Source organism: Cyprinus carpio, chromosome B3, assembly GCF_018340385.1.
Source record: "Cyprinus carpio isolate SPL01 chromosome B3, ASM1834038v1, whole genome shotgun sequence".
NCBI classification, from domain to species: Eukaryota; Metazoa; Chordata; class Actinopteri; order Cypriniformes; family Cyprinidae; genus Cyprinus; species Cyprinus carpio.
Window position 1 is genome coordinate 34,851,415 of NC_056599.1, and position 108,215 is coordinate 34,959,629.

General features: G+C 36.5%; 9 protein-coding genes across 13 annotated transcripts; 4 read left to right on the forward strand and 5 right to left on the reverse strand.

Annotated features, from left to right (window-relative positions):
- Positions 1 to 6: 6 nt before the first annotated feature.
- Positions 7 to 2,080, reverse strand: LOC109078762 (methyltransferase-like 26). Its single transcript, XM_042721342.1, has 4 exons — positions 1,948 to 2,080; positions 1,657 to 1,858; positions 205 to 367; positions 7 to 119 (listed from the first exon to the last, which is right to left on the reverse strand). Exons 1-4 carry the CDS (start codon positions 2,015 to 2,017, stop codon positions 42 to 44), a joined length of 513 nt encoding a protein of 170 aa, XP_042577276.1. The 5' UTR covers positions 2,018 to 2,080; the 3' UTR covers positions 7 to 41.
- Positions 2,081 to 2,292: 212 nt separating this feature from the next.
- rsad1 (radical S-adenosyl methionine domain containing 1) lies at positions 2,293 to 6,147 on the forward strand. The gene is made up of 9 exons (XM_042721312.1): positions 2,293 to 2,448; positions 2,547 to 2,680; positions 2,885 to 3,089; positions 3,550 to 3,915; positions 4,109 to 4,172; positions 4,746 to 4,893; positions 4,992 to 5,046; positions 5,345 to 5,448; positions 5,561 to 6,147. Exons 1-9 carry the CDS (start codon positions 2,311 to 2,313, stop codon positions 5,676 to 5,678), a joined length of 1,332 nt encoding a protein of 443 aa, XP_042577246.1. The 5' UTR covers positions 2,293 to 2,310; the 3' UTR covers positions 5,679 to 6,147.
- Positions 6,148 to 8,952: 2,805 nt separating this feature from the next.
- rasd2 (RASD family member 2) lies at positions 8,953 to 10,573 on the reverse strand. Its single transcript, XM_019093965.2, has 2 exons — positions 9,986 to 10,573; positions 8,953 to 9,869 (listed from the first exon to the last, which is right to left on the reverse strand). The coding sequence occupies exons 1-2, from the start codon at positions 10,527 to 10,529 to the stop codon at positions 9,361 to 9,363; spliced, it is 1,053 nt and encodes a 350-aa protein (XP_018949510.2). The 5' UTR covers positions 10,530 to 10,573; the 3' UTR covers positions 8,953 to 9,360.
- A 7,620-nt stretch (positions 10,574 to 18,193) lies between these two features.
- epn3a (epsin 3a) lies at positions 18,194 to 38,550 on the forward strand. The gene is given in 12 exon segments (XM_042721348.1): positions 18,194 to 18,365; positions 23,483 to 24,197; positions 28,443 to 28,561; positions 31,777 to 31,854; positions 31,963 to 32,052; positions 33,853 to 33,939; positions 34,346 to 34,463; positions 34,466 to 34,483; positions 36,025 to 36,195; positions 36,335 to 36,430; positions 37,038 to 37,268; positions 37,357 to 38,550. Coding segments are annotated over 11 exon segments (1,893 nt in total). The 5' UTR covers positions 18,194 to 18,365; positions 23,483 to 23,599; the 3' UTR covers positions 37,644 to 38,550.
- A 2,602-nt stretch (positions 38,551 to 41,152) lies between these two features.
- On the reverse strand, positions 41,153 to 43,950 carry LOC109078766 (ADP-ribosylation factor-like protein 16). Of its 3 annotated transcripts, none has more exons than XM_042721324.1 (5): positions 43,759 to 43,950; positions 43,418 to 43,599; positions 42,657 to 42,773; positions 42,312 to 42,427; positions 41,153 to 42,231 (listed from the first exon to the last, which is right to left on the reverse strand). In XM_042721324.1, the coding sequence occupies exons 1-5, from the start codon at positions 43,817 to 43,819 to the stop codon at positions 42,057 to 42,059; spliced, it is 651 nt and encodes a 216-aa protein (XP_042577258.1). In that variant the 5' UTR covers positions 43,820 to 43,950; the 3' UTR covers positions 41,153 to 42,056. The 3 variants fall into 3 exon arrangements, with proteins under 3 accessions (XP_042577258.1, XP_042577259.1, XP_042577260.1); XM_042721325.1 differs by having other exon boundaries at positions 43,541 to 43,599; positions 43,759 to 43,948; XM_042721326.1 differs by lacking the exon at positions 43,759 to 43,950 and having other exon boundaries at positions 43,316 to 43,560.
- Positions 43,951 to 45,071: 1,121 nt separating this feature from the next.
- On the forward strand, positions 45,072 to 47,346 carry LOC109058304 (immunoglobulin lambda-1 light chain-like). Its single transcript, XM_042721351.1, has 4 exons — positions 45,072 to 45,168; positions 45,250 to 45,575; positions 46,241 to 46,277; positions 46,839 to 47,346. Exons 1-4 carry the CDS (start codon positions 45,126 to 45,128, stop codon positions 47,159 to 47,161), a joined length of 729 nt encoding a protein of 242 aa, XP_042577285.1. The 5' UTR covers positions 45,072 to 45,125; the 3' UTR covers positions 47,162 to 47,346.
- A 5,320-nt stretch (positions 47,347 to 52,666) lies between these two features.
- LOC109049528 (germ cell-specific gene 1-like protein) lies at positions 52,667 to 59,943 on the reverse strand. The gene is made up of 5 exons (XM_019067208.2): positions 59,383 to 59,943; positions 56,580 to 56,627; positions 55,579 to 55,731; positions 53,551 to 53,662; positions 52,667 to 53,289 (listed from the first exon to the last, which is right to left on the reverse strand). The coding sequence occupies exons 1-5, from the start codon at positions 59,681 to 59,683 to the stop codon at positions 53,076 to 53,078; spliced, it is 828 nt and encodes a 275-aa protein (XP_018922753.2). The 5' UTR covers positions 59,684 to 59,943; the 3' UTR covers positions 52,667 to 53,075.
- Positions 59,944 to 66,501: 6,558 nt separating this feature from the next.
- LOC109092468 (recoverin-like) lies at positions 66,502 to 68,344 on the forward strand. 2 transcript variants are annotated; one of them, XM_042721341.1, is made up of 3 exons: positions 66,502 to 67,191; positions 67,515 to 67,598; positions 67,685 to 68,344. In XM_042721341.1, the coding sequence occupies exons 1-3, from the start codon at positions 66,811 to 66,813 to the stop codon at positions 67,739 to 67,741; spliced, it is 522 nt and encodes a 173-aa protein (XP_042577275.1). In that variant the 5' UTR covers positions 66,502 to 66,810; the 3' UTR covers positions 67,742 to 68,344. The 2 variants fall into 2 exon arrangements, with proteins under 2 accessions (XP_042577275.1, XP_018961811.1); XM_019106266.2 differs by having other exon boundaries at positions 66,526 to 67,191; positions 67,487 to 67,598.
- Positions 68,345 to 70,358: 2,014 nt separating this feature from the next.
- On the reverse strand, positions 70,359 to 100,889 carry gas7a (growth arrest-specific 7a). 2 transcript variants are annotated; one of them, XM_042721318.1, is made up of 11 exons: positions 100,633 to 100,889; positions 97,710 to 97,778; positions 89,688 to 89,777; positions 81,875 to 81,987; positions 80,267 to 80,341; positions 79,740 to 79,818; positions 79,075 to 79,206; positions 78,229 to 78,352; positions 74,530 to 74,609; positions 73,558 to 73,656; positions 70,359 to 72,725 (listed from the first exon to the last, which is right to left on the reverse strand). In XM_042721318.1, exons 1-11 carry the CDS (start codon positions 100,645 to 100,647, stop codon positions 72,612 to 72,614), a joined length of 990 nt encoding a protein of 329 aa, XP_042577252.1. In that variant the 5' UTR covers positions 100,648 to 100,889; the 3' UTR covers positions 70,359 to 72,611. The 2 variants fall into 2 exon arrangements, with proteins under 2 accessions (XP_042577252.1, XP_042577251.1); XM_042721317.1 differs by lacking the exon at positions 100,633 to 100,889 and having other exon boundaries at positions 97,710 to 97,978.
- Between the last annotated feature and the right edge of the window lie 7,326 nt (positions 100,890 to 108,215).

Sequence of the window (108,215 nt, forward strand, 5' to 3'; positions counted from 1 at the left end):
GAAGCCAATAAATGTAACCGAATGCATTAAAGAATATCGGCTTAACATGCTTCACGTACCCCGTAAGTCAGAAGCAATCCTTGTGGCTTTAGTATTTTTCCAACACTATTAAACAAACCCTGAAACCAGCGAAAAATTATTATTATTAATGCAGACATTCAACAAACAGAGAGAAAGAGAAATGAAAGTAAGTAAGCTTAATACGGTTGTGCAGGCCAGAGGTGAGATGTGCATCATGTTGATGTTCACGATGAGGTCAGATGACTCGGGTTGAATTCCAGTCCAGTTCTCCCAGCTCTGAGACACATCCAGATAGATGGGTGGCTTTACATTCTGCAGCTTGTGATACTCTCTGTATGCCTCAATACTGCAATACAAAGATCTTATCACAAATTGGTTCTTAAAAAAATCCATAAACATTTAGCATTCAATAGCAGGAATTAATTTATGGTATGTAGCCTAAACTAAAGAACAGTCGGGACTTTGAACTTCCCTTTAAAGGGTAGTTCACCCAAAAGTTAAAATTGTGTTGTCATTTACTCAGTTGTTCCAAACATGTGAGTTTCTCTCTTGTTAAACACAAAAGAAGATATTTTGAAGGATGTTAGTAAGCAGACAGTTGGCGGTAGCCATTGACTTCCATAGTATTTTTTTCCATCCTATGAAAGTCAATGGGTGCCGCCAACTGTTTAGTAGTTATTTTTCAAAATATCACCTTTTGTGTTCAACAGCTGGCTTAGAACACCTTCCAGAATTTTCATTTTTGGAACTATACTATAGCTCTGTCACAATAAGTGTTTATAGTTGGACTATACTTAACTATTTCTCTGTTATTTTTAATTAATTAGTTAATTTGCGTGAATTAGCTTGGAACAAAACCCCAAACTTTAATGTAGCTCTTTTTATAAATGGTGAGAGAATTGCCTCTATTTTCTTTTTCTTCTATTGACAGCAATGAAATTCTATTTCTGACTAACACAAGAAATAAAGTAGGGCAACTTGATTTATCGATCGGGAATTGATTGGATTGCTTCATTTCTGTCGTCATTTGCTATTATTCTGTTCAGGTTTATTATATGAACTGGTATCATTTCAGTACCTAAATGATAATGTGGATATGATTTAACATTAAACCCGCGGGACGTCCGCTCTAAATGAAATCGTTTCGGAAGGGGAGCAATTATCTGAATTTTGTGAAAGATTAGATTACATAGTTTTTTTTTACTTTGGGATTTTATGAATCATGCTAAGATCAAAAGCATGTACTCTGAAAGACCTCTATATTAAAAAATATCTATATTTTTAGTGACTAGAGCACAGCTACAAAAGGTTTCTAAAAGTGACTGAGCAGCGCCTTCTAGTGACAGATGTCTGAGCAAACTTTGGTAAGTGCACTGTCATAATCACAAGATTGCATGGGAAAATATCAATTAAAGGGTAGATTAAAAGATTATTTCAGGAAGTATTTCAACTACGAACAATTTCAACGACCAGCCTATTCAGTAAACGAGATTTGTTTTCATAACTTTAATAGTTTCAACCAATGCATTTCAGCAGCAGCGTGAATTTAACTCTGGTGCATAAGAGATTGAGAGATTTCATGTCTGCATTTAAAGTCAAGAACTGAAGATGAATCGAGGTGTTGCGCATATTTACCTCGACAGCGACTGCGCTTCAATTTCAGACGGTTGCCATGTAATGTTGGGAAATGCTTTGGCAAAGTGAACGACATGCTGTCCCGTGCCAGAAGATATTTCCAGAGCGACCAGAGGCCTGTCTGATGCCACCCTGCTTCTTAAAACAGCGAGGATCGGGTCTTTATTTCTGTCGGCTGCTGCAGCATTCAGCATCTTAGATCCTGGAACCAAGAGCAAAGCGTGAACAGATAACAGCAACTGAAAGAAGCGACGCTAACCAACCAACCAACCAACCAGAATTCAACAAGACCTTTAAAACAGGCAAAGCACGGCGATCCGAAACACTTCCGAAATTGTGCAAATGCCCAAAACAAATTCATGCATTTCGATGATGGCAGCTCACACCAGGTCACATGAGATGCATATAAAAGTAAAATATAAAAGCTTGGATATGACAAAAAAATAAAAAATAAAAAATCCAAAAAGTTATTAAAAATATCACTTCAGAAACATGTACAGTAGATAACAATTCATTATAATTATTGTTGTTGTTATTCGTATTGTTTATTTTATTCAGAACATCAGCGTTTCACTTCAGTGTGTTGCAGTAAAATAGCACCGTGCAGGAAATACGGCAGAAGCGTAACTTCACTGCCGACTCTTCAAGTACAATATGTCGAGACAAACATTACTAACACAACAGCACGCTTTACAGTGTTTGGGAGCGGCGCTCGGTTCTGTGCTGTCGAGATCTATCGCTAGTAATCACAGATTGCCTCCTCAAGCAGATGAAGCGTCGCTTTATGTCCACGTGAGTCAGTGTCTGAACACGTCTGTCAGTCAAAGCCAGTCACTGGTGGAATGTTAAACGTGTTGTGTTTTACCTGTCCGTGTCTCTTCTTTTTACAGTGGCCCTACTGCCTAAAAAGATGCTCCTACTGCAACTTCAACAAGTATATTCCTCGGAATGACAACCACGCGGTCATGACAGCATGTCTGCAGAAAGAGACACAAACCTTACTGCAGCTCAGTCAGGTCTCCAGGTGGGTGCGCAGAGATACTGTCAAATAATAGGCTTTGAACAATACACTTGAGACCACAATGAAAATTTTCAAAAAATAAAAAAATTCTCCTTTTTGTAAGAAATGACTAAATACAGGTTTGGGACAACGTGTGGGTAAATAATGACAAAATGTTTGTTTTTGGGTGGACTAAATACCTTGAATTAATTCTGTGCTGTCCTGTAGGATCAGCTCAGTGTTTTTTGGAGGAGGGACACCCAGCTTGGCTCAGCCCTCTACAATCGCTGCTGTCTTGGAGACCGTCTCTGAACACGCCCGTCTCTCAGACGAAGCAGAGGTCACTCTGGAGGTGAACCCTACACCTGCTGGAAAAGCTAGTTTGAAAGACTTCACGTTAGCAGGAGTTAACCGGTTTTCTGTCGGAATTCAGGTACAGTTAGGTCCATTTTATAATATATATATATATATATATATATATATATATATGGACACTGACACAGTTTTCATAATTTTGGCTCTGTATGCCACCAGAATAGAATTAAAATGAAACGTTTAAGATGAAATTGAAGTGCAGACTTTAAGCTTTAATTCAAGGGGTTAAAAAAATATAAAATAAAATGCTTAGGAATTACAACTATTTTTATATGCAGATGTTTGCTGTAAATAATGCTGGGGAGTGTGTAGCTGGAGTGTGCACTGAGCTTTATTTTGAGCTCATACATTTATCATATAACTGTAACATGAATATGCTTTGGTCAACAGTTAAAATAATAAAAATCGTGCCTGTGTCGAAATATATATATTATATAGATCCAACTGTATGTTGCATGCACATGATGTTACATAGTTTTGACCAAGTCTCCATATAGATCTAATGCTATTCTCCACAGTCGCTGAATGATGATCACCTGAGGACACTAGGAAGGGATCACGATTCCCAGCATGCTCTCTGGACAGTGTCAGAGGCCAGGACGCTCTGCCCGGGACGCGTGTCAGTGGATGTCATGTTTGCGCTTCCAGGACAAAGTGTAAAGTCATGGGAGAGTGAGCTGGAGAAATTGATGCCAGTTTGCGATGATCACGTTTCACTGTATCAGCTGACTTTGGAAAGGGGTACGCAGCTTTTTAAACCGGTTGACAGCGGTGAACTAAGCGTGCCTGGTGACGATGTCACAGCTGTCATGTACAATACAGCACGGCGAGTCCTGGAGAAAGCTGGGTTTCGTCAATACGAAGTGTCCAACTTTGCCAAAAATGTAAGTTATAATAATTGCTTTAATTCTTATAAGGTGAAAAAAATAAGTTCCTGTGTTGGACATGTGTTGGAATCCTAGGTGTACAAATAGAATGTAATATGCTGCAAGTCGCTCTGCATAAAAGTTTCTGGCAAATGAATAAATGCTGTGTTATAGTAGTAGTAGTAGTTTATGGATTATGTGTTTATTGTAGAACGCTGTCAGTGAACACAATATCGGGTACTGGAAGGGACGTCAGTACATCGGTGTAGGACCAGGTACATCTGTGCACATACACTACTGTTCAAAATATATTTTAATGCTTTTATTAAGGGGAAGATTGCATGCAATTTGTCATTAGTGAAAGTAAAGAGATTGTTAATGTTTGTGTTGTGATATTGATCTTTTATATAAATTGTTCTTTTGGTCTTTTTATTCATCAGAGAATCCTTAAATGTATCATAGTTTCCACAAAAATATTGAGCAGCACAACTGTTTTAACACTGATAATAAAGACTGTTTCTTGAGTAGCAAATTAGAATGTTAGAATGATTTCTGAAGATCATGTGACACTGAGGACTGGAGTAATGATGCTGAAAATTCAGCTGCGTATCACAGATATACATATAATTTTAACATATTTTCAAATAGAAAACAGTTATTTGAAATTGTCATTTCATAATATTAGTATTAATGTTAAATGAATCAAGTGTGATATGTGCATTGCATTTTCAGTTATACATCAATACCCCTTTGTTGCTTACTGTTTTTACTGTATTATTGATCAAATAAATGCACTTCTTTAAGTCTTACTGACCGCAAACTTTTTTGTATTCAATATCATCTGTTAGGGGCACATGGACGGTTTGTGGCGCGTGCAGTGGGAGGAGTTCAGAGGGAAGCACGAACCCAGACTTTAGAACCAGATGTTTGGATACGAGAGGTTCAGCGTCACGGTCACGGGACACGCCGCCGAATACAGCTCGACCACCGTGGCCTGTAAGACTGTCTCATCTGTAGTCCACACACAACTCGCTGTGGACTGATTACACAGACTGTTACTGAGTTACTGATTCGGATGGAAATTGTCTCTGCAGGCTGGAGGAGGTTTTGGTCATGGGTCTGCGTATGAATGAAGGAATCACACAGCAGGTACAGTGGACCGCTGGATAACATAACATTGGTTTTACAACTGTAAAACATTTCAACCAGTTATGTTTTGCATTAAAAAAAGAAACTTTTAGGCTATTACTGTTATCATTAGTATTAGTAATATATTTTGCATTGACATTTTCATTACAATTAAGCACATTTTAAAAAAAAAAAAATGTATTAGTTATTGACTATTTAAAATGTACAGTATGTTTATTTATTTATTTGGGTGCCCTTTTAGATAAAGCTGATGAAGTGACTGGTGCCTTTGTTTTCTGCTTTATTTTTTATATTGTAGCACTGGGAGTTATTCAGCCCAGAAGATGACCTCCAACAAATTTTTGGGATGTCAGAAAAAGTTCAAGAATTTCAAGCAGGGGGACTTTTAATACTTAATGAGAGGTATTGTTTACTGCTTAAATATGATCTGTGCGTTTCTACTTGTTAAATAAACCAAGTGTGATGTGTTCATTGCATTTTCAGTTATACACCAATGCCCTTATCTTTGTTTTAGGGGTTTGCGGTGTTCCTGGGAAGGGTTAGCATTACTGGACAGCATCTTGCCCACAATGCTGCTGGAATTAGAGATGTTTTTCAAAAAGCTGTACACCAGCAGAAAGACAGAGAGATGACAGTTTGCATCAGAGAAATATGAGAAAGAGATTGCCCACAAGGTAATGCATAATAGGGTAAAAATGAAACAACTTCTCCCATGTGGAGAAACGTTTAGTCTTGAAGAATGAACATTGGTCAGTTATGTGACACTTTTTTGTTATTTATTAATTTATTCACAAATGCAGTATGCTTTTTTTTTTTTACAATTAGCATGATTTTATGTCTGAATATAATTTTTTTGTTTTGTTTGTTTGTTAGGGGATGCATAACGTAAATATGTGAGAATATGATCTTGATATAATATTGAAGAAAAAAATATTTCTTGAATGGAAAACAATGTTCATTATCAGCATGAAATAGAAAAAACCCTGTTATGAATGCATGTGAACACCCATGCATATGCTTCATTTTTTTCTAAAAGCCTTTTGATTTTGTTTAACCAATTACATAACTTCCATTAAAAAATGACAAATTTCTCTCTGGTGACATATGAAGGACATCTCCAATCATTTAGTCCCTTAAACAACACCCACAATTCAAAATCCATTCAACAGCTATACATGTTTTACTTTGGTGTTAATTTTTTACACTCTGATGTACATTTCAATATGGAAGACAAGATCTGCCGCTACTTCAATTTAATTGTTACTTTAAGTTTATTACTTTTTATATTGAAAAAATCTATGAAAAACTAAACAAGGATTGTATTCACATTTTTATTTTATTTATTTTTATTTTATTAGTTTATTTGACAGGGACCGTGCACAGTTCAGGCCCTGTACCAGAGTTAACTGTACAGCTAATTTACATCTGTGGTCCCTGGGCAAGGAAGAGAGAGAAAAAAAAAGAAAAATATAGACCATGTAGACAATACTATCAAAACAGATAAAAACAAACAACATGTGACAGACATTACTCGCATATAAACCAAAACACAAATATAGATACACATTCCATAGATTAATGATCACATAATTGATTCGCCTTCAGCCAAGTTTTTAAGGATATTTTAAAACTGTGAAAGCTTTCACAATCTCTAATATAAGGTGGAATTAAGTTCCACCTTTCTACTACAGAAAAAGAAAAAGCTGATTGTCCAAATTTAGTCTTTCTAAACTGGGTGTAACAGTCACCTCTTACAGAAGCCCTGGTGACCCTTACATTTTTCTGCAAAATGACACACATTGCTTGAGTGCCTGGTGACCCTTACATTTTCTCTGCAAAATGAATATCATTGACATGTCTGCAAAACAGAGAAAACTATCAAAGGTTAATAAGTTGTATTTTTTTTATGATGGTGCAATGGTGATAGTTTCTTGGTTTTTTGTCAAGAACTTACCGCTCGTTTACTTTGATGCGTTTTCTATTATGAATAACTTGAAAATGTTGCCTGAACTACATTACCAACTTTTAAAATGATAACTAAAATAACTAAATATGTTTTAATTGTGTTTAAACAAGAAACAATACTGTGAATAAGGAGCAAAATGAATAATTCATGATACGAAATGACCTTCTGTGTAACTGAGAACGTGGGTGGTGTGGAAAAGAAAGCATATGCTATGAGAAATCACTTCTGTGCCAAATAACTCAAGATATTAAAGCCCTCAGGGCATATAATCACATCAAATGTCATAGATCAGAGAAGGCATGGTGTTCATCTTTTTACAGATTCTTTTTACATGTATTCAAAGTGTATGGAAAATATAGTAGTTTTACATTATGGTTGCACCACATGATCATTTTAGAGTCATCACACTGAAAGCATTCTGAAAATGATATGAAAGTTTTTATGAAACGAATACAGAGTATTTCTAAGAACTTGAGTGTGCCTTTTAAACTGGATTTGTAAAATATTGGCAATTTTTACAGTAAATTTTTTTTTAGTAATATTTTAATACATTCAGGAATCTGTAAAAAGATGAACACCATGCCTTCTCTGATCTATGACATTTGATGTGATTATATGCCCTGAGGGCTTTAATATCTTGAGTTATTTGGCACAGAAGTGATTTCTCATAGCATATGCTTTCTTTTCCAAACCACCCACATTCTCAGTTACACAGAAGGTCATTTCGTATCATGAATTATTCAATTTGCTCCTTATTCACAGTATTTTTTCTGGTTTAAGCACAGTTTAAATATATTTAGTTATTTTAGTTATCATTTTGAAAGTTGGTAATGTAGTTCAGACAACATTTTCAAGCTATTCATAATAGAAAACGCATCAAAGTAAACGAGCGGTACGCTGTCCATGGTACTGAGCGCGTTGAGTCATGCACACATCCGTGTACGCATTGAAACTTCTGTGCGATGCTTATTGTCTTACCGTTAATGTGAGTTATCATTTATTGTTCTCAATATTCATCACCGGATTCATGATTATTCAAAGTCTAAAGGGAATTCATCTCTCGGCTGTGTCGTGTTGTATAATGTCTATTATGCAAAGCGTGATTGTACTGTATTGCCCGGGACTCACACATATACGAGTGCGTGGGCGCGTTTTCTTACTAATATGAGAGAATTTTACGCCAGCATAGCGATGATGACTCAAGACACTGCAGATGATGAGAACCATGGCTTCACCACCCACGCCTTTCTTCCCGTTGTTCACCCATAAATGGTCATACTGTGATTAAACTGGTTTCTCCTTAAAGCAGAGGCGTATGTCTGTCGGCAAAACTGAGGCAGGGGGACACGGTATAAATATAGCTCAGCTCATGTATATTAAATACATGACGTTACATTCTCTCATTCGTCCTGTCGGTGATGTATCATGATCCTTCAGGAATCATTCGAATATGTTGATTTGGTTGCATCAAGAATCATTTCTCATTATGAATGTTCGACATTTCTACAACTTCAGGGAAAATATTGTTTGCAATGACCCTGACTTCTTGAAAAAGCTCCTGTATTTTTAGAGAAAAAAAAAAAACGATGCAATATTTTTTATTAACTTTTTATTGTTGTCTGTGATACAAGACAAGGTGGAAACAAATCTGAGGTAACAGGTCTTTTATCAAGAATCGATGCGTTTTTTTAATAGTTAGTAGGCTATAAGAAATGTTAAAAACAAATTTGAGGTAATACATTCAATATAAAGAAAACATGCATACTTTCTTTACATTTCCCTGTTGGAAAAAACAAGTCGGTAGCTGTTTTGGAATCAGTTTTACTTCAGCTAATGACCAGCTTAGACCAGCTACACTGAAAAAAAGGTAACCTTAAAACGGTAAAATAGGTATTATTTGGTTTTTGAGTCATATATATTAACTGGTTTTGGAGAACCAATCTAAATACATTAATTTATACCAACAAAACTCATGTTTATGCGTTAAATCAGGTAGAAAAAGCTCTTTAGGATAACAATGTCAGGTTACCTCTTTCTACAGTATGGTTGACCAGCCTCAGTGTAACCAAAAAACAACTAATTTGACCAATATTCAGAGTTGCTGGTTTGTTGCTGATCCACCAGTTTGTCAACCAGTTTACACCTGATAATAACTAGTTTTGACTAGCTATACCATCTGAAGCCCGACTTTCCAACAGGGTTATAATAAAAACATTTCACAAATACTTTGTCAGTGTGTAGAATCTGTCCCGTGGTCCAGCCAGGGACTTACAGAATATAATAATTCTTACATCGTTGAATAATTATTATTCATAGGTTTGAAACAGAGTCCCTATAGCGTTACTCTTTTACTGTATTTGACACCTCTCAATAGGTGTGATTCGTTTAGGGGTGCTCGGGCCCATTACGCGCCGCAGATCGCTATTGAAACTCGGTCTGCGGGCGAGCGGGTGCACCGCGCCACACGGCTCTTTCATGGCTCTTTTGTTTCTCTTTCTGCTGCTCAGCGCTTGATACGTGTGGATGGAGATGTCTCGATGGAGAGAGGGTCTGGTTTCTGCGGGGAGCCCTCCCAGCACCGCCAGGCCCTCGAACATCTCCTCCAGGTTGGTGCAGTCTTTGGCGGACACCTCAAAGAGGACACTTTCCTCCCCGAGAGACTGGCGGATATCGGAGTGCTGGACAGCTCTCGAGGAGTTTAAGTCAGTTTTATTGCCACAGATTATTATCGGAAGCTGTCTGTTTTCTTTGGACTTGGTCAGCTTGGATTTGGCAGTGAAAATCTCCTCGCGTAACGAGCAGATCTCCGTGAAAGACTCTCGGTCAGTTACGCTGAACACCAGCAGGAATATGTCACCTGTTGAGGTCATAAAGCACGTGAAATTAGATCTTTGTACACCACGGGCTATAATTAAACTATTTAAGTAATTGAATTGAACACTAATTGAGTTAAAACTCGGTGCACATACTGACCTGTCAGAATAGACAGTCTTCGCTTGGCCGGAAAGTCTCTCTCTTTGGACGCGTCCAGGATGTCTAACTGGTATCTCTCTCCTCGGATGTGGTAGAGTTTGCTGTGAAAGTCTTCGGTTGTTGGCTCGTACTGTTCCTCGAATCGATCATCACCCAAAAAACGGCTTATAATCGCCGTTTTACCCACTCGGGGCGCGCCGAGCACAACTATGCGCCGGTAGTGACTGGGTTTTACGCTGACCAGCTCGTCGTTTTTACTCTCATATCTCATATGCTTTGTTTTATAGAGGAGCGATGCGGAAAAGGGATCCAGAGATCTCCTGGGTTTGCGTTCAGACGACGAGGGTCGCTTTCCAGTGCTGGAGGAGCGCACCACTCGCGCCTTTGGCTCTGGATGTTTCCAGTGCGACTCGCACTGCAAATGCATGTCAGCTGTTGCGGTGCCTCCGGAATGATAGGTGGAACTGGGGGTGGTAGCGGTGCCATCAACTGAAAGAAGAGCTTTATCAGTTGTGTTCACCTCCATGCTCCTGGCTGGTATCATCCAGAACGGCTGGTGCTGAGGTCGGCAGGATGGTGCAGTGAGTAGTGCTCGGTTCCCGCAGTGCTTTTTATATGCTGATGATGGATGGGTGGTCTCGTGTGGTGCGTCATTCAATGCTTAGGGCTCCTCTGGTGAATCTGAACAATTCTGTTTAAGGTATTGTTACTTGGATATGGGCCATTATTATGTAGAGCTGCAGAGTATTGTCAGTTAAATGCAGCTTTAATGCAGACTTAAGTCCTGTTTATATCATTACTGACGAAGTCAAAAGTTTGTATTTTCCAGCTTAATTTGGAGTGAAAGATGCTTGAAAAGCTACATTAAGTTATCCATTTCTCCCATTAAATGAGTTTTGTTGATATAAATTTATGTATTTAGGTTGATTGAGAGGTGTTAAATATTATGTTTGACTTGAAAGACCATTCTATTTTTCAGTGTATTGTCATAAATAATTTTACATTTATATGAAATGCATGGAAGAACAAGTTAATAGCACAATTTTGAGTGCGATATTTTCTTTATAGTTCAATCAAATTAATAAAGAGTAACTTACGAAGAAGTTTAGGGTCAGAAAGCTTCTGAGATTGCATTTATTACATAAAATTTTGTAAAGTAACTAATATTGCGAAATATTATTACAATTTAAAATATCAGTGTTCTGTTTGAATATATTTTAAGATGTAGTTTATTCCTGTGACGCAAAGCTGAATTTTCAGCATCATTACTCTCTTCAGTCTTCAGTGTCAGGGAGTAATAGTTGCATGTAACAGAATTACTTAATTACAAAATAAGGTTACACTTTATTTTAAGGTGTCCTTGTTACAGTGTAATTACATTAAGTAGTGAGAAATATTAATTAACTACATGTACTTACTATATGGTTAGGGTTAGGATTAGAGTCTGGCTTGTGTTACTTGCGTGTTATTACGCATAATTAATTGTTAATACAATAGTAAGTACATGTAACGTAACAAGGACATCTTAAAATAGTGTTACCCAAAATAAATGTTAATGTAATCAGTTACTGAGACAAAATGTGTTATTAAATTACAGTTACTTATGAAAATGTGAAAGATTACAAAGGGGGTTACATCTGAATTTATTTCACACACATACAGATTGAATCGATTTCTCTCATAAATTGCATTGACTGCTCTAAAATATGAGACACCAGTGTTTCAGGAGTTTAGGACACATGCTTATTCAATAACTGTTTTATTTGGGTGTATGCTTTATTTTTTTTAAGATGAATTGTTCTTCCAAGGCATTGTTAGATGCCAGTGTTTCCTGCTATGCAAAGGTTTGATTTAAAAAATCAGTATCATAGCTATTAAACTATATCTTATGCTTTTAAATCTGTATTTAACCTCAGAACTATCTCAAAGTAAGAAGAGGTGATAAATTCTGATTTTGTGGTGGCTGTGCTTTAAAATTCAATTATTTTAATCTTAATAATTCAAGGGATTTGGAAAGTCTTACAATAATCAGTGCTGAGCACTACTGTAAGGTTAACCCTGCCTGCTTTAAATGTTTCAAAAGTAGTAATAGTTGGAAACATTAGAAATTTAGAAAAGTAATCAAATGTAATCAGTTAAATTACTTTAATAAAGCAATGGAAGTAGTTACCCTATTTAAAATGTAATATGTAGTGTAACTTGTAATCTGTAACCTATTACATTTCCAAAGTAACCTTCCCAACATTGGTCACATGATCCTTCAGAAATCACTCTAAAATTCTGATTTGCTGCTCAAGAAACATTTCTTATTCTTATCAATGGTTTTCCAACTAAGCTTTGCATGTCACAAAGAAACCTAACCAAAGCCGGTCTGGAACGGTCCACACTGCTCAGGTCTGAAATGCTATAATAAGATAAGCAAAGTGATACAGACAATGAAAAGTCCCAGTGATTTTGTGCTAAATATAAGCACTCTTGTAACACTGCTCAAATAATCAAACACATGAACCAGAACCAACTGTTGGATAATATTGTTTTTGAAATAGGTGCGTCAACGTGCAGCTTTCAGTATAGCGGCATGAGTGGCATGTGGGTGGCAATGTTTCAGCTTACTTCCCTTAGTTGTCAGGATAATTGTGGGGTTGCTAATGACTGACTTTGCAAAATATTTATTAAACACAGCTTAATTTTCATTTACTGAATGATTTCCTGATGGATAGCCCATATTATTTGTGTGGGCACACAGGAACATTTGGTCAAAGAGGTAAAGGTTTATGCCCTTCTGTTTTTGTTTGTGTGTGTGTGTCTAGATGAGACTGGTACCTCGGGAATTGCATATATATTAATGAGTCTGTTTCACATCCCATTAATCCCTTTTTTTGTGTTATAATGCTGATGGCTCTCTCTTAATAGAAATAGAAAAACAGCTGACATTAAACTAATCCAAGCATCACGACAATATTTTATATAGGTATGATCACGACCATCATTCTCTCTCGCAGCTGACAACTGATTTGAACAGAGCTCTAAGCTTGTGTAAAAGCAGCAAACTTTCACATACTTTGGAAGATTTTAAAAGAATATACTTAAGTGTGAACTGACTGTAATGTTTTCAGACCCTTAAGTGCATGTTATTTACAATTAAATTAAAATATATTGTTTTAATTTATATTAAATGCAGTCATCTGAACTTCAGAGTGTTTTTTTATCTACTTAAGTAGGACTTAAGAACATTTTATATGTAATTTCATAATTACTTTATTGTCTTTTGAAATATGGTTAAAGTGAACTGCTAAATCAATCATGTATGGTCAACTAAAATATACTTTAATGTCATTTCTACTGTATGTTATGTAATCATATATATTTGTAAGGATGAGGTTGCAATTTAGTGCACTTATATTAACTCCAAATGTAATATTATTTAAAATGTTAATCAATTATTTTACATGTGCTTTAGTATGTTAGTCAACACATTAAAATAAGTGTACTTTAAAACATGCTAAGATTACTAAAATGTAATGATTTAAAATGTATTTTAAAGTAAAACTTTTAATTTGACATTGTAGTTTGTGTTTGTAATGAAAATTAAAATGTGCTTAATTGGCATGAAAATAATGTAATTATTCGAAACATTTAAATGTTCCAAAAAAGGGCCAAATATTTGGGTGAAATATCACCATATTCAAGAATCCTCACCTTCTGTGTAAACAACACCTACATCTCTGAGAGTCTCAGCTCGACTCCGTTCACTCAAGGCTACTCTGAATGGACTGCATTGGTGCTCGGTGTGCTTTTGCTTTTCTTCTCCAATGCTTACCTTGGAGTGCCTGATACGAAATGTTCTCTACAGAGAATGGAATATGCATCACCATGGCAACTCTGCACTTTCTAACACTGCTTTCCAGAATATATTCCATAACTCTTAAAAGCAGAGGACATGTCTTTTGTGAGCCATCACAATATCACTCACTCCTCTGTAAGGCCTTGTGTTCAGTTTTATGGCCTTGCTTTCTATTGTGCTGAGATGTTCAGAGAACTTGGAGGCACGTATGGTTTCTCAGCAGTAGAATTCACTAAGTAAGTAAATGTATTCACTGAAGATAAAATGTGAAGTTGCAATGGCCTCAAATGATCTATCATTGCAACAATTACTCATTTAGATTAAATATGTCAAAATATGTTAAATTCAGTCAGCTTGAAAGAGTTCTATGCACATTGTTCACTTTCTTTACATGGTTGAAACTTCATCTTGTTTCTTCAAATCAAAATGCATGTTCTCTTAAATTAGTGACAAAATTACATGAGACACTCATGTGACACAATTGCACAAAACACATTAAAATGCCACTTGCAGACCTGGAAAATAAATGTGACGTGTAACAATGAACTAACATTTATTTCACATTTGTTTAACAATCAACATCATTTTAATTAAAAATAAATAAAACTTTTAAATTAACCCTCTAGTGCTGCTTTATTATTATTTTAATTTATTTTTAAAATAATTTTTACTTCAACGGAATGCTGTGAAAATTTGTTTAAGGTTTTGGCATTTGCTATGTGAACCCCAAAAAAGTAATTTTGAATGATTTTGAAAAAGTTAAATGGTCCTGAAAACCAGTTGCTAATTTTTTTTTTTTTTTTTAAATATCAATCTCAAATTTGAAATACAACTTGTTTGTGTTTTGATTTTCACAGTTTTTGAGTGAAAATAGTATATTTGTGCATTTTAATTTCAATAAACTTAAACTTTTGTAACTTGTTTTATTTTTTGAACTCGTCTCACTTCAGTAATTATCTCTGTCTTCTGAATGAAGTTCAGTCTGTGCTCCAAGATTTATCTTCATGATTAGAACCATAAAATACAAAAATACTATACACATTAATTTTAATTTTCATAAATTTTAATTAATTATATTTATTCATCTGTAGGCCTATGAGAACTAAAAATGCATTAATCAGTCTTGCCTGCATGCTCTTCTTGTTGTTTCAATTAAAAACGATATATTGAGAAAGAAAACCTTCCTTTAGATGTTTTACTTTTGTTCCTAAAAAAAAGAAAACCCTTGCTTGGTCATTTTAACACAGATTAATATTCACACTAAGATTTATTTGTATTCTTAGTCTATTATGTCTGCTACTAATGCACAAATACTGAACTAATACAGCATCATATTGGTTAATATAGTAATAAACAGAAAAATTCTTTGTTGTTATACAAAAGTGCTACCATGTGAGGGCAGCAAAGGCATGATGGGTGTTTCTGCATTTCCTCTCATGCTTGTCAGACAACAATGTATGTTTATTTCTAAATATTTCAATCAGTGCATCATGACCGTCTGAGCCGGAGATATGTCTGGATCTGTATGGAGTAGCAGGAGCGAGTGTGGTGGGTTTGTGAGTCTGCGAGTCTTTAACTTCCTCCTCTGCTCTGTCTGCATGTGCACTCTGATGACATCACCGCCGGGCCTTTGTTACGAAACAAAGAATTTGGCCCAGAGTTTGTTTTCAGGGAAAAAGAAGACATAGTGTGGATAGACAGGAGGAGAGCTTCTGTTAAATGCAAAAACAGGTCCATCAAGCGACAATGTGAAAATGAAAATATAAAATAAGTTTACAACATTGGATGTGTATTCTACTATAGAGACAATATAATCTGTAGGAACTAGTGACACCTAGATTTGCACTAATAACTTTCCTGGACTCATAGCTTGTATAAGATAATAAAAAAAAAAAAAAAAAAATCAGTCAGTGATACAATGTTGTCAACCACATAATGCCAAACGACTGTATCTGATGTTTTATTTGACATTTACACTACCATTCAGACAGGCTGGTAAGAATTTTTTATATTTTTGAAAGAAGATTCTTATGCCCACCAAGGCTGAATTTATATGTCCAAAAATACAGTAAAATATTAAAATATTCTGAAATGTTATTACAATTGAAAAAAACTTATTTCAGTCTTAATATATTTTAAAATGTAATTTATTCTTGTGAAACAAAGCTGAATTTTCAGCATCATTACTCCAGTCTTCAGTCTCATGTTCAGAGATCATTCTAATATGCTGATTTGCTGCAAACTTTATTATTATTATTATTATTATTAGCAATACTGAAATCAGTTGTGCTGCATAATATTTTTGTGGAAATCATGATGCTTTAACAGGACAGCATTAATTTGAAATATAAATCTTTTGTAATGTTATAAATGTCTTTACTGTCATTTTTGATGAATTTAATGTATCCTTGCTGAATAAAAGTATCAATTTATTTAAAAAATAAAAAATAAAACCACCCCTTAACGTTTGAAAGGTGAGGTTTGCAGCTTTCACAGCCTTATAAAATGTCTGAATACAACAGATTGCGTGATTTTATTTCTTGCAATCAATGTAAAATCCCAATTTTAAGCATTAACATATATAACATATCAGATACTCCTTACTTTAAGAATGAAGTATAATGAAATCAGTAAGAATTTGTGCCTCTAATTATTCCAAAACCGTTATGTGACACAAGAATGTACCCTTTTATGGGAAGTGTCAAAACGTCACTTTCTTAGGATTAAACACTGTTTGTCTTCTCACTACAGAGTTGAGAAGCAGAATTGACACTCTTTTTTGGTGGCTGTTCAGAATGTCTTTGCTTATTCAGCAGAAACGAGGGAGAGTATCAGTTTTTCAAGAGCAGAGCTGGTATTTCCAGAAACACTTGCTTGGCCAAAACACAAGGAAACTTTGAATAGAAATTCTCTTCAATAGTCTTGCATTCCTCCTCACTATTTATGCATTTGTGATAAAGAGTCTGACTGTTCTAGTGATTCCTGACCAAAGTGTACTTGGAAAGATTTTGCTTTTGCTCCGTTAAATCCATTAAACACACACACACAGACTTCTATTGCTTATTTATTTACTTACTCTACTTATACGTATGTACTTAATAAATTGAGGATATCTCCATAAGGTGGTTTCATCAGATTCAGCTCAGTTTTGTTTGCACATTTATCTCCAAAATATGGTTAATGTGGATCAAATGTAGCTGTATGTCAAAATCTAATTTTTAATGACATTTATAATATTTATGATAATGCCGAATTAGATCATCATGTGGCTGCAAGGCTTGCATAAGACAGAAGAGGTTGGGAAACAATTTATAGCCATTTTATGGCATAATAATGAATAAATCATGAGAATAAGCGGTAGGTAGGTCTGTGGGAAGAGTCATAAGTAATTTAACACCCCTCCACTCCCTTTAATCTGGCTCTAGAGCTGCCCTGCCATTTCCAAAGAACACATTAGACAATTTCACCATCCTCAGATATGGTAAACAATCTGGTGTCTTTTTTTTATTTTTTCCAAATTCCCATTATTTTGTTTTATGAGCTATTGGATATATTAAATAAACTATTATCCAATATAAAATGAATGAGAGTGAAAAGTAGCTATTTAAAAAAAAAATCTATCTATCTATCTATCTATCTATCTATCTATCTATCTATCTATCTATCTATCTATCCATTTATCCATCTATCTATCTATCTATCTTTAATATATTTTCATTAAATTGTGATGTTTATTTAAATTATTTATAGACAACTGCAAAACCACTCAAATGAGGGATTTAAACTGTTTAGACATGTTACAAACAAGGTTGTAAGAATTGCAAATACCGTAGAAAATGAACAGAAAATGTCCTATAAAAAATGACCATTAATGATGTCTATTTTCTTCAGTCTAAGCACCTTCTTTTACCATTTGTTCAAAAAGAAAAATGTGGACAGGCTATATAATTTTAGAGATGCATATTTTGTATATACTGCATATATACATAGCCTACCTATATAGTGTAGAAAGCTATACGTGCTACTTTGAATTTTTAATAGTGTAATCTGTTGGTAGAAAGTGTCATCTGAGAGCAGATTTCCAGGCAGAGCTGATTGATAAATCGAGACATTCAGGGTTGTTGAGGTTATTTGCTTTGTTTTGATTTCTGGCTATTGCAGGCTCGTGTGTCTCGTTTCGGAGCACAAAGGGTTAAAGTAGACTGACTGACTCTGCAGGCTGGAGCAGCCCTCCCTCCCCTCGGTTCACTTTACTGGGCTTTAACAGGGGCTCTGTATCAGCGAGGTTGGCGCCTGGCACTTTTTTTTTTTTGGTGTTTTGTAATAATTACTCCTAGGATGGTAGTCCTCAAAGAGGAGAAACAAAAAAAACGCGGGGGAGAATTTTAGGTGCTTAACTGTGCTGAACGTCTGCTGCATTTGAATCAAGATTTCCAAAACTATCCACAATGAAAACAAACATGCGGAGATCTCGAGAGGAGCACAACTACCGATAGGATCCCGAAGTTGGGACCTTTTTATGTCAAGCAATGAGAGGTAAGGACACGAAGGACGCTCAGATGGCTACGATTTTCGGGTCAATGTAAGATTCCCAAATCTGACTCTATTATTCGAGCTGAGTCACGCAAGCAGACGTCGCCCTCTCTACATTCACCTCTCCTGCCGCAATACTGCATTATGAGGATGCGATCGCTGCTAAAGGGGCTCTTTATTCCTGTCCCGAAGCATCTGAATGATTTTAAGGGTGTGCTTTACCTTCCAGATCAAAATCCTCACTCAAAACCGCGAGAGGCAGGTCTGTGGGAGCGCTGGTTCTCCACCCGGATTCAAAGTTGTTTTCTTCTGGAGCGGTCTGCTTAGTAAGCTATTTACTAGAGAACAGAGAGATCTGATTACATATTATTTATCTGAAATATAACGCGATATAGGCTACGTGACGTTACATTTAGACAAAAGTAGAAACAAATCCATAGTACATCTTTTGGGATATTCTGTAGGTAGCATAATTCAATGAAGTACGGTAGGCATATTTTCATTTTTTAAAAGATTATTTCCTTGCATTGTGCCAGTTGTATTTTAAAATAATAAACAATGCCGAAATTTCTACTATAGAATCACTTTTTAATAACTGTAGCCTACTATACAAAAATAAATAAATAAAAACGGTGTAAAAATGATATATTTGCTTGTCATTACAAAATGTACTTCCTGATGATGTCATTATGGTGTAATTATGACGAAGCTTTTTGGTAACACTTTAGTGTAGGGACAAATTCTCATTATTAACTAGCTGCATATTAGCATGCTTCTTATTAACACACTGGCTGTTTATTAGTGCTTATAAAGCACATATTCTGCAGGACCATATTCTACATCCCCGACCCAATACCAAAACTTAACAGCTACCTTACTAACTATTAATAGACAGCGATTTAGAAGTATGTTGAGGCAAAAGTTGTAGTTAATGGTTTGTTAATGGCAATAATTTGACCTTACTATAAAGTGTGACCACTTTTTCTAAAATATGTACTTCATAGTTCATTGTAGTTACATAATTCATTCCTAGTATTTTTTTAAATACTTGGTTATAAGCCAAATGTAAAGCTGACTATATACTGTATACCTAAAGATCTTGCTTACACACACACACACACACACACACACACACACACACACACACACACACACACACTTACAGCTTTTAACCAGGTATTAGTAAAAAAAAAAAAAAAAAAAAAAAAATATATATATATATATATATACACATACATATATACACATAGCTACATACATATACATACGTACATACAAATATAATGAGACAGTAAAAGAATCTGAGAGGTGAAACTGACAGTATGTAAATGACCCCACTCTTTAGGGTTGGGAACCGAGAACCGGTTTATATAATTATAAATTTAATGATTCTGTGAGGTGATATTGGAGGTGTGTAAATTACCCAACGGATCTTGTGCGACACGTGACCAAGCGCAGTCTTCCGCCGGTGTTCTGAAGAATTCGGCGTTTCCCGTTAAGGATGTCACAAACCGAATAACAGAAACGCCGCCCTGCCTCTTTAATTACTGAGAACACTGATTCCAATGACGCGCATTCCACAGACGCGCCGCGTCGCGTCTTTAACCACCGAACACATCGTTTCCCTCGACTGTACGCGCACAGGACATGTACATGTCAGACTGTACATGTACGCCACCAAATTACATTATATTTGTCCCATATTGTCATTAATATACATACTGACTTCAACTTGGACCACTAAATAAATAGACTGCTATTGTTATGTAAGTATGAGGGTTAGATTATTTAGTGTACAGGTCATTTTTTTTTTAAATGGAAATGGATTTTCATGGAGATCCGTATACTGTAATATATGTTGAATTTTGATATTGCCCACCTTTAAATTAAGTTGACAGTAAGTAATAAACAGTACCGAGTAGTTGAGTAGGCTATTGTGCATTTTTCCTTACCACTATTTTTTAATAGTTGTTTAATGATTTTAATGGAACCGGAATCAGAACCGGAACCATTAGGCGGAACCGGAACCCGAAAATTTCTAACAATTCCCAACCCTACCACTCTTTCTCATACTGATGTGTTTGGATATGTAGACTGAATTTTTGTGCCTTGCATTAAGATTGATGTGGGAACTCATTGTGTATTGGGCCTAGGTGCCAGCAGCTTGTTTTTGATATTCCACACTCTTTGCGCAGCACAGACTCTCAGCAGAAATGTGATGTTGATCAAACTGCTGTTATTGATTGTCGTCGAAACCCAGAGAGCAGAACGTGTCACCACATCAAGGTCATGGCCTGTGCACTATCAGAGCAGTTTCTCACTGGTGTGTGAAGCATATGGCTTTGATGTCTGCCTGTCTTTTTTATTCAGGGTGTGGGCTTGTTTATATAAAGTTATTAATAATTTTTCAGAGGAAGCCAACAGTGCCACTATGGCTTTGCCATTCAAAATACAATGCACAGACTTATGCAATGACGTGTGTAATCAACAACATAAATAAACAGTAATATTTCCAGTAAAGTCTAGTAAAAATGAATACATTTCATTGGTTTGACTGATCAAACCCACAGTCTTTCTAACAGAACACTGTTAAAAGGATTTTTCAGTTTACAAATGTGATACACTTCCCTTTACACCTGATCTGTTGTATAAAAAAGTAATACAAATAAATAAATGTTTTTTTTTTTGTTGTTGTTGTTTAATGGACCTCATTCATGAAACACCAGTTGAATGTTCGTACATTTTTTCAATCATTGTCCATCCAAATCTCTTCTTACATATTTATTGATTGATTGCTAATGTTTTTATGAATGCTTTACACACAAATTCATTCTGCCCCCTTTTTAATTATTCAGGCTCATTGATCCTTGTCGAATTTGAGTGATTTTATTAGACTTTTTTTTAAATGAAAGTAGCCTATGTCCTTTTCTTACTTGGGTATTTTGCTAGTAGTAACTCCTGCAGCACATTCTTGTTGATCAGGAATGTGTTGTTTGTACAGTTTATGTTGTCAGTCATGGAGTAAGTGTAAACTGTGCATTTTCATGTCTTTAAAAGTGGTGTGCGCTCTTTCGTATGGCATGCATTCGTCCAATCAATGTACATTTACACCTCTGGTAGTTCCTACAGTGCTGGGTTAAACCCTAAAGTAGGAGTTAATTTAGTCCCCCAAAAGGTTTTCCTAGAACTACCATCGTTCCCAGTTTCTGTGGTGTGAACACGCCAAAAAGTGGCTACTTCCGGCAATGGTTACAGGATTTCTGAAAGCGTTCCTCATGGTGTGAAAGCCCCTTTTGTAGCAGTTGATGAAACTGTAGCTGTGTTTGATTAGTTGTGTCAGTGACCAGGAGGATGTTTCAGTAGCACTTGGTTAACTCAGTAGTTTGTTCATGGTTACAGGTATGTGCGCATTTTCCTCTTTCTGTATTTGAGTTTAGACTGAAAACCTACATTATCCTGGATAATATATTGCAGTGTCCAAGTAGCCATAACACTCGTGCCTAATGTGAATTTTTAAGGTTTGCTAGTTCTAAACTATTTGTATGAGGGAAGTTAAGTGTCAAAGTTTTCCTGGTCTCTTCTTTAGATATGTGCCATTCAGGCAAAATTGATAAAGTGTGTAATTTCTGCACCACTAGTGTCATCACCTTTGACATCCAAGATTATTGCTACAAATAGCTTAACTGTTAAAGACCAAAAGAGCAGAAGTTTCTTTCGGGATGTTTCTTTCAAGTCTGCGTTCCTCCTCAGCTGGTGCTCATTTCTTTGAAGACATGTTGAATGCAGGTGGTTTTTGTCAGAGGAGCTGAGTTATGTGTTTTGATATCATATCAAAAGAACTTGTCAGCTGTCAGACAGTACCCATGTGAAAAATAAGTGCAATCAAATGTATTGGGTGCACTTGTAGTGTACTTCAGTTCTTAAAAGTATATTTTTAAGAAGCTGGAATTTCATTTAATAGAATTAAAAAAAAAAAAGATACTTTAATGACTTCGTTTCTTAAGACAGTTAAGTACACTTTTAATAAGTACACTATAATAATGTCAAATTAAATTTTACTTTAAATTAATTGATCTTTTGTCTTGCTTTGAAGTACACTTAATGTGTTGAGTAACACATGTAAAGCACATGTAAAATACTTAGAATTTAACTTTAATGTGTTATTTGATATTACTTTTTAATTTAATATATTTTAAGTGTACTTAATTGCAACTTCATTGCAAATGTGTAATTCTAAATATATTTAAATCGATGACACAGAAGTTTTAATTTAATATTAAAATGATATTAAAGTATATTTAGTTTACCATAAATGCTTGGTAGTACATGACTCGGCAATACACTTTAAGCGATTACAACAGTTACAAAATATTTACAACAGAAGTGATTATGAAATTACTTATAAAGATGTACTAAAGCCATACGTATGTGGGTCAAAAAAGCAGTTTCAGGTACTTCTAATTGCATTTAATGTAAGTTTACACTATAACGCATTTTCATTTAATTGTAAAAACATCCAGTTAAGTGTCCAAAAACATTACATTTCATTTTTTATTAAGTGTTTATTTTGATTGACGTTATTTTAAAATAATAAATTTTAATTTTATATTTGTATGATTTATTTCATTATTAGCTTTTCATTAAACTCACAACCCCCCTAACGAACCCAAGATTGGGAAACCTTGTGTGAACCTTGTGTGTGTACAAATAAATGTAATATAATGTTTAATGCACTTCATGTTGTTAATTACAACGGATGGAATATATTTTCTAATCTCTTTGTATTTTTATATCAGTATGGTACAAGATTATCCTTTTTAAATCAACGTGATAAACAAGTTAGGTCAAAAGTAATCTAAAAGTAATCAAAAAGTAGTCTGATTACTTTGAAATTTGATGGAAAAAATAAAATTTGTGTATGTAATTTGGAATCAGTGCTAGACTACAATTTTTTAAGTAATCTAAACAGCACTGATATTAAGTGTGCATAAGTGCAGTTCTTTTTAGAAGGAAAGGTTTGCCGAAAATCTGACGAATCCATTAAAAAATCAGGTGCATGTTATCCAAAGATGTCCAGGGAACCAATTAATTGAAATGAGGCATGTGTCTCTCTTTTTTAGGCTAACAAAGCTGTAGATTTTGCTGGAGATTCCTGACCATTGCTTCTTGGTGGCACACATTGCATCCCATTTCTTCTCACCACAAACCATCTTCATCATCCCACACCCGTAGTCATCATGACGACCTCTTCTTTACGGCGGCAGATGAAGAACATTGTGAACAACTACACAGATGCAGAGATCAAGGTCAGGGAGGCGACCTCCAATGACCCGTGGGGTCCTCCGACCTCTCTCTTGATGGAAATCGCAGACCTGACCTTCAACGTGGTGGCCTTCACCGAGGTCATGGGCATCATCTGGAAGAGGCTCAATGACCACGGCAAGAACTGGCGGCACGTGTACAAGGCCCTCACTCTGCTGGACTATCTGATCAAGTCAGGATCAGAGCGAGTGGCCCAGCAGTGCAAGGAGAACATCTACGCCATCCAGACTCTGCGCGATTTCCAGTACATCGACCGGGAAGGGCAGGACCAGGGCATGGGCGTGCGGGAGAAGTCCAAGCAGATGGTGGCTCTGCTCAGGGATGACGAGCGGCTCAAGCAGGAGAGATCGCAGGCGCACAAGACCCGTGAGCGCGTGACGGGAACCAGCAGTGCCATGGCTTATGGATCTTTACCACCTCCCTATCCGGGACGTCACACCCCTCAGCCCAGCATGGAAGCAGTGTATGGGGAAGAGCATAGCAGGGTGAGGCACTCACCTTCCTCCTTCAACTGTGAGTATGACTGTTCATACTGTTTATGAATGACCGAGATAAATCACACACTCATGGGAAAGTTGAATATTAAGTCATGCACAAGAATTTATAGAGATTGTTTACCCAAAAATGAAAATTCTGTCATTAATTACTCACCCTCATGTTGTTCCAAAGCCGTAAGACCTTTGTTCATCTTCAGAAAACAAATGAAGATATTTTTGATGAAATCCGAGAGCTTTCTGACCCTGCATAGACAGCAAAGGACATGTTCAAGGCACAGAAAGGTAGTAAGGACTTCGGTAAAATAGTCCATGTGACATCAGTGGCTCAACCGCAATTTTATGAAGGTACTAGAATAGTTTTTGTGTGCAAAGAAAACAAAAATAACAATTTGCGGCACTCTTGTGAATGGGCACATGGACTATTTCACCGATGTCCTTACTACGTTTCTGGACCTGGGAACATTGCAGTTGCGTTGTTGTCTATGCAGGGTCAGAAAGCTCTCGGATTTCATCAAAAATATCTTAATTTATTCTCCAAAGATGAACGAAGGTCGTACGGGTTTGAAATGACATGAGGCTGATTAATGACAGAATTTTCATTTTTGGGTGAACTGTCCCTTAAACATTGTCTTTAACTGTTTTGTTAAAAATATCTTGATGGTGTTTGTATTGATCCAGAGATCAAGCTTGTATTACAGCATTTGCATATCCAAGTCAATACTGAAATGTAGTAAGTAGTAATGTAGTGAATGTAAATGTAAATGTAGTAATGTAGTAAGTAACATAATAATTAGATATGGCCGAAAATTATATTATATTTTTAATGAAATCCAAGAGCTTTCTTTCTGACCTTCAACAGACAGCAAGGGTCTTACCACATTCATTTTTGGGTGAATTAACACTTTAAATATGGCAACTGGAAGTTTAAATTTGCTAGCTTGACGTAGGAACAAATCTCTTTGGAGTTCCTTTGAAGTTTTGGGCAAATGGACTTTGATTGAAGGGACAGAAATCCCTCAGGTTTCATTAAGAAATCTGTTCTGAAGGGGAATGAATGTTGTGCAGTTTTGGAAGGACAAGAATGTGAGTAAACGATGACAGAATTTTCATTTTTGGATGAGCTATGGAGTGAGCACACATTTGTTTCACTTTGATTTCTCTGAAATGAATAGTACTTCATTCTTTCATTGACTGGAGATTTGAAAATGGTTTTTTTAATCAATCAGCTGCTGAAGTGAACCAAGCCAATGAGTAATCTATGTCAATGTGTACACACACTGTTTACATAGAGAGTTGAGTATCACACACAGCCTTGTGCTTTTAACCCACATGCTTCATTCATTTGGAAGTTCTGCTTTCTCTTTTTGTGAGAATGTGATACAGTTTTAATGTCAAGTGCCTCATGAGGGTGTGGATGACTCCATATAGATATGATCACTTGATGCATGTGTAGCTGTGGACCGGATATACATCTACATTCTTCCCATGTTCAATCATTTACTCACTCTATGAGGCTCTTTGCTTAACTTAATTTTTGAAGGCTTCAAGGTTGATTTTTGTCTGTGAACAATGCGGTTTTAAAGGGATAGTTCACTCTGAAACGACAGTTCTGTCATGAACTCACTCTCATGTCTTTCCAAACGGCATCTTTCACTTCTTGGACTTAAAAATAAAAGTATTTGAAGAACTTTGACACTCGCAGCTCGTTTATCAGTAGTTGCTTGCCCTGCTGCCTGGCTTCTTCAGTTTGCCCCACAGTTTAGAACCGATGGCATATCAAAACAGTGAAACACAACACATTTTTGGACTCATTGCATTCTTCACATATTTATAGAGCAGAACTCCAGTATATGCATGTGGGGAATGTGCCTCTACAGCATTTATCATTGCATTTACAGTGAATCTGCGGTGCATTTATAGTGAAAACTCTAGATTAACTCACACTGTGAAATGCAGTGGAGTCTTCCTTAAGGCCACTGGTTAATGTATAAGCATGAAAATTTAGAAAAAGAAATCTGTTTAAAAATGAAGATTAAAAATGTGTATTACAATGCTTTTGGCTGTTCATAAATGTGTAAGATTGCTAAATTTGTTTTTGGATTCTATCTAGGACTATCCATTTAAAAGGCATCAGTCTGAATGTGTACAGAAACCAAAAGTGAAAATATTTCTCATGGCCCGTTCAATCAAACACATTTTTGTTTAACTTGTTTACAAAATTAATTTCTATGGACTGAACTTTAGTGATAGACTTGAGCTCAGTTTATTAAAACAAACAATATATATTGCAATATATTGGATATGTTGGGATTAGTCATTTTTTAAAGATATTATTACTTTAAGCAAAGATGCATTTTTTTAAGAAGTGAAAGTAAGTACATTTATAATGTTGCAAAAGATTTCTATTTCAAATAAATGATTTTCATTTAAACACCAACTTTCTATTCATCAAACAATCCTGAAAAAAAGCGTTACATCTTCCACAAAAATATGGAGCAGTACATGTTAATCCAATATATGCAGACTGGTAGCACATAAGAGATTTCTATCAAAAACATAAAAAAACGTACTAACCTCAAACTGGTAGTGTATGTATATGCTATTACTTTCTGATGATCAGCTTATCATTTAAAATTTGTAAAATGTTTATCTATTTTTTAGGCCCTCTCTCATACAGTACGACAGACCACATATTTAGTTTCTACAAGGGAAGGGACTATTTGACATTTGTTGATCTACTGAAATCAAACCTTTGATGACATAAGGAGCAATGTGGTTTCACTTTTACTTGCAATAAACCAACATATTTGTCATGATGCCAGATATTTTGGGAAAGTACAAAAATTTCCCATTCCGTGATTCCATGGGTGCTTAAAAAAAAGTGTGAAAAGTGTGTTAATGGTCAACGTTTTCAGGGTCAGATAGTCATGAGCCAGAGTAGATGATGGTAAAAGTTGACCTTTTCTGTACACCAGTGCATTCCAGGCCAGACGCGCCATTCAGAGCCACTGTAGTGGAAATGATCGCAACTGGAAAACGCCACTGCCAGTTTCTGGTTCTTTCCTCTTTTCTGGTCCAGGGCTGATTTCACCGAGGAAGCAGTTCTATCTCCTTCTGAAATAAATTCAATCAAGCATGTAATTCACAGTAAATAAATAAATAAATAAATAAAACAACAGATTTATATTAAGATTAATGTAGAGACAAGACAATAGCATGCATAATTGCATACAGTATGTATAATTTATTACAGTTTTATTTTTGGTTACAGTATGTAACACTTATTACACTTAAATATTATGTTAAACTGAAACACTGATTGAGTGATTAACATGAGACATACATTTTAGTAAGTTGTTCTGTGTCCTTCTAATGTTCATTCATGTTTATTTCATGCTGTAACTAGTAGTAAAGAGGAACTAAATGCCACACTAAAGAGCATCAAAACCACCATTTATGGTTTGAATTTTGTAATAAAATTGACATTACATGAAAGCTCAGACTTGGTTTCCTATCAAAAATAACAAAGCACAAAGCTTATTGCAATTATTGGATGAGAAGCGCTCTGCAAATAATGTTTAGTCAAGTTTTATTCACGTATGAACTGAAATCAGCATAGAAAAAAAGTTAAATTAAATTCAATTAAAAATGAGAAATCAACATTGTCACCCCAGCACTAAGGCTTACTTTAACATGTTTACCTGTTGTAGTTTACCTGTGCACAAAATAGACACCGACACAGTCAAAACACCATCAGAGAAACACTAATTAAACATCACTGTTACATTTTAACACATTTACTGAAATTTCAGAGCATCACGAGATTACGAAATGTATGTCCTTAATTAGCACCATCCAGACAGCAAGACTAATTGATAACAGGTGCTTACCGTTAGTAGTATCAAATAAAAGCTAATATAAACACCCAACATGGAAAAACAACCCTGAAATACTGAGATGAGACTTTGTCTTCTCATTTGAGAAGTCCAGCACATGCCACAGATGGATGAACTGCCAGATAAAACCTGTTGAGGGAGGGGTAATTATAATGTAAGCCCCATCGCCCCTTCTCTCCTCTCCTGCCCCACACAGACACCCCATTGTTTCAGCAGCAGAGTCAGACAGGCACAGGAAAGCAATTCCCGCCCGGGCATGGAACAACAGTGATTTGGGTGCTTGATTAACATTCAGTGGTGGTGCCAGTCTTTTCTCATCCAAAGCAAGAGGTTGAATCAAGCATTTTCTCTTTTCTTCCTCCCAGCCTCCTCTTCCTCTCCTCATCTGGCCCCAGATCTGGAGCGCGCCCGGCCGCAGACGAGCGGAGAGGAGGAACTCCAGTTGCAGCTGGCCTTGGCCATGAGCCGAGAGGAGAGCGAGAAGGTGAGGCTCACACTCACTGTTACACACACACACACACACACACACACCTATTACTAACTGCATCAGGATCACTGGCTCTCCACTGGTTTTGCTTCAGGTTGCACATTTGACATTGGATATCACATGGTACTAAAAATATTTGATAACAGTTTCATTTTAAGGATTTGTTCTCATTGCTTATTAGCATATATATTACTAGTACTGTATATTGGCTGTTTAGTAGTAACAAAGACTATAGAATACCCAAGACATGTCACTCGTATAGTTTTGAATGGGAAAAAAATGCAACACTCAATATGGCCGCTCAATCACAGGAAGCCCCGCCTTCTGAATGAAAGGGCCAATAGCTAAATGGTAAAGTCAGCGCGTCACTGCAGCAGCCGTTAGAAGTCTTGGTTGCTATATAAACAGTCAGCATTCTGAGACGTGCTCTTAAGACGGCACATGTGCACTGGCTGATGTAGCCTGAATAATAAGCTTTTTAGAACGCTATTTGAGCAAAAGTAACAACATTTATGACATAGTTGTTGTCAGATTTCTTTGGTCATTTCAAATATGAAATTTAATTGTAAGCTTAGTGAACAGTTTTGAAGAATTTTATGCTTCCCTATTTAAAGAGACAGGAGTTCCACTTGCATGCCCGAGAGGTGTTTCAAAGATGGATGCCGAGTGACATGACTTGTCTTAAAAGGACTTTGGTAGTAATTATAAAGCACATATTAAGTTGACATGAACCATATTTAGATCCTTAAAGGGTGTTTCAAAAAGATGGTCGTTCCAAACCGTGAGCCTCCGTGACATGAGCTTTTGTCTTAAAACGGACTTTGGTAGGTAAAAATCTTCAAAAGCACAGATAGAATTTTTTAATGTCATTTTGGTCCAAAAATATATATTCTGCATGACCATATTTAGATCCCTTAATCCATCCCACACCTAAACTTAACAACTGCCTTACTAAAAATGAATAAGTTTCCTTAATACATCTAAAATTTAAAATTGACTTATTAATTATTAATAAGTGGCAAATAAGAATAGTTCAGTTCAGACCCATCAAGTGAAACTAGGTCCAAAATATATTATTGTAAAAAAGTAACTGACCCTCAGAAGACTACTTTGAAGATGTTTTTATTACCTTTCTTACTAAAGTCCAACTCCAAAGAAAATACTTATATTGTGTTATGCACGGGTTTGTGACTGAAGGGAGACTAAAGTTTTTAGTGAACATATAAAATCCCACACATAAATGTCTAAAAATGAATAAGTGGCAAATAAGGAGTTCACTGAGGCATAAGTCATAGCTAATAGTCAGTTCATAGTGAGAATTGGTCTAAAATATTTATTGTACGTAAGTAACAGAAGTTATTCATCTTACTAAAGTCCAAATAATGAATAAGAGTTTATGCTTTGTGAATGTGGGTAGAGTGAAGTTATTAGTAACATATAAAAGCCACACATAAATGTTTAAATGAAGTTTTTTGTATGTTATTAAAGCTAGACTAAAGTTTTTAGTAAAATTTGGTTTGCTCAGTAAATGGTCTGAACATCAAAAAGAAAAGCAGAAATGCAAATATTACTAAAACATTAATCATTCAAGAATAACAAAAGTAAATAATCTTTTTTAAGTAACACTGAATCCAACTGAAAAAGTTAGTCACTAGTAAGAAGTTACTGACAAATAAAAGCCACAGGTTATGCTGAATGATAAAAATGTTTAAATAAACTTGAACTAACTGGGTTATCAGATCATGTTTAATCAGAAAACGTAGTCAGTCGTTTTGGTGGAATGGACTTTCAATGGAGGGACAGAAATCTCTCAGGTCTTCATTTGTGTTTCAACTGTACATGAAAATGTTATAGTTTTGGAATGACATGAGGCTGAGTAAATAATTACACTTTTGGGTTAACTATCCTTATAATAAAGATAAACCACTAAATCAAGATTGTACTTTTGTGGATTTTACACAAAAAGTACATTAGGTCCATTGTAACAAATCAAATATCTTTATGATTTTTCTCACAGGCAAATTTAAAGGTGCTGTATGTAGGATTGACACCGAGTGGTTGAACTAGGTATTGCAGTCCAAATTCAAAATATTGGAGAGGGTTTTTTCACCCGGTTCCTTCTCCTCAGACTTGAGGTTGCCAGATTGACGACACAAACAGTAATGAGAGCGCTTGATGATGAATGAAATGAAATACGCTGTGTTTTCCGCTAACTGGCAACCCAGGGTGCTGAAATACAATTGGGTAAACTGGCAGTGGGCGAGTTTCACAAACAAAAACAGAGACCGACATTCCGGCCCGGAACGCACATTTTCAAAGAAGAATAACTGACTGCAGCATTGTTTTTCAGATAAACAAATATGTTAACTTAGCATGTTTCTTAAATATCTGCAAACATATTATGGTATTTTATGCATTAGTAGAGTCAAAAACCTACATACAGCACCTATAAATGATCTATTATTAATATTTCACCAGGTTAGTCCCTTTTTTTTGTCCTCTTCCCATTATATCTCTTGCTTCCAAATAGAAAATCTAAAGTCAATTGACTATTAGTTATGTAATACGCAAGGCTGAACACTAGCAGTAATAAGAAGCAGCAATTTCATGGGGCTTTAACACTTGAGAGGCTGTATGAAACTTTTCCTGTAGTCTGAGACCTTTGATTTAGTGAATTAAAATGGCCTTTTGTATTGTGCTTCAATGGAGATCACATGTCTTCAATTAAAAGTTTGTAACAACTCATTACTTGGCTGGAGGGTTTAGTATAGCACCACATTTCCAATTAGCATGTGGGCTAATGATTTGTTTTTGTAGTGCACTTGAGGTGAGACCGACATGCTGCTGTCTCCATTCAGCATTGTCCAGAAAGATCTCAGTCATCATCTGACAGTGTAGCCAGTGTGTGAAGAGAGCGCATTAGCATCCTGTCTCACTGATAATGCATTTCTAAGTGAAGCCACAATGACTCCGAGTGTGTTACATTGATCCAGCGCTCATAAATCAGACAGAGTGGAGCTGCTCTCTTGTTGATGTTTAGGAAACATGTGCTATACTTTAGTCTGAGACCAATCAGCCTGGTTTTGGCTTTAGCTGCACTTTATTTTAATGTGTCCTTGTTACAGTGTAATAATACATGAGCAATATTAATTCTCTTAATTCACTCTTTGGTTCATTTGCTTTACACTAACCTCATTCCTCTTCTCCTCCAGCCGGTTCCTGCTGTGGATATTGATGAACAGACGCAGCTTCAGATCGCTATGAGCCTCAGTAAGGAGGAGGCGCACAAGGTACTGCAATCCCAGGAGTCACTGCTACAGCTCCCCTTCTCTCATTAATTGCCTGCCTGTGTGTTGTGAGTGACACTATCTGTATGTTGTGTGATTGTATCTCTCTAGCCAGCTCCTCCTCCTGCTGCTGTTCTGGACATGGATGAAGAGGCACAGCTTCAGCTGGCTCTCACTCTCAGTAAAGAGGAACATCAGCAGGTACGAAGCTAGATCATGAGCTGCACAGATTATTAGATATTGTTAGATGTTTACCATAGAAGTACCATATTCATTTGAAGACTACCATGGGAGTGATGATATTCACAAACATGAGATCTTCAGTGGCACATTTTTAAAGTTCTACCTTCAATTGTGGAGTTATTTATTGTGTGTTGTTATTTACAAAGCATTTTTAATAGTATGTATGTGTCTTGGCACCCCTTGTGATAAAGAAGTGCACTTTAGCATACACTTCAGCAAAAAATACTGAAATATACTTATATAGAATATACTGTTTTCATATTCATATATGCTGTTATCTGAATTTATAGTGCTTTTTTGACCCACTTTAATTATTTAATACTTTAATGTAATTTCTATTAGATATATACAAAGTGCACTTTAAGTGTGTTATTACATGGTTAGTACATAATAAAAGTGTGCTTTCTTTAAGTACAAGTAAAAGAAAACCTATTTCTGTTTAAACCATGTTGTGATAAAGACTTTTGGGATTTTAGAAATAATAAACCATTTTTAAGAAGGCAAATGTTACAGCATAACAGGGTTGAACAGAAAGTAAGGAATAAACTCTACATTTACAAAATGCATAGTGCTTTTTCCTCTGTTTTGTAATATGGTGCATTATGTATTTGAAATTCTGATGAAAAAAAAAAAGGTTTACAATTATGTACCTGTATCAGGTTTATTCTATTGATAATTGCAACAGTATTAATTCAAGGAGACAAAATTGGCCATACTTCAGTGTTTTAACCTTTCAGTTGCACACAGTTGCATAGGTATTTGTACTAAAATTGTATTTTTTTATGAATTTCACAAGTAGCCTAGAGCAGTTTTTTTATAAAGGAATCAGATTTTCCTTTCCTTTGAGTTCAATGTACTTTGAAACCATGCTGTAATTTTTTGAACTCACAACATTCTTCCCAAACCAAAAGAACCATTTATTGAAACTAAACTGCCAAAATTACTTGTTCTGAAATCCTTGAGCTGGCCATTTATTTATAGTGTCCAAAAGAGGACAAGTGGCTTGTTTTTCAGGCAGTATATCCAGAGGAAGGAAGGCATCAAAGTACTTTCAGATACAGCCTCACATTTTTCTATCATGCTGTCTACTCCGATATCTTCATCTGTTCGTTTTTTTTTAAAGGCAGCAGTACATTAAATTAGTTTATAAATAATAAATAGTTTTCAATTCATGATTCAGTTTCTATTGAGAAAAAAGCACTGTAGTCATTAAATATTAATTTGGTTAATCATGGTGTGTCGGAAGTGAATTGACTCCAGTCCAGACCAGTTTCCTCGGGAGGTGATTTCATACTAAAACACTAGCTGTTTAGTCACTGACTGGCTGGGCAGCAAAACAGCTTTCAGACACGACCAAAGTGAGCAAATATGAAATAAGTAGGATACATAGTATTATTTCTGATACAAGAAGAGCTGTTGAAAATAAAAACTGCAGTTAGTTCGTCAAACCCTGTGCTGTTCCTAGTTGTATGTAGCACCTACAGCTCTGCATATCCCAACATTAGGATAGCAACCTTCATGGTCATTTTATTCTGATTCTATCAGTTTTAATGGTGTATTTCAGTGCAGATTGTTTTGTGAAGGATGAGGGAATTAAAAACTATCTTGAACTTGACAAGAAACATGCATTTTGATTTTGGGAGTGGGGGTGAAGAAGATACGTATGTTTATTTATAACTGTATGTATATATAAATTAATTAATTAATGAGTATAATAGGATGAAGTCTGAGACGTCTCCTATGTCTGTTGGTTTCTAGGAGGAGCGAAGCCGGCAGGGAGATGAGTCGTTGCTCCAGAAAGCACTTGAGGAGAGCAAACGAGAAATGGAGGCCAAAGGAGGAAGAGTATGAGACTCTTTTAACCTGTTATAAGCATTTATAAATGAATGCTTTTACTAGAAAAGGATTTACAAATCAAGTGTAGCCTTTCCTATTGTAAATAAGAGGAAAAAGATAAAAACAGACATTGACACAGATAGGTACAGTGAGGTGTGGACCACTATTCTGCTTCCCTTAGAAGCATATGGGGAAAAAAGTTTTGTCAAAAATTTTTATCACTACTTGTGTGGACCACTATTCTGCTTCCCTTAGAATCATATGTTTTGATAAGTTTTTTAGAAGATTTTGTTCACTAGTTAAATGTCCCCATTGCAAGGTTTTTGTTAATGCTTGTGTATAGATGCATGCCGTATTGACCTAAAAAATCCTTTTGAATGTGCTGAAAGTGCTTTTCTGTCCTTTCCTTTGGCAGTCTGCCATGCTGGATCTTGCAGATATTTTTGCTCCAGCTCCTGATGTGCCTTCTTCTGCTGATTATTGTTGTTATTCGTGAGGAGGTAGTGGTTTATTAGAAGATGGTGGTCTTATGTCTGTCTGTGGGATAGTCTGGGTAAGATAATATTACTGTATATCAGCAATTTACACTCTTAAACATTAAAGATCCACCAAGTATTTATTTTTGACAGATATGTTTAAAATAATGAGGTGCTTTTATTCTATATTCTACATAAGATGTCGCTTTTTATGGTGGCTGCCTTGTGATCACAATACCAAAATTACTTTTTTAACCACACCAGCCAATGGGGTTTGAACTCTGGTTGCCCTCACATAAGCAAAATAATGCAATATGATCATTATTTTGATCTAAAATAACATTTTTGCCCAAAATATTTTAGGACAGGGCTTTGTGTCAATTGTCCCATCATATGAATAATTTTGTTTCTCATATCCTTAAAAGCCGCTGGCAAACTGGAGAAAGAATTAATTTACTTGTCAAAGCCAGTTTTTACTTGCATTTGGACTCTTTCAGTTTTCAGAAGAGATGACTCATGGATGACGAATATGCCTGTGAATAGAGATTAGTATAGGCGTTCCTCAGTGACACTGGTAACCAAAAATGTTTGCTGCAACTATGCCAGTGGCTCTAAACCTATTTTACTCCAAGGCACCCCAAAATATTATGGATACTTCTGCTATAATGAGCTTGGCTGCTCATTTTTAAACTTTTTATGTAAAGAAACTAAAATAATGAAAAATCATAAATGAATGAATGTCCCTCATATTTTACACTTTTTATTACCAAATAATTTTAATAATTTAGTTTCCTAGTTTGGCTTGATTTATTTATTTATTGTTAAATTATTATTTTTTTATGCTCAAATAGCAATTTCTACCGAATAAAAGATTTTATAATTGACAAATGTATATAAATTTGTGTACAAGTATACAAATGTAAGTCACTTTAGATAAAAGCGTCTGCTAAATGCATAAATGTAAATTTGTATATCCAGGTTGTCCAAGATCAAGCTGAAATGGCAGTTATTAAGGGAACAAATCAAAATCAGAAACATGGTTACATCTTGTTTTTAGGTTATTTTAAAATAAGAATGTGTAAAATTACAGCAATGTTAATGTTAAAAAATCATTTAATTTTACTTCAGCTTACATGCATTCGTTTTACACATCAAGTTTTTCATACTATTTTGCTGTCTGCCATGCATCATGTGCACAGGTACTTTTTAAACACTCTTCAAACCTGGACTCTGACTGGAGATTAATGTGGTTCAGCATGATATTTCACGAATTTCATTCATACTTTAAGTAAGCTACTTCAAAAGGATTGCATATACAAGACTGCCTTCTAGGGGTTTGTTCTTTCACATCCCTATTTTAAACCTTGTTTTGTCTCATAAATATGAATCCATTATCCGGCCCTTTAGTAGTGTGCTGAGGCCCTCTAGTGGATGTCAGACACCAGGTTGAGAACCACTGATCTACACTGATATATGTCAGTATGAAGACCACTGTTGTTTTGGCCAATGAAACATAAACTTGAATTGGTGCACCTTTGTAAATTTCCAGCAATATTGCCCTAATAATATAGCCTTACTGATCTGAACTGCACACACATGCTGGATTGTGTTGAAGGAGAACCCAGCTCTTTAAGCCGTCAGCATGGAAGTTCATGGATGGCACCACCGGCATCCAGTGTTCGTTCCCAGCCTTGGCATCAGCGAACGCCAAATCCTGACCCATGGGACGCCCCTCAGAATGCCCCAAGCCCTGTGTCCATGAATCAGACCTGGATCTCCCCTGCACGTGGTACAAACTTCACCTTCTAGTTACCAAAGTCGATTACTGGTCATAACTAAAGATGCTAAATATACTAAATACACTAACTGAAGATGCTGTTGATGCTATGTAAGTCCAACCATTTTTAGATTTGTTGTAAATTTTGTAGGAACTGGAGTGGACCCCTTTTCTCCCCTTGTAGGAGACAAACAAGGATCTATTGGCCCTCTCAAAACCCCATCCCCTCGGGCAGGAAGTCCCTCAGGCAATCACAATGACTCTGTTCTTCTTAAATTATTTTTTTCTATTTATTTTAATATATTAATATTAATAATCACTTATTGCTATTGTAATTTCTTTTATTGCCTTTTATATTTTTTTTGTTAGTATTTTGTTTTTTTGAAATGGAAATTGAAATTGGTAATGTTTATATTTATATTAGTATAATGATAATGGAATAAGTGTCCGTGTCCACAAAAATATGAAACAGCTCAACTGTTTTTTATAATTGATAATAAGAAATGTTTCTTGAGCAGCAAATCAGAATATATGAATGATTTGTGAAGGATCATGTGACACTGAAGACTGAAGTAATGATGCTGAATATTTAGCTTTGCATCACAGGAATAAATTACCTTTTAATATATATTCAAATTAAAAAAAACGTATAAATTGTAATATTATGTCCACAATATTACAGTTTTATTGTATTTTTGACTGAATAAATGTAGCCTTGATTAGCATAAGAAACTTATTTCAAAAACATAAAAAATAAACGTTCCCCAAACTTTTAAATGGTAATGTGCATTTTGTATTATATAATTCATTTTTTTTTTTAGCTCATTACTTTTATGTTTTATTCATATTTTTAGATGACGATCTTTTTGATAAGGCTATGGATGGAGGTCAGGCAAATATAAATGGTCACAGTAGTCCTGAGCCTTTTGATATGTCTTCCCTTGGCGGCGGTCTACCAAAAACAGCTCCTCGAACCTGCAGTACTCCAGAGGCATTTCTGGGTCCCACCGGAGCTTCACTCGTCAACCTGGATTCTTTGATTCCCTCCAACCCTCCTTCCAAGAACTTCAACCCATTTTTATCAGGTCAGAATGCATCATTATCAAACTTCTTGTTGTCATGTGTATCTAAATCCATAACCTTTTAACTGATTGCGGACTCTTTCCCATTTAGGAATAACTGTTCCATCGGCCTCTAATCCATTCCAACAGGAACCGGCCCGTCTCACACTAAATCAGATGCGCCCCAGTTCCACATCTCCTGTACCCACATCCCTCCCATTTAATGCCTCTCTGCCCATGGCTTCCAGCAACCAGCCCAGCTCCCTGCCTACTACCTTCACACAGTCTGCGCAGGTCCCGCTGCTGGTCCCCGGACACCTGCCGCAGCCGCTGCTACCCCTGTCTATGACATCCACGCTTGGAAATCCAGACCAACACAATCAGAACCCATTCCTATGAGCAGATCCAAACAAGCTTCTGAAATGACAATTTAACCACCGACTTGACTTAAAACTGGAACACATTTTTTAATATCTTTGCTTATTTCACAGCTTCCTGGTTTTGCTCTATGCAGTCACTCGTAAGAGGCGTTCACACAAATAGTGGTTTCCAGTGACAAAAATCTGTCATTTTTAACAATGGTGAAGCTATGTGGCCATATACAGTGATGTGACAAAGTTGAGAAAAGTTCAGTATTATGCAAATAAGCAGTCATGTAATGTGGAGACCAGTAGACACTGGTGCACATGTCCTGTGAGATACTGTAGTGAGTTTCAATGAGATGTAGAAGTTTGTTAAAGTCCAGACCCACCAAACTGACATTGAAGAACTAGTGGCAAAAAAACCCCACAATAACTTTTGTTAAGTCCCAGACACACCAAGCCAATGTCAAAGAACTAGCAGTGGTGAAAACCAACTGTGTTGTCTGCGTCTGGACCAAAAATTTGCGCTTGAACTCATTACGAAGTGTCTCCACACCAGCAGGTGGCAGTAGTCTGTATTTATCGTTCAAAGAAAAAAAAAACTGGAAGAGTTACTACTGTTAATATACAAACCTCGAACAAAGGCTTCTGTATGTGCCCTCCTGACTTTGTCGTTTGCTTGCCTTCATCACTTTATTTTTTATCTCATGCATTTCATAACACGCAAATAGCCAAAATCCTCAACGCCAGAAATTCTGATGACTAGTCAAGTTAAATGTATTTATATAGTGCTATACTGCTTCAAAGCAGCTTCATGGTTATAAACAATAATATAACAGTCGTACGTTGTCAAATTTGTTAATTCAAAAATTAAAGGGATAGTTCACCCAAAAAAAAAAAATTCTGTCATTAATTACTCACCCTCAAGTCGTTCCAAACCCGTTAAGACCTTCATTCGTCTTCAGAACACAAATTAAGATATTTTTAATGAAATCCGAGAGCTTTCTGACTCTCCATAGACAGCAACACAACTGACACGTTCAAGACCCAGAAAGGTAGTAAGGACATTGTTAAAATAATAACTCTTGTATGAAGCTACGAGAATACTTTTTGTGCACGAAGAAAACAAAGATAATGACTTTCTTCATCAAAAATATCTTAATTTGTGTTCTGAAGATGAACGAAGGTCTTACAGGTTTGGAACGACATGAGGGTGAGAAATTAATGACAGAATTTTCATTTTTGGGTGAACTATTCAGTTAATTTCAGCTGTATAGTAGCTTTACAACAGTGCCTCCTTTGTTCAGCTCCATTTAGTCAAATGTTGAGAACACATCGCAAAAACTAAGCCAACAGACATTCAATGACGACCTGACGTTGGGCATTGGCTTGGCGTGTCACGGATATACTTCAAATTGGAATCAAAAGACAAACTGGATTTCGGTTTGTTTACAGTTTGTTTTGGGAGATTGAAATAGCTTGCCAAAGCAGACTTTCTGGACAATTCAGTCCAGCTAGTAAACACATAACTACCATTAGTCCATGGCGATTACGTAATAAGTGGGTGTGGCTCTGTGGCTCAGCCTTCTTTGACATGGATATCTTTTCTGGTCAGATGTCCATTACTAAAAAAAACATGAACACACTGGAGATCTGCGTTTTAGTAGAAATTGAGTTGAAAGCGTGCAACAAATATTTACATATTCATCTAAACGCACTCACAGCAGGGTTGGCGGCATTAAGCATGTTCCCTAACTCAGGTATTTCAAACGGCTTTTTAAGTGAAGAATGAAAAATACCTTCAATGTGAGTGTATCTTTTAACGTTAGCAAATTAACAGCTCTTTATAATGTCTATGCACATATAGAGGGTGGGTTAAAACATTTAACTGACCCTACATCCCATTTGTATTTAGATTTTCAAAAGATTTGGCCAGTTGTGCAGTCCATCAATAACCTCCAGCAATAAGAACATCCACAGTGACCGCCAATACAGCCACTCGATGACCTCTGGTCATAAAATCACTGTATGTGTGAACGCCCTTTAACTATAATCATGTGTGAATGTCAACTATGCATTACATGGCGATACAGATTGATGTCGGCTATATAAGAAATGACAAATAAATTGCACAATTTAAAGGTTAAGAATATTTAATCCAACTCCCACAGCATCAGTGTCACCTTTAAGTATTATAATAGTTTTTGGAAAGGATAACACACTTGTTACTCGTACCATAAAACCCAGTACATAACCAAGCACAAGTCCAAAGCCTCTCATACATTTTTATTATATTCTCTGATTTCCTGCACCAATTTCTAGCCTTGCTTTAGTGTATGATGACTTTCAATGCTGTCCTTTTATTTTCTTGACTGGTATCTGTGAACAGCCGATCAAATCCTGATGGGTCACTGACACCAGAATGACAGATAAAAGCGACTAAGATTTTGTGGCCAATAATTTAAGCAGCAAAATGTAAAGTATAAATAATGATTTTGTAATATTGGGCACTGACTGTTGAATGAATAGACCTTCCAGCAAGAGAATGTACTTACCGTGGTGTTTAGATTGAATTGATGCCACATACTAACAGACTGTAAGAATGTGAGACTGTTGCACATGTTGCTCATCAAATACAAGGATGAAGATAAAAATGAATGACATGTCTGGTTTGTGTTTGTTTATGGTTCATGCTCTCTACCTCTGGATTGCTTTTTCTTAAATATATGAAAACAATGCTAGTCAAATGTTTGGACGCACATACTCATAATTTATGAAATAATACAAATTGAAGAATGGAAATTGTGTGACCAAAATGTCTCATATTTCCTTTACTACATCATAATCACATTGGGCTATTCACACAGGTTTGCATTGTGTAGTAAGCATGCAGTAGACAGACTTGTTTGACCATTGCGCTCACCCTTTTGCTTCGTCTTGCACTGTTCTAATAACATGGCACTCGAATTAAAATCTGTTGAACGTTTAGAAAACACATCTCTAGATATCTCCCACCCCCCAACCACCACCAATTTGAGTGCCCTGCATGACATTTTTTCTGTTGTTTCTCTGTGTAAACATGCTCTAGAGACTGAAGGTTCCCAGATTAGCATCTGCAGGCCAATGTTAGCCCCTGACGCCCTTTGATTTGACCCATCGTGTCATTTCAAAAGAGTCTTTTTGCATTGAGATGTGGACACTATAACTGAATCTGATTTAAAAAAAAAAAAAAAAAAAAAAAACTAAACATTACTTTGAGCTCTCAATAAAAATAAAATTTTTGGCTATTCTTAGTAAACTATTTGAGCTCCTGTGCTCGAGACAGACATCTTTGACCTTTGCGCTCATGCCTGGCTTCTTATGCAACTTGTACAAGGCACAGTTCTAAAAAGCAGCGTTCATAAGTTAAATAACTTTAACTTGTTAAAAAAATTGTCTGTAGACAGCATTTTTTCATTCCACTTGTTTGTAGAATTTTTTTTTTATTTTTAATTGTTTTTTCTGTGTTTTTGTGTTATAGTTGGTTGTTTTTTCTATGCAAAGATGAGCATCTCGCACATGACACAAAATTCTAAAATTGCTGCATTCAATTAAAAAAAAAAGAGTTTATAAAACAGATAATCCCGGTCCTTAATTCTGATTGGTTGAGCCACGTTCGAAGCTGTTGTAAAATACTCTACAAACATACACCTCTTTGTTTACGTCTGTGTGTTGCTCAGCAACCACTTTGTTGCAACCACAACCATTTCTGAGGAACTACATTGTTTGGTGGAAGAATGTTTTTTATTAATATCATTACATTTTATTTGCTTTATTTTATTTTATGAAACCTTGCTAGGTATATGGAATAACCATTTTATAAAAACAATAAGACCCGTGAAGCTGTGGTTTACAGTGAATTTATAACAGCTAAGGGAATGCTCCGAGTTGTGCCTAACAATGCCCTTAGCTGTTATAAATTCACTGTAAAACACAGCTTCTTGGGGATTATTACTTTATTATAGATCTTGCTTTTTCTTTCCCCATTCCACTGCCTCCATCTCACGTTTTTCAATGCAAAATCATGTTCTGTGTGAACGTCTGCTTATAGTTTAGATTCTTTAACTTGAAAAAAAAAAGCAATATTCCTACACTCCAAACAATACTTTCTTCAGTGGAACACATGAGATTTGAGAGCTTTTGGAACAATTCTTCCAAATAAACTGTTACACAGAGCACAGGAAGTCATACAGGTTTGGAACGACATGACGGTCATCAAAAGTCCACCAGGTCTACATTTTTCCACTGTTTCTCAGATGAGTGTGTTTGCACAAACATGTGGCGTGGGACCGAGCTGAGCTCCAGCATTGAGAGGACTGAAAATCACAAGTGTATCTTCACATCACATTTGTCTGATGTTTGTTTACTGTGACCTGTGATTTAATATTAGTCTGCAGTTCTCTGCACCCATCTATCCTGTATCATGAGAGCGGTTTGAAAACAGCCAGCTGAGCGCCTCCTGCAGGCCCTGTCCGGAGCGAGCGCTGATCTCTAGTGTTGAGATCGACTGAGGCGCACTTCTAATGACGTCATCCATCCTGAACAACGCCTTCAGCTCCACAAGAGACATGGTGCAAGGAAGATCCCTGAGGAAAGAAGCGGAGTGAGGAGTGCTGGATTTATTCTGTTAAATCAACAAGCGCGAGCGAGAGTGAACTCAGCTGACCTCTTGTTGAAGAGTATGAGTACAGCAGCAGACTGCAGCGGCTCCGCAGAGAGAACAGACAGCAGCTGGACACAAGACGACGAGATCTGGACAATGTTGGCACAGTCCACCACAAACTGAAATGAGTTAAGAACATGAAGAGAAACACGATCGCATTGTAAATGTACCTCCAGTCTCTCTCAAGGACTCTTTAAAGAAATGAAGAGAAATCCAGACAAAACTTAAGCAATCTTCACATCCAGTGTACAACAAACAAAGCTATTATCTATTTTGATTTCTGTACTATTTTTAAAGCAACCACACAATGGACTGCTAGCTGATGGAGAGTGTGTTTCTGACACTCACTATAACAGATCTGCAATCTGAGTAGTATTTTGGCCAAATGGGCCCCATACAGCCCCCCAGCTCTCGAACTGTTATCTTCCTCTTCCGGAGTATGAGGTCTGTGAGGTTGGTGCCGACCTAAACAAAAAAAAAAAAAAAAAACACACAGGTTTGTTTAGTTATATATATAGGGTAGATTGAATTTACTTATACTTGTTTTGTTTTATGTTAGTTTTGTTTTTTATTTTATTAATTAAAACCCACACCCTAACAATCACAGAAGATGCATTTTTAAAAACCTCGTTCTTGTTTACTTTTTTTTTTGTGTTTTTTTTATGAGTGTGTATGTAAATGGAGGTTTTTTTTTGTTTTTTTTGGTTTAGCTCACTTTTGGGTACAAATTTGTCCCCAAAATATGGTTAAGTAGGCACACACACACACACACACACACACACACACACACACACACACACAATATTAATCTTTATGACATCTTTAAGTCAACTTTGATCTTTATTTTTTACAAATAAATAAATAAATAATAATAATTTTGAATTAACTGTGTATTTTTTACCTCTCAAAATTGTATTAGTAAACATGCACATTAATAAAATACTGTAATAAATATTTATTCTTTTTGTGTACAATTTTATTTTTAAGATGACATACTAAAAACTTACATGCATTAACCCTGGTACCATGTTTACCGACTATTAAACTAAACTAATCCTCAGTTCCAGTAATTTCCCCACATATGTGTAACTGCAGATGGCACAATCTACTTTATCTGAGCACTCAGACACGCTGTCTGTCTTATACAGCGGCTGTGATCTTAGAAGAGCTGTGTTCTGCTGACAGTAACAGGGCAGCACTCTTGAGCGGGACCCGCGGCAGAAGCAGCTCACCGTGGACAGCGTGACGGGCGCTTCACCCAAATCCGCCTGTGCGCCCATCTGACACAACTGTTAGTCCAGATAAAGAAGACACACTCATGACAGCAGATCAACAGTTTAATAACACATGCAGCACAAACTGTACCGAACTGCAGATATGAACTAGCGTTACATTAAGAGAAGCACAACATGCACAAGTTAGTGTAACTTAATCAGCTGCTGAAGGATATTCTGTAGTCGCTTCAGTAAAAGCGTTTTTCCTACTCCAGATGCACCGAGCAATAAACACATCGCAGCGACCTCTTCACCTGAAGGTACTTGATCAAAACGAGAGCGCAGGTTTCTGTTTTAAACACGACTGACTCCTCAGCGTTATTAAATGAATAGAGTTCCTGTGTCGCCACGGCAACGACGCTGTTTACACAATAAAAGTCTTCCCGCGTCACGAAGGATTCTTTTTTAGTGATTGGCGCCCTCCAGTGATCTGTAGAAGATCGACTCCGTTCCAAAAGTAATTAGTTTGCGGAAACTACGCAGTAAATTCTGTATTATGTCTATTTTTGTTATAACATTATGTAACCAGTAGCAATATACAGTTGATACGCACTGAGCCTTGCACTATTTTAAATAGTGTATGAAAAAAGTAAACATTTTTACAGGATAAGCGTTTTAAACTCTAGTAGACTGTGAGTCATGACACACTGTTTTCATCTAAACCATCTAAATCATATCGCATGTGTAATTCAGTTAGTGTTGTTATCATCTTGGAAATAAAAATATCGCTTGGGTTATAGGCTACTGATGTTTTTTGACAAATGTAGCAGGTTAAGTACTGTACATGTGCACATTATACTTTATACTGTATGATAGTAAATGTGAACCTGAGCGTCCCTTACATGTGCAGATACATCCTGCCCTTCAGAATCAGATCAGAGATCTTTCTCCATAATGACATTTATAGCTGTATGCAAACTGTGAGGTTTCTCTGTTCTCATTATTTATGGTCTTATGGCCTGCAGGTGCTCTTGAGTTTAACGGTGTTCAAAAAAAGGGGGGCATAGAAGAACCATTCTGACATAAATAAATAAATAAATAAATGAATGAATGAATGAAAATAACCTTTTTCCACTATAACTTTTTGTCTAAATATTTCATTAATGTTAAAGGTTCTTCATAGAAACACAGATGCCAATATCTTCTAAATAATTTTTATTTTTAAGAGTGTAAGTTTGAATAATTCAATGAACAATATTTATTTGAATATTTTAGCTGCATCAATTGAAACTGTTTTAATATTTGTTTTAGCATTTTAGTGCAAATTTAAAAGTAGTATTAGCCTATAAATGTGTGTTTTTTTTTCTGTCACTTAGAGAATTTGTCATTAAACTAACATTCATTTTGTAGGAATGATGAAAACATGATTTTTCCTCATAAGTGAAATAACTCGGAATATTAAACCAGTGTTCATTTGACCGTTAGGAAGAAGTGATTGGCTGAACTCTGATCCTCCCTCTTTCAGAGCTCCTCTTATGAGTATCTCACTCTCTCTCATTCTCTTCATCTCTCCTCTAAACTCAATCTGCTCATCACAGTCGAGATGCTGATCATATTCTACTGTGTTATTCTCTCTCTTCTGTCATGTAAGTTACACGTTTCACTTTAAACATGTTCTTCTCTCTGGGATGTCAAGGTTGATGAAATTATTTTTATTAATTTTACAGCCGTCAGATGTGTGAAGGTGTTCACACAGAAACCTGCAATACTGACAGAACAAAAAGGCAGATCTGTGACTATGGACTGTAACATTGAAAAGGACGAGAGAAATTCTGTCAGCTGGTATAAACAGATTCCAAACGCAGCTCCTCAGTATGTGTTGAGATACTATCACTCTAACAGCGACCCTAATCAATATGGAGATGGTTTTTCCTCCAGCCGCTTCACATCTAAAGCTCCGTCCAATATTGACTATCAGCTGATCATCAGTAATGTGGATGTGACTGATTCTGCAGTGTATTACTGTAAGACATGGGATAACACTGCTGAAGAGTACGTATCACAGTGATTCACAGCATGACAAAAACCTCCTCACCGCTCACATTCACTTCTGCTTCTAGACAACAGATGACAAGAGCACTACTTCACATCTCAGATTCATGATGAATTAAAAACTAGTCACAGATACTAATCTGTCCTGTTATTTAACTAATCTCTTATGGGGTTTTTTTTGTCCTGTTTGTAGCTGGACAGTCACTGATCACTTTTTGTTTTAATTAAATGTAAACGAGCAGCTTGGACATTCTGCTAAATTTCTCCTTTTGTGCTCCTCAGAAGACAGAAAGTCCTGTGGGTCTGTAAGGAGCATTTCCTTTAGTGTCCGTCATCAGTAGATCCATGTGTTCATGTTCAGAGAGACTTTATGTGCTTCATTCACTGTGATTGACTACAGCAGGATTCTCCACAGTCACTGACACCTGCAGATAACAACAGCCACACATGAGACTGTGTTTCAAAGCACTTTAATACACAGCAGTCAAACACAACTAACATGAAGACTAAAACAGAGTGATTGTGTTTGAATCTGAATCATTTCAGCATGAATTAAACGTGTAAAGCACACAGTCAGCTGAGCTCGAGCGAGTGTTTCACTTCTGTTTGTGTCTCTTCACAGACTGAGGAGGTTTTTGTACGGCTGAACATATGAAATGTATCACTGTGGTATTCGGACAAGGAACAAAACTCATTGTGAATGGTATGTCATCTTTTCATTGTTATTACATTTATTTCTTACTGTATTACATATAGTCTACTCAGTGTAGATATATAAACACATTATTTTTTAGTTAACCTTTTTATTTATTTACAGTTAAATGTGTGAATTCAGTCTCAGACAGTTTTATACAGAGCCTCCAGCAGTCTTTCACTTCAACTTTAACTTTTATCTGTTTTATATATTAGTTGTATGTTATATTCAGCTATTAGGAGTAGTATATAGTATTGAACAGACTGTTCTCCTGAATTAGGGAGCATCAGCTTTGTGTTTAATTTAAGAGTTTTAAATTATTTATGTACATTATTTGTGAAACAGCACATGAGAAATTGACCTGCAGTATGAAATGCTGTAATACACCTAAAACTCTACTTTGTTAGTTCTGTCATAATTATTAAGCATGCAGCTTTTATGATTTAATTGATAAAAGGAGAAATTGTTTATTTGTTGATCTGTGAAATATTAGAGATGTAGAAAGTTTGAAATGCAGTCAGACTGTAATATTTGAGTTGTCTGCAGATGTTGATGGTGATTTGTGTTTAGATGCTGCTGCCGCTGATCCTGTGCTGAACATCCTCCGTCCGTCCAGAGAAGAGCTGAGCTCCAGTAAACTCACTCTGGTGTGTCTGATCGATCACATGTCTGGGGCTTTTGCTGATGTGCGCTGGCTTGTGAACGGGAACTCAGTTACTGAAGGCGTCTTCACTGGATTTGCTGAACAGCAGCCTGATAAGAAGTTCAAGATGAGCAGTTATTTAAGCATCGAGAGCTCAGAGTGGGACAAAGACACACAGCTGACATGTGAAGTGACTGCTGCCTCAAAAACCACCAGCAAAAGCATCAAGAAGTCTGACTGCAGCGACTGAACTCTGCGATCTCCTCTTGATTTATGTCAGAGTATTCAGTTTGCTTGAATAGAGTAGAAGAAAATATGGATAGAAACTATTGAAAATAAAGAAAGTATCAGTTGCTTCATTTTCTGAATGTCATTTTATGTTTGAATGTGCATTATTGTGCTTTATAAACTCAAATAAACCGCATGTTAATCAAACTTTTCCAATTACTTTGTCCTCATGTATGAACAAAAGTATTATTTTAGTTTATTATTTTAGCATCAGTTTATTACATCTATTTTGAAGTACTATTAAAAACAAACCATGTTTGCAATTAGAATACCGAACAATTTTAATGATATGATTTAATTTATTAACAAATAGAAATCAATGAAATATTAATATAATAATAATCAATAAAACATTCTTTTGAACACTAGAAACATGAAAGTCAAAGTCATTTGCTTATTCCACGGGACAAATGTTATTTTGAAATTATCATATATTAATGTTATTAATTTTAATGTTTTTTAAATGTGTCCTTTGATTAGATCTAAAAACCAAAGTATTGAAGTTTATCTTCTGTCAGAGGCAGTGATCTGTGGAGATTTTCTTCAGTCCTGACACACAGGAAACATCTGCTGTTCGAATCAGCTTTCTGTCAGTGTTTGATTATATTCATATAACATACAGTATCTAATGTGACAGAGTCTGCAGGGAGAAAGCAGAAGTGAATGTGAGCGGTGAGGAGGTTTTTGTCATGCTGTGAATCACTGTGATACCCACTCTTTAGCAGAGCTGTCGAATGTCTTACAGTAATACACTGCAGAATCATCCACATCCACATTACTGATGATCAGACTATAATCTGATTTAGTTTTGTGATTTGAGTTGAATTTAGGAGAGGAGTAGCCGGATCCATACGTAGGAGAACTGTTTGGATGGTAGAAATATAAGACAAACTGTGGAACTCCTCCATGAATCTGTTTATACCATCGAGCACCACTATCAGTGACGGTGTCCAGATTACAGTCCAGTGTGGCCGTCTGTCCCGTACTCAGCGTGAGGACTGGAGGATTCTGGGTCACCACAATTACACCACTGACACCTGAAAAAGACAGAAACTATGAAAATGAACTGAAACACAAGCATGCTTTAGAAGAATCTCTTAAAGATCTGAGGTTCACACATGTGCAAGCAGTGATGAGAAGGCAGAGTTTCATCAGCATGTTTCTCTGTGTGAGTAGATCTGCTCTCAGTGTTTTATGAAGTACTGTACAGAGAGGAGAGACAGAGATTATTTAAGAGAGGTTTGTGGGAGGAGCCTCTGACAGCCAATCACTGCCAGTCTCACATTCTGGAAAAATCCTAATTAGCCTCTTACAGGGCTGACAAAACCAAAGAGCAATAGAGGGTAAAATTTATATTACTACGCCCATTAATTCCACATTTTATCTTTTTGATTTGTTGTATATTAAAGGGCTGACAAATTGTTATTGTTTTTTTTTTTGTATAAAATAAAATCAAGTAAAGCAAACTTCACCATCGGTTAACTCAATATTTAAGCGCCTTATTATTTTTGATGAAAACAAACTTAGCCTTTTCTGTCAGTTCTATCATCATTAAAGCCTGACCATCATATAAAAGACTGAATTGCATATTTTATGTACATTTTGTGTTTTATTGGTGATTTTTTTTTCACCCAAAAATGAAAACTTACTGAATATATACTATATATATAATATATGACTATTATTGACCCTCAGGCCATCCAAGATGTAGATAAGTTTGTTTCTTCATCAAAACGGATTTGGAAAAATTTTTTTTTTGATTAATTTGTTATTATGTGTGCTCTGCAGTGAATGGGTGCCGTCAGAATGAGAGTCCAAACAGCTGATAAACACATTACAATAATCTACATACCTCCAGTCCATTAATTCATGTTTTGTGAAGCAAAAATCTGCATGTTTGTAAGAAATAAATCTATTATTAAGACATTTTTAACTTCAAACCTTTGGCTAAAATACGAGTCCTCTTTTCATAATATTGCTTTCTCCGTGAAACAGTCATCTTGTCTGAATCAGGTGACAAATATGCCGTTTACAAGCAAAAACAGTCCAAAACAGTTCTAAACATTCAACCCAAATTCCAGAAATGTTGGGACGTTTTTTAAATTTGAATAAAATTAAAACTAAAAGCATTTCAAATCACATGAGCCAACATTTTATTCACAATAGAACATAGATAACAAAACAAATGTTTAAACTGAGAAATTTTACAATTTTATGCACAAAATGATCTCATTTCAAATTTGATGCCTGCTGCAGGTCTCAAAATAGTTGGGACGGGGGCTTGTTTATCATTGTGTAGCATCTCCTCTTCTTTTCAAAACAGTTTGAAGACATCTGAGCACCAAGGTTATGAGTTTCTGGAGTTTTGGTTGGAATTAAGTCCCATTCTTGCCTGATATAGGTTTCCAGCTGCTGAAGAGTTTGTGGTCGTCTTTGACGTATTTTTGGTTTAATGATGTGCCAAATGTTCTCTACAGATGAAAGATCTGACTGCTTGATTCTGATGTTATTTCTTAACATCCTGACACTTAATCACTGTAAGAGCAGTAATGAAGAGACTTTGGGGTTAAAACCACTGATCTATAATAGAGAACATATCATTATATATAGATCAGTGGTTAAAACTGGTGTTTGAGTTCACGTTCTGGTTCAGTGTCTCTCGACTCTGAAACTGCGGGAGGTTTTTGTACAAGTGAAGATGTGAAATGTATCACTGTGGTGTTCGGCCAAGGAACAAAACTCAATGTGATCGGGAAGTTTTACTCTTGATTATTGTTCAGACACATGATTTATTTTTATTTGTTTTAATGTATTATTATTGGACAATTAAAACACAAATTACAATATCTTTGCTGAACTTTTGAGATTTTTTTTTAAATTAATACTTATATACTGTATATATTTAAAATTAATCTTCAAAATAAAATTCCAAAATTGTACTTGATGGGAATCATTCTGAAGTTTGTGTAGATGTTTTTAAATGCTTATTATTTATTCACCCTCATATGTAGGTATAATGTTCCTTTATTTGTTAATATAGACCTACTTGTCATTTTCTGGTTAGTGTCAAAATATGTTCAGTATCAAAGTCTATATAATTTAGTATTCAATTTCCATTTATCATTTAAATGATCATTTTACATACCAAGTGATACATATATTATGTTATGTTATGTTATGTTATATTATATTATTTATATTATATTATATTATTTAATATTGTATTATATTATATTATATTATTTATATTATATTATATTATATGATACATATTATATTATATTATATTATATTATATTATATTATATTATATTATATTATATTATATTATATTATATTGCATGTAGGGAAATACATGTTGGGTCAATTCTGATATTATGTTGACTTTGTATTTTGGACCAATAATCATTACACTCGTGTGTCTGGCTGAGGATATTTCAGTAGCTCTGGTGCACGTCTCCTGGTCAGTCAGCGGTCGCTCCGTTACAGATGGAGTTTGGAGCAGTCCTACTGAGGAACAGCAAGACACAACCTTCAAAATGAGCAGCTATCTAACCATTGAGTCGTCTGACTGGATGAATAATGCAGATTTCTCATGTGAAGTGGCAGTGGGATCAAAGTTCACTAAGAAAAGTATCTCAGTTTCACAGTGTTGAAAACTTGTCTGATGAAAATGTCAGATGTTTTGTCTTTATTTCTGTTCATGTTATCTGAACTGTGTGACTTCAGTACTTCATATCTGACAATGATTATATGCTTAAATGTTTGGTTTTGGTTCTGCAATTAAAAATCTTTGGCATGACATTGGTTTGCATTTTCTTTCCTGCAGCAGGTTCATGACTCTCGCTCAGGATACACCTGCACCATGTGCCTCATATTTTTAGCTTTATGTAAATCAGTTCCCCTGAGCTCAGATCATAATTGAAACACACAAACTTAAAAATCACCAGCTGCACATGACAGAGAAATAGGTAATATTAATACACTCACAAAACCCCAAGTTTCATATTATTAGGCTAATATGAAAATGTGATGTTCAATCAATGCTGCTGTTTTAATCACATTTCCCTTTGCACTATTGCCTAATATCTTTCTTTATTTTACAGTTCAGTCCATCTGTTAACACAGTAAACTACATATAGATAAATTTTGGGAATAGTGAGATTTAGGCTGATTTTTCAGATTTTTGACAGTAGCATTTAAGTTATGGTGCACTCAATGTAGGCCTACTTTGTTTTAAACTTTCTTCTGGTAGACACTGACGCTCAATGAGAACACTGCTAAATCTATGCGTGTACGCTATTATGAGGGTTAGTTAATTATTATGAGAGAGTAGGTAAGTCAGGTTAATTATTCTTTTAATAAGAAGCGCTATATGCTTGAATCACACATATAAAGTAAAATGTAACAAATTTCCTTCCACCAAAGGCAGAACTAATCCAGGAACCCACGCTTTCACCCGTAAGAGATTGAGGGATTTCACTCATCCTACAACAAGTGCATCAACAAGACGGCTGGCGTTGACATAAATCTGCAATAAATGTGGCACTGGAGCTTGTTTTACAGGAGTCTTTTTCTCCTGAAATGTTAGTCCAGAAGATGGCGTCCATACCTCACAGTGGTACCCCTTGAAACATTCACTGAGAGGAAAAGTTAATTTTCGAATTGATACATATGCAGTAATCAATTTTAAAATAAATAAATGTAAAAAATGTGTGGTAGGCCTAATGCTCTGGGCTCAAGAACAAGTATATGTGACATGCCGTCGATCACCACAGAAAATGATTCGCCTCGTTCCTCAGTAGTGTTATTTACATGGATTTACTACATTTTAAACAACCTTGTCTTTTCATGAAAACTTATTGCACTGTATTTTTGATCAAATAACTGCAGCATTGGTAAATCATTTTCAAAACAAACCAACTTTTGAACAATAATGTGTCTTTTGTCTGTGACAATTTTCTGTTTCATGGTTTTGTCATATGAGAAAGTGTCTGTTTAATACTGATTCACTGCATTTTTTTTTAAAGAAGTAGCCTACTAATTAAAGATTTTGCCATTATTATTATTTTAAATTTCAGACTTTTTTTTTTTTACTCAGAACTTCCCTGTTGAAACAAACAATCAAAAAACAAAAACAAAAAAAAACAAACAAACAAAAAACTGCATATGCTGGTTAGGTATGTTTTGAAGCATGGCTGCTGGTTTGAGCTGGTTTAAGCTGGTCCGCAGCACTTCGACCTCAGCGAAGTAATATCATCACTCCTGAAAACTCCCCCCATTAGGAGTGATGATAGTACTGCGCCGAGGTCGAAGTGCTGCAAAGTGCTCTTCCGCCATACATTATAGTTATCATTTTTTATCCTCTAGCATAGTGGCACCATAAATAGGGAAAACATGGAAGTGTTTGGTGGCGCTACAGCTAACGCTATCAGGCACCATGTGCTACAGAGATCGGGTACATATCAGCTCGTCTAAGTTGAGGGAAGAACAAAGTGGAAGATGGAAAAACGGTGGCGTTTTCCTTTAAACCAGCTCACGACCAGCTAAGGACCAGCTTAAACCAGCTCAAACCAGCGGACATGCTTCAAAACACACCTAACCAGCATATGCTGGATTTTTCAACAGGGTTTCCTTTAGAAATCAGTTATCAGCATATGAATAAGGTTCACAAGAACACAGTGAGTCTTGTCAGAACAGAAGCAGCACTGCTAGTTCAGTCCATACTCTGCTGACATAAGCCCTATGATATACGATATAAATGCACAAAAAATGTCCATGTTCAAGAGAAGCAGCGTCCTTCATGAATTTTCAGCAGTATTCTCTGTCCCAGTTGTCCAGTATTGTGGGGTTGAACAAGGATGGTTCACTGCCGTTCACATACAGCGCATCGTGTTGGTCTGCTTGCTCTTGCAATGAAGTGATGTCCATAAGTCTTCTGGCACGTCCAGCTCCAGGATCTTCTGCTTGATGCGCTGATTCTTCTCAATAGTCCTCCGCTTGAACTTAAACTCAATGATGGTTTTGGTGTAATGGTTTAGAGCCGTGACTGCTGAGCCCATGCAGGTGCCAAACGAGCCCCACGCCAGACTGACAGAAAGAGTCGAAGAGCATGATTAATTATCATGTCTACCATTATTACCATGCATTAAAATAAATAAAATAATATTTAATTTAAACTTCTTCATTTTAAACATTTTAAACATTACTGAGATATGTACAACATTTATAAAGGAAAACGCATATTTTTGTTGCTTTCACAGTTTCTTAAAGTTTTTCATCATTTTAATCATTTATTTAACCAATCATTTATTTATTTATTTGTGCAGTGTTTACTATTTTAAAACTCACAGATATGACCAGCTGTAGTCCCATGTCTTAGGTCTCCAGTCTTCTGGACCCATCTGGACAGCCAGCTGGAAAGCTGTGGTGAACATCATATGTGCAACCATCCCGAAAAGGCCTGGGGCGCAGAAAAATTACAGAGCGTGAGTTGTCATTTTTGCCTTGATTCTCAAGATGTGGTTATACGTAAGTATCAGAATAATGACTATATAAAGAACAAACTCTGAACAGTTGCAAAACCAACTGAAAAGTGGCGGGCAGTAACACTTAGTGCCTTTTTAATGGACAGATTTGTTATGTTGATTATAGGTTGAAACCCATTAAACATTAAACAAAACATCAAAAGTGAATATTTCAGAAGTCTCCCAACACTGCTGCCATGCACACATGCATCATATGGCAGGTGCTGCTGTGCATCGGGTGTGTTGGTGAGCATTCCTACAATCATCAGGATTAGTGCAAATATAGGGGGAGGGAGGATGGTCTCCGCTGGCCATGTCACGTACCAAAACCACTAACCCCCACACCAATCCGATTACAGCACAAACCACCAAATCCCCACGCTGTTGGGACAGATCACTCATTCAGACCAGAGCAGACAGGCAGCTTCCTGTCCAGAACAACCTCTCACCCACCCCTGCATACATTCACTGCAAAACATCTTCCTCTTAATCATGTTTCCTTTTTTCTCTTGTTTTTCCAGTAAAAATATTGAAATATTTGCTTTACACAAAAAAATTGTAATATTGTAATAAGGTTTAGCATGCAGCGTCAATGTTGGCCATTAGTGGGGGCAACAATTTTTTAATGCATTAAAGGGATACTCCACCCCAAAATGAAATAAAGACTTTATTCAACACGTCGTCGTCTCTGTCTCTCCCTACATCACCGTAGCGCCATTTTGGAAAACACCTGCTGAACGCAAACTGTGTACACTTTTCTGTGTCAGTTAGGTTTCCTTTGTTTTTATTGAATTGGCCATCACAATACCCATAAAACTAATCTGCTGAAATATTGATTTGATTAAATGTTGCCGGAACTACCTGCGACAGAAGGAATCTACTGGAACATTGAAAATGATGGACTGGCCCCTTCAAAGCTCAGACCTCAACCCCATCAAACAAATTTGGGGCGAGTTTGGAAAATAAACTGGACAGATCTATTGTGCATTCAAAGGAAAGCCTTTGGCTTGAGTAAACTTTTGAGAATTATTTTGAATCAGTGTTGAAGTTCTCAGGAAATATACTGACACTATGCCAGAGAACTGTGCTGCTGTAATTGCTTTCAAAGGAAAGCCTTTGGCTTGAGGCAAATATTACAGTTAAAAGTGGAAAAAAAAAAACAGTACGACTCACTTCATCTGATATTTGTTGTGCTCAGAGCAACCATCTGCATGTTTCATGAACATTATGATATGAAATCATGCTTTGGAGGCAACAAAAAGGTCAATATTTTCAGACCTGTCAGGTGTTGTAACAATTTTGGCCACCACTGTACAATTATGAAATGAAATCATGCATTGGAGGCAAAAAAAGGTCAATATTTTCACACATATGTATATATATATTTAAATATATATCACCACACACACACACACGTCTTCGAACGCATGCCTTGTGCATTCCTCACACCGAAGAGAAAAAAATGTTGTTAATTTTGATTTCTTTGCACACAAAATGCATTCTCGTTGAAGCTTCATAATGTTTTGGTTAATGATGTGATGTGGAATGTTTTATTTTTTTTTTGTTATTACTTTTCTGGACCTTGAACGTGATAGTAGCATTGCTGTCTATGGAGGATCAAAAAAAAAAAAATTGTGGACCTTGAACGTGATAGTTTTATTGTTGTCTGTGGGGTGAACGATGGTCTTAACGGTTTGGAACGTCACGAGGGCGAGTAATCAATGACAATTTTCATTTCTGGGTCAACTATCTCTTTAAACTAAAGGCAAAACTGTTTATTTAAAACTAAGCCCTTCAATATGTCCCGTCCCAAAATAGCTCATCAGTATTTTAATTTATAGAAATGAGTTACCTGAGAGAGCGGTGCACAGTGCTGCAAAGGCATTGAGCTTGAGTCTGTTTATCAAGTTAAAGCATGGACACATCTCTATCACCATCAGAGCTCCACCGGTGAACAGCAGAGCAATGTACAGACACTCAGCCACAATACACAGCCAGAGCACTCCTGAGAAAGAGACAGAGAGAGAGCTGATACAGTATATCTTGATTTATCATCAGAGACACTGATGTCCTGTTGATTTTACACACCATTTATACTTTATTTACATTCCATCTGTATATATTAACATAAACATAAGCTTTCAATACAAGGTGACTACTACAAAGCATAAAATACCAGCAGGAATACAGAACAGAGCTAAAACAATATCTGTTATTAATATTTTAAGTAAGTTTATCAGATGTAAATATTGAACAAGCTACCATAGTAATAGTTTCTTCAATACATGATTAGCATACATTCATGTTTAGCTCCTCTATTATTGTCATTTTAGACGATATATATTTATAATAGCAATAAAATGATGTGCTTTTTTCTTGCTTAACTTATTTTCTAGGGCACTTTCATACAAAGATAATGTTACAAAGATAATTTTATGCACCAAGGCTTAACGGCCGCACAATTATACATTTTCACAGCACTTTTGAAAAATGACCTTGTGTACAGTGGCGTGTTTATAGAGAATTTGAGGGCCTTACAAAAGTGGACGATTGGGGCCCTCACCTCAGTTAAAATAGCTTTCTTTTTGGGGGCCTCTTGGCACATGGGGCCCCATGCAATTCAATTGCGTGGTGCCTGAACACACTACTGCTTGTGGAAGAAGTGTCTGGGTGGTTTTATTGTGTGACTTTAATAAAGCCAGTAGCTGTAATGGAACTATGTAAATTCATTTTAGGGTGACAATAAAGAGAATTTAAGATTTGATCAGCAATCAGTAATAGAAGCTCATTTGTGAAGGATAATGTATGTTTGTTGTTTATATGAATAACATGTAACACTTGTTACTTACCCACCTCTTTCATGATCTGGTGCGATCTCTAAAAAGCTCTTACAGTTAAACCCTATAAAGAGAAAAAGTTTTTGTAAACATGCTATACTGGCTCAAAATGAGCATAAACAAAGGGATTCACATTCAATAACAATGAACAACATTTACATTATCTAATAAACGTTAATGTTAATTTATAAATAATAAACGCTAATGCTGAATGTAAATTGCTTGTTCATTATATGTAAACTAATGCTCCCTTTCATAGGTTCATAGGTTCATAGGTTCACTCAATGCTACATTAGTAGCCGATGCTATGGGAACACCCTCAAGTCTGACGGTTGTCTGAACCCCATATAGAGAGAGAATTGCAGTTTGAGAAAGCTGATGGAGGAGCATATCATAATGCAAATCTGGCCGTGAAATTGGTTTGTCACTATAGATCTCAAGGGTGTTTACTTTCATATTCAGGTCAATCAGAGAAGTTTCTCAGGTTTGCTTTAAAGTTTACCAATTCTTCCTGCTTCCTTTCAGCCTAGCCTCAGCATCTTACCCAATTACAATGGTCCACTGGCTCCAGTTATGGCATTTGTGTGCAGACCTTCCTTTTCCATTGGCTAACTATAGCACATTCTGGGGACTTGGTGTCAAGACTCTGTTTTTGATCATAATTTTGAAGTCTGGGGTTGAGAATGGATCCCTGGAGGAGTGTCCTACTGCAGAGCCAGCAGACCATGTTTTTAGGGACAGTGTTAGCCTTAAACACAGCGCAGACATGGCTGATTCCTGCCTGTTCAGTCGTTTCGTACCTATCCCTCTGAAAATTTTCAGAACAGGACAGGATGTCAATGTGAGTCTGATTTGCAGATTTTTGAGTCAGCTCCCTCACCAGTGATTCTTCTGGGCCTGTTTTTGGAGAAGAAACTCAGGGAGTTCATCCCTATTGGTTTTCTCAGTGCATGAGGGACAAATGTAGATGCTATCAGAGCCTCATCATATGGACACAATGCCAGCTTGAGATTTGAGGTGTTTCTCTAGGCAGAGTCTGTCACCGCGAGTCAAATCCCTCACTAGTAGGCAGGAATGCGGTCTACTTATGCTTCCAAACCATCAAAGTTTGGATCGGTGGGCATGTCTCATTGCACATAAAGATGGAGTTGCTGGCATTGGTCTTTCACCTGGGCTGACGGTGACCATGTTTGATACAAGGGCTCTCAAATGCTCTCAAATGGAAGCTACTTGACTCTTGGTGTGGGAATGGCAACTTGGACCCAGTTTCCAGTGCTTGAGTTCTTTTAAGGAGTATTTTGTCTCCCAGTTTATGACAAGATGGTTGATACTCTTCTGGCATGTTTGTGTTCTGTCCTGGGAACTATCTGTGGTTTAAGAACGGCTCACTGGGTCTCGGTTGGAACTGCTGGAGTCAGCCCTGAGAGGTTTCTGGTTTCTCTCAAGTTGGTTCTGTTTATGGTTTTAACGTTGCAAAAGTGTATCAGAAATGTGATTTCTCTCGTCTGTGAGCCTCATAGTTTAACTTCATAGTTAATAAACTGAAAAATGATAGTTAAACGTGATAGTTCATGTTAACTAATGCTTCAACACAAGACATGTGATTTGACCCTTTACTGGGAGCTTGATTGACAGAAGATCTGACCAATCATAATGTCTAATCTGCCATTTTATACGACAAACAAACCAGTCAGAAGAGCAGATCAATATCGGTGGACTTAAACTTGAAAAATGGTGTGTACTGACATCTTTCCGCAGTTGAAACAAGTTACCTTCTGATTTTCATTCATGTTTATTTCGTGCTATAGTAAAAATGAAGAGATGATCGGTTCATGTGCTGTTTAAACTGAGGCGCTACAGCGATCTGTCACGACTCATTAAAGAGCCACAAAACGTTATTTAAATGTCATGGCTTGTTGGACATAGTCTTTGCAAAGGGTCAGTTGCTGCCTAGGACTCCGTATATGTCTGAGAGGTGGTCTTATTCAAATTGCTAGCTATCAACATAGAAACCAGCTGCATATTGAAACAGCTCACTGCATGACACAGTTTCAGACTCAGACAGCCCATGACAAACTGGCTGTGTGTTTTCTTTTCAGCTGGCATTCACACCAGAAACCTAACTAAAAAGCTAAAAAAGTGAAACTTTCATTAGATGTCCCCTTTAAGAAATACATTAGTATATGTACTGTACAAGTTAACATCAACAAAGATTAACTAATGCTGCATATACACATCTTGTTCATTGTTAGTTAAAAGAATTGTTCACCCCAAAAAAAAAAAAAAAAAAAAAAAAAAAGAATGAATGAATTTCTTACTTCTCTTGAACAGAAAATACGATATTCTGAAAAATTCAGTTTCTGCTCCCCTTTGACTTCCACAGCATTTTTTCTTACTACGGAAGGGAATAGTGACCAACAACCCACACTCTTCCAAATATCTTATTTTGTGTTCAACAGAAGAAAGAATCTAACCCAGGTTTAGAACAACTTGAGGGTGAGTAAATGATGACAAAATCTTAATTTTAGGTTAACTATATCTCTTTTTAACAATTTCATTAACTGATTTTAACAAACACACATTCATTTCTCCTGAGTCCAGTCGCAGAGCTGGAAAATGTTCTAGTACTGACTGAGTATTTGGCATTCGGAAGTCAAGTCTTTGATGGGATACTGTCTGCTACATTTTGACAAAAGAAACACTGTTCAAACACACTTTCACTTTTATCAAGCACTACTGAAACCTACTATATTTTCCTAAATTACAACACCTTGTGCAGGCAGTCCAGCCATGAGAAAGAGCCAGTGGTGCTGTCTTACCTATTAAGTCCACGGTTTGTTCGCAGGAGAACCAGATTCCTGTGTGAAACTTTCTCATCAGGAACTTCTCCTCTCCGGTCTCGTAGATGTACTGCACCAGTCGTGTGTCGTTGATGTTGGAGCTGTTAAAGTGGATGCAGTACGTCTGCTTGACTTTGACCGGCCCCATGCAGAAAGGCTTCACTACCTTCCTGGTCCCCTCACACCAGTAGCTAGTGGTGACAGCCGAAACGGCCAAAGCGAAAGCCACGTAGTTGAGCGTGAGAGCCAGGGATGCTCTCTGAGCACGCTGTATACCCATAGTGCTCCAGGAGGCACGAGGAGACAAGCAATCCAGGCTTCGAAGTCCTTGCTTCAGACATTCAAACTTTTTAAAATTGGTATTTTCAGGATTATTGGGTTTTGCTGATCTGTACTTTCTTCTCCTTGATAGACCAACTGGACGAGCGCAGAGCTTTCACAAATGACAGCTGCTCTACTACTTGATGTCTAGCTCTAATGCTATCAGGCTGTTATGTTTCGCTCTAACTAACCCTACGGTCCCCCTCCCAACCCATGATTCCCCTCCCCCGTCCCTTTCACCGTTATCATTTCAAAGGGCAAATTACATGTGAGACCTTGGTTTTGTTCGTCCATCTAAACCCGTAGCTTATTTTTGTGAGCATAGCAATAAAACAGATTATCAATCAGATTATTCTTCAATCTGATGCGGGGCTGTTTGCCAGCGTCTCAGTGGAAACTTTCCCCATTTTTCAAGACTGCCATTCAATGAACGGCAACAGATTTTTTAACAATGATTTACAGTTAAAAAGATAAAGATAAATCTGTAACACCTTTGATGCTGTGAAGAAGCTCTTACATCTGTTTGTGCATGCAAGAACTGTTGCATTGCACGCACACACACACATCTTATACTGTATATACATGTGTGTGTGTGTGTGTTTGCACACAAAGCAAATCCTGTCCTATTTGACAGATGGATGATTGCTGCAGGATATTTCATACATATATAGGGAAACAGCTGTGGGAAATAAGTTTAGGGGCTGACAGATGTGACCCTAGACCATGCCCTCAAGGGCTTGAATTTAACATTTATTATTCAAGAATTTACAAACAATCCAAAGGAGAATAAAGAGATTAGCATTGCATTTTTATTAAATGCTTAGATGTTTGTTGTTATTTGCTCACCTTCATGTGGAACACAAAATTAGATATTTAGCAAAATGTCCATGCAAAATATCATACAACGAAATTCCAATAAGTCTTTAGATTAGGAAACACATATTTACTATTAACTAAGAGTCAATAATCTCCCAATGTGCTAATAGTTAGTAAGGTAGTTATTAGTTTAGGTATTGGGAATTAATATTGGGATTAAGATACATGTATCTAAAATATGGTCATACAGAATAAGGCATTAATATATACTTTATACGTATTAATAAACAGCCAATATGGTAGTAAAATGCATGCTAACAAGTAACTATATTTAATAGTGAGAACTGATCCTTTAAAAAAAAGTGTTACTGAAATTCCTTTTATATAAAGTCTTTGTTTTATTCTTCTCCCAGAGCCAGACTTTTCATCCTAAACTAAACAAGCTGTGAAAATCCATCAGAAAAATGTGAATTATAACATAGTATGATAATAGGAAATAAACCAATTCGATGTTAAGATTCAAGAGTCAAGATTTTTATTCGTCACATACACGATTATATAGAGAATATACAACCAGCAGTGAAATGTGAGTCAGGTCCGCTCCATGGACAGTGCAATTATTAAGAATACAACACAGATGAAAATATACATAAATATAGGTATGAAAGAATGAAATAAAAGTAAACAATACAAATATAAGAATAAAATATTTAAAAAAAATCAATGTATTAAGCTCTCTAACATTTGTGGCATTATTTATATCAATTCTTTTGAAAATGAACAACAATGTCTGTAATGAGCTTAAGATGAAATGAATATGAGCTGTGAATAAAAATCTAAGTAAATATCATCTAAGCAGAATACGTTTATATGAATCTATATATTACAGTGATTGAGATATTATAGGTACACTCTCAGAAAAAAAGGTACAAAAGCTGTCACTGGGGCGGTACCTTTTCAAAAGGTACACTTTTGTACTTTTTAGGTACTAATATGTATACTTTAGGTACTAATATGTACACTTTAGGTACTAATATGTACAGTACCTTTAAGGTACCAATATGGACCCTTTAGGTATAAAGGTGTGCCTTTTGAAAAGGTACCGCCCCAGTGACAAATTTTTTACCTTTTTTTCTGAGAGTATTTAAAAAAAAATTATTGTGAATAACAACTTACATTTCAATCTGTTCCTTAAAAAGCTATGGTACGATTTCTGAAAACTTGGAATATAGTACACATGTTGCATGGCTGCATTGTTCTTTGGTATATGTGCTTTTTGTCATTTCGGAGCTTGACAGCACTTAATGTTCATTCACTCCTCAACAAATGCAGCATGAACATTCTGCTGAATCTTTGCTTTTATGTTCCAAAGAAGTCATGTAGGTGAGTAAGTGATAACATAATTTTTTTTTTTTTTTAAATACAATACAGTAGGCTATAATAATTACATTTAGGTTTTTGCCTCCAATGCCATTTCATATGAACAGGTGACAAGGATGCATCCTACTAGAGGATAAAGATTGGAAATGTAGGGGAAAAAAAGGAAATTACTTTTTTTTTCTCTCCGAGGTGCCGTTGAACAGGAAATGTCAGGACTGGATTAAGGCTCATAATTTCAAAGAACAGTGGTGGATGTTTATGTAATATGGAATCCAGAGGTTTATCTGTTTCTGGATATTTCATGCTTTGTCAAAGAGATATTCATTTTACAGAATGTAATATTTTATTACTTATACCTTTTTTTTTATTATTATTTTTTAAATCAGGCCACCTCTATAAAGTGTTTCTTGAAATCCATAATAATAATAATAATAATAATAATATACAAATTAAATGTAACATACATATTAAATCACTAAAATACAAATTAAATGTAATATAAAAAATGTAATGTATGTAATATACACATTAAAATACACAAATATATATTTCAAAAAAAAAAAAAAAAAAAAAAAAAAACACACAGGGGACAGATCCACAAACATCTTTTAAAAGGAGTTTCAGATGCAAAGAAGATTATCTGACATCTGATGAGGACTATGACCTTACAGGACATACTTAACCTTTATATACAAACAACTCACTACATTCATTGCCATACATAATATGGTAGAGGCTGAAACCTTGTCCTTGCCTTATTACATGTATTATATGCTTGAGGTGCATTGCATTGAACTTTTGCAAGGATTTTAATTTTGACTTTAAAATGACATGCTCATTAAAATGTGCAAAACAACCAAATATAATTATCAAAGTAATGAGACATGTGTAAAGCAGAACAATGAGCAAAATTAAAGCAAACTGTTGCTGAGTCAAACACCACAGCAGATTTGGTTTTATTTTTAAATGTCCAAACTATTTTTGTGACGAGCCAGTTTAATTCTTACTGTACGTTGCACTTCATACATTCATTTCAGAACTAATCCTTCAATATCTGTGCATGAGGTTGAATGTTAAAGTGCATGAGCAGAGATTGCAATCAGGACCACGCTGCCCACTTGATTGCGGTTTTGCTGTAACGTCCTGGAAAAGGGAAGCTAAAACATAAACCTGCTTTATGTAATCCTTACCTGCATATCATGTAAAATGTCAAATGTTTCAGTAGTAATTTTGAAATCACAATGTCAACATTAGATAATCCTGTTAAAGCCGCAGAGCTCATATGAAAAAGAAAAACAGTTATCCCTTAATAATCAAGAGCTCAAAGGACATCTATCTTCAAACTCTTTTGCAGGCTTTGGCTGGCTACTTGACTGGTGATAAATAATATGTTTATTAGATGAGACTGTGTGGCCTAGATATGACCAGTCCAGGCCCAGGCAGTGCAACAGTCATACAGTAGGTATGTGCTTGGTGTTAATATATACCAACTTCCAATAGGTTTCATATACAGTATGTTTGTACTTCATATGACAATATACTGTATTTCATACATACATTACATTAGTTTTTAGGATTCAGAGTTGCTGCAATTTTGCATTTCAGCATTGCTTTTTATTGCTGGAGCAATATCGACTCAACATATGTTATGATTTTGCGCTCAACTTGCTTATTTGAATGATGGCAAATAGGGGAAAAGCAACAGGAATGGGCAATAGTTAGGAATCCATTGTTACGTATACATTGTTTTTTGGAATTCCATGTAGCGCAGTACTGTTGCTAAATGCAGAAAAAAAGAGTGAAAAACAGTCAGAAAAAAAATTAATTATTCAGAAAACAAACAAACAAACATTAAGGCTAATTCTAATGATACTAAATAAAAAGGTAAGAATCAAAGCACAGCAGACACTTTCACTAAGATCAGTTTCCCTTTCTTGGCTGGCAGATCTGTTGTCAGTCATAAGCTGGTTAACAAAGCAGTACTGAACTCCAGTGACTTGAGGAAACACAAATAGGCAATGTGTGCTAATGAGGTCAGAGCTGTCAGTAGCTCAGGCTGTTCACCAAACAAACCAAAGCACAACAACCCTAACACACACATCACAATAAACTGCATCAAATTCAAAAAAGTAACACTAATTGACATGACACTTTAGGACAGGATTGCAAAATCCAGTATGCCTGTCTATCATAAATATACAAAAGTCATGCCACTGATACTACTAAAGGAAACTCTCCTCACTGAACCCCACTCAAGGCAGGAAGCACAGAGTAACTGAGCATTCACACCCTTGCGTTTAAAGCCTGGCACAACTGAATGGAACAAAATGCCTCATAAACTCAGGATGAATCCTAAGATAAACTAAATGGAACTGCATTGCACCGCTACAGCTGCTTCCAGTGCAGACAGCTTCTCTGCTAGCTGCAGATGTGGTGTAATATTAACTCGAATCCTGTTAGTTTTGCCATACTGTCTCAGCATAACCAGCCAAGGATGTACATTCTTAAAAATAAAAGGGGTTGACATAGAACAGGGGTGTCCAAACACGGTCCTGGGGGGCCACTGTCCTGCAGCTTCAAATTTCCACAACACACCTGCCTTCTAATAAGACCTTGATTAACTAAAAACTCTACAGGGCATTGGGCCTCCAGGAGCAGGACTGGATACCCCTGCCATAGAAGAACCAGTTTTGGCTCCCCAAAGAATCTTTCAGTAAAACGTTCTTAAAAGATCCACTTTTTCCCACTAAAGAACCTTTTTTGGAACGGAAAGATTCCATGGATGTTATTAAAGGTTCTTCATGGAACCATAGGGGCTTATAAAGAAGCTTATTTTTAAGAGTGCATGGAATCGATTTACTATTATGATCAAGAAGCAACTCAATTAAAGGGATACTCCACTCCAAAATTCTAATTTTGTCATTAATCACTTACTCCCATATCGTTCCAAACCCATAAAAGCTCCGTTCGTCTTCGGAACACAATTTAAGATATTTTGGATGAAAACCGGGAGGCCTGTGACTGTCCCATAGACTGCCAAATAAATAACAGTGTCAAGGTCCATAAAAGGTATTAAAGTCGTCATCAGAATACTCCATCTGTCATCAGACGTGCAATCTGGGTTATATGAAGCGACTGGAACACTTTTTGTAAGTGAAGAAATCAAAAATAACAACTTTATTCAACAATTCCTTTGTCAACGGTCTCCTCTGTGTCTCTCCATATCAGCGTATGCTGCGTATGCTCTTCTGCATCATCCACACCACAAGGATGCACTGTTTCTACATGTTTTTAGCTTTGATTTGAAAGAAAACAGCGCATCCTTGTGGCGTGGATGATACAGAAGAGCATATGCAGCATACGGTGATATGGAGAGACACAGACGAGGCTGTGCTTACAAAAAGTGTTCCCGTTGCTTTATATAACCCAGATTGCATGTCTGATGGCAGATGGAGTATTCTGATGACGACTTTCATACCTTTTATGGACCTTGAGACTGTTATTTACTTGTCAGTCTATGGGACAGTCACAGGCCTCCCGGTTTTTACCCAAATTTCTTAAATTGTGTTCCGAAGACAAACAGAGTTTTTACGGGTTTGTAACGACATGGGGGTAAGTGACTAATGACAAAATTTTCATTTTGGGGTGGAGTATCCCTTTAAGTAAGGGTAAGGGTCACTGACAGGTCATGACCGACAAGAGAGGTCATTTGATGGATGGGTGTCAAATGAAACCAAAGCTTAAGGTCCAAAACGTCCAAAACTGCTCAGATGGATAGGCAAAAAAATAAATAAATAAAATAAATAAATAAATGCAACAACCATAGTTGAAACACATGGGGCATTCCAAAAACAAACAAGCTAAAAAAGCCCCCATGACTTGATTTCGAGTCTCTATCGACTTGTTAAGTCATGACATACAGTATAAAGGAATACCATTTCTGGGACCAAGTCTCTACTTGTTTCAATTGAGAATTCCAAACAGTCGTTTATGACCACTAATTATTTATAGCACACATTTAAGATAAGCTTTACAAAACTCACAACAGTCTCCAGGCTCATGATGTCCTTGACACCAATATTTTAACAATTCTTAAAAGATAAATCTGGCTAACTGAGATTTCGGTTATTGTTCAGTAGTATTAGAGCACACTGTGAGTGTACATTAGCACAGTTTGTTGTTTGCATTTGGCATCTGATTTGCATTTGGACCTAGAAATGATGACGTGTGATGCCAGATGTCAAAGCCCAAAAACAGTGTTTCTTAAAGAGACTCACACCATTCTATAACATGACCCACCAGACTGTTCAATGTTTATGTTTATGTATGTTTTTGTTGTTTTCATATTTATAAATACGGGTTTTTGATTTTCCTGTTAATTACCTAGTCCATTTAAAGTAACAGCAGATGGTCGTGTAAGCTGCTGGGTCTTACTGGAATATGAACCCCCAATGTAAAGCGCACCCATCCCACACTTTGAGTGACGCTAATCGTGTTGCTTATCTCACTTGATGACACAGGTCATTCAGTAGCAAAGGGCAGAGTTCTGTTTGCTATCCTCGTATTGTAAGACCCTGTTGTGAAGGAGCAAATCAACATAATGCAGCACTCATCAGAAGTAGTGTGACGTAATGAACTAATCTTTCAGAAAGCCTGTCTGGATTTAAATAGAGATATAGATAATCCCATTCAGCACTTAGAGGAGTTGTCAGGGGGAGCCAAGCCCAAAGAGGGGCCAGCGACAGCACTCAACACATCGCCATCCCGTTGTCTGGTCAGAGAAAGAAACGGCAAAAGCAGACATAACGTGATACAAGAGAGGAGGGTGGGTGAAAGCAGAAGGAAACTCAGCAAATCTGCCCCTTTGACCCGCTTGTGCTGCTTGGGAATATGGGGAACACCAAGAGCGGCGCTTTGTCCAAAGAGATTCTGGATGACCTGAAGCTGAACACCAGATACACCGAGGAAGAGCTCTGCGCATGGTACGCCACCTTCCTCAAAGAGTGTCCCACCGGACGCATCACCAAGGAACAGTTCGAGGGCATCTATGCCAGTTTCTTTCCAGATGCTGACCCTACCGCTTACGCTCGGCACGTCTTCCGCAGCTTTGACACTAATGCCGACGGCACCTTGGACTTTAAGGAGTACATTGTGGCGCTTCACCTTACCTCATCAGGCAAGACCATGCGCAAACTGGAATGGGCGTTCGCTCTGTACGACGTAGACGGCAATGGGACCATCAGTAAAAACGAGGTGCAGGAGATTGTACGGGTGAGTATCGCTCATAATTGGCACATCCTGCATTTTCTGTTGATTGAGTATGGCAAGTGTGCAAGACTGAAGTTCGTTAAATGGGTTTGTTTGCATTCATTTCTCATGGTATTTAGTAGTAGTATGTAGTCCAACAGTTAAAACCAGATGGATCAAGTAGCTAGATTACACCACCTGATAATACAACTCTCAATCACTTAAACAAGGCCGATGCCAGTAGTTTTCGATATGCCATTTGTTAGTTGATAGGTTAAGAATGACAGAGTTGTAATATTTTGCATTCTACTGGTAACAGTCAATATTCAACATGATTCCCATCGAAGACCAGAAAAACCTTCCGGAAGGTGAGGACACGCCAGAAAAGCGAGCGGACAAAATCTGGAACTTTTTCGGAAAGAAGGAAGATGGTAATAACTCAATGTGCCATTGCTGTAGTCTACACAAATCATGCCATGTTCTAATAATCCATGCAACTTCTCAATTGTCTTCACAGATAAGATTGGAGAGGGGGAATTCATTCAGGGCGTCATGGAAAACAAAGACATCTTGAGGTTGATACAGTTCGACGAGCCAAAGAAGATTCAGGAAAAACTTAAGGAGAAGAAGCATTAATGGCCACATTCCCATGAGACTGATTTCTATTCATTTGACACTAAACCTACACGATCCAGACTGCTTCTCCAGGCCACACTCTGGAGACATTCTATCCATACACATGTCAAGAGCCATGAAGCAGACAAACATAGATTTTCTTGTAACACATACAAGTCTTGTGTTCTGGACCATCAGCACTTCTACCTGAAGGGCCTCACTGCTATTTCGATTGCTTTTAGAATAAGAGGTCCAATCGAATTAGGCTCGTGTTAACAGTCCAACTCTCTGCTCAATCCTCTTAGGATCTGAAGGTCGGGTAAGACAAATCCACAGGGTCCAGTGGCTCTCCTCTTTTAGATCCCTTCAGGGTTAAGGTGGTTTAAGCGCTCAACATGCATTCATCAGACTCCGAAACCATCTGCTTAGCAGGTGTCTGGAGAATTTTTAAAGAGTAAATTTCTTGTACTGTGTTTCTTAGGATGTGTAGAAATGGTGATGAGAATTTTAGAGAATTTTTATGTGAAAATTTAGGAATACATATTAAACGTTTATAAATCTATGTCATTACTGATCAATCCACCAATGGCAATTAGCCATTAAAAAAACTTGTTTTCAGCCCATTTCAGATCAAAGATTACTGTTAAAATAACCATGTACAAGCCGGTCCTAATTGACTGTGGTTTCTGTCCGTGTATTTCTATTATAATTTAGCAACCTGATGTTTTAGATGAGTATAGTCAACACATTGTTCATGTTCTTTTTTTCAGTCAATTCAGTATACTGTATATAAATATATGAAGGGCTCATTTGCAAAATCAGATCAAATCAATTTAACAGTTTTCAATAATCATGTTTTTTCATCATGCATTCCAATTAATTTCAATCAAACTGCAGTTGGGTTATTTTGATTAGATAAAAAAAATAACTCAAAAATACAGCTAACTAACACAATAAAGCACTATAAAAACATAACATAAGAAAAAAACATGCTTTTTGAAAGTTATCTGTTTTTGCAAATAAACTCTTCATATTTTTGAGCTGATTTTTTAGAGCAAGTAATTGGTTATATCATATAACAACCATTTTTTGTTCAGAAAGTTACTGACCTACTTTTGTGCACAATATTATCACACAAAAAATAGCTGTCTCAAAATGTATATTTATCTGGACCTTTAATTATCTGATTGAGTTCAGAGTGAGATTAGAGTCTTGAGTCTCTAAGCAAGTTTAGACTTACTAAACTTGAATACTAGAAAGGGCTCTCACCCCAAGTGTATCTTTATCATGTTGACGCTGCTTACGGCCAAAGCTCTAAGGACAAGCCTGAAACATAGGGGCTTACCTCTTTCTTTTCTAAAAGCCGTCTTTGGCTCAGGATAATGCATGGCCTGGTTTCAGCAGTGGGACAGTGAGCTGCAAAACAATGGGCAGAGCTCTGCAGCATGGCTGCTTTTGACACAGTGGAAAACAGCGGCTAAAAGGTCACTTAAGAGTATCATTATTATTAGAAGTATAAGTGTTGTATTAAAATGACATGAAAGAAGTCTTTTTATGGAAATATGGGCTTTTGGTTTAGTATGCCATTGTTATGAAGCAGGGGTTCAAGGTTTGGGTGGTTAGCTGCAGAAGTTAGGATACACTCAGCATGCATAAAAATCTTCTTTCTCCATTAACAGCTAAAAAATGCTGGGTTAAATATGGACAAACCCAGCGATTGGATTGTTTTCAACCAACAGTTGGGTTAAATGTTTAACCCAACCTTCTGGGCAGTAACCCAACCGCTGGGTCAAAAACAACCCAATCGCTCGGTTTATCCATATTTTACCTAGTGCTGGGTTGTATTTAACCCAGCATTTTTTAGAGTGTATTTTAGGGTTGGCTTATATTCTGAAGAAATACAACATTTTAGCAACATATAAAAACTTCCTTATTATGGTAGACATTTTTTCATTGACCAGTTTTTGGGGGACTCGAGTGATTGGCTTAGAAATAAAATAACCTTGAAAATAGAAAAAAGTTGGCACACCTGGGCTCCAAAAATACAATTATTTAATAGACATCAGAAAGATAGTATCACATAGATATTTTTTTTTTTTTTTTTTTTTTTTTTTTTTTTTTTTTTGTTGAGCACCCTGTTTGAGAGTTTTTCCAGGGAAGTGCATGCTTTTGTTTTGATTAATTTTTTTTCACAGAAAAAAAAATAAAAAATACTGAACTGAAGGCTCATTAAGACAATGGCATAAAATAAAATAAAATAAAATAAAATAAAATAAAATAAAATAAAATAAAATAAAATAAAATAAAATAAAATAAAATAAAATGGAACTGAAGCAACATGTGGCAGATGAGCAAAAAAATTACTTTTTTCGAATACAGTACAGATTCAACAATATACCCACTGAACAGTGAAATGCTTTAAATTTTTCTCCTCCTCATAACTTTGATGCTGGTCATTTCTGCTAAGGATAAATTATTTTTCAGATCTCTGAATCTATATGGCATCCTGAAGCTGTCCGCTTACATGTAAATGCTACATGCTAATGTAGTTTAAAAAAAAAAACTCAATGGTGATAAACAATTAGAGTTCTTTTTTATTATTATTATTATAGACAATGTAGTCATTTCCTGGGCAAATTCAACAAACATCATATCTTCATAAACATGTTGATAAATGAATATTATCAATGAAAACTATTAAGTTGAGAGCAAATAAATCAACATTTACAATATTATATATATATATAAAAGATCTAGTTTGGAACACAGACATTCAACTGAACGGTTCTTCAGAATACACATAATGCACACCATTGACATCAAGTTTCAATACAATTTCTGCAACATGTAGTTCTAGAATAGCTTGGGCAATGCAGTATAGTAAAACTTGTTACATGCTAAACAGCAAATGTAAACCAGTCATACCCCATATACGGTGAAAAGAGAGTAACTTCCAAATAAAAAAGTAAATAATAACCTGAATGCATTACCTTTCATGGTACAGCATTTTTCCTTATAAATTTTAGATTTACTTTCACATTATCGGACATGCTAATGTGCATTTGACAATGTTTTCAGCTGAGCACTTGTGATCCAAATCATGTACTGTATTTCTGGTGTGCTTGAGTTTAGTTGAATTTTTATTTATTTTTACACTAATTCCATGCTTGTTTTTATTGGGCAACATATTTATCTAACTCTAACCACTAACGTTTTTCTTCCCATACTGACTGATAGTAAAAATAAATACAAATCTGGTAGGAATTTGAATGAAAGCACAGATATTTTCATTTCCCAAAGTGTGCTTTGACTTCCTGTGCCATATAAATATATCAAATCACTGTATAAAGTTTTGAAAACTGCAAGGTTTCATCTATCTTCCAGTATTCGAGCTGTTTCGGGTCAAACAGTGTGATAACTAGCTGCCTATGACAACGTGCATTCAGCAGAAAACGGTGGCATCCATCAGTCAAATGTTTACGTATCTTTTAAAACATACTATACGACGAAGACTACAGAGAGATGAGCATGATGCAGGATGAGCCTGACAACAAATACGGACAAAAAAAACGCCACGCACATATTTACAATTATGTACAAACACTTAACACAATAGATTGTGAACATTCCAAGGCAATTAACCTTTAGGCACTAAAAGGTGTACATTACAACACAAATCATTAGAATTCACATCGGATCCACCTTTGATTGACACCCGGATTCTACAGCAGAACCATATAATCTCACCATTAAGAAACAGTCTATAAACTGCTTTAGATCAACCTACAGAAGAAATTTCGACGCCAGCAGAGTATATCTGGCTGCATAAGGGGATTTCTTGGCTTCAACTGGGAAAAATTATATGCCTTTGCTATCGAGTCCTGGCTAGTTGACACGTCTTCCATGAACACAATCAATGGACTAACCAGCACCACTCAACTTAAACGTCCATTAACCATACACAACTAGTCCTACATCTAGACAAAACATGCTTTTCTGTAAAATAAATCTGCAGAAATAGGAAAATATAGCAATTCCATCCCTAAACGATGCAATCTGACCCCTCTCTCATAAGGAAGGCTGTTGATTCGCCAGCAGTTTATGTGGAGTTTGTGAAAATAGCATTAAAAACTTTCCACTGCATTCCTTTACTTTTTTTAAATACAACACAGATTTAACAATACCAAAGAATGATATGCTTTAACCCATCCCCCCCTGCCCCCTTAACTTTGATGCTGGTCATTTCTGTTAAGGATTAATCATTTTTGAAGTTTGTGGCATCCCGAAGCTGTTGGTTTACACGTTTGACTCACAATTTAGTCCAGGCAACTGTAAATATCTATAGCTGTGTAGTTCAATGTACGTACACCAAAAAGATCAACAAAATTGATTGGATGAAATTTGTTTAACAGGCATCCACTGCGGCAAATACACAAAGAGGTGTTTTACTGTACAGTGTTTGTTCAGATCTATATCAATGGTGCCTCGACTACTTGAATCATGTTAATGTATAATAAACATACCGGGAAGTCTTAAGTAGCATCTTATTCAGAGGACATGCAGGATTATATGGATGGCTACTCGGTATCATAATGCGCCTGCTGTGCTGCTGTCCTTTCTCGCCACTCGTTCCACATGACATTAAAAAAATCGTCTATAAAGCTATGAGTTTGTAATTATCTAATATTTTCAGTGGAAATCCACAAAACAAGCAGTGTTTCAAGGGGTGATACCTGTATGGCTTTGGCTGAGAGGTTGAAGTACTCAGGTAGACAGGCATGCAGGTAGATTCATATAGTATAATGTGTGTGTGTGTGTGTGTGTTTTGTCTAGATGTCCATGTCCACAGGTCTCAGATCCCCCGTCTTGTGTTCCTTCACCCAGAGCTCTCTGTCTTTGGCAGGATCCACACTCTGCAGGAGCTGGTCCACCGGCTCCATCGTCTAAGAAACGAGACAAATCAGAAAAGATTCGAAGATTTTTCCTACCACAAACACTGGTTGGTTGTATTGTACACTTTACTTTGTTTTTTTTGGGGGAATTTATTTTTTTTTTTATTCAGCGAGGAATGCAATAAATCATTTGACACTTTTCTTTCAAATCATGTTTTTGGATTGAAATGAAAAAATGTGTCGCCATATATATATATATATATAAAGCCACATAGTACTTTGGCGGCTTCATTGCGTGTCACAGGAAACATGTCCATTAAGGCTGAGATCCAGTTTGAGATCCATCTGTTAAACACACTCAGACTTCTGGTGAGTGTTACTCTGAAGTTGCGAGCGCTGGCAGCTAGTCTCCTGTGAAGACAGCAGCTTTCACTAGCACACCCCGAGGGCTCTGGAGCAGGTGTTTACACTCTGTTTGCCCTGAAACACGAGCTGTGCGGATTTGTAATGTGTCTTTTAACTTCTGATTTAGCAAATCATTATGTAACCGAAATCCACCCATTATCTGAAGATTATCTTGACAAGCACAAATACAGAGAAATGGAGCCATTTGGATTTACAAGAGTTACTTGCTGAGGTAGCTTGTATAATAACGGTTTCCACTTATTTATTTATTTATTTGCTTTATTTTTTTTACTTTGTATCTCTTAATTATAAAAAGTATTCAGACCCTTATAAGTTCATGAATGTATTTGCTTAATATAAAAAAAAATCAAACCTATTGCACAGAAGAAAAAAAAAATCACATTCACATTGATAGCTGCAGATCATATCTGAATATGGAGCAAAGTTTGGGTTCAGCTGGAACACTGCTGTTACTCACACTTTGGTTGAACATGTCCGTCTCATGCCGCAGTGTGGTGTACTGACGCAGAAGCTGCTGTATCGTCTCCACCCGCTCCACCTCCAACCTCTCCAACTCCTTCAGAGCACAAACACAGACGATCACACACCTAAGATCAGCCTGCATATGTTCTTCATGGTGAAATTCATTATTCCTAATACAGTATAAACCTTTCAAGACAGAACTATCATGAGCACAGAGATTAAGCAATGATACAGAAGTCATAATATTTCATTTCATTTTCAGAATACTGAATCATGTTTCTAAACTCCCTCTAAAGAACTACACTACCCACAATCCTCCACCAAGCTCCACCAATCAGAAAAGAGGATGTTAGCAGAAACCTGTACATCATTTCTGTAAATCAAAACCTTAATATATATGGTTTTATACTAATAATAAACAACTGTCAGCCAACAGTTTTATAATGATCAGTATAGTATGACATTTGCAGTGCTTTATGGGATTTGTAGTTCATTGCTGACTCTTTTTTTTTTTTCATTTAAATCAAACTCTTTGATGAATGATCTTAGAGCTGGTTTGCATAGTTCATGCTTACAACTCTTTATTAAAAAATGTAAATTCTATAAGGAGGGAAAATGCAGAACTCGGAATTAGCTTTATTTACTGCTATTATAGTTTTTGTAACATTAGTGTGTCTTTCCCATATTGCCGTTGCAGCCACTTTGTAAAAGCTAAAAGCAACTCAAATTTGTGCATTACAGTTTTACCATGATTAAAAGGTAAGTAATAAAAATATTAATAAAAGGGCTGTTATGATAATATATTTATCGAAAAGATAAATGAGCCTCAAACAGAGGAATCATTAAGAGAATTCATATATCTCTGCATTATGAATATGCATAATGTGTAATTTTGCACAAGGAAACTATAGTTTAGTCTATAGAGAGACTAGAAAATAATTATTAATAAAATAATAGAAATAATTACCAGGCTCGTGGTGACCATCTCCTCAAACCACTTTGACTGACCCTGATTGTAAAGGTCCACACAGCGCATCAGATCATCACCTGTTCACATAAAACATAGAGACGTCATTACAATCATACATGCAGTTACAAAAAATATTAAATTGAAAAAGAAAATGTAGTGTGGTTAATGCTTAAACCAAGTGGGGGAAAAATCTGCCAATGGAACAAGACAATGCAAACCTAGATTTCTAAAGCATTTGATTTCATCTTAAACTTGAAGTCTTGAGCATTTCAAAATAAATTTTAGCAATTCTTTCTGAAGTATACACTGCATACTTCATGCGATCAGATGATCATTCAATATGGTTTTATATATATATATATATATATATATATGAATATATATATTATATATATATATATATATATATATATATATATAAACACATTTTTTAAATCAAGCTTGTCTTTATAGTGAAACGAGCAGTTTTGCTTCTCAACTGAATAAATAAACCGTGTTATTAAGATATTTGGATATTTTTACTGGTAAACTAGTGAAAGATACTGATTTTATTTTAGTTTTATTTAATATTTTCTTATTTAATCAGTGATTGCCTTTACCAGCAGGGGTCAGTCTTAACTCGCTTATTACTATTTGTAGTCCCTTCTTTAACACAATAATCACAGGGTATCATTTAAACTCGAGCTGTTTACCAGGAAAAGCAGTTCCCAAACTGCACTATTGGCCTTTACAATTACATGCTAAATTAAATGTAAACTGAGGCAAAGGGAGGCAGAAAAAATATCGACATCTTGGACGAAAAAAGAAACAGATCGCTCCATCTATATGTAAATGAGACCCAGGCTTTAAAGACATTTGCATTAGTGATTTGAGCCGTCATGATTATTTAAGGAAAACGGCGTTTGAGCCATGCGTAATGTTTGGCCGCTGATTTATAGCGCGTGGGAGTTTGAGAAAGAGAGAGACACAGATAACATCATACAGGGTTTTTCTACTGAGCTCAGCTGCAGAGGAAAAAACTGTAAAGCTCTTGGCAGCAGCACAATTAAAAACAATCTCCTGCAGTCAAGCACTGGAAAAGATCTCTGCAAACAAAGAAAATCAAAGCTGACGGAGTCTAAAACACCATTTGACACTGATATCTTACAGCGCGATTATCACATGGCTTACTGTAACGGGGTGATTATAATCAATAACAAATGAGTTCAATAATATATAATAGGCTTTTACATTGCCTTCTTTAATTTGTGCTAGAGTGTTGTGGCTGGCTGCCAGCGTGTTGCCTCGCATTACTGTGCTTTGCTAATATTTCTGGGTGGTTAATAGGATGTTGCTTGCTGGTTGAAAAAAAAAAAATACTCCATATTATTCTGGTTTTTAGCAGGTTGCTCATTTAGTGTAAGTCTAAAGTGAGGTTTTGCAGACCCCTAAATATAATCATCCCTTTGCAAGAGACACCCTTCCTAAAATCTAAAGGGTCATGTATAAAGCCCCATTCACACAGAGTGAGACGATATAAATGAGACCACTTCTCCTTATTAACTAATCACTAACTATGACTTTTGCTTTGATAAACTCCTAATTTGCTGCTTATTATTAGTACAGTAGTTGTTTAGTTCATGGGGTCTGGTTAAGGGATCTAAAATATGGTCATGCAGAATAAGACATTAATATGTGTGTTATAAGTACTAATAATTAACCAATATACTAGTAATGTGCATGCTAATAAGCAAGTTAATAGTGAAAAATAAAAGAAAAAAGATTAAATTGACAAATTTTTGTATTAACATATATAAGAAATATAAAAAGTTAACTAAACTCTGACATACCTAAAACCTCAAAGTGCAGTCAATCAATCAATCAATAATAATATTCTCACTTGCAGATTTGAAAACCTTGTTACACAAGTTACATGTACTCACTATTATAAAAACAATAAATTATGCATAATTACATGCAAGTCAAACCCTAACCATTTTGTAAGTACATGTTGTTTATAAATATTACTTAGTAATTAAATGCATAATTACACTGTAACAAGGACACCTTAAAATAAAGTGTAACCCCAAACTCTAAAACAATGAAAATACCATGTACTAACCTCTTTAAATACACTACAGAAATCTTATTATCAAGGCACTTTCTGTTACTTTGAAGTGAATGCATTGTTATGCACATCACATTGAAGTTGTGGTTTGGGAAGTTGAATAGTGGAGCAGGAACTTCTCTCACAGTGCCGTCATAGTCTGAAGCACTCAGTGTTGTGGCTGTGCGTGAGTCTGTCATGGTCATTTGGTCCTCTGTGCTGATGGAGTCAGTCTATAAGCACTGAATAAGACAACATTAGGGTCCTCAATAATGCACCAGTCACTCAGACCAACAGGTTGAAGGTGGAGTGAATTCTCCCCCATGTCGCGTCCCACCGTGTGAACCCCAGGGTTGCCAGATCTTCCTGCATTACGGGTGTGTGAGTGTCCAGCTCTGGACAAATCTGTCATTGACAGTAGGCGTCCGGAGCAATAAGAGGCTTGGCATGCTGATCGTCAGCTCCCACGAGGCTCATTTTCCCACTGCAAAAATAGACCATTGCTCCATGCCTTTCCCAATTCCGTCTGGAACCAATACAGCCTGGCTCCTCTTAAACACAGACTCCTGGGATTGAGCCAAAGTCCTCTTCCATCCCCTGCACTGTTCTCTCCCATCCTGTTTGTCATGCCTCTCTCCCCTCGCTCAGAAACACAGTCTCATCTCCACAGTGTCCGCACGCTAACAATGGCGCCCAGTGCAAGATTTCACCTCAAAGAAAGCTCCTTACTCAACACAGAAAGGACTGACGCCAGATTATGGAGGGTTCGTGTCATTTGCAATCCATCCTGAGTGGAAGAGAATGACTGGAAGTTTTTAAAATTGAGAGACTATTGAGGAGCAGTGGAGCAGCCAGGAGTTTGTCTGCCAGTGCAGTCTGTTACAGTGTTATGACAGCTGGCAAACTGGCTGTGACTTGAGGATTCTGATAGTGTGAGTGTGTTAGTTGGAGCTTTTTAATTGGCTGTGACTTGAGGTTTGTGTTTGTTTGTGTGAGCTTTTTAATGAACTTCTTAACCCTATAAAGCCTTTTTGTCATATTTGATCCGCAAATTTCTAAGTCCTCTCTTTGTCAACATGATAAAAACTTTGCTGAAAAATCTGTTGTACACAATTTTCATGCTTTCCGTAATTTTTTTTACCAAGTAAAAGCCCCTTTAGTAAAGGCTAATTGTAAAAATGCTGAACCTTTTAAGTGCTGTTGCTGTGATTTTGTTTTACAGTTTTTTTATGAAGTAAACATAATATTTTATTTTTTTTTGTTAGTTATATTTTAAAGATTTTAATTAGTTAGTCTTGACTGAAGGAACTTAGATTTACTTGATTATACATTTTGTGTTAAAGCTAAGTATGATACGTCAGGCTTTTGAGAAACATTGATTTGTACATCTCTCATTCATCATTGTATTGCATTATATGATTAAAAACATAAAAACAATAAAAACTACAAAGCTTTGATCATAAAACTAAGCATTTAAATATCATCTTACTGTACTATTGTCTAAAACTCAAACACATCTCGGATCAAAGGAAAGCGTCTTCAGGTTTATTGTGTGTAGTAAGACAACATTAGCTCAGGCTTAATGGACTGCTTTGTACTGATGCTCTGACCTGCTTGTGTGGATTTCCGTCGGGCTTTCTTAATATCCTCCTCCGTTTTGTTGCTCAGTTTGATCTCAAGCTGCTGTGTTTTCACTTCAAGATCCTTCTGTCTGTCCGCTAGAGCCTTCCGTGCCTGAAAAACACAACACAAAGCAAAAAGACTAACCTTTAGCTTAGGGTACAACATAGGTGCCTAATCAGAAAACAATGCTGAGCATCAATCTCAAAAGGTCAACTTGAGAGATTTTCTTTTCACTCTCTGTGATTTGCAATTTTTTTTCAACCCTAAATTGAGACATCTAACTGTTTTGTTATTTTCTATTTCCTACCAAGTAGAAGCTGGGGCTACTGCTATTGTTAATATATGTTCCCACTCTGCTGCATACAATCAGATAAAGCAATGAATCATGTGAGCTGTACTGTCTTTATTCCCAGTGATAGCTGCCGTATTGCGAGGCAGTTAAACTGTGCTCAACTTCATTGCATAGCCGATGGTCAATGTTGCTCATGTCACCAGGAATGGCCAACTCTCTTTGGAAATGAATGATGGATATGTGGCCTGGGGTCAGTGCTAATGTTCAGTGAACACAAGTGAATCACTCAAGGCATCACTCTGATGTGTTCTCATCCAGCCATCTGCTGTCCATGCAAAAGTTTGAACAGACATGTTGACACAATGGCTTCTGGGAAACATTTTAAAGCCATTTGTACCGACAATACACAGACTTAAAAAGACATTTGAATTAAACATGCTTGACAAAATCAGGATAGACTTAAAGTTCCCTCGTGAAAAAGAAGTGCACTTTAGCATAATTTCAAAAAGAGCTCTTACTACGGAAATAATATACTTTGTACCTTCTCCACAGCAGCGTAACGGCTGACCAGCTGCTTCCTCAGGTCAGCGATGTGGTGGTCGTATTTCTTCATGTCTTTTTTAAAGTTGTCTCCTCTGAAGGTCAGCAAAGGCTTCTCGACTTCACTCTGGAGCTGGAGACAAAATCATCTGCATAGTTACACAGCTGCATGGCAAATCTGGGCATGAACACTGAACAGTGTATGGAATTATGTTGTGAGGTTTTTGGGTTTTTTTGTTTTTTGTTTTTGTTTTTGGTTTTTTATTGATTATTGTTTTATTATGTTCTTTAAAAGAGGCTTTTTCATTTTGCGGTCTCCGTAAATCATACGTGGTCTGAGGGAATGAGACTGTGGAATCACCTCCATCTTTCTGCAATTAATCACCCACACTGGTGCTAAATGGAGCACGCTAGTGTGAACACGGGAAAGCACAGCGGTGGAAGTAGACAAATCGCAGCAGACTGAAGAAAGCTGTGTAGCTCATTACATACAGGCGGCTAATAACATCTCTGAGGGGAAGCTATTCAGTACAGCACAGAAATGAAACAAAGGCCAGATACTTCATCTTCCCTAGCAATGCGTGAGCTCGAACTGCAGATTTCTCAGCTGGATCTCATATTACCTCGATTGAGAAATGTCACAACAGAGAACTGAGAATTGTCCACCTTTGAGGAGAACTTGAGATGGACCTCGGCTTCATCAGCTAGACTCTTCTTCAGTTGTGCCCAAGCTTCTCCAAGAGTCCTAAATCAAACCAGAGCCCAGGAAAGATGGTTAAAACTACTGTTTTACATTTCTTTCAACATTATTACACAGTCTACTTTTTAAAAGTGTCATGAAAGTGTCTCACTTTAAGTTTACTAACATAGCCTTTTATTTAATTAATAATGAATTATCTACAAGTACACATTTTTTTTTTTAATATATAGGCTACTTTTAAGATTTGCAGTACAACAAAAGTGCATATTCAATACAATTAAGAATGTGTAAGGTCTTTTTTAATAATGTGTTCATCTATTAAACCACCAGTCAACATTTAAGTACATTTGCATCTTCTCAACATGATCTGGATATAGCTCAATGCTGAAAAATATTTTAAATCCATTTTTTTATGAGTTAAAAATAGTGAAGGAAATGCAACTAACAAGTGTCCAGTATACAACATTCCTTAAAAACCATTTTTGTGACGTACCCTTCTTCTTGTGCTGCCATTGGGAACATGGAGAGTTTGGAAAGGTTCTTGGCATACTCCTCTTCGATTTTTATCCTGAAACATCAAGCATTCATCAAGAAAAGAAAGAGATTAAAAAGATTTAATGTGACATAATCTCATATAGTACTACTGGCAGAACTCCATGTGCACAATGCCAATATTACAGTCCTTCGGATTTGTATTATGGTAATATCCTGTCTTTGAATAAAGCTATCCTTCATCACTCTGTTATATAAGTATCATGATATTAGCATCTGATACTATCACTGTACATTTTGTAGTGGCTATCTGTGCTTGTGATGGCTGTGATCCATTCCTATCCTTTCAGATGGAAGCTGTAACATTGGTTTGATCAAACCTTTTGAGTTTGGTTTGATTCTGACATCGAGTCAATGTGAGGATCCTTCATAAATGCTTGCCTTAATATGCGAAAAATTAAAATAACTTTTTCAGTTAAATAACTAAACTTCCTTAAAACAAGATAACTTTGCATAAGCAGCAAAAATGCATAACACGTTAAGGGACATTTGCAGCGCAAATTACCGCCTGCTTTGAGACATGCTTTTTGGGGGCGTTAAATAATGGCGCAAATACCGATAATTTGACGAGCGCAAACGTTAGTAAATCGCGTTTCATGATTCATTTTAATACTCTCTTCCCATGAATTTTGCTCTAAAAAGATAAACTCCTACAAATGCATATTCAATATGGTCAGGCGCAAAATAACTGTCCACGCATTTTTCAGTGATAATTCCTCACTGAGCATCTTTAGTAAATCTTGACAATACTATTTTAACGCCAAATGACAGTTTCCACTGGTGCAAGCTGTTAGTAAATCTGACCCTAAGGTTTGTTTTTGAACATTTGTTTTTATAATATTATATATATATATATAATATATATATATATATATATATATATATATATATATATTTACAATATTAATTTATTTATTTGCCATACAGTTTTGCCAAAAATATATTTTTTTTTTTTTTTTGTCTTGTAGTAAGAAAAAGTACACTAATAACATGTATATACTGATTGAGTTGGGAAGTTGTAATGGCACTGTCAGGGGCATTCAAATGTGAGTCCATGCAAGATGACAATGTACCATTGTACAAAAAAAATTAAGATTTTGTAATCAATTTATGAAGGATCTATAACTAGAATCTTTATGTATTCTATCATAGTTGTGGAATACTGGTATTTTGTACATGCCGCTTGGATAGTCCATTCATTCTACAACATACAGTTGTTGTATACATACTGTATTTACCACTAATACAGATGCTGCATCTATTGCATTTAACATGTTTTCTCAATGAGACACCTCAAGCTTGGGAAATTACCCACTGTTAATTCCGAGTTTTCCACTCATATTTATATCTTTGTGGAGACGTTCATTTGTGTTCAACTTGTAAATACAATCTTTCTGACATGACTTCAATGTTAAGATATTTTAACTGGAAAACCATACAAATGTTTGATTGTTTTCAGTGTGCAAAATAAAACACAACACTCAAAAAGGCTTCAGGGAGGGAGGTGTTGTGTAAGAATGATGTCAGTATGAGAGAGAGGCTTGCCCACCTTTCTCTGATGAACTCTGCCATCTCTTTCTGCATCTGCTTCCCCTTCAGCTGTTTCTGCAGCAGCACCTCAAACCCTGACACTGTGGCCCCCTGAGGGTCCCGCTTATCGGCCTGCAGGGGACAGAGCAACATTACACACACGCAGCATCATGTATGCTACCATTTCATCAGCAGCAGGCTGTCAACAACACGTGAGCATGATCAGATGTGTGTGAGAGCGGCCACATGTGTGCGTGAGTCACAGCGTGGGTTTGCATGAATCAGAGTGTGTGGGAGGGGGTGTACACCCTTGCGGGAGTAACTTTGAGTGTGCGTTTCAGTGAAGGGTGTGTATAGGTTGTTGAGGGAATGACTAATGTAATGTGAGGGCTCTTGATGCAGTCTGTGTGCACAGCATGTTGATGAAATATGCTTTTCTTTCACTGTGTGTGTGTGTGTGTGTGTGTGTGTGTGTGTGTGTGTGTGGAGGTGTAAGAGTCTGCTGTTGTGACGGCCGCTGACGTGCCATCCCACACATGCCCTCTTCACACGCTCAGCTTGAGAAACAGCCATGAAGAATCTTTCCGACAAAACACATGCATATGTCTACATGTCATTTCAATCTCTCTCCAGGGTTATTAGGAATCCAAACACTGAAAATTTGCTGAAAATGTTCTCACCCTCAGGCCATCAAAGATGAGTTTGATGAGTTTGTTTCTTCATCTGAAGAGATTTGAAGATATTTATCATTACATCTCTTGCTCACCAATGGATCCTCTGCAATGAACCTCTGCAGGTGCCATCAGAATGAGAGTCCAAACAGCTTATAAAACATCACAATAATCCACAAGTAATTCACACAAGTCAATTTAATGAAGTGAAAAGCTGCATGTTTGTAAGAAAAAAATCCTTGTTTGGACTCTCATTCTGACGGCACCCATTCACTGCAGATGATCCATTGGTGTGCAAGCGATGTCCAGTAATGGTAAATTTCTCCAAATCTGTTCTGATGAAGAAGCAAACTCATCTACATCTTTGATGGCCTGAGGGTGATTAAACTGTCAGCAAATTAAAATCTAAAATTAAAGCTATGAAAAACACTCACTGTACCTACTTTATTTTAGCTAGTTTCCAAGATAACATTTCTTACTTTTATTTAGTTTTATTTGTGTACTGAAAACTAAAACTGAAATAAAAATCAAACACTGTAGACATATTAAAAATAAATAAATAATAATAGTAATTATGACAAAACTACTAAACGTTGCTTAAATTTAAAATGAATAATATCAAAATAATAACTAGTTCAAAATATTAATGAGAACTATAATAGTATCTCAATGATACTAAACTAACACTGTCTCTGTCATGTAGCATACGCACACTGACTGCCTCAGATGAACTGTAAATGTCCTACTGGATCTCATTTTCACTTTCATAGTCTCATCTGTCTGTAACATGGCTCAAATTAAATTTTTCTTAAACCTGTCAGTGGTGATGATTTGAGGAAATATACCGGTCATAAATCTTAAATAGTCATAGTGTTGCTGAGCGCTTGCTAGGTTGTTCCGGCGGGTTGTTAATTAGCCCGGGTCAAGTGTCTATGATATCCTGGTCTCTAGATATGGCTCATGTCCCCACATCATTGTAAGTTTGAGAGATTGTTTTTTCCTTTTTTATCGCCTGGCACTTAAAAGTCTGATAACTTTGAAAAACACAAGCACATCTCTCCTCGACACCTCAATCTCATAAACAATATCATGAAACGGATAGTTCCAGTCCTTGATTCTGATTGGTTGAGCCAAGTTTGAAGCTGTTGTAAATTACTCTACAAACATACACCTTTGTTAACATTTATGTGTTGCTCGGCAACCACTTTGTTGAAACCACAACCCTTTCTGAGGAACTACATTGTTTGGCGGAAGAATAATGGCTGTCTCTCAATTCCGGTCTTGCCAAGCTTCCTTGGAAGAAGGAACTCAGGAGGACGCGAGAACACACCCTTATGAGTATTGAGATGTTCTGCGTTCTTGCTTAACTGACCGCATAATCACAGCATAAGCAGCGGCCAATGAACCATAAATACAGGTGCTGGTCATATAATTAGAATATCATCAAAAAGTTGATTTATTTCACTAATTCCATTCAAAAGTGAAACTTGTATATTTATTCCTTCATTACACAAACTGAATATTTGTTTTATTTCTTTTTAATTTTGATGATTAAAACTGACAACTAAGGACAATCCCAAATTCAGTATCTCAGAAAATTAGAATGTAACTTAAGACCAATACAAAGAAAGGATTTTTAGAAATCTTTGGCCAACTAAAAAGTATAAAAATGAAAAGTATGAGCATGTACAGCACTCAATACTTAGTTGGGGCTCCTTTTGCCTGAATTACTGCAGCAATGCGGCGTGGCATGGAGTCGATCAGTCTGTGGCATTGCTCAGGTGTTATGAGAGCCCAGGTTGTTCTGATAGTGGCCTTCAGCTCTTCTGCATTCTTGGGTCTGGCATATCGCATCTTCCTCTTCACAATACCCCTTAGATTAAGGTCAGGCGAGTTTGCTGGCCGATTAAGAACAGGGATACCATGGTCCTTAAACCAGGTACTGGTAGATTTGGCACTGTGTGCAGGTGCCAAGTCCTGTTGGAAAATGAAATCTGCATCTCCATAAAGTTGGTCAGCAGCAGGAAGCATGAAGTGCTCTAAAACTTCCTGGTATACGGCTGCGTTGACCTTGGACCTCAGAAAACACAGTGGACCACACCAGCAGATGCCATGGCACCCCAAACCATCACTGACTGTGGAAACTTTACACTGGACCTCAAGAAATGTGGATTGTGTGCCTCTCCTCTCTTCCTCCAGACTCTGGGACCCTGATATCCAAAGGAAATGCAAAATTTTCTTTCATCAGAGCACATAACTTTGGACCAGTCAGCAGCAGTCCAGTCCTTTTTGAAGCGAGATGCTTCTGGCGTTTCGGTTGTTCAAGAGTGGCTTGACACAAGCAATGCGACAGCTGAAACCCATGTCTTGCATACGTCTTTGTGTAGTGGTTCTTGAAGCACTGACTCCAGCTGCAGTCCACTCTTTGTGAATCTCCCCCACATTTTTGAATGGGTTTTGTTTCACAATCCTCTCCAGGGTGCGGTTATCCCTATTGCTTGTACACTTTTTTCTAACACATCGTTTCCTTCCCTTCGCCTCTCTATTAATGTGCTTGGACACAGAGCTCTGTGAACAGGCAGCCTCTTTTCCAATGACCTTTTGTGTCTTGCCCTACTTGTGCAAGGTGTAGATGGTCGTCTTTTGGGACAACTGTCAATTCAGCAGTCTTCCCCATGATTGTGTAGCCTACAGAACTAGACTGAGAGACCATTTAAAGGCTTTGCAGGTGTTTTGAGTTAATTAACTGATTAGAGTGTGGCATCAGGTGTCTTCAATATTGAACCTTTTCACAATATTCAAATTTTCTGAGATACTGAATTTGGGATTTTTCTTAGTTGTCAGTTATAAACATCAAAATTAAAAGAAATAAATATTTGAAATATATCAGTCTTTGTGTAATGAATAAATATAATATACAAGTTTCACTTTTTGAATGGAATTAGTGAAATAAATCAACTTTTTGATGATATTCTAATTATATGACCAGCACCTGCATAGCATAACATTACAAACAAATGTCATAACTTATTAAAACATTTCAAACTATTATAGATAATATTTACATAACGTATAATTGTATATCATTTTATTTTATAGCATTATATGTTTAACTATGACTATGTTAAGATTCATTTTAATAAAAAATACTGCAGACTTTTTCCGGGTCTTATAACTTTATTAAAATTAAGTAAAACAAAAAGATAAATGTTTACTTTCAAGAGCCGTCAAGCATTTGCGAGAGCAAGTTTAAAAGTTTGCCGGTTTCTGTAGTACGGCGGCGGGGAGCGTCGTTTTGTGGTTTTTTTTGGGTGTGTTTTCTCATGTATGGTATGCACTCGATGCATCCTCGATATCAAGAACACATCCGGACACTTATGCGTCCTCTGTACTTGCGTTCTTGAGTATCGGAATTAAACTTTGACGGGTTATGATGGTTAATGAGCGAGAACACAAGGACGCAAGAGATCGCATAAGAATGCATATTGAGAAACTGCCAATGTTTTTATTAATATCATTGCACTTTACTTGCTCTGTTTTATTTTGTGAATCCTTGCTATGTATATGGAATAACCGTTTTATAAAAGCAATAATCCCCATGAAGCCGTGGTTTACAGTGAATTTATAACAGCTAAGGGGGTTTTAGTCACTCTGCTTCATGGCCCTTAGCTGTTATAAATTCACTGTAAAACACAGCTTCACGGGGCTTATTGCTTTAATATAGTGATGCTAGTTTTGCTCATGCTAACAGCATCATGTAAGTCACAATGTAAACAAATAAATAAAATAAAACTTCATTAATAAGCTACAAAAAAAACATTAAACAATAAATAAAACTAAATTTAGCAGGGTTTATCCTTAAAATAAAATAAAAAACAAGGTAAATAAACTGACTATATTACTCACATATAGTCTAATGCAATTAAATTTTGTTTATATATAATACTGTATATATTATAAAAACATTTAGGTCTACCTTGGGTTGAAATGTTGCAATAAATTTTTTTGCTAGGTTGTTCCGGCGGGTTGTTAATTAGCCCGGGTCAAGTGTCTATGATATCCTGGTCTCTAGATATGGCTCATGTCCCCACATCATTGTAAGTTTGAGAGATTGTTTTTTCCTGTTTTATTGCCTGGCACTTAAAAGTCTGATAACTTTGAAAAACACAAGCACATCTCTCCTCGACACCTCAATCTCATAAACAATATTATGAAACGGATAGTTCCAGTCCTTGATTCTGATTGGTTGAGCCAAGTTTGAAGCTGTTGTAAATTACTCTACACACATACACCTTTGATACCATTTATGTGTTGCTCGGCAACCACTTTGTTGAAACCACAACCGTTTCTGAGGAACTACATTGTTTGGCGGAATAATAATGGCTGTTTCTCAATTCCGGTCTTGCCAAGCTTCCTTGGAAGAAGGAACTCAGGAGGACGCGAGAACACACCCTTATGAGTATTGAGATGTGCTGCGTTCTTGCTTAACTGACCGCATAATCACAGCATAAGCAGCGGCCAATGAACCATAAATACAGGTGCTGGTCATATAATTAGAATATCATCAAAAAGTTGATTTATTTGACTAATTCCATTCAAAAAGTGAAACTTGTATATTATATTCCTTCATTACACACAGACTGATATATTTCAAATGTTTATTTCTTTTAATTTTGATGATTAAAACTGACAACTAAGGACAATCCCAAATTCAGTATCTCAGGAAATTTGGAATATTACTGAAGACCAATACAAAGAAAGGATTTTTAGAAATCTTGGCCAACTGAAAAGTATAAAAATGAAAAGTATGAGCATGTACAGCACTCAATACTTAGTTGGGGCTCCTTTTGCCTGAATTACTGCAGCAATGCGGTGTGGCATGAAGTCGATCAGTCTGTGGCACTGCGCAGGTGTTATGAGAGCCCAGGTTGCTCTGATAGTGGCCTTCAGCTCTTCTGCATTGTTGGGTCTGGCATATTACATCTTCCTCTTCACAATACCCCATAGATTAAGGTCAGGCGAGTTTGCTGGCCAATTAAGAACAAGGATACCATGGTCCTTAAACCAGGTACTGGTAGATTTGGCACTGTGTGCAGGTGCCAAGTCCTGTTGGAAAATGAAATCTGCATCTCCATAAAGTTGGTCAGCAGCAGGAAGCATGAAGTGCTCTAAAACTTCCTGGTATACGGCTGCGTTGACCTTGGATCTCAGAAAACACAGTGGACCAACACCAGCAGATGACATGGCACCCCAAACCATCACTGACTGTGGAAACTTTACACTGGACCTCAAGAAATGTGGATTGTGTGTCTCTCCTCTCTTCCTCCAGACTCTGGGACCCTGATATCCAAAGGAAATGCAAAATTTTCTTTCATCAGAGCACATAACTTTGGACCAGTCAGCAGCAGTCCAGTCCTTTTTGAAGCGAGACGCTTCTGATGCTGTCTGTTGTTCAAGAGTGGCTTGACACACATTCAATGCGATAGCTGAAACCCATGTCTTGCATACGTCTGTTCGTAGTGGTTCTTGAAGCACTGACTCTAGCTGCAGTCCACTCTTTGTGAATCTCCCCCACATTTTTGAATGGGTTTTGTTTCACAATCCTCTCCAGGGTGCGGTTATCCCTATTGCTTGTACACTTTTTTCTACCACATCGTTTCCTTCCCTTCACCTCTCTATTAATGTGCTTGGGACACAGAGCTCTGTGAACAGCCAGCCTCTTTTGCAATGACCTTTTGTGTCTTGCCCTCCTTGTGGAAAGGTGGTAAATGGGTCGTCTTTTGGACAACTGTCAATTCAGCAGTCCTCCCCATGATTGTGTAGCACTAGACTGAGAGACCATTTAAAGGCTTTGCAGGTGTTTTGAGTTAACTAGCTGATTAGAGTGTGGCACCAGGTGTCTTCAATATTGAACCTTTTTCACAATTCTAATTTTCTGAGATACTGAATTTGGGATTTTCCTTAGTTTGTCAGTTATAAACATCAAAATTAAAAGAAATAAACATTTGAAATATATCAGTCTGTGTGTAATGAATAAATATAATATACAAGTTTCACTTTTTAAATGGAATTAGTGAAATACATCAACTTTTTGATGATTTTCTAATTATATGACCAGCACCTGTATAACATAACATTACAAACAAATGTCATAACTTATTAAAACATTTCAAACTATTATAGATAATATTTACATAACGTATAATTGTATATCATTTTATTTTATAGCATTATATGTTTAACTATGACTATGTTAAGATTCATTTTAATAAAAAATACTGCAGACTTTTTCCGGGTCTTATAACTTTATTAAAATTAAGTAAAACAAAAAGATAAATGTTTACTTTCAAGAGCCGTCAAGCATTTGCGAGAGCAAGTTTAAAAGCTTGCAGGTTTCTGTACACCGGCCGCGCGCAGCGTCTTCTGGGATTTCTAACGGCTGGGTTCTCTCAAGTATGCACTCGATGCATCCTCGATATCAAGAACACATCCGGACACTTCCATGCGTCCTCTGTACTTGCGTTCTTGAGAACTGGAATTGAACTTTGACGGTTAATGATGACCGATAAGCTACAAAAAAAAAAAAAAACATTAAACAATAAATAAAACTAAATTTAGCTGGGTTTATCCTTAAAATAAAATAAAAAACAAGGTAAATAAACTGACTATATTACTCACATAGTCTAATGCAATTAAATTTTGTTTATATATAATACTGTATATATTTTAAAAACATTTAGGTCTACCTTGGGTTAAAATGTTGCAGTAAATTTTTTTGGAAGCTTTAATTTAAATGTGCGGACAAATTCCTTCATAGAACAGTGAAAACCCTTCACGATTTCAGTTTTCTGTGTCATATTACTTCACATCACTTGTGTCTGTTAGTCATCAGATGAGACTGTCGTTTTAACATTGCTAGTTAAACCATGTATGATGCTGTTTCTAAGCCAATTACTTTTCTAAACCATATTATACTCACATTTAGCAAATGTGTGCTGACCCTGTGTGCTGTTACATAAGTTTGTTAAAGTGAGTTGTTTTCTGTCCTTCTAATGGTATTAGATGGGACCGGCTCAATAGTAGTCCTTATAGTATAGTATCAATACTCATCCACTGCGGTCCACCAGACATGATTGTCCTCTTTCTCTCTCTGTCTCTCACCCAGAAATAGTCGCAGTAGCTCCATTCACTGGGCTTGAGAAGCTGCTGCTCCGGCGCAGACATGGACACGGGGAAGGTGACGCAGTTGATCTGCGGTGAGATAAAACAGAGGAAGGTCAGCTCACAGTGTGCTGTTTTGTCAGGTTGGTTTTATTTTCAGAGGAGTGAGACAGGGATGGCTTGTGTAAGTCTCAGAGGGGAGACAAATAAAAGGTCACCATGTAAAAGAGAAAGACTGGTCATATGGGCCGTGACCTATAACAGCCTGAGGATGGACAGAGTGATGGAGGAAGAGAGAGAGAGAGAGAGAGAGAGAGACAGAGGGAGTATGTTTATAATGGCAAAGTATTTATTAAAAGCCTGTGCTTGTTTTCTCTATACTGGTACATTTACCAGAGACCACCGCAAGAAATACTGTGTATATATAACATGTGAAGAATGAAAGCTCATTAATGCATACAACCACTTTACACGTTTCTTTTTAAAATTGTAAGCACATACAAGTATGCTTTAGCAATTTTACTTTTTTTTTACTTCGGCGACTATTTCTTTACACATTTTTCTTGTTTTATGGTAAATTAAAATAAACTTTAATGCCAATTCTATTGAAAGTTGTATGCCAAGTATTTAAATATATTTTTATGTGATGAAGTTGCATTACATGTGCTTTAGTATATAAGTCAAAACACCTAAATAAGTGTGCTTCTTTAAAGCACAACAAACAACCTACTGGTTTAAAATGTACTTTAAATTAAAACTTTAAATGTGACATTATTACAAAGTGTGCTTTTTACAAGAATGAAATTAAAGTATCTCTTTAAATACACTTCACTGGCCTTTTATTTAATTAATATTATATTATCGGCAAGTACAATTTTTAAAATACTAAAAGATTTGAAGTACACTACATTCAGTACAATTAAGCACACTTCGTTTTCAATGCTACAATGAGATAAAGGTCCTACTCTGACTATGAAATGTATAATGATCAGAACAAAATCAAATGTTTTAATAAATACTGATGGAGCAACATCACTTGCAATAATCAAAGACGGTTCTGATTTAAAATCATTTTTAAATAAAGCAGTCAAGCAAGAGCCCACATACAATCTTTTACTTTTTTGATGTTTGTTGGAAATCTATCACCTTGAACAAAACTGAAATTCATGAAAGTCCTTGTCTCAAAAAATATGAGTTTTAAGGACACTCATTAGCTACAGTATATAATTTAGACGCATTGTAAAAATCACTGCGTGTTCCATCCATTTACCTCGAAATCAACTTTTTGTCATTGCATGCAAGGACCTCATGGAGTGGAACACTGCTGCCGTGCAAAGCATTCGTATTCTGAGAGAAAATACAAAGAAAAGGCCTTTTACCCGAGGGCTGTACCCTACTGTGCAGTATGCAGGTATGTTGTAAACTGTTAAGACTATTCCATTCAAAAAGCAGCCAGATTTTTCACTCACAACCACGAAACAAGCTTAAGTTGTCAGGAGTGAGATTCCCAAACAATCACATCCAGCACTGCATACCTCAGACTGCAGTTAGTGTGTGTGCTCGCTCATAAAGTGTTTGAGTATACACTCTAGGGTCCATGGCGTCTCCAATTAGCCTGTAAGCACTGCAATTATGTAATGCTCACCATCTGTACCGCCTCCCTGCCACTGCCAAACAGGATGTGCTCCCTGCCATAGCCCTTCAGTGCCTCAAACACACACTCACACTTATTCATGCTCAAATACACCACTGTAAACAAATTGCTCTTAACCTCTTGTAAGCAAGCTTTTTTTGCAGTTATGTTCACTTTGACAGCTATTTAAAATGCTTATGTCATTCATTTTCCTAAACTCAGTGGAGGCAGAACAATTTTAGTGTTTTTTTTTTTCATCCAAAATTAAAGTTTTTGTTTACATAATATATTATGTGTGCTGTGTATATTTATTAGATATAAATACACACACATGCATGTATATATTTCAGAAAAAATGTTATGTTTCTATATTAAATATATTTATAATATAAATTATATGAATATAAATATAGATGTCTAAATACATGTAAATATTTTCAAAATATTTACTGTATGTGTGTGTATTTATACATACATAATAAATATACACATATTACATAACACATAATACACATAATAACACACACATATTATGCGAACAAAATTTTTTATTTTGGATGTGATTAATCGTGATTAATCATTTGACAGCACTAATATATATATATATATATATATATATATACACATAATATATCACTAATATATATATATATATATATATATATATATCACATCATTTGCGCAAATGGACTAGACTGATCACAAAGACACACACAAAAAACACAATTACAATAAAGACACTGGATAGATGGCCCTTGCATGTGCACAGTGATAAGCCCCTATCCATTCACCCCAGACGCTTCCTAATCTGATGGCGTTTGAGCTGATTTACTCAATCGTGCCTCGTCACTTTGTTCATTTCATGCCTGGAAGATTGCTCTGATTGTCATGGCCGCTAGATTTTCCTTTACAGTGCCGCCACATCTATCACTCCCGTTGTTTATCCTTCCCTCTCATCCTCCACAAAATGAGCCCATTCATCAGATTCAGGCCCATCTTCTCTCCTTATAACTCCTCAGCGAGGTGATCCACCCTTTTCAGGAGCTTATTACACCCTCTGTCTATACATCCCCCTCCACATACTCAAAAATCCAGCTTCCTCAGTGCTGATGTAAGGTCAGTTCATATCCACCAAAACTGTAACTTGAATCACCATTTGGGACACCGCGATGGTTTTGCATCAGTGCTGGGAGGGCTAACACTCTTGATATTGCTGTAAACTGGTTTGGTTGATGTTTATTTCAAACATGGGCTGAGAGTGAAATCTCACACTAATCAAACATCAGCTCTACTCAAGGGGCTCACAGTGGGTGCATTTCATATATATATAATATATATATATATATATTATATATATATATATATATATATATATATATATATATATATATATCACTTTTTGTTTTTATATTCCTTTAGCAAATAACATTACCAAACACTTTAGGAATTATGAACCAATAATACAGTAGTCAAAATGGCCCAAGGGTTCTTGGTTTGGCGGGTTAGCTTTGGCAATTAGCCCCCTCATGGTAGATGCTGTGAATACACCATTATGTTTTTCTCTAGATGTTTTAATGTATCATAAATGTATTTAAAATTAAATAACAATCACAGAAAGCAAAGTCAAAAACTGATCTTTCAGCACATAAAACAAGATTCGCAATGAAGTTCATTGACCACTAGACACATTTTAAATGATAAAAATTAAAATATAAACAAATCATCTCAGCAAAACATGAAAGTCAAGAAAGAATATAAAAACTTGAGAAGAAAAGGACAGACTGACCACTGTAACACTGTTGTCATCATACAAAAGAACCAGACAAAAGTTTGGCAATAAATGGTTTGTTTAAAGAGATGGTTCACCCAAACCCAGCTTCATGTCATCCAAACATTGTACATCACTTACTTTATTGACTGAAAAAAAAAAACATAAAACACAAATCAAAACATACAACAAAACACAAAATACAATATAAAACACTAAACAAAACATACAACAAAACTAAACAAAACAAAATGCAAAACAAAATGCAAAATACAAAACAAAACATAAAACACGAAACAAATCATACAACAAAACACAAAAGTCAAAACTAAACTCAAAACAAAATATAAAACATTAAACATACAACTAAACAAAAAGTTTAGCAAAACAATATACAAAAATGTAAAACAGAAAAAACTAAATAAAATAAAAAAACATACAACAGAACAAGTAAAAACAAAATAAATCTAAAACTAAATTTCAAAACAAAAGAACAAAAGAAAACAAAACACAAAAGAAAACATAAGAAGTAAAACAAAACAAAATTTTAAACAAAAACGAATCAAAAACAAACATTCTTTAAAATATCTTTTATGTTCCACAGAAGAAAGAAAGTCATACAGTATTGGAACGACATGAGAGTAAATGATGACTATTTTTGCTTAATTTTGGGTAAACTCTTGCTTTGAGAGTTAATTTAGTGCTTACATTGATGAAATTTCCCTAGACAGAGCAGTAATCATTGACTTTAAGTCAGGAGTTTGGAAATTACAACACTGGCAACACTGTGTGTGTGTGTGTGTGTGTGTGTGTGTGTGTGTGTGTGTGTGTGTGTGTGTGTGTGTGTGTGTGTGTGTGTGTGTGTGTGTGTGTGTGTGAGTGCTTGTATAGTGAAAGGTAAAAAACAGACACAGTATTTGTTTGGGTAAGCAGAATGCCTGTGCCCAGCGTATGTCTGGCACGGGCCCATGAACCCACTGCCCCACTCGCTTTTAATGCCGTAATGAACACGGCTGCTGGAAAACCAACCATTTCTGCTGAACAGCCGCAAATATCATAGACCTAATGATAGCATGCAGCATGCATGAGGGACACAAAATCACCAGGCAAGCAAACAAAATAAATCTACAAAACACCAAACCAGTCACCAGTTTTCTCTCCAGCACACACATTCATTCATTCATTCATTCATTCAAACAGCAATCGCAACCACTGCTCAGACTGTAGGGTGCCTGGCCTCTGTTGCTAAGCGACAAATTGCTTTTCCTGTAAGGGCATTTTCCCCCAGTTCAAAACAATAATTGTACAATACCAATAATGGATGACATCATTTCTAAGTGCAAAACATTTTTGCAAACAAACATTTCTAAAATGTGGCCTCCATATATCTCTAGTTCACAATATTCAGTTGTTTACAAGCGCTGGCACGACGAGCAGCTGTTGACAACTAGCTATTATTTGAAGAGCAGTAAAGTGCATCAGGACGGAGATATCGAGCGTGAATGCTATTGGTTCCACATTAGTGATATTCAAAAGATGCTCAAGGTGAGGCAAAAGGTAAAAGCTTCTAGTCCAGCCTTTCAAACCCCCAACAACCTCACGCTATTGATTCAACATGTCTCCAATTCAGTGGTTGTCATGGAGAATCACTTGTACGTTTTCCAGAGAGAGCTAAAAATACCGTGTAATATATACAGAAATCCATATATGCATTACACTTTTAGTAATGTGCTTTGCAATATTGATATTTATAGCCAGATTTGAGCTAAATGGTGCATTTAAACAAGATACAAAACAGTGCAATGATTCAGTGGTAGTATAAGACATACTGTAGTATCTCAGTACAGTAAAATATTGTTTATATACTATAATGCAGTTTGATTGCCATAGACATATCATGGGATGTAATATTTTTAAACTGTTTTATAATTATTTATATATCATTATTGTTTTTATAATGCATATTTTTTTCATATTTTATTTTTGAACGATATAGTTTGTATCAATGTGAATACATAGTATGATTTATATTACAGTATATCAGTACTACTGTAAAATTAATAAAATAGTATATTAATTATAGTGTATATAGTATAGAATTATAATATTAATTATATTAGTATGATATATTAAAGTATATATAGTATAATTTATTGTATATTTCATGGTTTGTACTGTAAGTGGTTCTGCTATATCATTATACTTTTTTGTATATAATAATATTTTTTTTTTATTATTGTTTTTTTTATGTTTTATATTTTTATATTTTATTTTTGTACTGTATAGTTTGTATCTATGTGTATATATAGTATCCGTTATACTACAGTAACATTATAGTATATTAATTATAGCATAAATAGCATAAAATCAGTGTTAATTAAATTGGTATATAATATAATAAGTATAGTATATAAATTATAATGTAATAATTATAGTATTTCATGGTATGTAAGTGGTTTTATATTTTTGAATTGTTTCATTATTAATGATATATATTGTTTTTGTATAATGCATAAAAATTATGTTTGTGTACAAATATAGAAACGTCTAATTTTTTCTATAAATTTTTACTGTATAGTTTGTATGTATGTATGTATGTGTGTGTGTGTGTATATATATATATATATATGTGTGTGTGTGTGTGTGTGTGTGTGTGTATGTGTGGGTGTATTTATTATATACTTTATATAAGACACACACACACACACATTTGTATATTGTTCAATATAATGTGCGATTTATGATCATGTATGATGTAACGTAGATGTGACATCTAGCTTTCTGCAATTAAATATTTCATAAAATGGTCAATAAACAAACTCTTTTCAACATATCTGTGCTGGTCTCTTTATTCTCACATAATTAAATAATTAAAAAATAATTAACACACGTAAATATCTCTTGCCCATTTATTTATTTGCTATGCAGCTGTGTAATAACTGGAATAATGTTCAGCCATTCAGTCATTATTAAGAAAAACTCTCTTCTGGGGTTTATTTGGCCATAATGACGGCACATTATGGCTTAGGCTTCAATAAGTGATCAGACTTCCTTTGTTAGAGGAAATGACACGTTTATTAACGCACACCACGTACAAATCCTAGAGCAGTGGGTCTATACCTGCCGCTGTAACCGCAGCATACTAAACACCCCTGTACAAACAGTGACAGGCTGAATGACAGCTTTCTTTCATTCCTCCCATATCGCTCTCATTCATTTCTCCCTCTTTGTGTGTTTCTTTTTCTATTTCAACACCCATTAGTCAGTACTATTGCCTTTGTCACCATGGAAACTGGACTAGCCATGTCTTCCCCGGTTCTCTAGTCTTCTCTAGTTCCCTCTCCCTGGTGGGCGGTCTCTGTTTCTCTCCTCTGACGGACGCCTCACCTGCCCTATACGCACGCCAAAATATATCTGTACATCTCTCGCCATATTCACACTACAGCTTACATAACAGCAAGCCTGCCTTAAACAACATCTGTGAATGCCAGTGTAAATATATACTGTAGTAACTGCATAGAGTCACCAACCAAGTGCTTTCTTTTTTGAATGAGAGCTGCCCATAAAATCATCCCTACTTTCAAAGTGGACGTTCAGGCTTATTCAGAAGGAAAGGACTTCCTGCAAGTTTTGGTGGGAATAAATCTGAGCTGCAGTAGCATGCGAATGCAACATCTTTCCTTCGTTGTGCAACTTTATGAAAAATAACAGTGTTTCCAAATGCACTGCAACACAAGTAGATTTTTGAAAGCTTCCTACAGTTTTTTGCACCATTTCCAGGTGAAGCTGGATCAAAGAGGGGTTTGAATACAGCTGCAAAGCCACGTCTCCGCACTCACACTGCATACATAATTTGAAAATAAGTGGCGTGGCTGTGAGCGCGCGTATGTGCACGAGATTCCCACTGTCAAGCATCAGCCATGTCACATAACAAAGCGTCCGCACAGCTTGTGTTGGCATTCAAAATACTCTCCTCCATGGTGCGGTTGGACGCTGGTCAACAGCGTTTGGAATAGCAAGCGGTCTCTTGGGAAGTGGGCAAATCTGAGTGAGTCAATGCAAGAACACAGAGCGGCTCTCGAAAAAAAGTGTCGAAAAGAAAACCTTGATGTATTTTCCACTTCATTTGGTTCCGTTCAAACCAGTTCCCAAGAGTTCCATCGTAGCAATTAAATCTTGGAATGGTTATTTGAATGAACGTTTCCATGTTGGTGAATCCGTTAAAACATGGTATTGCAAAACAATGGTGATGCAATCCACTAGTCATAGTGCATCTTCACACTCTCAGAAGTGCTCACACAAACTTCCAGCAACATCACTCTTAAAACACAAACACACACACACACACACACACACACACACACACACACACACACACACAGGCGAAGCTGTGAAGAGAGTGGCACATAACACTGAGCAGATGTTTCACATCTGCGAAACACTTCAGGGAAACAGCCAACCACTGATTTGAAATCCCAGGGGCCAGATCTGCAAAACTCGCACATCCTGGCTCTTTCTGATCGATGTTATTATTAAAGCTGTGACTGATGCATATAGAGCGTCTCTTCTATACATCTGTACGTCGGCTGTGTTGGTGTCAGTGTGTGAGAGCAATACTCACAGTGATTTTGGTCTCCTTGATCTCCTTCTCCTTATTCTGCCTCCTGGCCGGGGAGGTGGACCCTGGGCTCTGAGGGGACAGACAGGAGACATCATCAAAACTGCCCTCTGCATCAAAGCTTTCCTCCATCTCCATTGCTCCGTGCCTTCTCTCTTTCTTTCTCTTGCTGGCTCACTCTTTCTGCACTTTCACACCGCTGCTCTGCCACACCACTCGAGTCCCGCGCGCAGTCCGACTGCCTGGCTGTGTTGCTGTGGCGAGCGATGCAGAGTGGAGCGTGTGTGTGGTGGGGGGTGGCGGGGGACTCAGGGGGAGGGGGTCGTGGAAGCGTGACGGGGTGTGAGGGGGAGAGGAACAGGCAGAGAGAGAAGGTGAGGTAACCAAGACTTCAGCAACACTTAAGAGGGCACACGGTCAACAGGATAGAGCGTGAATCTCTTTTCTGATGAACAGGTCAGATTTCACCTCAAAATTAAAAGGAAGGGGAAAAAAAGAAAAATGAAAATATAATTTGCTTAAAGTGTTTATAGGAACACTGAAATTTTATTTTTGTAGTAATTTATTTTTAACAGCACACTTTTCACTGTAATGCAAAAAAAAAAAAAAAAAAAACAAGAAAAAAGAAAAGCTTGCGCCAGCACAAACCGCCTTTTGGTGGTAAAATAACAGGCCTACTGTCAGGATTTACTAAAGATGAAAAGGCGTGGACACAGTTATTTTTGAGCCTGAGCTTATTGAATATGCATTTGTAGGAGTTTCCCTTGCAGATGCAAAATTTATGGAAAGACAGTATTAAAATGAAACACGCAACGCGATTTACTAACGTTTGCGCTCGTCAAAATATTGGTATTTGCACCATAATTTAATGCCCAAAAAAAGCATGCGTTAAAGCAGGAGGTAATTTGTGCTGCTCTTGGTGTATTTGCACTGCTCTTGGTAGATTGCGCTGGTGATTATGTGTTTTTTTGTGTTTGTATTTTTTGTGTATTGTATGCATTGTTTTTAAATTACATGTGGGCTTTTATAGAATTGTGCTCCAATGCTAATTTGACCTAATGTTAGTAAATCTGGCCCCTACTCTTTACTGTATTGTAAAAAATGATGTTACTATAATTAAAAATAAATAAATAAATAAATAAGACCTTATTTAAATTCAACCAAAAATTTAAAAATAGGAGAAGCAAATTACAAAATTCATGGTAGTGTATGTATTTTTTTAGGAGGATTTTTTATTACTGTATTATAGCAATTATTGTTTAATTACTAGTAATTAGTAATTATTTAGTAAAAATGTGATTACTTCCCCAAAGAACAGTAATAAAAATTTTGGGGAAAATGTGTCTAATTTTCAGGGTAGTGTGTGTAAGTTATATTTATATATATATATATATATATATATATATATATATATATATATATATATATATATATATATATATATATATATTATATTATATATTATTATTATTATTATTATTATTATTATTATTATTATTAATAAAATAAAATAAAATTGTAAATAAATAAAATAAAATAAAAATTCTAAAAACTGTGTTGTGTCAGGGTGATTTTGTTACTGTAATGAAATTTTTGTAAAATATGTTTTTCTCTTACAGAAAAGTAATGAGAATTTGGGGGTAAATGCGCGTAATTGCCATGAAAAGTCCCAATGAAAAACAAACAAGCAAACAAATAAAATAACCCCCAAAATTTAAAACAAATATAATTTTACTTTCTCTCTTGATTTTGGAGTACAATACTGGTTAGACATTTCTTTGTAGAATTCACTCAAGAAAACAGGAAGACAACAAATAAAATCTATAAAGAACTGCATATGCCTAAGAAAGATTGTAGAGAACAGCAGAGAAAACAGCACTTAGCATGCTGTTATGCGGTTGCTAGGGTGTTCTGAGTGGTTGCTATGCAGCTGCTTACTGGTCCAAGTCAAAAGAGCCCACCCCCCAGTCTCTATGATATTCTGGTCTTGAGATATCAAGACTCGATTCCCTCCTTCAAGTCAGTGGGATTTTTAACCCTCTTAATTGTTCCGCTGGTGTAAAGATTGTAAGTGTGATGTCTCAGAAAAGTAATAACACAAATCTCCTCGACAATCTTAATGATGACGGTATCATGCACAGATGAGCAATGAGCCAAAGTTCGATATCTAGAGCGACAGTAATAGTAATTTGTGACTTATCAAACACTGCTAATTTAAATAACAATATGAATAACTAAAAATAAACCAAAGAGCGTTAAAAATAGGAGAGAACAGAGTGTTAAAATGATAGGAGGCAAATGATTTACACAAACGGCACCACGCCCCCTTCCTTCTCTACAGCGTTTGTGTGTTTGAGCAGAGAGGAGGGGAGGAGAGAGGAGGAGAGAGAGGGAGGAGGGGTGAAATGGGGCTAATTATCATTGGAGGTAAGCTGCAAACAACAGCACACTGTCAGCAGAGACAAACCACATGACCTGCGAAAAACAAAGCCATTTCTCACCACGCGTGTGTGCATGTATGAGCTTATCTTTCAGACTGGCTGATGCTTCAAGGTATCTGTATTCATTTTGCATCAGTGTTAGAGCTACGAGAGAGGTGCGTGTGTGTCCAAGGCTGGAGAGCGTGAGTGTGTGTATGTGCTTTATTTAAAGCTGCAGACGCAGCATCACCATCCTTGTGTGAGCAGGTGTTAGAGACTGTGTGCTTAGCGTGTAAAAGAAAACATCTCCCAGCATGCATCTAACTACACTGCCTCCCCTCTGTGCCTAACTGTACTAGCATAGCGCGTGTGTTTGCATTATGTGCTGAGCGTCTGTACACCTATTTACACACACTCCATCTTACCAATAAAAAAACATGGCCAAAGAGCCAGCATGCACAGCACTAGGAGCTAACGAACATGCAAAACCTGACTTTCTGTCTTACCGTCCTGCAGAACATGTCGGCGCAGGCCCGCAACCTACGGTTCCGTTCCTCGCCGCTCGCCCGGTCCTGTTTGCTAACAGTTCTGCACCCCAGACTCTCCCAGTGTATCTCGTCTTCTCCGTCTAACCCTTCCCGTCTCCACTTAAACCCAACACCTTTCCAATCCTGGCTTAAGATCAAACTCTAACCGCGTACAAGGATCCAGAACTGGGCTGCCCATATGGCCTACTCCTTGCTGCTCCCATTTGCTGATGACATGAGCTGCCCTTGTCTGGCTGTTAGTCGATCACGTGGGATAGGGAGGGTTTTACTTGGCCCTGTTTCGCCAGTTTCTTTAACTGTTACTGTCCCCAGATTGGCGCAGATGGCACCAGATCTACTGACTCATATATTTATGTCCGAATCCAAGTAGCAATGGAAGACCGAATTATTTGGTATTTGCAAGTTATTTGCACTTCACATTGGGAATCATTTCACAGATTTTCCACAGAAAAGATTAGAGTTACTGTATATAATGCCTTATTCGGATATATATATGTGTGTCTGTGTGTATATGATGGTGATACCTCAGAATGGGACTGTACCTGGTTGCTGAGGCTGGTCTTCCTCAGGTACACATCTGGATGCTCCAGCACATGTCCAGAGGCTCCATGAAGCTGACGTCCATTCACTGCAACAGAGAGGCAGGAAGTGAGTCTTCCTTAATTTCAAAGGCTTCCCATGTATAAATGTTGGTGCGGCATAGTGATTATTAAAGTTCAGACTGATAACCAGAGGGTTCCTGGTTTGATCTCAGAAACTGTACCATTTAGGGGGATGTTCCTGTAAGTGAACCCTAAGCCAGGAGAAGCCAAAAATTAAAATACTGTCATTAATTCATGTCGTTCCAAACCCGTAAGACTTATGTTCATCTTCAGAACATATGATATTTTTGATGAAATCCGAGAGTTTTCTGACACTACACGGACAGCAATGCAACTGACACATTCAAGGGCTAGAAATGTGGTAAGCACATTGTTAAAATAGTCCATGTGACATCTGTGGTTCAACCTTAATTTCATGAAGCTAGGAGAATACTTCTTGAGCGCAAAGAAAACAAAAATAATGACTTTATTCAATAATTTCTTCTCTTCTGTGTTAAATTTTGATGCACGTTCACGACAGAACCATGCATGTGCATTCCTCTGATTGTAAACAAGCTGCAGTGCATTCTAGGGCTGCGACGATAAATTGATGCAGAATCGATTCAGAGATCTTCCGAATGCATCGCAATTCTCTCTTGAAATGATTCTGAGCTTAGATTTTAATAGCAGATGTAGCTGTAATATAGTTTTTATCTGCACACTTGGCTGTGCGTTTAGTCATATAATTTTGGCTTGGCTTAGAATTCTTTTATGAACCGAGATTAATGTAAACAGCCCACTTGTGAGCACCCTTGCAATTCACTTCAGCCTTTTCAAATTTTATGAATGATTATTTCAGGTTCAAGTGTGTGTAAGGATTTGGAAACAAGCAGAGTATGGCTTTCTCTAAAGCATGCAGTGCCATCTGCTATTCAAAACTAAGCTCAAGATCAACTCGAGAAAGAATCGCGATGCATTCTGAAAATCTAATTTCTCCATTCGCAATGCATTGATTTACTTTACCAGTCCTAGTGCATACAGATTCTACATCAGAATGCCGCCTCCTGCATAAGCAGCAACAAACGCATATACCATGGTACTTTTGTGAATGTGTGTCAAAGACTGAAGCAGAAGAGAAGAAATTGTTGAATAAAGTCTTTATTTTTGTTGAACGAGGTAGTTGCATTGCTGTCTATGCAGGGTCAGAAAGTTCTCTGATTTCAAAAATATCTTAATTTGTGTTCCCGAAGTTCTTACGGGTTTGGAACAACACAAGGGTGAGTAATTAATTACAGAATTTTCATTTTTGGGTGAACTATCCCATTCAATTTTTTAATGCTAGAAAAACTACAGAGTTATAAAGGTGTGGTCACATTTACGGTACACTTTTCTTGGGGGTATAATCCAGTCATGGGAATAGGATCCACACACCTGGGAAATTTTTGTGAGGTAAAAAGATTTCCCCATGCAAATTTTGCAACATGTTCAAGCTGTTATTGCACAGTGAGTTCGTCAAATTAATCAAACCAGTAACTGTAGCAAACAGTAACAAAGTGTGTGACTTTTGAACAATCCATTTTTAAGGAACTTTTCGGACTACACAGATCTTACCACACAGATTGTGGTATTGTTTGTTTTTGCATGCAGCCTATGAGGAGTGCTGCTGCTGAAAAAGTGTGGGAAACTGCTGTGATTGGTGGCACACTTGTTGCACGTCATGCCAAAAATATGTAAATATTAGCTCCCCAACAAACTTAAATGTCTTATATTTCTAAAATGATATAAATACACAATCATTCACATTCTTTGCACGATTTCCTCTCTGCAACCCACAGCTCATAATACACTGCTCTAAGTCAGACTGAAGTGCCTGATACTTACACAACATAGGATGTTTTAGATAGCAGTCAACATTTTTGTGTCAACAGTTTTATGTATTCATCAGTTTATGTGAGTGCTGACGCATGCACACTGACTTAATAAACTCTTATTGACACCGCACTGAAGCTAATGTGCAAGATAATGCTTTTTGTCCAAGTAGTAATCATTTCATTGAATCTAGACCCACGTCTCACAGATGGCCAACAATCAGCTTGCACTAAGGCTGAACAGCCTGTGTGTACGTGTCCACTGACTGTGTCCAGTGGTGAGTGATTATTATGACGAAGGCTGTGGTACAATGCGGTTCTTCTTTGAGCTGTCCCTCTCCATCCCTCAGGGCTGAAGAAACACACACAGTCAGAGCATTAATGAGCCGGCCTTCCCTGGTATAAGCACTGACATCCAGCCTTTGATATACAGACAACAGTCTCCTGAAAAACTGGGAAATTCTTTTTCCTGCTGCTGCTCTCACACCTCTGATTCTTAGCCTATTATCTTGCAACTTGTCTTCTATTTAAGCCACTATGTCTTGTGCTTCTGTCCAACATGCATTCTCTTTTTCTATATCTTTGTCCATAATGTCCTCTCTCTTCATATGTGTCCACATTTCCTCTTCTTATATGTCTGTTCTCTCCCAACATTTCTCTGTCCACTTACTCTCTTTACATCTCTATCACATACTCCTTCTAGATCATCGTCCACATTTTCTCTCTCTTTCTGTACATTTGTCCATAATGTCCTCATCTTTTTGCTTGTGTCCACGTTTCTTCTTCCTACACATCTGTCTACTCTGTCCCCTCACACCATTTTTGTCCAAATATCTTTGTCCACATTCTACTCTTTGTACATCTTTCATAACATCTTCCTTCTACATCACTCTTCACCATGTCCCCTAGCTTTCTGTACCTTAGTCCATTATGTCCTCTTCCTTCGCCTGTGTCTGCATTGTATTCCTGCTGTGCGCCTGTGTCCAATCATTCCTACTGTGCACCTGTCTTCCAATACATCTGTCCATTCTGTCCTCCACAAAAATTTTGGTGTACCGTGTCGTCTTCCTTCGTCTCTGTCCACACTGTACTCTTTCTCATCCTCCATCTACATCAATGTCCTCCATCTCTCTTTCTATACATTTATCCATCATTTCTGCTCCCTTCACCTGTGCTATCACGGTGGATTGTATTTGCTGTGTTCGCCATGTTCTCTTCCTTCACCTGTGTCCAATGTCCTCTCCCTATGTTTCTGTCCACCATGTCTTCATCCTGTGTCTCTGTCAACACTGCATTCTTTCTACAGCCTTCTTCCACATCTCTGTCCACCATATCCCTTTTAACCTCTGTCCACCATGTCCCCTTCCTATATTTATCTCTTCTGTGATGTAAATTAAAATTTACATTTACAAATTTAACAATTGTTCTCAAAAGCAGGTAAAGTTATCAACAAAACATTATAATATCTCGAAATGTGCAAATCTTGATTTATTGATCCTAGTACATGATTTAGCATTAACATTACATTACTGCTGGGTATAAAATCTAAACATAATTGTGTATGTCCACATTTCATTAGGCTGTATCTTGAATATAAGATGCAAACTGTGTAAACTGTGAAAACTGCCCAAACCTCTGTGGGAAGGTGTGGACAGCTGGATCTATGTGTAAAGAACACTTGCTTTAACTGTTATCCAATAGTATGCAGCACCTAAATGCAGCATTACAAAAAATCCAGTCTTGTTGAGTAATGGTAACCAAACATTGTGATTCAGTTAGATTAGTGTAGACAAACGATAACATTGGATTTATGTAGAATGTAAAAAGCGCTATTGAACTGGCTTGAGATGGGGAAAAAACAATATTTTTTTCAAGCCCTAGTGCAAATCTTACCTGAGTGTTGGTGAGACCCAGAAGCCTTTGGGCTGGTGGTGGATGTGCTTGGCCGTTCCCACGTTGTCTCTAACACAAACACAGGCATTGATATGTTATTTATAATGCCTCACTAGTCTAGGTTACTAGCTTTGTTTGCTTATGTATACTACATTTGTATTAAGACACTACACATATATTGTCTTTCTGTATTACTGTTTTATCATAAATGACATTTAAAAACATAAAACTAAAGCTCCTCTTCAATCAAGAAAAAGAATTATTTCTCACAGTCCACACGCAACAGTCGGTCCAAGTAGGGGTCAATTGCTGAATAACATTGCAAAAGCTATTTTTCTTTTTCATAGTCATGGCTGAAAATTGTTACCATATTTTTCTTACACAGTCGCCCCATGTTTCCTGTGAGTCAAGATGGATTTTTTATGCTAACTCTTGCAAAACAGCATCCTTCATTCCAAGCATTCAAGTCAAAAACGATTTTCCCACACAGAAACATTCTTGTGCAAACACAATTTGCTAATCAGCCTCAGATAGGGCACACACTGCTTCTCAATGTCACAATTCAAAACTGGGTCTGTTGTGATAGGGTCATGAAGCAGAGAAACTGCAAAAAGTAAATACAGCTAAATATATACATAATCAGAATAACAGAATAAAAACACTTGAAAATTTCTAAAAAGGAAAAGAACCTGATGTCCAAAGGCTGTATATCTAATTAAATCTTATAGTATTTTCATGTTGTTATAGTATTCACCAAATTCAGTTGGTATTTTTGACTCAGTGTTTATTCTATGTATAAATCACATTTGCTTTTCATGTTAGTCAGTTTGTGGGATAACATTGGGTCTATTCAGTTCATGGTAATGTTACTATTTTCAATCTCTGACTTTAAAGACATGCTACTTTTGTTCAACAAACATTGTTGATTTTGAGTAGCCACTTTATTTCCAGTGTAAATCTGGGTAATGAATCAGAACCAGCTGAGATCAACAACTATATAGCTCCAGTTCTGAGAGAGACAGGCCAAAATTAGTGCAGCAGTCTTCACTAGACTGTATAGTTTTTTCAGCAAAGAGAAACAACGCATAAACATAGAATAAAAGTGTTTACAGTGCAAGAACTGCATCGCTGTACACACAGATCGCCTCTGGACAGTTCTGCCAGTGTTTACAGGGCAGTCATAGTTTAGTGCCAGACTGTTGGAGAATCATGCGGGGTGCCAGCTCAGAATGAACAAAAATCCACGGCACATGTTTACAAAAGGCCACTGAACAGCATGGCTGTTTTAAAGTAAGATTTAACCTTTCTTAGATCCTGTTACTTGGAGAGCAGAAATAATAGCTTGACATCAAATCAAATCCCAACTAAAGGGCTAGTCGCACCAAGAGGTCAAGGTACAGCTGGATATCTTTGTACCTACACCATTACGGTGACAATATTGTTTGCAGCAAATATTCAGCCATCGCTTCAACAGGCAGTAGTTTGTGTGTTTCTATCTGGTCTATATCCTGCGTTATATGAAATGTTCTTTGGAATCTGTACTTCTAAATTGATGATAGTTAGCATGACTAAACCGCCACATATTCAAAATTCACTTCAATTACGCTTCAGTGGAAAACAAGAGGTCATTACAGCTTTATGCATCCCAGACAGCGTGCTGGGGTTCGTCAGAAAAGAGAAAGATGAAAGATGAAAACAGTGTGTGAGTATGTGAGAAAGGACATGAGACTATCAGATTAATCCAGATCAGCCTGATTTGCCCCTCTCCAGATGAATAGGCTATAAAGATGATGGAGAATGCTAATGAAGTTTTCCAGCCTGTGGCGCCGAATGAGGAAGAACTGGGATCTATGATTACACAACAACATACTGAGATACCTTATCAACGTTTCGCATTTTTATCAGGCAACGTGCACATGTAAAAATGAGCCTCAGGCTATATGAATGAATCACTGTGGCATATGAGACTGATACCACAGCAGCGGCAGAAGGACCATAAAATCAGATACATTTGTAAAGGGCAACTAAATTAGCTTGGAGCTTTTTTACTTTTATGTTTATGGCCATTCACATCAAGTGCACATTGGTCAGTGATTCTATACTTTTATTAAAATTGAGATATTAATTCAGTAATATTATAGAATAACCATGTTTTTGATCACACAGTGTTGTGATAATACCATGTTGTTAATAACAGTAGGTATACTTTAAAGTACCTTAAACTAGTACAATGTGTTAATATGATATTTAAAAATGGGTAGCACACAAAACAGAAAATAATACTTATCTTAATCTTACATTGCCCAAGAGCATATTCTTTTTCCATAAAATATCAGTTTATCAGATACAAAAGGACATAAAATGAATGTAATACATTAATCATTTATGCATCTATGATAATAAATAGTGTTGGCGAATTTTTTTTTTTCGCAATTTATTTTTGCAGGGAATATGCTTGCTTCATTCTCAGTGCTTACAAGACAGTCAAAAACTATTTCAGTTTTTAATCTATTATTTATGGTTATTGCGAAATGCAATTCTTGAGTAAAAATTGTTTCTACACCACATATACTTATTTTCAATATTAGAGATACAGAGAGCCTATTCCAAGAAGGGACAAGAAAAGGCTTTGCATAAACATACTGCTCCATAAACATACTGTTCTAAACAGTCAAAACAACTGACATACACAAATACACACATCAGTGGTACCTTTAGTGCTTGTGTTGACATAGTATTTCCGTCCCTCAGGTGATATGTAGCTTTTCCAACCCACAGGAAGAGACACACTCTCGATTTCCTCTGCTGGCATACTGTAGGAGACTACTGGCTGCTGCTACAGAAACAAGCACCAAAAATACATGCATACGTACTTTTCAGGCAATCAAGTTATAAATAGAGTTATGAATTCAATCATTCAGCATATCAGAATGATTTCTGAAGGACCGCGTGAAACTGAAAACTGGAGTAATGATGGTAAAATATATACAAAAAGAAAAAAGCTATTTTAAATTGTTATAATATTTCACTGTATATTACTGTTTTACTGTATTTTTGATCAAATAAATCCAGATAAATGCAAATAAATGCAGCCTTGGGGAACATAAAAGACTTCATTATGAACATTTAAAAAGTGTAATGTTTTCAAACATCTGAAACTTTTGACAGGTACTATATACACATACATATATACAAAGCT

What these genes read in the sequence shown, in the direction of transcription:
- LOC109078762 (XM_042721342.1), bottom strand. Translation starts at nt 2,017, where the DNA reads ATGAATTTGTTTTGGGCATTTGCACAATTTCGGAAGTGTTTCGGATCG. An exon ending in GTGCTTTGCCTGTTTTAAAG is followed by an intron (nt 1,859 to 1,947) that starts GTCTTGTTGAAT and finishes TCTTGGTTCCAG; the next exon opens with GATCTAAGATGCTGAATGCT. An exon ending in GAAGCGCAGTCGCTGTCGAG is followed by an intron (nt 368 to 1,656) that starts GTAAATATGCGC and finishes TTTGTATTGCAG; the next exon opens with TATTGAGGCATACAGAGAGT.
- rsad1 (XM_042721312.1), top strand. Translation starts at nt 2,311, where the DNA reads ATGTCGAGACAAACATTACTAACACAACAGCACGCTTTACAGTGTTTG. An exon ending in CAGCTCAGTCAGGTCTCCAG is followed by an intron (nt 2,681 to 2,884) that starts GTGGGTGCGCAG and finishes GCTGTCCTGTAG; the next exon opens with GATCAGCTCAGTGTTTTTTG. An exon ending in GGTTTTCTGTCGGAATTCAG is followed by an intron (nt 3,090 to 3,549) that starts GTACAGTTAGGT and finishes TATTCTCCACAG; the next exon opens with TCGCTGAATGATGATCACCT.
- rasd2 (XM_019093965.2), bottom strand. Translation starts at nt 10,529, where the DNA reads ATGATACCAGCCAGGAGCATGGAGGTGAACACAACTGATAAAGCTCTT. An exon ending in AAGACTGTCTATTCTGACAG is followed by an intron (nt 9,870 to 9,985) that starts GTCAGTATGTGC and finishes TGACCTCAACAG; the next exon opens with GTGACATATTCCTGCTGGTG.
- LOC109078766 (XM_042721324.1), bottom strand. Translation starts at nt 43,819, where the DNA reads ATGTGTTTATTGCTCGGTGCATCTGGAGTAGGAAAAACGCTTTTACTG. An exon ending in TTTACTGAAGCGACTACAGA is followed by an intron (nt 43,600 to 43,758) that starts ATATCCTTCAGC and finishes ATCTGGACTAAC; the next exon opens with AGTTGTGTCAGATGGGCGCA. An exon ending in CAGATTGCAGATCTGTTATA is followed by an intron (nt 42,428 to 42,656) that starts GTGAGTGTCAGA and finishes AACTCATTTCAG; the next exon opens with TTTGTGGTGGACTGTGCCAA.
- LOC109058304 (XM_042721351.1), top strand. Translation starts at nt 45,126, where the DNA reads ATGCTGATCATATTCTACTGTGTTATTCTCTCTCTTCTGTCAT. An exon ending in TATTCTCTCTCTTCTGTCAT is followed by an intron (nt 45,169 to 45,249) that starts GTAAGTTACACG and finishes TTAATTTTACAG; the next exon opens with CCGTCAGATGTGTGAAGGTG. An exon ending in GGGATAACACTGCTGAAGAG is followed by an intron (nt 45,576 to 46,240) that starts TACGTATCACAG and finishes AAATGTATCACT; the next exon opens with GTGGTATTCGGACAAGGAAC.
- LOC109049528 (XM_019067208.2), bottom strand. Translation starts at nt 59,683, where the DNA reads ATGGGTATACAGCGTGCTCAGAGAGCATCCCTGGCTCTCACGCTCAAC. An exon ending in ACAAACCGTGGACTTAATAG is followed by an intron (nt 56,628 to 59,382) that starts GTAAGACAGCAC and finishes TTCTCTTTATAG; the next exon opens with GGTTTAACTGTAAGAGCTTT. An exon ending in GACTACAGCTGGTCATATCT is followed by an intron (nt 53,290 to 53,550) that starts GTGAGTTTTAAA and finishes TCTTTCTGTCAG; the next exon opens with TCTGGCGTGGGGCTCGTTTG.
- LOC109092468 (XM_019106266.2), top strand. Translation starts at nt 66,811, where the DNA reads ATGGGGAACACCAAGAGCGGCGCTTTGTCCAAAGAGATTCTGGATGAC. An exon ending in AGGTGCAGGAGATTGTACGG is followed by an intron (nt 67,192 to 67,486) that starts GTGAGTATCGCT and finishes TACTGGTAACAG; the next exon opens with TCAATATTCAACATGATTCC. An exon ending in TTTCGGAAAGAAGGAAGATG is followed by an intron (nt 67,599 to 67,684) that starts GTAATAACTCAA and finishes TTGTCTTCACAG; the next exon opens with ATAAGATTGGAGAGGGGGAA.
- gas7a (XM_042721317.1), bottom strand. Translation starts at nt 97,844, where the DNA reads ATGGAGATGGAGGAAAGCTTTGATGCAGAGGGCAGTTTTGATGATGTC. An exon ending in GCAGAGTTCATCAGAGAAAG is followed by an intron (nt 80,342 to 81,874) that starts GTGGGCAAGCCT and finishes TTGATGTTTCAG; the next exon opens with GATAAAAATCGAAGAGGAGT. An exon ending in ATCTCAAGTTCTCCTCAAAG is followed by an intron (nt 79,207 to 79,739) that starts GTGGACAATTCT and finishes TTTTGTCTCCAG; the next exon opens with CTCCAGAGTGAAGTCGAGAA.